This window comes from Malus sylvestris, chromosome 16, assembly GCF_916048215.2.
Source record: "Malus sylvestris chromosome 16, drMalSylv7.2, whole genome shotgun sequence".
Lineage (NCBI taxonomy): Eukaryota > Viridiplantae > Streptophyta > Magnoliopsida > Rosales > Rosaceae > Malus > Malus sylvestris.
Genome location: NC_062275.1, coordinates 18,816,443 through 18,960,621, shown reverse-complemented (window position 1 = coordinate 18,960,621; position 144,179 = coordinate 18,816,443). Strand labels below are relative to the sequence as shown.

Below are 144,179 nucleotides of genomic sequence, written 5' to 3'. Positions count from 1 at the left end.
CACACGGATTTTGATACACGTCTTTTGATGATAGGTATAGTTGACAACATTTGGACATAAAATATAGGGATTTTGGCTAATAGTAAATTTAATATAAGTTTTTTTTTTTATGAGCTATTATTGAATTTAGTCTAGTTTGTTGGGTTGGGTTCATTCATTGATTATCGACATACGATTTTTCTTATTATCTTTCTATTAAATTGGGATACATATTATCCTTTATTTATAGGTTTAACTTTTACTCAATTTTAAGATAAAATACATGAATCGAATATTGTCTCTCCTTTTTTTTTTTGGCTCCTAATTCGTATCTCATTTTTTTCTTCTACGTCCATCATAATTAACTGTGTTAACTGATCTATGTTGTAGGCATTATATATCAGCATATATATTTGCATGGATTTATTAATGTATGGAAGATGAACTTGCTTTGAAGTTCATGGATGATAGGTGGATTAATTTCATTTATTTTCGTACCTTTATTATAGGTAAAATTTATTTTATCAACCTATGGTATATGATGACATATAAGTTTTTTTTTAACCATTTTCTATAAAAGTGGTTAAAATTTTATATTTATATATTTAAATTGAAAATTTGAGAAAAGATGCATAAATCAAGAAATTGAATTAAAGTTGAAAAATAGGAAAACTTGACCAAATCCATAGCTCAAATTTTTTAAACTAGATGAAAGTACTCATTTTAGCTACAATAGAAGGAAACAGACCCGGGCTGTGCAGATACAGGAAGTCTTAGGCCATCTCCAACTGAGGGATAGCCGGAGTGCTTGTTTTAACCCTCTGGCCCTCCAAGATATTAATATTTTAATGAACAGTACATGACCATATTTGCCTCAATCTTTAACCGAGGGCCATAGGGCCAAACATAATTTATTATTTAAATTTAAAAACTACAACAACTTAAATTTAAAAACTACAACTTAAATTAAAAATGTCAAATTAAATTTAAAAACTACAAATTAAATTTAAAAACTACAACAACTTAAATTTAATATCCATAATCAACATCATCTTCATCATCCGCCATTGTAGGAGTATAGTCAGAGGTAAACAACTGCGGCGAGTCATAATTTTTTTTCCTATCAAAATAGGCCTTACTCCTGGAGTGTAATTCGAAGTATTCCTTTCCATATTCTTATCATCCATCTCTTCTTGTATTTGTTTGGCCCGTTCTTCATGCCTACACTTCATTTCTTTTGCCTCAAGGGCATTTTGCTCCGCCATTACTCGCAATGAAGTCGCCACTTCATGTTGAGCGGCGTAATCATCATTTGCCTTACCCTTTTCCTTCAACCTTCGTGCCTTGTTTCGTCTCATAGCCCTAGGTATGGAACCTTCACCCGAAGACGGATTTTCTACCCTTGTTTGTTGAATGGTAGGAGATCCATCTTCATCCATATCTGTAGCTGAGGATGTAGTTCCGAACACCGGCGTAGGAGCTCTATGTTGAGGTGGATCTTCAAATAACACCCACCCTTTACAAATTTCCCAACAACTATGAAATTGAAAGGGTTTTGAGCTGCTCTCCATAAACAATTCCTCCGCTTGGCGTACCTAGAAAATATAATTAAAAAAATTAAAGGAAATTAATTTATGAAATTAAATGTAATATAATTAAATATTTAAAATAAATTGTGAAAACACTTACTTCATCGTAGTAATTAGCGCCGATATTCAGTGGAGTGGTGCCTTCATAGAACTCTAAGTATTTTTTGGACACACGAGTCTAAATACCGTCATATGTTTGACAATTCCCTCACTATCTTCCGACACCCATCTATAAGCCTTGCAAAGAGCTTCATTTTCTTTTTGGGTCCAAGCCCTACCTTTCATTGCAGATGAGGCCATTTGAAAATTATTGAAAAAAATTGAAGGATATATTTTTGAAAGAGGAAAGAAAATATGAGAATTGAAATGGTGTAGGAATGGTGAACATTTTGTGAGGAATGGTGAATGAATGGTTTAGGTATTTATAGGAAAAAAATTAGAATTTTTAAGAATAAAAAAAAAAAATTTTGAATCCAACAGTAACTGGCGTCGGCTAGCCTTAAGCATTCCTGTCGGATATAACCGACATGAATAAATTCATATTAAGTATATTCTTGTCGGTTATAACCGACAAGATTGCTAGAATTTCTGGCCAACCCAGGCTGGTTGGCTGGCTACATGTGGCCAGCTCTTTTAGATTCCGTGGGGCCCATGAGCCCTCTGGCCTAGCCCTCGGTTGGAGATGGTTTTCGGACTATTTTTTGCCCTCTAGACCCTTCGGTTGGAGATGGCCTTAAGGCTCGTTGCTGAAATAGGAAAATTTAGATATTGAAAAGACTGAAATACCCCTTATATATCTCACTTGAAACACTCCAGATCTCTCTCCTCTCTCTTCCTTCAAGTTCAAGTTCTTGGTAGAGGCACGGAGACAGTTTGTTACAGGCTATTTTCATCTTCCTTCATCGTTGCAACTGAGTCTCTCATATACATCGTTGGGTTTCAAGCTTATTGCTTTGGTTGGATTTTTTTGTGTGCTTTTTCAGGAATTGGGTTGTTGAGTTTGGGTGGTTTACTTGGTTGAACAGATGGATGGGGGCAAGTTTGTGTAAAAAAATAATTTTATTTATCTTGATTTGTGCTAGATTCACTATTTAAATCTCACATTCTCCTCTTTTAATTATACAATACTAACCTGGGATTGGATTGTTAGGTTAGGGATGTTCAATATTGGTAATCATGGATGGCAGTAAAAGTTAGGAAGTGCTTAAGAAATCTATGGAGACGAAGACGAGAAGACAAAGGATGGAAGAAGAATTTCAGGGAAATATTTAAGGGTGGAACCCAATTTACTTCGATTGGGTAAGGTTTTGGGGCAAAAACAGAAATGAAAACCAAAACATTTGGTTTTGGTTCAGTTTGGTTTTAAATGGTTTTGGTTTTGGTTTGTGCCTCACTTGTAACAAGTCACTACTTTGAGACACTACTTTGGTTTTGGTTTCATGCCATTCAACAACAAAGTTTTGTGTTTCAAGCTGCTACTTTGAAATTTTGAATCGTTCAACCATTTCCTGCCCCCTAGAAATATCACGACATATATATCGACGACATAATAATCCCCTATTGACTTGTAGTTATTATAAACAATATTACGTGAACTTAATTATAGACGGTGTATTCAAAATATTTCAACAATTATGCCTATATTAAGATAATATAGATATCATATTGACATCGTATCAATAAATATACACTATCAATATCATATGGATATCGTATCAACAATATTTATGTTATCTCAATACTATATTTATACATGAGTACTTCAGACATTTTCATCCTCCTACCCCCCATCGTTCATGTCTTTCGTATCTTTCTTTCTTCAGCAACCAAACTCTAAATTCTTTCTGTTATGGCTAATTTCCTTATAATATATGGGTCATGTGTTTTACCGGCTTGATCAATTTAGTCCTCGTATTTTCAATTTGGTCAATTTGGTCCTTGTGTCTCCCTCTGTTAGCCAATATGGTCAATTTTGTTAATTTACAATTAAAAGTTTCATTTTAAAATATTAGAAGCTTCAATTTTGTTAATTTCATGTTAATTTACTAACACCCCACCCCAATACATTTAACTTTATGAAATGACATTGTCGCTAGCACTGCGATGTAGTGCTATTTCTCTTTATTTGTCAATGAAAGATTTGAAGTTCAATTCAATTAGATGGTGAATTCAATATCTAATTATCAAATATGATTGGCATATTGTGGGCTTATAAAAGTTCATGTAATAAGAGTACTTTGTGGGGGCCCGGGGGCCCATCCGTGCCAGGTCAGAGAACGGTTTTTTTGTACAAAAATTGACAGAAAATAAAAAAGTAAAAAAATTGAGATTCAGGTGACAAAGTGACACAAATTGAGTTTTAGGGTATAAGGAAAGAAGTTTAAAATTGAGTTTCATGAGGCATTGCAAAACAATTAAGACATTTTTTTAATTAATTAACTACAACTACAAACCCTTTGCTTCTGCAATCCCGAATTAACTAACTACAAGTACAAAACCTATTTCATACACTCACAATGCAGAATGCCCCAATCTCACCACAATGGAAGTGCTCAACATTGGAGCTTAGCAAGCCATGTAGCCACTTGCTTTGAGGATGGAACAGAACGAAAGTACAGAGAAGAAGAAAATAACGAACTGACAACTTTATCAAACCATTCTTATTATATATTTAGCTTCATATATAACATAGATATAGAAAGCAGAAAAATTATTTATAATTCAACACAATTGATGCATGGAGATTGATACAACTCCTTATTACATACATATGTTCACATAACATCGCATGGATGAATTAACCACTTTGAGGGATCTCAGTAACAATGCCAAGTTTATCGACCCAAACCCGAACCCTATCACATCAATAATCCATAGTAACAAATGATCCTTCTTTCAGGATCACAACATGGACTAAACGGTTCTCACTCTCGATTATAGCCTTCGCATCTTTCCCCTTGGCACCGACGAGCTCCAGCCATGAATCCTTTCCTTCACATTCAGATGACATCCTAGCAGATTACCTTTGAATTTATCCAGACTTTTTTACTCTCTTTGTGAAATGTTTGCTTTGTGATGAATCTTGGTTGGGAAAAGAGGTGTATTTTTAGTGCTACCATGCATTTAATGGATTGTAATTGGTTGTTACATAATTGGCTTTTTCTGGTGTGTTACGCAGGCTGAAAGTTAATTGATTTGTTTTCAAACGCTACGTGTGAACAAAGCTTACCGCCAAGATTGTGTCTATCTCTGTGCATGATTTGGATGAGCTTATATTCTTGTAGAGCAAAACGAGGAATAATGTAATTTTGGTCGATATATAGAATATTGTAATTTAAAAACATTCAAAGTCATTTTTGTTGCAGTCCAAAAAAAAAAAAAAAAAAAAAAAAAAAAATTGAAAGTCACTTGTGTTGAATACACAAATTAGCACCATAGTACCTACGAGTGTTGTTGACAAAATTTAAAATATATATAGAACAATTATATTGGGAAGACAGTAGGGATTACTGATTTAAATCAAATTTCTTATGGTCTGTTTGACACTTTACTTGAACTCAACTTTCTATGTTCAAAAACACTTTTTAAGTTTGAGGCCTTAAAAACTTGTTTGATAGGATTTTTTTTCAAAGACTAAACTCAAGATTGACTTGAGAAATAATATATTTTCTAAAAACACCAAAAGTGAGCTTTTAGAGTTTTAAAATTTAAATACAATTTTGAATCTCATTCCAAACAAGATTTTTAGTGTTAAAGAAAATTGTCATCAAGAGATGTTCTTAAGAAATGTTTTCAGAAATGATGAATATTTTTAAATAGGATGCTAAATAGACTCTTCTTAATTTGTCGGGCGATTTATATTTTACACCTTTAGATTTGAGGTGGTTTTCAAAATGAACCACAAGGTTGTAATTTTATCACATTAAACCCTGAAGTTTTGAAATTGTATCAAATTACATCTATTTGAATATTTAATCCTTGATTAAATTGATGAGTTTTTTAACCACCAAGAGGTGGTCCAATGGTTGGAGACGAATTTGAGGCCCGTATTCCACACGACACATCCTAAATTTGATTCCTGACGCTGGTGAATCACACAATAATGGCCAGAGGATGGTGAAATGCCCATGTGAGTCTTTTCAATCCCTGAAAGGGTGGACTACCGTGGCAAAGCCACCAACTGGTTCTCTTTTTTCTAAAAAAAATAAAAATTGATGAGTGTTTTTTTGTCAATGTACTGCAAATGTAGCTTACATGTTAGCTATGTATAATCTCACACTCATCATATCATCAATGTAATGAATGATCAAACAATAAATTTGACCAAAAGTATAAATGTAATTTTAATACTTCATAGTGTAAAATGAGAAAATTAAAATTCCATAGAGCATTTTGAAAATCACCCCAAATATCAAGGATTAAAAGTAGTCATATAGCCCTAATTTATTCAATTATGTGACATCCTCCTCTAGTTTGTGAAAAGTTGCATTTACCTTACTTGTATAAGGCCATCTCCAACCGAAGGAGGGCTAAGGCCATCTCTAACTGATAGCTGGCCAGAGGGCTCGTTTTAGCCCTCTGGCCCTCTAAGATCCTCCAAGATATTAATATTTTAATGAACAGTACAGAGCCATATTTGCCTCCGTCTCTAACCGAGGGCCAGAGGGCCAAATGGCTCGTTTTAGCCCTGTCATAAAAAACCATCTCCAACTGAGGGCCTAAGGGCCATAGGGCCAAATGGCTCGTTTTAGCCCTGTCACAAAAAACCATCTCCAACTGAGGGCCTAAGGGCCATAGGGCCAAACATAATTTATTATTTAAAAACTACAACTTAAATTCAAATCCAACGGCTAAGTGACGTCAGCTAGCCGTTGGATTTGAATATTTTTTTTGCTATAAATAGGGTGGATATTGGGATATAATTCACACAACTTTGAATTCAATCTCTTTGAATTCAAGTTTGCAATGAATTCCAACTTTGGATCCTCTTCAGATTCCAACTAGGGGTCCTCATCCAATTCCAAAAGAGAATCAAAATGGGCGCAAATGAGACGAGAAGATGAGTAGTCTGATGAAGAAGTTCAAGTAAGGGGCAACAAACAAAACAGAGCAGTAGCCATGGTTGCGGCCATGGTGTGTCAGCCAACTGAGGAACAACCTCAATGGGGTGGCTCTATTGCTGGTCGCTCTTACAAACCATGAAACAGAGCGATGACGCATGCCAATCTGATGAACAACTACTTCGACCCCAACTTGGTTAATATTATTTAATGTTGTTTCATATTGTTTAATGTTGTTTCATGTTACTTAATTTAATTTAATGTTGTATAATGGATTAGGAAGTTATAGGAAAAAAATAGAATTTAAAAAAAAATACAAAACAAATTTTGTGAAATAGAAGTTATAGGAAAAAAAATAGAATTTAAAAAAAATATGAAACAAATTATGTGAAATAGAAGTTATAGGAAAAAAATGGAATTTAAAAGAAATATGAAACAAATTTTGTAAAATAGAAGTTATACGAAAAAAAATATGAACCAAAATTTGTAAAATATAAGTTATAGAAAAAAAGTTATAGGAAGTTATAGAAAAAAAAGGTTTAAATTCATAAAAAAAAAAATTTGAATACAACGGCTAGTGACTGGCTAGCCATTGGAATTCAAATTAGTGTCGGTTTTAACCGACACTGTTCAAATTGCTATTATATTAACATTGCTATTAGTGTCGGTTATAACCGACACTAATAATATAGTATATATTATTTATGTCGGCTATAACTGACAGAAATAACAAAACATTAAAAAAAATGGCCAGACCTAGGCTGGTTGGCTGGCTGCATGTAGCCAGCCCTCTCCGATTCCGTGGGGCCCTCCCAGATTTCAGAGCCCTCTGGCCTAGCCCTCGGTTGGAGATGATTTTCGACCTATTTTCGGCCCTCTGGCCCTTTGGATCCTTCGATTGGAGATGGCATAAAAAGCCATGTTTAGGCCCATAGCCCTGAAAGAAATTATATTTTAATGAACAGTGTTAGACCATATTTGATATCATCTCCAACTGATGGGGCCAAAGGGTCATAGGCCAAACATAGCCTTTTGACAAAAAACTCATTTCCAACTGAGGGGGCCAAAGGGCCATAAGCCAAACATAAGGTCATCTCCAACAGAAGGCTGGCTAGAGGGCTCCTTTTAACCCTCTGGCCCTCCAATAAATTAATATTTTAATGAACAATGCAGTGCTATATTTCTTACCATATCCAACCGAGGGCCAAAGTGCTATAGTATGGAATGTGAAGAATTGAAATAAAATGAGGTAAGATAGTATGGAATGGTGAAAAACATGTGAGAAATGGTGTAGGAAAAAAAATTAGAAATTAAAAAAATAAAGTCCAAAAAAAAAAAAATATATATGGGTTGGGCATAAAAAAAAAGGGGGTGGGCTGGGACAAAAAAAAATCCCAAACCCTAAACCCTAAAGTGGGATGGGCAAATGGAATAGAACAAAAAAAAAAAAAAAAGTGGGCTAGCTAGCAGGCTGGCTGAAGATGGCCAGCTGGTTGGCCCTTTTTTGTCTCCTGGGGCCCACGAGCCCTTTGACCTAGTCCTCGGTTGGAAACGGTTTTCGGGCTATTTTCGATCTCTGGCCCTCTAGCACTTTGGACCCTTCGGTTAGAGATGGCCTAACCCCCTCAATAATTTATTATGTTAATTGAATTAATATGGTTGATTAAATTAAACTATCATATTAAAATAAGGTTTTCAGACATATTTTGAATGTCACTTTCCACAATAACAAAGAAAGCTTGGTATTCTTGCACTTGCCACAAAGTCAATCTTGACATTCTGACATTTGAGGGCTGGGCTGGAGGGCTAGCTGGTTGGAAATGGCTAGCCCGCTGGCCTTGTTTGGGGGTTTTGGCCCGGTGAGGCCCACAAGCCCTTTGGCCTAGCCCTAGGTTGATGACGGTTTTCGTGTCATTCCGAGTTATTTTAAGCCCGTTGGCCGAGTTGGTTGGAGATGACCTAATCGGATAAATGATCATTGTGGTGATAAGGTAAGTAATCGAAAGATAGCCCTTGTGGTAAAAAAAAAACTAGGATTTAAACCCTCGTGGTGTAATCCGTTAGCAAATTTAGTTCAAAAATTATTTTTGCATTAAATACAAAGGATAAAAAGGTACTTTAATGTGCAGCTTCTTCTTCGTCTCTATACTCTCTGTGAAATTTTGGGGAATTAGAGTCGTTGAGAAGGTGGCTAGTATTGTTAGAAACTTTGATCTCATTATCTGATTAGTTAGAGTCAAGATGGAGAAAATGATACGACAACAACAATTGGGTTTTTAACAAATAGATACATATAGAGATGTGGTGGGTGGAAAATTGAGAGTTCCAGGGGAGGGCGGGAGTGGTTTGAAAAGAACTACAGAGGGACATTTAGTATCAAATCAAATAAGTGTTTTTTCTTCTTCACTGGCAGTTGTGGTGAACTTAAGGCTTTTGATACTACTTTAATTTCCCAAATTTCACTACAGTGCCCCGCCTCCTCCTCCTCCTCCTTCTAGTCTGAGTAACGACTATCTCACGGAGCTCTGGATGGGTGGTGCTCAAATTCAGTTTTGGATGGGTAGTGCTCAAATTCAGTTTTGGATGGGTAGTGCTCAAATTCATCTTAGCCACCTTCTCAACAACTCCAATTCTCCAAAATTTCACACAATTACAGAGAGAGGAGAGAGACAAGGAAGATGAAGGTACACACATCTGAATGAAATATTTGTGAAAAGTAGTTCTTTTGAGCAACATCTATGTATGCAATTAACAATTAAAAGGCGGAATCATGCTTGTATGCACTCAAAACCAAAACTTTACCCATGACATTCAAGGCCTAGTGAATGTGGTGAAGCAAGACTCAACTCAAATCTTAAAGAAAAGAGTTGAAACATTTATACCTTTGAAGCACCTTTTTGCTTAGCAAAGGATATTCACCCATGTAAGGGCCTTCTTTCCTTAGTCTCCTTGCTACTTGACTCTATGGATGTGGATGGAGGAACTTTGCTTCTTGGCTCCATGACTTCTTGGATGGATGAAGGAATGGATTCTCCAAGTTCCCAAAATAGGGAGCCTTTAAGTCTCCACACCAAGGAGAGCATTGATGAAGAGATAAGTGACCTAGAGGAAAGAAGATTGATAGCTATATTCCTCTAGGGTGGCCGGCCTTCATTAGAGAGAAAAAGGAGAGCGTGTGTTCTCTCCAATTTCCTCAAAGAAAACCCTTAAGAATGAAATGGCTATAAAGTTGCCTTTATACCACCTCACAACGGAGTGGCAAACTTGCAATTAACACAAATTTACCTACCCTTCACCCTATGGCCGGCCTTGATGGGTTTATTGGGCTTTGAGTCCCTTTGTGTTTTCAAGTTGTCATACAACTTGAGTTAATGGACTTGACATTCAAATCCCATTGGGCCTTGCGGCCCAAAACTAACTCGAGGTCTATTACGAACTTATTCGTTTGATTAATTAACATATTAATTAATCCTAACTATAAATAATTAAACCATTTAATTATCCTTACTTATCTCCATTGTTTCTTCAATCTCTACCTTACTCGGTGTACGATCCATTAGGTTCCCTTTAGCGTGGCAGTGGGCGATTAGAACTTTTCAAATCGATTGTGAATTGAAACATACTTTCAATTCTCCTTTTAGTGATTATACACCTTTAGGGCTTCCATAAACTATGAGTGACACCTAGTAGTATATCATGGCTACCCAAGCTAATCAGAAGAGGTGGAAAACCTATTCAGTTTAGGATTACAATGCAATACAGTCTTTCTCTAATACAATACTCTTGACCACATTGTTTGGTTTGATAGTTTATTTATGTCTACTATCCAATGTGATTCTCTTACTTATATGATTACCTTGAATGTGATTTGGAACGACTTCCTAAATCTCATTCATACTCTGGCCAGAGATTCTTAATCATATCATAGAGTATTCTCCCTCGAACGGTTTGAAGGCTAGAGTTCCCTTATTGCGCATTCACTTGCCTCTGTGGCTAAGTGGCTTAACCCCAACTATGTCATGGACACCCTTTGACGGAATGACTTTGACATAGTCAAAGATCAAGGACCTAACCACAAGACAACTATGATGCCTCAGGTCAAAGGACTACTTTGCATTATCCCAACCATGAGTATGAGAACTCTTTGTTGATCGTGTTCAGTGGACTCATTCTCTATTGAGCACCTACATGCTTGTCTTGGTGTCGGTCACACCAATGACCTAAGACCAGTCACTCTCTCTAAGAGAAGACATAACACGTACTGATCTTAACGGACTGTCAATGCCGAATTGGCAATCATATGATCAAGAACGTTTAGGGTATGTATACGAAGGAGAATGATCTCATGAATTTAACTTCTTTAGATCACATTCTCCCAATTACATATTCCTTGGACTTATCGTTTAAGCATATTTATATGAGACGGCTTTAAACAATAATCTTTAACCTTTATATATATATTAAACTAGATTAGTTTAACAAGTGAAACGTCTGTAAAATATCATCATATGATAGGCTTCATTTCCAACAACATCAAAGTATGTTTTTATCCTTGTATTTAATGGACCTTTAACGGAAAATAGTTTTTGGACTAAATTTTCTAACATAGCCCTAGCCTACGGTAGCCAGGGCGACTGCATGGGGCCTCAAAAAATAGGGGGCACAAAAAAATTTAATTTCTATTATTATAATGCTATGTCTAGTAAGCGTATAAAAATATAAAACTGGATATTTGTCATAAGTTGTCATTTGCAGTAGTGTTTCGCTGCTTTCTTGCAATGGAAAGGAGAACCCAAAACTGCCTAATTTTTTATGCATTTATTTCAACTTTGGCTTAAACAAGTAACTATATTTCTATATGTGCCTTTGACGAAAATGGTTTTTACAAATTCGTTTTCAATTAATTACCACCCTTTGGCAAATAATAATATCAATAGTAGCCACCCAAGTTCAAATCAAAATGAGGGCCTTTTTCTTTTGTGAATTTTAACGAAAAGTTACCGGTACTATTCACTAAAAAATCAATCATGATACTATTTACTTTACCCTTTATTTTGTTCTTATCGTTAAAACTCAAAGTTTTCAAGCCATTTTCATTAATTTTCTTTTTTCTTTAGCAATGATGTTCTGTTTCAATATAATGTTAGGGTTTAGGGTTACTTTTCTTTCTTATCCAAGAAAAATGAGTTATATTTTTAATAACATATATGTGGTATTTGATTTTTCAATAATTTTTTTGGTTCATTCATTGTTTATTACATTATATATAAAAATTAGAGAGAGAAAAATATGACAATTCTTATGAGGCTCCAAGGGACAGTAAATTGATTCATACTTTAATTGAGTTTTGCTTGTAAAATATTTGTGTACCCTTATCTAATTACAAACTAAGGTGTAATGTTATGGCTTAGATGTGAAATCTATTTTTTTCTTCACTTATAAATGAGAGGTCTTAGGTTTGAGTTTTTTAAATGACAAGTTAGATACCAAATTATGGCCAACCCATCTTGTTGCTTAGCATAATCCCTCACATCCTGCTATCGTTTTATCAAAGAAAAGTTACATCGGCATGAACAAATATGAACACTAAAACAATTGAGTTTTTTTTTTTTTTTTTTTCTGACATGGAGTTATACTAGGGCACTTTTTTTGGTATTGCCCCGGGCCTAAAAAATCTCAGAACCGGCCCCACGAGGGTTTAAATCCTAATATTTACCACGTATACCATCTTCCGATTACCTTACTACCACGAGGACTGTTTATCCGATTAAGCCGAGCTAGATTATTGTCTTAATAAATATAATGTTGAAGGTTTCAGACTGAAGAAGAAATGACTTCCAAAAATAATCATCATTTACTCATGTTCACAAAATTATGCGCTTTTTCGTCTTGCCACTTATTATTAACGAATTTTTACCGATATTTGTCATCATAAAATTATTTTATTAATACTCATGTACCGTTCAATATCAAATAATCAATCAAATTCAAGATCATCTAGCCATTCGTAATTCATTAAATAAGTGGACAGTTCCCTATGTAAACTTACCACGCCGTCTCAAAAGCGTGCTCGTTATAAAACTAAGTTTTGTATGCAAAATTTCGCCTAACAGATTTCAGCCCACCTTAAGCCCAAACCCCATCTCTTCCAGCCCTTCAGAAAGCACAATACACTGCCAACACCACATCAACATGCAAAATTAAGCATAATACACCTCCCAGCCCTAGATTAACATGCAACGCCGGTAGTCCTTTTTTTTTGTCTCCTTAACATACATTTCTCTTGCGACAATAATTTATTAACTTGTACGCAATTAATTTCCTCTTTAAGGAAAAATTAATAAGAAAGTTTAGAGATCACTGCTGCAAAGGCTTAAAATTTTAATCCACTGAAACTTCAAAATTTAATCATAAAACTCTTAATACTACTAGGCAATTGGGTAGCACAACATTTCGTCCTCTCAAAGACAAATGAAAAAATCATTTAAATTAAACAAACACTGCTCGGTTTCGTCTTTCATCTTTACCGGCAAATAACAGTATTAATACACAAATTATAAATTAAAAACAAAGCTTATATAAAAATAAAAAATTTCTACCCCTGTATCAAACTTTTATTAAAGTGAATTATTTTCCAAACTAAAGCCTCACCCAAACCCCTAAGGGTGTGTTTGTTGCACCAGACTATCTCAGACTGGACTAACTTTAGAGACTAAATTAGACTAACTTAGTGAAGCGTTCGATGCAACGTCAGACTAAGAGCAAAATAATGACAAAAAAGAAGAAGATACGTAACAAAATATTCTTATCCAATGAAGGTTGTTGATGCACAAAACCGGAGGTTTTGGAACAACGTAAATCCGACCGTGAATCTGCATGAAAGGTAAATAACACAAGATGTATCGTGGTTCACCCCAAGGTTTGTGTTACATCCACACTGATTATGTATTTATTTGAGGGAGAGAAAGCTCTGAGAGTGAGAGCTTTGAGAGGGGGTGAGAGGGCCTAGGAATTGGCATCCTCTAATTGTGAGGGTGAGGGGTCCTTTTATAGAATAATGACTCCTCACTTATTACATATTTGCCCCTTCCTTTATCACATAATTACATTTAAGTCCCTCGAGTATTTGTACGAGATCTAAATACAAGGCCCTAAATATGGTATAAACAGTAGTCCCCCAAGTCTTCAATCAAGAGAGTCTTTTGGCTGGAGACTTGAAATTCAGTCCATGTGTGGGCCGAAGTAACTAGATGTTGTTTTGAACTGATGTTCGATATGAGGCGGTGCTCAATCTGAAATGATGCTCAACTAGAAGTAGCACATGCTGCTCGGCTCGTGGCTTATGTTGCCTTGGTTGGCTCGGCTTGTGGCATTGAAGGTGAGGGAGTCCTTTTTATAGAATAAGGGATCGCTCCTCAATACATAAATATGGGCTAGAGTTGATGCTCACGGCGAGGCGGTTGCTCAATAGGCGGCGATGCTTTCTAACGAAGGTGAGGGAGTCCCTTTTATAGAATAAGGGCTCGCTCCTCAATACATAAATACGGGCCAGGGTTGATGCTCTCTAATGGTGGTGAAGGAGTCTCTTTTATAGAATAAGGGCTCGCTCCTCAATACATAAATAATGGGCTAAGTCTCCCAAGTATTTTTCATGAGGCCCAGTTGAGGCCCAATATATGGTACATAATCTAGTCCCCCAAGTCTTCGGTCAATAGAGTTTGTTGGCTGGAGACTTCAAATTGAATCCATGTATGGGCCGAAGTGGCGGTTGTTCGGAGGTGGTAGTTATATACCCTGCACTGAAGCTTTGAAGCTAGAGCTCTGTAAATGAAGCTTTCGAAGCTGGAGCTTTTGTAAATGAAGCTTTTTGCAGATAGAGCTCTGTAAATGAAGCTTTTGATGCTGATTGACATGAGTGATGCTTATGAATGTTAACATGAGTGATGCTCATGAATGTCGACATGAATGATGGTCATGAATGTTTATGTATGATTGCCATGAGTGAAGCTCATGAATGTTTATGTATGAATGACATGAGTAATGCTCATGTATAATTTGGAGTACTGGACGTACTTTTGATCACCTGATTGGTGGCATGAAGAAGAGTATGGGTTGTACATTTCATCACCTAGTTGGTGGCATGAATGGCTAGTTGCCAAATGATATTAGAGTACGAGTTGTACATTTCATCACCTGGTTGGTGGCATGAATGGCTAGTTGCCAAATGATATTGGAGTACTGGGCGTACTTTTGATCACCTGGTTGGTGGTGATAGCGGCGGGTTGCCAAATAATTTTGGAGTACTGGGCGTACTTTTGATCACCTAGTTGGTGGTAATAGCGGCGGGGTGCCGAATAATTTTTTTTTTTAGTACTGTACGTACTTTTGGTCGCCTGGTTGGTGTTATTTTGGGCTTATGGGCCTTCGCCCTCTACACAACACTTCAGCCCATTTATTTTGGGCTTTGCCGTTTTGTTTTTTTTTTTTAATTTAATTTTATTAGTATTACCCTCTGATGGGGTTTATACAGATGTCTCCGAAAGATAAGAAAAATAAATCACATCATACATCTGCCAAGAAAAGTAAATCACATCATTCTGGTGGGGTGTTTATTCCTTGCTTTTGTTTTCTCTTTTGCCTTCTCTTTTCCCTTTTTGGCAGATGGCAGACAACGCTTCCGTATTGGTTGAGGAAGTGCGCAGGCAATTATCAGTTATCACAGCTGGGTTTCTTGGGTCATCCTCGAGAATATTTCTTTCAACCTTGTCGACAAGATTTGCACTGATATAAGCAGCTTTGGTATATATGCTTCCTCCTTTTTCCTTTGTTTGAACACAAGCTGGTGTACTCCAGCTGTAAAAGGGAATGATTCCACCTGCATGAAAGCCGCAAGCACATGGTCATTACTTTTGCTTTTTTTTCTTTTCCACTGACCTCTCTCTGTATGACTCTCTCCCCTCATCTCTCTCTTCACCGACTTCATTGTGCCTTCATCACCACAACACCAGCAAGACCATCAAATATCGTGGCTCTTGTCTCTCCTTCCCCGAGTTCCAAAAAAGCAGTTGAAACATGATGGAACTCATCCATGAGAACTTTGTAATTATCTGTACCACATGTAAAATACCAATTGGGATCATATATGTGCCGATGAAATGCTAACAAGATAGTGACTTTGACATCCGTTGCAATGCTTGTATCATCCTTGACAGTGTCTAGAGCTCGAAGAACCAGGTAAAATAGACAGACAGCGTTGCGGGGCTCAGTATCCAGCTGTTGAATAGCGAGAACGAAACTACGAGAGACCTTCTGGAGCATGGTGTAGCAGATTAGTAAGGTAGAGGCGATGAGCACCATGAACCAAATCAGGAAAGCTTCTCTGCCAGTAACTGTTAGTAAGAATCTTCCTACACCTGCAGAACCAACTCCAAAGCCTACCGCTGCTAGTGATACTGTACAGAAAGCTGAAACGGAGGTCGAACCAAAAGTAGAAGCGGCAAATCTTGCTTTTCAGGAAGCGTTCCTCCTAATCTTTGGCTATTTCCAAGAAGCATCCGCCCTAAGTTTTAAAGAAAACCAAGGATGTTTCCAGTGGAAAACCACTATGTTTGTGGCCACACGATCTGATCATTGGATGGCTGAGATTGAAGTTTCTTGTAGTGTTGTTGGCGAAGGTCGGCGAGTCATTGAGCTGATCGATCATGTCCTCAAACAGGTCCTCGCAGACCGGCAGAGCTTTCTCTAGGCGGGCGTTGTTGACCTGGTCCATGACCCGAGAGTGCAGACCCGGTCCATGGCCTGACCTATTCATCCTTTTCGTCATGTTCGAACGCCCCCTGATCTGCCAGCGAGTGCTCAGTGTCGATCCGAACGAGATCGATGCCCCGCAATCCGGCTAGGTCGACCAGCGACTCTGGGATGAAGCTTTGCTGCTTCTCGGACGAAGCTTTGCTGCTTTTTAAGCTTCTCGGACGAAGCTTTGCTGCTTCTTAAAAGCGGAGCCCCGTGATCTGGTGCTTCAGAAACACACAGAGGTGAAGAAGGTTGGGGTTGATCTGCACCGTTCGATTTGTATCCTTACACCACAAAACACTCTTTATCAGATCTCTCTCTGAGGATATAGAAAATAGAGAGAGAAAACGCGAGGAGATAACATGGTGGCTTGTTTGTGGGGGGTTTTCTGGAAAAGATTTGGGTTCTTGGTTTCTGCATATTCACGGTGGAGTGTGGTGAGATCTCACGGTGGTGAGAAGAAAAAATGAAAGAGAATCGACATAACTTTTTGTGTCGATTCCCACAGACGGCGCCAAATGTTGATGCACAAAACTAGAGGTCTTGGAACAATGTAAATCCGAACGTGAATCTACATGAAAGGTAAATAACACAAGATGTATCGTGGTTCACCCCAAGGTTTGGGCTACGTCCACACTGATTATGTATTTATTTGAGGGAGAGAAAGCTCTGAGAGTGAGAGCTTTGAGAGGGGGTGAGAGGGCCTAGGAATCGGCCTCCTCTAATTGTGAAGGTGAGGGGTCATTTTATAGAATAAGGACTTCTCACTTATTACATATTTGCCCTTTCCTTTATAACATAATTACATTTAAGTATCTCGAGTATTTGTACGAGATCTAAATACGAGACCCTAAATATGGTATAAACAAAGATGAACCCCAACATCGAAAGTTTCTGCACAATTACCAAATTCCAGAAAAATCAAAACTAAATGAAATCCTTCAATTTGCTATCCCATAAAAAGCATAACTACTGAAATCATTCAATTTGATCAACCACTCCAAATTGCTAGAAAGCTGTAATATCCCAGAAAAATCAAATCCTTCAATTTGGTATTTCAAAGAAAAATTCCTTCTCAACCTTCCATCAAATATTTTGAAACCCTCCGTAGTTGTAATCCTTCGAGAGAAAACGCAAAGTGCCCAACCCAGAACCCTTTATCCTGTTCACAATTCAAAAACACAATTAGGAATTCCACTCGGAAGGAAAATCGAATCCCAGAAAAATCGATTAAAAAACCTAGAAAAATCAAATCCCAAAAAAATCCATTCGAAAACCCAGAAAAAGGGAAAATACCTGCAAATCAAGTCTTGCAGACTTGGACTTTTAGATTCATTTGAATCGTTTCTTGCAGACTTTGAGATCTTCTGGACAGACGAGAGGGAGGTGGGGAGGAAGGCAGTGGGAAGGCAAGTTCTCGCTAAGCCCAGCTAAATCCCATTAAACTTAATCCCGGCTTGCACCAAACATAGAATAATAATCCTACCTAAGTAGTCCAGTCCAGTGAAACTTAAGGTGGCCAAACAAACACCCCCTAAAAGAATTCCCATCAAATCATAAGGAATAGATCTTTTCACAAAGAAACACAAAGACCAATTAATATAATACCAATGAAAATATATGGAGACAGATCCAGTACATCTCTTTATACAAAGAACACGGTAGAGACCAGAGAGAGATTGAGAGAAACTAAAAGTCTTTTCTGTGAGTTTTGATCTCGACCGTGATTTCTTTGTATAAAAAAAGGAATGAACCCTAAAACACGATGCCGCAGTCACAAGCTCAACTCCTCAGTAGGCTTTTTTATCTATCTATAGCAAGGAAAAGGGGTGATGTAATCTTAGTATGATAGAACCCCACTTCAACCTTTACTCAAATGCAAGATATACTAACAAGAACACTAATACCATCAAATATTCATTCCCCCTTTTTGCATCTGCACATACCTCAGCTTATATAGCTGGTTATAGGCTAAAGAAATCCAACTCAACAATTGACACCTGGCTAACTAAATGATGCCACTTAGCATCCTAACATTACCCCTCCCTTAGAAATCAACCTTGTCCTCAAGGTTTAGCTTTGAAAATTCCAGTAGCATTCTTTTGATTATGATTTGGCAATAGATCCAACTACTATAGGTTGATTTAGAGGCAATGAGCGACATAAGCCAATAGTATATAGCAGCAGCAATATGCTTTCACAAGTAGTACGAAGACTGATATGTTTTTCCTTTGTAACGAGCAACAACATATGTACTGAACTAATGAAACCATAAGTATGTGCTTCCACCAAGAGTTCACTGCTGAAAACATTAACTCTACATTATACCCTCTCCAAAATTGAGCAATGATATTGACCATACAATCAGAATTTCTAGCATGCATAAGGATACCCAATGCAACTATACACACCACTACTTCGTACATCTCAATACCCACTGGAACAGCCTGACTCGTACCTCTACTCTCAAAGTATCCAGCAAGCAAAGAAATCCAAGAAATATTTGGTTTAGTAATTTCGCACAAATCTGGGTTTAAGAAAAACCTCAAGGCATTATGCTCATCGCCACACCTAGAGTATAGATGCATAATGACACTACTCACAGGAACTGAGCACCTACATAGAAAGTCCACCTCTACACAAGCCCTATGAATTTGTTTCCTTTCTTTCTCAGCAAACAAGGCACCAATCACTGCAGTAAACACAAAATTAACAACCATGCTCCTAGTATTATTTGGAAACTTGTGTGTTAACAACATCGGCCATATCGGTTGACAAGAATCTGCCCTCTCAATTGGCAACCCCAATGGTTTGCACAACACAGTATTTCCCACAATCCCATTTGTTTTACCAATTGAGATGAGTATCAAACGCAAAGCCTGATCTGCTACAACTATGAAAGTACAATATGCAACCAACAGCACAACCCCAAATATTCCATCTTGGCTACATTCAGTAAAATCTCCAGATGCATTCATACAAGAAAAATGAATGTTCAAGTAACCATATACCTGAATTTTGAGACTCCACCCTTATCTTAAATACCCTTATCGACCATCATATTGAAAAGCAATAAGCATTCTTTCATTCGATTCTGCAAACTCATGCTTTGTATGAGCACGGAATATGCATCCAAATCAAGACTCCAACCCTTCATTAGCATTTTTTAGAGGACTACCCACAGATCTTTTACCCTGTCTAATTTTGACAATCCAAGCATAATAGTTGAGTAAGTTGTACTAGTAGAAGAAGTACCAGAATAATAGGCCAATTGTTGTATCCTTATTGCTTCATCAACCTTTCCCGTCTCACACAAACTGTAGATCAACATATTGAATGAGGAAGGCTCGATTGAACATCTATTACTAGACATGTAACAGAACACTTCAGTAGCCTCAAGAGTCATTTCCCCTAGGCAAAGGCCTTTAACAAGCTCACAGTAAGATGTATGATCCAAAACCCAGCTTTTGGCATGAATATGGTCAAATATATCCATAGCATTTCTGTAGTTGCTCATTTTGCAATGGCAAACTACTAGAGCTGAGTATGTGTCACCGTCAGGAAGAGAACAAGAAATCACATTTCTACCAAGAAGTTCCAGCACTTCCCTAATCCTTGCACTCTCGGAAAGCCATCTAATAATAATATTCCAAGAAATACAATCAGCCACATTTCTTTTAGACATTTTCACAAGTAAATCTTCCGCCATAAGAAACTTTCCAGTACTGCAGTAACCTTGAAGCATTACATTGCAGGCAGAAGTTTCCATGATTTTCTTATCTTCCAAGAACTTCATCGCGTCATCTACTTTCCCTAATTTACAAAACACATATAATACAAGTGCAAAGACATTATTTGGCGGCGTCTCTTCTAAAACCTTTATCACATCATCCAATCTAAGGTTCTTGCATAAAAACTACAACAGAACCTCATAAGCCAATGAATTCACCGTAAAATTAGAAGTTTTCATCATTTCGAACAATCTAATTATCTTGCAGTAGTAGCCCATGGAACGATCGATATCAACACAGAACCCTGAGTCCTCACAGCTTGCCCATAAATTCATTGACTCAAAACTGGAGAGAAACTTAGTACCGCATTTATCATGAATGAATTCATGGAAGCCAAGCTTCAAAGAAGCCATGTCGGCCTTTTGTTGCATTCCCACAAACACATGGTGGGCATATATTCCAACCCATTCTTTTTGGTATTCATTCTCAAGAATTGTTGGTTGTGCCTTCATAAACTGATATAAACCCACAAAAACTACAACCATTATCTTGGATTCATCACTTTCTTTATCACCAAAATTTGAAGCAACCAATTGTCCCGAAGATCCGTAGTACCATTTTGCAAGAATTCAACATTAAAAACAAGAATTTTAGAATCGTGAACATCTACGACCTGAAATTTGGAAGTAAAATGCCCAATAATAAGTGTACCTCCCAAGTTTGAAATCGGCATATGATAGCCTAACTGAAGAACACTATTATTTGTTGAGTTCGGCAATTCGTCGAACATGTTGTGGCCCAAGTGAACGCCTACTACTTCTGCTGGAATTAACATCTGTTTTGCATCAAGAATGAAACCCACGTCGAAACGGATTGGAAAATCTATACAATTCCATCAGATATAGAAAAATCAGGAGAGTTGAATCTTTCTTTGACAGAACCAACCTTTTCGTATCCAAAATTTGTGCAATTCGACTTTTGCACATTAGATACAAAGAATGCAGAACCCTAAATGAAAATAGAATCAAGAAATAGCCTTGTTGCTGGTAGCAATGATTGGAAGCCAAGAATTGGTACAGAGGCTTCGCGTTGCTGGTCGTTGTGGTATTTCTTGCGAACCTTCTTGAATTTCGCCAATTTTGGTATCAAACAAGGATCACTTTTAGGCTTGTATCTTGGACGATACTGAGAGAATAACTCATCTACTTTCTCCCGGGCCCGAATCTTTTCCTCATGGAAAGATTGAAGCTTGAGAACGACTTGATTCGATTTCACAAAAAGAGATAGGAGATGCCATTTTGATGTACGGCGAATGCGAACCCATATTGCATTTGTCCACAAAATCACAAAATAGTTTCTCGAATCGAGAATCAAAATAATCTTGATGAGTTTCCATGGCGTCAAATCGTTAGATTAGCCCACCGTGAGTGTCGTTAATTGCAGCAAGATGATTATGAGATTCCATGACTTCTTTCGTCGATGCACTATTCAATCGGCAAAAGAGAAGGGATTGAGGGATCAAGACTGGCTCGATACCAATGATAGAATCCTACTTCAACCTTTACATCAATGCAAGATATACTAACAAGAACACTAATACCATCAAATATTCATTCCCTCTTTTTGCAACTGCACATATCTCAACTTATATAGCTGGTTACAGGCTAAAGAAATCCAACTCAACAATTGACATTTGGCTAACTAAATGATGCCACTTGGCATCCTAACACAGTATTTATAGTAGACCCGGCATTCGTGTCGTGTTTCTCGTGTTCGTATCGTTTTTGTGTCATACCCGATTTCTTAACGGATCGTGTCATGTAATACCTGTTAAAGTAAATGGATAATATGACCCAACCCGAAATCAACCCGTTAATATTATCAGGTAATATGACCTAACCCGAAATCAATCTGTTAATATTATCAGGTAATATGACCCGTCCCATTACCTGTTAAGAAAAATATATTTTAAATCAATAAAAATGAAAATAAAAAACATAATTTGACCCAAAAAAATGTAAAACATAATACTAAATTAGTATATATATATATATACTAAATTTCGGAGTGGACCCCTTTATGAAAGTTGTAAAGCTTTTCATTACGCGTGATTACATTTTTCACACATCTACAATAATTATTATTAATTTTGCACTCAAATAAAAAACATTGTTCATGAGATTTGAAGGGTTTTAAAAATTTAAACGACCATGTAACCATCGTCTAAGCGTTGAGGATGCAATTATAAACGTTTATTATGCTTTCACATCTTTCAGACTTATACATTAATGATTATAATTTTTCTTTATTTTGAACTCCCTTAAAAATACTATTGATGCGAGTTTGTATGGTTTTAAAAATTCAAACGATCATATACCCAATCTCAAAGCGTAGAGGATGCAACTACTAGTGTTTGCATATTCTTTCATATTTTTCGCACATGTAAATTAATTATTATAATTTTTTTTATGTGTTTGGTATTTTTAAATTACTTGATATTTTTATTTTAATGTGTTTTATGATTTTTAATCTCAATCTTTGCCTATAATATACTATAAAAATAAATAAATATATAAACTTAAATTTTAAAATTTATATAGAATAATAATTAATAAACAATATATACATATTCATTATATCTATTGTATTTTATAGTAAGTTTTTTTTAGTAGTTTAAAAAATTAAAATCATCACAATAATTGTTTTCTTATCGTGTTGAAACAGGTTACCTGCGTATCACTCTCATGTATACCTATTAAGGACCCGTTATTAATGGGTTATTATCGTGTGACCCGATAATAACCCTATTAGTTATCGTGTTGACCCAAAACCCATTATTTTCATGTCGTGTTAACGAGTCATGTAAGAAATTGTCAGGTCTAATTTATAGCCCAAAACATGCTCCACGTGTTTCTCTATGCTTGCGTACGCGTACTTTCCATGTTAACAGAACCCTAGTCAAACTCAAAGTCAAAGAAAGGCCCAAAAGCCTTTCGGTGTCACAAATATAATTTCATAATGAAGAAGGATTCTCTCATCTTCTTCTCACATCCCCTTTCATCCCATCCTCTCACACTTTATTTTTTGTCTTATTGTCTTTACAAAAAATCAACATAAGTCGTTGCATGACTTAACCGTAACCGTTCAAGTAGAAGGCAAGGGAAAGGGAGAGGGGTTAGGAGGAGAGAGAATCCTATTCCTTTGATAATGACCTATGAAAATAAAAAATGAGACTACTTACTTACAAGTGAGAATATTATTATTGTTGCAATCCTATTATATTAGAAATGTAATCGTGTAAATCCTATCATATCTAGGACCTTATGAGATTCTACCATATCTCTTAGACTATATATTATACTATTAGAGTTGTAATCCTATTGGGGTAAGGAATTTACCTTTTCTACTACTATAAATAAAGGCACAATCGGGTGATACACACATCTCACAATTACACATCTCTCTTTTTCTCTCTACTGTGCCACACCTCATCTCTATGGCCTCCATAATTGTTCAATAAATTATGCTTACAATACGATATCAGTATGCTATCGATGCTGCGCTAAAGAGAGTTTATTCTTCAATCAGGAGAGTATTATGTTTCAATCATTCTTTTTATGATTAATTGATTATTTTATTGAATTGATCTACATGCTATTGATTCAATTTAATTTTTCTATGATGAACATGATACAACGCATTGGAGATGTAATTCCGCCTTTCCGAAAAGGATCTTCTACAAATTCAAAGGCTTTTGTTGTTTTCTGCAAATCAAGTAAGCTTAAAATAAAGGAAGATATTTACCTTCCGATATATATATATATATATATATATATATTGTATATGTTTCATGTGTTATGCAAATTTTGCTATGTGGAATTTGTGAGTCAAAACATCGAAATAAATTAGAAGCAATTTAGGGTTTATCAAACCTTAGAAAAGTGAAAAAAAATTATGGGATTTTTTGCAGCCTAAGCCACAGTTCCCGCTGCGCCGCCACTGGCATCACCGCATAGCACCGTTGTTGCCCTGTAGCCCAACCGCGTCAAGCACATCACTAGGACAACGTCGTTTGACGTTTGGACCACATAACATCAGCCATTTGGGCTTTGTTGTGCACACATGACTTAGCCCAACCCAAGAAGGCCTGCAACTCTTTTTGCAGATGCCTCCCGTGTCCTTGGCCTAAAACCAGCAGCCCTATGCTGCTAGATTTTGTCTAGTGCCCTACGCCTACCTGCAGCAAGCCCTCATTACTCGACCCAATTGCCAGAATCTCCATATGTTACTAGGCTTACTTTGACTCTGCCTAAACCTGAAAGTTAGCTTCGGCTGGGCCTCCAACGCACCAACCTGTAAGCCAACCTTTGGCTGGGCTTGCCCTTGCATCCTGTTTTGGCCCCAAGCCAGCAGCCTTTGCTGCTCGGCTATCCTTATAACCGGCCCAATGGCTTGCAGCCATAATTAGGCTATTTTCGCAGCCCTCCCTGACACACACCAACCTTGTATGTCCGTTAAGATTCCAAATTGAGGCTTGCTGGCCAACACCTGGAAGGTGACGAAGTCATAAAGTGTAGTGATGTGGAAAATGTGAATAAATTTAAACCTAAAAGTGCCTAAATATAAGAGTATGCTAGTGAGCAGGAATGAACCCATTTCACACGTGACGTTAGAGCTTAAGTAAAGTACAGTAGAGTGGATAAGGATTATAACCTCAGAGGTAGCCACCTATACTGATATTCGCCAAGAATCCTCGTCGACTCTACTGTGCTTTACTTATGCTCTGACGTCAAGTGTGAAATGGGTTCATTCCGGCTCACCAACGCACTCTTATATTTAGGCACTTTTAAGTTTAAATTTATTCATATTTTCCACATCACTACACTTTATGGATTCATCACCTTCCAAGTGTCGGCCATCACAACTCGATTCGGAGTCCTAGTGGATATATCGAGTCGGGGTGTGTCAGTTTGTTATCTGTGCTCTGAATATTTGTAGTTTTTGGGTTGTAACCACTGTTCCACACTCACTTTATTAGTTTATTTAAGTTCTAATTTCGGTTTTAATTTATTCAAAATTGTGCTTACATCGCTTGCACTTTTGGTTACGTCACGCCTTGATTCCGGTCAGGGTGTGGAACTCCCGAGGCCCAATAGCTTGCAACTTTGCTGCAGGGCTTAGTCTCACATTGCAGGCAACCCACTTTTAGCTGGATCGCGATATTTTTTCGACCCAATACCAATTTTTGGCATTCCCGCATTATAAATCAAACCCAATTATTTTATTTTGGGTAATTTGGTTTATGCTAATTATTTTTAATTTAATTATTACTTGGCCCATCACCAATTGAAGCTAGTATGACCCATTTGTCATTATTTTGCTTCCACGATCAATCTGGTTTGGTCCCGATCTATTGAATTAATTAAAAGTGACTAGCAGTCCATTAATCTGATAATTAATCTAAAATTATTGACCTGATGATCAATTTTGGACATTAACGATTCAATAATTTGTTTTTCTATTTTGAACTGTTGATATCCTTTCGTAGTCCCGAAACTCTCACGCTGGAGTTACCAAAGCAACTCAAATCCACTACACTTAAATCAACATATTGTATTATGTGTTCTTGCAGGAACCTCTCTTTTATGAACTAAAGTAAACTAAATTGAACTTATAGTTTCGAATTCAGTGCCTTTGAAACCCAAAATTTTGATTATAAAAAACACCCATGAAAATCCAACGTTTTTCATGCAAACCATGTCTTAGAACCCAAATGTTCTAACTTTGATGCTTACGGATGTTTTATTTCCCATAGCATTATTCACAATCTTGTTCTCTTCATTTAGTGGATTGTTGAACAGTCACAAGTTTGATTTTCCTGATTTGGACGTTTCTAATAGAAACCACTTTATGTGGGTAGAGGACGTGAATCTCCAATTGACTATCAATAAGCTGAGAAACAATTGAAGCTAACAATGGCATGGAAGAGCTGAATAAGCCTCCACCATGATCTTCATTCAAAGACTTATGCCCGAAGCATTACAAACAAAAATACCTCCTGAACGAGGATTCCATGGCTCTTTGGCTTGGTTCTACGAACAGTTTAATCATGAAAGATATTGTCTAAAGCACACCATGATTACGTCAATGAATGAGTACAATTATGAAGTTTATAAATCTAATCGAATTTTGACTAGAGTATACTTTTCTTGTCCTTCCATGTTTCTAATTCGCTTCTGATGTAGTAGTGTAGAGAGCAGATGTTTACCAAATTCTCAGATCTAATTACTACCATAAATATGAGAAAAAGGTATAGACCCAGCTTTGGTTGGACTCTACCGTACGGTATAGACCCATCTTGGCTGAAGTCTATTGTACGGTATACACCCAGCTCGGCTGGAGTCTACCAAATGGCTCGACCCAGTTCTGTCAAGGCCTACCGAATGGTGATTCCCAATTTCGGCTGAGGCCCATGGAACGGTATTGCTCTACCTTGGCAGAGGCTTACCGAACAGACCCCTCCAGCTTTGGTTGGAGCCTACCGAACCTAAGTTTGGATCTGTCACTCTCACAATCCAATTTCGAGTTTGTTTTTATAACATATGGTAAAATTAGTGTGTGCCAAGGTGTGGCATCATGCCTAAAACATAATCCTTGGCACCTAAGACCTAAAACTTCAAGAATAAAGGATATTGTTCCCAAACCTCAACCCTGCAAATTTTACTTCCATTTTGATGGAAGATATCATTGATTATGCACCTGTTCGTGCCCTTACCAATGTCGTTGAGGAGTACCATTCTCGTAGTCTATATGTGAGACTGATTTTTCTCCATCGAACACCATTAGAAAAACAGAATTTTGACTTGAATGGCCATGTTGGCCAAATCCACCTTAGTAACTTTGGTTTACTTTGTGAACATTCTTCTATGTTCTTGGATTCACGTTTGGTGTTTGTTTTTTGTTGTGGATAATCTTATCGATATGTCCTTGAATATGGGTTAATTGAATCAAGTTTCTTGTATACATGTGCCCAAATTAAATTAACCACATGATTAGGTACGAATGTGGGAAAGTTAGTTGTCTAAATGAATGCGAGACTGCACACACTAACTTTATACCTAAATCACATCTCTAGCAACGACTTTAAATCTATCCAACCTAATTAAGAGCATTGGCACACTCCTCGTTGTATGAATGGAACTAAATTACCATTTAAGAGACCTTATATTCTTCTTGTTCCGAAAGAACGTCGTTGAGCCTTAAGGATATTCGAGATGACCATAATCATGAATGAAACCACTGATGGAAAATCGAGAAGAATATCTTTGCACCACTTCCAAAAATGAGACTGAAGCTTTGTTTTGGGACCAATGGGCTGCCTCCCAACTGGGGACACGCCACATATGGCCGATCTAAAGCCTAGTGATTTGAGCAGTTTACTTGCTTTGGCACAACCATTTAGGACACTTAGGTCAAACAATAATGCCATTACGCATCTCTTTTTCTGAAGTAAAGATCTTGTGCTTACAAGCATACTTTTCCAAGCTTGCTCGTTAAGGAAATTTGATTTTCTAAATCATCCCTAGCAAAGATACCAAATGGCCCTATTTTCATAGTGGATTCAAGGGAATATGTAGACTAATCCAACGAAAATGTGGACCATATAAATACTTATGGTTTTGGTTGATAAATCAACAAACTAATCACATGTTTGGCCATACACATTGCTGCTAAACCTCCTAGTCGTCTTTAAGGGTTCATCACCCTAATTATCCCATAAAGTCTGGAAGACTGGATAATGCCAAAGTGTTTATATCGAAGATGCTTTGATAAGTATTGCATTTCTTTTGGGTTTATAATTGGACATCGAATTCTCATGTTCATCCTAAAATAGCCTTGCAGAGTGATCATAAAAGGCAATTTAAATGATCGTTTGGACCTTGTTGAACACACCAAGCTTTCGGTTTTTGTCTAAGACTATGCAATCTTTTACCCAGCAACGTGGTCCGCCTTGAGGCCCGTTGCTACTTAACCTTTTTAACATTACAGTTGGTTACTGGGTACAAACTTGACACTTCGTATTTACGCATTTGGGTGTGCATTCCATATGCCAAGTTACACTGCCGTAATATACTAAGATGGGATCTCAGAGAAAGATGTGAATCTTTGTCAATTACAATTCTCTTTCACACCAGGTTTATTAGAGCCTTTGCAAGCAATCTCTTTACCATTCATTTATGGATTATCACTTCGATGAGACAATCTTCCCATTGCTAGAGGGAGGTAAGAACATCAACGTTCCTATAGAATGGCACAAATTTGCATGGACGTTGCCCACTATCTCATCTCGATCCTCGTACTGCACAAGTGTAATAAGCAAGTGCGATGAATTTTAGCTTTTAGAATTTTGCTCCAGACGCATCATTTGATTTAGTTAAAGTGACAAGATCATAAACCAGCTGCAAACATACTTGCAAGGATAGAAATACTTAACGGACATCGAGTCAACATTCCTGAAAGGTGTGCCACCCCTATTGGATGGTTTGGCCGCTTTTGTTGAATGGTTTGGTACACCTGCAGATAGCCAATCAATATGTTCTTGGCCTGAAGCATGACAGATCACTCAGTTCATAGGATTCACTTCTCTAGAAGAGGAAGATCACGGCATAAAATGAATCCATATTCGATCGCTGTCTCAAATCATTTCCATCTCATGAGACTAATCTGGATTACTCTCGATACTTGAAGTTTGGTCCAGTATACTAGTTTGGATGAGATTATCATCGATGCTGTTTTCACTTATATGGTAGCTACTGACATAAATGAAAGCAACGATATCGAACCGTGTTCCGTTGATTAGTGACAACGTAAAACTGATTGGAAAACCGAACTTACAATCCAGGTTAAATTCCTTACCAAAGTGTGTTTGGACTTGTAGTTCCTACACTGCCCAAGGTAATCATGTTGTGTTACAAGTGGGAAAGAAAGCATAATAAGGTGAATGAAATAGTGCAATATAATGCACACCTTACAGTGTAAGGTTTCTCTCAAACTCCCTGGGATTGACTAAAACATTATGACATGTGGTTAGTGTTTCTCTATGGGGATATAGATACGGATATTTACATGTAAGTTCTAAAAGAATTACATGGACTGGTTCAAATAGTTCTAAACCATTGAACACCCTCTCAACTCGTTTGAGGTGTTCACTTATGGATTGAAGCAATTTGATGGATGTGGTATACCCATCTAAGTGATTATTTGATCAGTTAAAGATATGAATTATGCCCTTACGTGTTAAACTATGAAGTCTTATTCCAAATGCTAGAGTTACAGGTTATGTCATTGACATGAATGTCACTAACACTTTGGAAGAGCTTGAGAAATCTGCTTCATACATGAAGACGGAATTTGAGATAATGGATCTTGGGAAAACTCGTTTATGCTTTAACTTGAAGTTCAAGCGTTGTTCTGACGATATTTTGGTCTATCAATCGAACTACGCCTCGAAGGTGTTACCTTTTAAGTGTACCTATGATCTTCCATACGCTATATGCAAATGAGACCCTTGAAGAGGTTATGGAATCTGAAGTTCCATATCTGAGTTCAACTTTGCGCTTTGGTGTACTTAGCTTATTACGTTACATAGGATATCTCCTCCATTGTTGATGTATTGGTAAAGATGTAGCACCGCACCTACACGTAACCTTTGAATTGGTAGTAAAGACGTTTGTTCTCTACCTTGAAGGGTACTATGGACTTAGGCTAATCCCAAAGCATCCTGAGCGGATCCGACCCCCTTGATCATCGAAATGATGTTTGCCTTATTTGTTATGCTGACGCTGGTTACTTATCAAACCTACACAGGGCACATCTCCAAATGTTTATGCCTTTACAGTTAGGATATCACAATATCTTGTAGGTCCACAATACGACTTAGTTGCAAAATGGAGGAAGTCCCAAACATTTGGCGATCTCAGATGTGTCGCTCTTTTGCCTTACTACTTTCTCTAAACCGTTTGTCTTCCTGTCTTGTTCTCCATTTCTTGTTCCCACCTAAACTTGCTCTGACTTTGCGGGCGTGCCTCTCCTTGCTTAGATGCTGCTTGTGCCTCCGTAGATGGTGGATCCTAAACAACTAGCACTGGATTTTTGACCTGTCGGTAGTAGGGTTCGAGATGGAGATTTAGTTATATATGATGCTTATCCAGGTATCCAGTGCCCTATAAAGACCTCTATATAGAAGCTTTCTCTCTTTTGTTACACATCATGTCCCTTTCGGCACACTAAGTGACTACTAAGGATCGAAGAGCTTAGTGTGAAATGCTAAGGAAGAAAAAAAATTTGTATCACTTCTTCTCTACTGTGATTGAAATTTCGTTGTTGTGTCAGAAAAGAAGAATGATAGCTATATTGATTCAGTATACTTTAAAGACACCCTCGGTACCACTGTTGAAGATCCCACTTAAATTTAATCTCAGTGAATTTCCATTTTTTTCATCCATTAAATAATATTAAAAATACTTAAGAAGTCTGTTTTAAATTGTCGAGTTGCAAATATTTAGTTAACGAAATCTAATTGTGAGTTATTAAATGATAAAATGAATAAAATAAGCATGCTACTCAGATGCACACACCATCATAAAGGAGCTCCAAAGGGGTTAGTGTAAGACTAAGAACTATGAGATCGCCCCTTTCATTCTAGGTGAAGGAAGGATCGTACCATTAGAGCTTTTTTTTCTTCATGTTTTTCCCAAAGGTCTAGAGAAAGCTGCAATCAATAGGATTTTCCTAATCCTCCTTTCCCGAAGGGAAGAATGTGAAATTGTTTTTCCTTTTCGCAGTGACCAGGAGATTGGATCTAGCCATAAAAAGAATACTTAGCTAATAAATAACCCACTTCTTGGTCTTTGACCCCTCACAATCACTATGAACGCCCCCAATTAGTGCACCTCTCTCTAAGAGAGACGATTCAGTATCTGAATCAACTGAAGGAAAGTGAAGGGGCGGCTATTTTCCCAGCCCACGGGAGACCTCTTTTTTCTAGTCTACATCAAGTGCATTGAATTCCCCACAATCAGAATCAAAGAGGATATGTCAAGGATATGTTTGGGATGAAACCTAAGCCTAGAAAGTTTTAACATAAACAAGAGGGATTCGCAAATCCTCCAGACGTAGAGCGTGTAGGGCCTTGAACCTAAACACATTACCTGCAATGGAAGTAAACATGTTAGTAACAGAACATTCTTCAAAGAGGTCTAAGGGGTAAGCTACATAAGCAATAAATTGATTTTCTTCTCCAACACGCTCGATGTGGTAGCATTGACCTTTGTAACAATCAAGACTAGTAAGACTGTCAATCCATACAGTTGTCTATTTACCAGTACAAGATTCAGCAGTTTTGAAGGACATTTAAATGTTTATTTTCAAACTTATAGTGGCAAAAAAAAAAAAAGTAGTTCATTCTATTCAATGTCTTTATGGGGTAAAGGTAAAGAAGGACCCGAAATTATTAAAAACATTTGCGTCTATTATATTTATTAACGACGAAAAACAACGAAAAAACATTATTTTTTAAGCACATATCAAATTAATAGTAATGAAAAAGTAAGAAGCACAGTGCATCCTTTTATTAGTATTACCAGTGTTCTAAAAAACGGCCTAAGCGGCGCCTAGGCGCTGGGCGGATGGTGGCCGAGGTGTTTTTGTTCAAAACGGTGGGAAAAAGCGGTTGGGCTCTAGGCAGTCCTAGGCAGCGCCTAGGCGGGCTAGGTGGCTGGTGGAGCTAGGCGGTTTTGTTTGTTTTTTTTTTTAAGTTCCCGTGCCCTGCAACTACCCTAATTTCAGAACCAAGTCTCTTCATCCCTTCTTTGTCAACTGCAATGCACTCACCTGTTGCGACTTCAAAAGGTTTTCTGGGTCATCGACTCATCGTCGTCGATCGTCTCTCCCAATTTCCACGGTCTCCACTCTCCACCTGCTCTCACATCTCGATTCTCCATAGTTTGGCTGCGACTTCGAGTTGAGGAACTCGTCGATTATGAAGAGAGAGAGAGAGAGAGATTATTGGCAAATTTCTACAACTCGTCTCTGTGAAGATAAGGGAAGAGAGAGTGCGAAAAGAGACTGAGAGAGAGAGAGACAATTAAACATTTCAATCTGTGGTCTGTTTTGTAAAGATGAGGGAAGAGAGAGTGCGAAGAGAGAGAGAGATAGATACTGAAACATTTCAGTATGTGATGGCGATGAATGGGATCTCAAATCAAAGGAAAAGCTGATGGTTTTAATTATCAAAACCATGGACACCAGATGGTTTTAATTATGAAAACCACCTAAGGTGGTTGACGGGTGATGTGAAAGAGTGAGGTGTTGATGGTTTTAATAATGATGACCACCCACTATGTGGGTTTTTTATATTTTAAAAAGTTTGGGATATATATATATATAGATATATATATATATATATATATATATAAATGTTATATAAATTACAAATTATTTAGATAATATTTTGTTTTTTTCCTAGTCAAGCATATTATATATGTACATAAAACATTCACATATGTATGTTTTTCTATAAGAAATAACATATCAGTCAATAATTATTTACATTTGATATAGTAAATTTAATTAATTCATAATAAATATAAGAAATCTACCTAAATCCGCGTAGGCCGCCTAGGCGCCCGCCTAGATCCCGCCTAGCCACTTAGGCGCTAGGTGCCAGTCCGCCGCCCGATTAGTACCTAGCGTTTTTTAGAACCTTGAGTATTACACGTTTTGGCACTAAAAGTACTTTTTCATATCCCCATGAGTCAGACAATACTATGTTATTTTCAATGCTTGTATTAGTTTTATTTATGTTGTTCGTTGGAGTCATAGGAATTCCTTTCTTCAATCAAGAAGGAATAGATTTGGATATATTATCCAAATTGTTAAGTTAATCCATAAATCTTTTACATCAAAATAAAAAATAAAAATAAAATCGGTGAATTGGTATGAATTTATCACAACTGCAATTTTTTCAATTAGTATCACTTCTTTCGGAATCCTTATATCGTCTTTTTTATATAAGCATGTTTATTCATCTTTACAAAATTTGAATTTATTTAATTCATTTGTTAACAACGTTCCTAATAAAATTCAAATTTTGGGGGATAAAATAATAAATGTAATATATGATTGGTCATATAATCATGGTTACATAGATTATTTTTATGTACTATTCTTAAATAAAGGTATAAGAAGATTAATTGAACTAACTCATTTTTTTTATAGATGAGTAATTGATGGAATTACGAATGGAGTCAGTATTGCGAGTTTTTTTCGTAGGAGAGGATATCAAATATGTAGGGGGCGGTCAAATTTCTTCTAATCTTTTAGTATATGTATCTTATGTATTCATTTTTTTTTATTAATTTTTTCTTTTTTGTTATATTTCTAACTTTGAATTTTCTTGTTCTTGATTCCCATCCATATAATAAGTTTCATAAACGAGTCTTTTTTTACATCGTGTTTCTCAAAACTAGAATTGATCCTTTGTTTTTTCCTTTCCATTCGCTCGGATCTCTTTCGTTTCATCGATTTTGTCCATATCCTCATTTTCTTCCAAAAAAGGGGAAGGGGAAGGATCTTCTTTGGTGGATCCCTCTTGTTCCTATTTAGTCCCCTTTGTATAGGAAGTTGTTTCTATTTCTACATTTGTTTCTTCCTCACTTTCCGCCCTTTCTTCCGTTTCTGATGTTTCTTTCAGTTTCTTAGTAACAATGGGGAAAGGTATTCTACCTACATGGTAGACACAAGTAATAAATAAGAGAATACTAAAGATTCAAGTCATAGAATTTCTCAATTCGGACACAAGGTACTTGTTAAATCTAATAAGTACATTTGATCTAATAGAATTATTTTGTTCTATCCAGCCTAATACCAACCCCAACCCATTTCATGAATAAAATGTGACCAATTAACCAACCAACAAAGCTACTTGTTACAAATAACATCTTGTTGTTGCATCAAAACATATAAATGTTGACTAATCTGACTAACAATGAACTTGGTAAAATGAAATGATTGAATAATTGAAAAATGAGATATAACCATTGAATGTTAAGATTATGCATTGAATTTCTGGTTGTAGATCCATAATATAAAAACAAAGTGTTTGTGATTGTTCCAGAAGAAATGAAACAAAAGATACGGTAAATCTAGGACAATTATTGTATAAGGTCTACCTAATGTTAGATGTAGAGCCACATAATAGATCGATATGAACATCATGAGCAGTCCCGTAATAAAACCGGTTGTTGCTTATACTGTCATCTCGGTTCCTTCTTCTCCTTCTTCCATAACCTGAGCTCGGAGAAGGAAGAGATAAGAGGGCCCTACAGAGAATGTGGTGAAAAATCCATAATAGAGTCCAACCACAACGACTGAATTGATTATCTTCATACATAAGGATACTAGATTACCTAGTATAAAAGATTTTAAAATCATCATAAACCAACCATTTTTTCTTTTCTATTGCAATTTCTGGATTATTATATGATGGCTTTTTAACTTTCCATATATAGAAAGAGATAGACTAGAAACAACATCTCTTATATCAATGACACCAAATGGATATTAAATGAATGGAATTGGGATATGATGGAATATTATGAAATAAAGCCTTGTTGAGGTTCCCTATGAAATGAGGCATGGAGCGGAGCCACTACGAAGAAGTTACGTGGGTTACAAAGGAAACTTCGAGCTCATATTGGTCATGGGTTGAGAACAAGAATTGAACTATATGAGATCTAATCCCCTGTTGTTCCTTAGTAGCTCAGTGGTAGAGCGGTCAGCTATTAACTAATTGGTCGTAGGTTCGAATCCTACCTGGGGAGATTTGATTCATTTTGAATTCATTAATTCAAAATGATAGGGTTTGCTTTGACCGTTAAGAGTAGATAATCCGTTCCCAATGTCTTTGTTTCTATTGGATTCTATCTCATCGTATCACATTCTGTTTTGCAATATTTGAGAATCACCGTCAATAACTAGGCATAGGTCCGGGATAATCCTTTGTTCCACAGTCTGGGGCTATTTACAAATATCCAATTAAGAATTCTCAGATGTACTAGCAAGTGCATCAAAGATGCAGTCATCGATTCACCCGAGATGCCATAATTACCACGAGCAAACATATTCATGACGAGGAACGCATTTTTGCTATGTTACTAATACTTGTACCTGCTCTGCTATTCTACCCCAGCCTGGCTGAGGAAGAATTACGAGGTATAAAACAAAAAAAATATGCTGATTAGGGCCAAGCATAGTATACTTAATTAACTTGCCATTAACGATAATAATAAATAAATAAAAGGAAAATGTAAGGCAATTCCAACAAAACACCTAAGCCTAAATTTCGTAGCTTTGGGTCGGTTATCCTGATCATGATTTTCCTACCCCCAAAGGGAAAAGTTCTTCCCTTTTTGGTTGGTTGTGGGTTAAGAGGGATTCGAACCCCCAACACCGTGGTTCATAGCCATGTTCTCTAATCCTCTGAGCTATATGCCCCACCCCGTCTCCATTGGATCTATTCCCATGAGTACCCCCAAAAAAAAAAAAAACCTTTCCTCTCCCTAGCCATTTGCGGTTAGGAAGATGTGAAAGCGCCTCTCTCTATATAAGAATGGTGTGTTTCGAGGTGTAAAGTGGAGAGAATGGATTTCATAATTGGATTGGGGTTTTGAATAAGACGACCTTTTCATTTTCAATTTTTTTTTCATATTGAAAAAGTAATAAGAATGAAAGGTATTAAGTTTTTTATCATTCTAGCGTTGAGCTATTTTTCCACAAGACCTCCCCTACAGTAGAGTTTAACCACCAATTTTGGGATGGATTGGTGTGGTTCCTCTACGCCTAGGACACCAAAATATCAAACCATGAATGAAGAAAGGCATGAGAGAAAAGCATATTAGCTAGTGATTGTGAGGCCCAAATTCTTGACTAGAATGGACACTAAAGGCCTCTACCCTTCCATCCTTTGGATAGATAGAGGGGAGGGTAGAGCTTTTGGTTTGTTGTTCCACCCCCACAGGGGTAAAAAACATATAGTTGTCTTAGTTTTGATACATGAGGCTTTGAGGAAGTCGGAATAAAAGAGCATTCATCTTGGGGTGGGCCTACTACTTAGATGCTTTTAGCTTTCATCTTAGGGTGGGCCTACTACTTAGATGCTTTTACCTAGTGTTTATCATGGGCACGATAACTTGTACACTAGAGGTGAGTCCTTCCCAGTCCTCTCGTACTAGGGAAAGGTCCTTGCAATGCTCTAACGCCCATACCAGATATGGACCGAATTGTCTCACGACATTTTGAAACTAGCTCACGTACTGCTTTAATGCGCAAATAGCACAACCCTTGGAATATACTACAACCCTGGGTGGGGAAGAACCGAAATCGAGGTGTAAAACCTTCTCATCGATGTGAACTCTTGGGGAAGATCAGCCTGTTATCCCTAAAGTAACTTTTATCCTTTGAACGACGACCCTTCCACTTGGCACCATCAAATCACTAAGGCCAACTTTTATCCCTGCTTAACGGGTAGGTCTTGCAGTCAAGCTCTTTTCTACTTTTGCACTCGATAACCAACCTCGGTCTAGCTCGAGGAAACCTTTGCACGCCTCCGTTACCTTTTAGGAGGCTTATGCCCAATAAAAATTGTCTACCTGAGACTGTCCCTTGGCCCGTAGGTCCAAACACAAGGTTAGAATTCTAACTCTTCCACATTGGTATCTAACTAATGGCTCGAGCCCTTTCAAAATGGGGTCTTCTTCATCTTTCACCTAAGCTGCTCAGGAAAGGCCAAAGTCAATCCCAAGGAACAGTGAAGCTTCATAGGGTCTTTTTGTCCAGGTGCAGGTAGTTCGCATATTCACAAACAACTCTCTTGCTTCGAGCCTCTTTCCAAGACAATACCCAGATCATTACTCATTTCGTGCGAGTAGAAACTTACCCAACAAGGAATTTCGCTACCTTAGGACCATTATAGTTATGGCTGCCATTCATCGGGGTTTCAATCGTTGACTCCTCTATCATCAGGTCATCAACTTCCTTGACCTTTCGGCACTAAGCAGGTGTCAGCCCACATACATGGTCTTACGACTTCGCGAAGACTTGTGTTTTTGGTAAACAATCGCCCGGGCTAGGTCACTGCGACCTTTTTTGTGAAGGAGGAACCTCTTCTCCCAAAGTTGAGGGGTTATTTTGCTGAGTTCCTTAGAGAAAGTTGTCTTGCGCTTCTACGTATTCTCTACCTACCTACTTGTGTCGGTTTCAGGTGCATGTACCCTTTTGTTGAAGGTCAATCGAGCTTTTCCTATGAGTATGGCATAGGTTACTTCAGCGTCGTGGCGCCTGGTACTCAAACACTTGAGGCATTTTCTCTACCCCTTCTTACCCTAAAAAATCAGGGGCACTCCGTGTCCTTAAACCAATAACCATCTTTCAGCTAACCTAGCCTCCTCCATCCCTCAGGACCAACAAGGGGTAGTACAGGAATATTCACCTGTTGTCTATCAACTATGCCTTTCGGCCTGATCTTAGGCTCTGACTCATCCTCCATGGATGAACCTTGTGAAGGAACCCTTAGGTTTTCGAGGCATTGGATTCTCATTAATGTTTGTGTTACTCAAGCTGACATTCTCGCTTCCACTTTTTCCACCACCGCTCACGTGGGTGCTTCATTCTAGGTGGAACGTTCCCCTACCAATGCATTTTTACATCTCACAGCTTCAGCATATTGCTTAGCCATGTTCATCTTTAGCGCTCTTGCGCTCAATCAGTGAGCTATTACGCACTATTTCAAGGGTGGCTACTTCTAGGTAAACCTTATGGTTGTCTCTACCTCCTTTATCACTGAGCGGTCATTTAGGAGCCTTAGTTGGTGATCTGGGCTGTTTTCCTCTCGACAATGAAACTTATCCTCTATCGTCTCACTGGTTGACCTTGACCCTTGTTATTTTGAGCTCATGTCTTGTATTCAGAGTTTGCCTCGATTTGGTATTGCTCTCGCGGCCTGTATTGAAATAGTGTTTTACCCCTAGATGTCCAATCAGCTGTTACGCCTCAAAGCATTTCGGGGAGAACTAACTAGCTTTGGGTTCGAGTGGCATTTCATCCCTAACCACAACTTATCCGCTGATTCTTTAACATCAGTCGGTTCAGACCTTCATTTAGTTTCACCCAAGCTTTATCCTGGTCATGGATCGATCACCCAAGTTCTGGTCCACAAGCAGTGACAATTACCATATGAAGACTCATTTTTGCTACGACTTTGGTGGGTTCCCTTAACCAAGCCACTACCTATGAGTCGCCTGCTCATTCTTCAACAGGCATGTGGCCAGAGCCCTAGGCTCCTCCCATTACTTGACAGCTTACGGTTTCATGTTCTATTTCACTCCCAGATGAAGGTTCTTTTCACCCTTCCCTCACAGTACTACTTCACTATCGGTCACCTAGGAGTATTTAGCTTTACAAGGTGGTCCCTGCTGGTGATTCCACATGTCTTATGCTACTCAGGTTAGAGCGCAAGCTAGTGATGTTTTTGGCTATTAGACTGTCGCCATCTAAGGTGCAGTACTCCATTGCTTCGCCTAGCAGCACAACGCTTGTATTTCACTCCCACAACCTCGTTTTCATGGTTTAAGATGCTTCCATTTTGCTCGCCGCTACTATGGGAATCACTTTTACTTTCCTTTCATCTAGCTACTAAGATGTTTCAGTTTGCCAAGTGTCTTTTGCCTGCCTATGGATTAAGTAGTAGTTCGAAAGGTTAACCTGTTCAAGAATCTCCGGATCTACACTTATTTTCAACTTCGTAAAGCATTTCGTCGCTTAATACGTATTTCCTCATCTCTGGGTGCCTAGGTATCCACCATAAACCTTTCCTTGTTTAAACCTCACCCTTAACTTTATTTATGGCTATGTCATCTAAGGTGCTGCTAAAGAGAATGATCTTATCAACGTCCATGAATGATAAATCATAGCTTAGATCGAACTACCGAATAAGATAAATTAGGCACTATCATATAGCTTTGTGTCGACTAAATTCGAGAGTTGGAGACAAGCGAACTTGAACCGTTGACATCCGTCATTGGGAAAACTACCATAAAGACCAATGATAAACAATAAACCCCCTTCCCCCCGAACACAGTTTACAACTTTCACAGTATTGTGCTCTCCAAATAGAAACTCTTCTCAAAATCTCAAAAGGAAAGGTGTTGAGTTGGAATCCCATTCTAACTAAGGATTCTTGTGGTTCCAGAGGATCTAGTTACAGGAGAACCAGGAACACAGAGCTTTCCCCTTTTTCTACCCGACTCTTTGGTCTTAAGAATGCTGGTTTTAAGAATGAGTTATTACTCTTTCTCTGACCCTTACTGCCCAACCTGAAAGCAGATAACTAATGTAGTCCATTTATTGAATAGGGTTCTATGGTCAGTCCGTAACCCCTGCATGCCGAATGCATCTTTAAGGTGATCTCGTAGTTCTTACAAGGTGGAGACGATGGGGTCGATCCTCAAATTTTTCTTCCTTTTGCTACATTTCGCTCAAAGGGTTGAAAGGAGATGGTGCATCAAGCTATTCAGAAAGGCAAACTTGATTCTCTTCCCCCAAAGATCCCAGATAAGGGAACCCTAGGAGAGCCGTCGACTCCAACTATTGTCCATGTACGATCCATACTAGATCTGACCAACTGCCCATCCTACCTCCTCTACGTTTTTGATAACCCATCTTTGTCTCAGTAAAGTCTTTCAGTTCCCATTACTTAGAAAAAGTGAGCTACCAGTTCAGGTACAAGATACTATCATTACCGCCTGGACAATTAGACATTCAACCCATAATCGCAACGACCCAATTGCAAGAGCAAAGCTCTACCAAGCATGCATGAATGAGTCAAATGCTTCTTCTATTCTTTTCTTTGGCGCGGCTAGGCCATCCTGGACTTGAACCAGAGACCTTACTCGTGAAGTAAATAATCGCACCTATGGTCCAACCAATTGGGAGAAAATCAATAAATTCCTTTTCGAGAGTGATTTATCGTTCCCAAATGCAACATACAACTCTCTATTGTATAGCGTCATCCAAGTGTGCTTCTTCCTCATTTCTTCCTTACCATGGCAAGTATTTGTGAAATACCTTTGATGAGAAGAAAAAAGAAGGTGTTAAGAGACCCTTCTGACCCAACCCTAGACACTCTAAGATCCTTTTTCAAACTTGCTCCTATTTCGAGTCAAGAGATAGATAAATAGACACATCCCATTGCACTAATCGAGGGCATTCATAGTGATTGAGGGGGTTGAAGACTAAGAAGTGGGTTATTTATTAGCGAAGCATTCTTCTTATGGCTAGATCAATCTCCTGGTCTTTGTGGAAAGGATAAAGAATTTCACGTTCTTCCTTTCGGGAATGGGGGATTAGAAAACTCCTATTGATTGCAGCTTTCTCCAGACCTCTAGGAAAAGCATGAAAAAAAAACGGCTCAAATGGTACGATCCCTCTGTCACCCCATAATGAAAAGGGCGATCTCGTAGTTCTTGGTCTGTGAAGATACATTGTTAGGCGCTCCGTTTTATTTTCCCATTAAGGCCAAACTTAAACATGTGCTTGAGAGATAGATGTCTATGTATTGATAAGGGATTAATGGATTCTCGAGAAGAGAAGAGCCGTGATGGTCACTCCCAGCCCGTTTGGATCCCACGAATGAATAGAAAGTTGGATCTACATTGGATCTCACCCCATATATTCTCCTGAGTAAAAGTTTGGTTTCAAACCTCGGTTCAAACAAGAGAAGTACACCATGTTAATGTGCTTTGGATGATCCACATCTTAAGGTCAGGCGTTGATGAGTACATTGAACTATCCATGTGGCTGAGAGCCTTCATAGCCCAGGCACAACGATGCAATTATCAGGGTGCACTCTATCACTAAGCTAATAGCCCGCTGTACAGGCCTCCCATTGGCGGTCTGCTATGCCAAAATCAAGAGAAACCTCATCCTTATCTTTTCTTTTTTACACCCCCACATCGCCACATAGGAAGGACATGGGGACGTAAAAATAGGGGATCATATCAACTTGTTTTATCTAGGATAATAAGCTTAGAAGCTTAGTCTTATTTCACCATCGAGAAACAAAAAAAGACTTCCATCTCCAAGTTTAACTCATACATAGCTCGCTTCTTTTTTGGTGTGAAGCTGTGTCAAATCAAAATACCCAACAAGCATTAGCTCTCCCTGAAAATGAGGTGATCCAGCTGCACATTCCAGTACTGCTACCTTGTTACGACTTCACTCCAGTCACTAACCTTGACTTTAGCATGCCCCTCTTGCGATTAAGGTAATGACTTTTAGGCATGGCCAACTCCCATAGTGTGACGGGCAGTGTGTACAAGGCCCAGGAACGAATTCATTATCATATGGCTGACCGGTTATTACTAGTGATTCCAACTTCATGTAGGCAAGTTGCAGCCTACAATCTGAATTGAGGACGAGTTTTTGGAGTTAGCACACCCTTGCGGGATCACTAATAGCTCACCCTAGCAGGATCGCGACCCTTTGCCCTAACCATTGTAGCACGTGTGTTACCTAGGGCATAAGGGGCATGATGACTTGACGTCATCCTCACATTCTTCCGGCTTATCACTAGTAGTCTGCTCAGAGTTCCAAACTCAACTATAGCAACTAAACACAAGGCTTGCGCTCGTTGCAGGACTTAACCCAACACCTTATATCATGAGCTGACGATAGCCATGCACCATTTGTGTCCGCGTTCCCGAGGATTTTTAATACTTGCTTGATTCTAAGTATTTGGGGGTTCTGCTCTCTAAATGGCTGTAAATCCCCTTGCGTATAGAATTAAATTAAAGGAAAGATCCTATTCTATTAGTTCTATTAGTGAAAAGGAACACATAAATCGTGGTAGTCCTTCCATTACTAATGTAGTGTCTACTGACCGAGTCTTTAATTAGATTGGATAGCGGGAAGGAAATATAATTAAATTTATAGTTTCGAAATGCCAAAAGATGCTTTGTATACATATTCATGTATGTCTTTTAGTACTTCGGCATTCAATGTAATTAATATTGATTGAACGTCTAATTAGTTTTTACTTAAAATATATTTCTAATAGATCTAATAAAGTACAAAAAAAATTCTTTTTTTTTTCTTAACCCCCAGTCAAGAACATAATAGGACATCTACCCATTGTTTCATAGAGACAATAGGGAGACAGTAAGGATTAGATCAAAATCTAATGTGAAAAGTGGTGTGGTAAAGAAGGAAAGAAATAAGGTATGTGATAGATAGTGATCAATCTTCCTTCTTTATTTTTAGGGTAAATCGCCAAAATGGTCCTTCAGATTTGCATAACTCATCACTTTGGTCCCTGAGATTCCAAATCGATAAAAGTGGTCCTTGAGATTGTCCGACATCCATCATTTTGGTCCTTCCGTTAAAAACTCCGTTAAGTGTCTCGGAGCTCTTGGCCAGAAGTTTGGGCAATTTTCAAAGCTTCGTAACTCAATCGTTTCTTAACCAAATTCGACCCATAATAAATCAAAATGAAGATAGGAAAGTGTAAAATAATATTATACCTATTTAAAATCCCAATGGTTGCCGGAGATGGCCGGAAAATAGCCTCAAAGTTGACTGGTCTGAGTGAAAACTTGAAAACTCGCCAGAAAATGGGTAAACTTTAAACGTTCATAACTTCTTCAATACTCAACGAAATGAAGTGATTCAAAAATGAAGATCATATTTCTCGATGAGACGAAGAGAATGGTACCTTTTTTTATGGCTAACTCATCGTGGTTTGCCTCGAAAGTGGCTAATGCAAGACCAAGACAACCACTTTCGAGCGGTTTTCCGGCCAAACACGGTAATTTAGCCATCAAAAAAGGTACCATTCTCTTTGTCTTATCGAGAAGTATAATTTTCATTTTTGAATCACTTGATTTTGTTGAGTATTGAATAAGCTATGAGCGTTTAAAGTTTATCCAGTTTCCGGCAAGTTTTCAAGTTTTCACTCAGACCGGTCAACTTTGAGGCTATTTTCCGACAATCTCCGGCAACCATTGAGCTTCAACATAGGTATAATCTTATTCTACACTTTCCTATCTTCATTTTGATATATTATGGGTCGAATTTAGTTAAGAAACGATTGAGTTATGAAGCTTTGAAAATTGCCCAAACTTCCAGCCAAGAGCTCTAGGACACTTAACAGAATTTTTAACGGAAGGACCAAAATGATGGATGGTGGACAATCTCAGGGACCAATTTTATCGATTTGGAATCTCAAGGACCAAAGTGATAAGTTATGCAAATCTCAAGGATCATTTTGGCAATTTACCCTTATTTTTATACTTTTTACTTAACTTAATGAAGAGCAACAAAATAAGGAATATGTTTTTTTTCTACATGTTAGTATCATTTCTTTGATACTTCCAATAAGGTTTCCGCATATTTGGCTTGGGCTTGATCTTTTCTAATTATACTATAAATCATATAAGAACTTGTTATAATTGAATTTATTAGATTGTTCATCAACAATGTTGGGTAGAATAACATTTTGACTCTGCGCCAGTGATTCCCTTATTATTTATTAGTGAACAATAATTGAATAATTCCTTCATAGAGATAGAGGTCATAATTCACATAGATATAGTAAATCTCGCTTGGGCTGCTTTAATGGTAGTCTTTACGTTTACCCTTTCACTAGTAGTATGGGGAAGGAGAGGACTCTAGAAGTACTACTAATTGAGTTTAGGAACTAAATAGTATCACTTGTTTTTATAGATCGTTCGGCAAAGTTTTTTTTATTTAAAATTTCACTATTTGAATTTAAAATTTTATTTTTAAATTGAAATAGAAATGAAAACTATCTTCATTTCGAAATTCTCTTGGATTTTAGTTGAACTGTTCCAAGAGTCACCTCACTTCACTACACCACAAGTGAGACATGGTTGAGATCTCTTGTTGAGCATATTCGAAGTACCTGAGCTATTTTCATCGATCGTTAAGTCTCAATGACGATCCATGAAAATTATGCCACATGTATCAACCCAACCAATACATGATACATCAACAAAGTCAACGCCAAGACATATTGCGTCTACATCAGCAAAGCATCAGGAGATTAAAGTCATGCAAGCCAATCCCAGACAACGTTGCCCACCTCTACATGACATCACTGCAGAAGTCAACATTCCATAAGGTTGTTCGAGGAATTGGTACTCCTAACTATTCATATGCAATGCTTGTAATTCTCATTTGGAAGTTTTTTCAAACTCAGGGGGAGTATCCAAAAGTGTACTCACTTGATCTTAATGTACTCTTTTTCCCTACGATTATGAGCATTTTTTCCACTGGGTTTTTGCTACCTAACTAGGTTTTGACAAGGTACCCATCCTAAGCTGGTCATACCCTTGTAAGCTCTTCTACTGGGTTTTTCACCCACCTTGGGTTTACCATAGCAAGGTTTTGTGAATTTTACCTTTTATGCATTCTTTCGTTGGTTTGAGACTCACATTCGCTCATTGTGGTGATGACTTCATCAACTGTACTTACTTCGTCACTGAAGACCTGATGCGTCATTTAGTTGAGTATTTACACACTTAAGGGGGAGTGTTACAGTCCTATTAGATTAGGAATATGATCGTGTAAATCCTATCATATTTGGGACATCCTTGTGAGATTCTACCATGGACTAGATATTATCCTATTAGAGTTGTAATCCTATTGGAGTAAGGAATTTACCTTCCCTACTACTATAAATGAAGGCACAATGAGATGATCTAACACTGTTTGGGCCCAAAATAATATTATTGGGCCGAGAGTAGGTTTATGTTCGGTCCAAAGCTCTTCGAAAAATATTATGGGTCGTCCAGTGGTCATAAGCCGCCCAGTAAGGTTGGTCAAGTCCTATTGCAAGAATGATTGATCTGGATAAGAGCGAATAGGTCGAGTCCTAGTATGATAAGGAGTCTTAATGGAATGAGGATGCTCAGATTTGAGAAGTGAAGGTGGCCGGATAAAGAGTTTGGTTCAAAGTCCTAATGGAGGTAGGATTGGCCGAGACTTGGTTGGATTAGGATACAAAATCCTAATCATAGTATAGTTCTGGTTTGGCCATGATGGAATTGGTTGCTATAAATAAGAAGAGGGTGCATCATTCAAAGCCCCCTTACTTAACACACAAATTGCCTTGCACAAACTCTCACTCTACACAAAACCTCTCAACAACCTTGAGATTTTATTTTCTCTTTCGCCAACACATCTTCAGTTTGGATAAACAGCACTGTGAAGGCAACCGGCGAACACCTTTAGTTTGGATAAACAGTACTTCGTCGAGGCTGACTGGTTACCTATCCAAGTCTCGACCAAGAAGGATTTTCGAGTTCTTATTAGCAAAGGTCATCTTATTAGCCTTCTCGGCGAAGTGAGGTGTTACAAATTATTGGGCTCAGCACATTGAAAGCCGAGTTGTTTATGATTGGATATTCACAAGTAAGTTTTAGAGTTCGTCATTCTGACTGCCGAACGACATTTACTATCAATACATACATCTCTTTTGAGTACCTGTGTCCGTATAGTTTGGAGCCAGTTCGGCGTGCTTATACTCTTACGAATATAATCACCGTGACCGAACCCAGCGCTGATGATCCGTGAACTTCGCAAGACTAGCAGCCTTGTCTTCAGGCTCTAAAACCTGAAGGCCAAGACGTGTTCCTTCCTCGGTCGCAATGGCAAGATCAAGAAGTCAGCAACACGCTCAACGCAACATCAACAAATTTTACTCCCCAGCCGAGCTCAGTTGTCGAGTTGGCATGCCCCACACATAACCGAATGACGTAGTTAGCTTATTAATTACTCGGCCTGCACGCCACGTAGGCTTGGTAGTTTTTAGGGTCAACAAACACACCTCACAATTACACATCTCTCTCTTTCTCTATATTGTGCCGCACCCCCCTCTCTATATGGCTTCCATAATTGTTCAATAAATTATGCTTACAACAATTATTAATTTTTATAAAAATATAACTCTTTTGAAAATACAGTCTACCAAATGTTCAATAACTTTATTTTATAGCTAGTTGTTTGTAAAGCACAGTAAAAACAGTTTTCCTTTTGTTTTTTTTTTTTCTTTTTTTTTAAGAACAGCAATTCCAAATTGCCCTAAAGTGTAGTGGTAAGAGAAACTCTAGTAGATCCAATACTGGGCAATTTAGGTTATGTGTTCAATTCCCTCCGCTATCAATTGTATAGAAAATATTTCTTCAAAGAAAAACAAAAAACAAAAATCAACCAACCTTTTCTTTGATAGGGTCAGTGACGTTGCATTCTAGGGAACCGGATCCCCTCCGAATCCAAAGAAATTGAGTCCAAGGATTAAATGATCCAGGTCATTGAAATTTGATCAAACAGCTACAATTATTATAATTTTTAAAGGGATCCTCTGTTTGTAACCTTTAGATTAAATTTTAATGGTCCGGATCATTTGATCCTTAAGCTTAGATTTTTTGGGCCCAGAGGGGATCCGATTCCGCATTCTAGTGATGCTTTGCCAGATACATGGCAGATTTTGTTTATAATTTGACCGTTTATAGCAAATTATAGCTCGAAAACCAAAACATTCCAAGACAAGTTTGTCCGAATGCTAAAATTTGGAGCCAATAGAATTTCTTCAAATATCAAGATCAGCATGTATATTACAATTTAGGGTGCAGAAACCTGCTTAATGCTAAGGTGAGACTGTAATTATATATTCGAAGCGTAAACAATGTTCCAATGTTGAAACTTCCCGCTTCCCAGTGAGGATTCTAAACCACAGGCAACGCAAATCTGGTGAGGTTCAAGATAAACGCAACTTAAACAACCCGGTTACAAGATACACCAACGCCTTAAAAGTCACTCTGTTGAGCAAATGATCGGAAAATATGGCTTTACGATTGGTGAAGCTGTTTTGTCCAGTCAAAAGCTGCCCAATCTTGATCGAAGCTCTTAACCGCTTGCTTTTGTGCCTCCACCGTCTCATGTCTTCGGCGACGATACATGTCTTCCTCAGGCAATTGTAGCATGCCTCTAATGACATTCAGCCCAAGACTGCTGTTGAACTGCTGTTCGTCATCAATAACGTGGACAAACCCTTTATTCAATCCGAACTCCACATGGAAGTACGGAAAGTCCTTTGGAATCGACCCACGCAAGCCCTTCACGCTTGTATCGATTAGTCTCTTCGCATTGTGCTGGCTCCACTCGTCTTCAGCTTCATCAATTGCCTGTGAGAAATTTTATGCATTTTTAGTTTAAATGAGCTGAAAAATTAAAATCAGATACTAAATTCAACATCATAGATTAAATGTATATAAACATTCCGTTCAGAATATTTTAAACACGAAACAACTGAGAACCTAATAAAATCTATATGTATACACGTGTTTGAATAAAACTACACGCTGGGAATGCACTTGTATGTGTATTTATCTAGATCTACTACCACAGATATGCCTACATGAAATAACGTCACAGGTTCCCAGAAAAGGGCATAAATCATGAGGATTTTTCCATAAACGAGTGAAAATTTCAAAACAAGCAGCAGAAAATCAACGCATTTAAAATGAAAATAAGAGCAATCATTACCTTTTTGAAATATAAAGGAGCCTCTTTGGCAATTTCATGGGGCATAGGAATACACTCAACTATACAGTGGCGGCGCTGTTGAGCCAACCCCATCACAGTTTCAAGAAAAACTACTTCCTTCTCTTGCTTTGCAAACATCATAATAAGGCATTTCTTGAAATTTCGAATTTCTTGCCACATGTCGTCGTCAACAGTTCTTGTGGAAGCCACATGCTGTTAAGAGTTATATGGATCAGAATCAACTACATATTAACAAAACTATTTGAAGTAATCATAAAAGAGCAAACTAAATTTACATTCCCTAGTATTAAAATCAACTTAGATGTTGCACATTAACCTGAAAGGGTTCCAATAATCACTTTTTTCATTTGGGTTGAGGACAGTAGATATTTCAACACCCTCACATTTGGAAAATGATAATTCCTTGTTAAAGAATGAACTTTCCCTTCTAAAGCTTTAAAGTAAAGAAGGAATGACTCGTGCTCATTATCAAATGACTACTGAAACAAACAACATAAGAGAAGCAACTAAATTAAGCTCACCTGCATTGGTAAAATACAACAGTGACCAGGCACAACAGGCTGCTGCTGTGGCAACATTAAATATGTGAAGTTTGCTATGGCCACAACAAGATGCGCCGGCCTCCTCGGATTTTCAAAACAAAAGAGACATCTCTCCTGCTGCGTTGCAAATCGAGTTGCAAAACTGTTGTTCTGGGTGACTTTTTTATCACAACCCTGCTTTTTCTTGGACTTCTTTCTTGGAGCATCATCATAGTCATATTCATCATCTGCCTGACCAGATATACTGTATTTTTTGTTCTGGGTAATCCTTTGAGCTAGATGCATATCAGCATCATCCTCCTTTTTCTTCTGACGAAGATTCATTTCCTGCATAACATGTCTAAATAAAAGGCAATCTGATTAGACCAAATTCTGACTGACAATTATGTGTGGGGAAAAACAAATCAGCATGTACAGCAAATCAATCAACAAATGAACACTCCTCGTCAGGAATTGCAAAACAAAACCTATAAGAATTGGCCCATGTATGTTACAAATGCTACTTTGCACTACAGTCTGTAATACAATTTCATCATCCTTACAAACTTTTATCTTGTACTCATTTAAAAAAAGGGAACTTTAACGGAAAGCTCCCGGTACTGTTCACTTTAACAAAAAACCACATTTTTACACTAAAAAATCAATCCTAGTATTGACCAAAAAAAAAAAGTCAATCCTGGTACTATTCACTTTTACCCTTTATGTTGTCCTTATCGTTAAAACTCAAAGTTTTCAAGCCCTTTTCATTAGTTTTCCTTTAAAAAAATGGTAAAAGCACACAGGATAAGACAAGAACTAAATACTCAATTTCAACAACTGCAAAAAAAAAAAAAAAAAAAAAAACCCAGAAGGGTTGGCCCATGTTTGCCATTAGAAATACCACTTTGCTCCACAGTTCCTTTTTATAACTTAAAGAATTAGTCCACAATTGTATCTTATTTACAACCAAAAACATTGACAATACACAAATAATAGTAAAAAAATAAGATAATAAGAATATACAACATTACCTGCTTGTGCTCTGTTCATTTCCTGGTCTCACAGAATTATCTCCACTAGCCTGCTTTGCCTTTCTGTTTTCTACTTCTTGCTATTAACAAAAAGAAAAATCAATTAATCACTGAAACAAAAGATCGTTATATTATTGTTATATTAACAAAAAGAAAAATCAATTAATAACAAGTTGTCAGCATCCTAAGGAATTATAAAACAAGTGGGTAACATTGTTATAAATTAATAATCATAAGAAACATTTTAATAACCCAATACAGAGAAACATAGGCATCTCTTTAGGAACAAATAAATGCATGCAAAAATGGCAGGACACAAGCCAAGCAAAGACGTAAAGATTTTGTGTGGTTGAAAAAAGAAACCAGCAAACAAAGGACAGCAAATTCCCTAACCAAGATAAGAACCAAAATTGCCCCAACTCTAGAAGAGTAATTTCCACTGCATCAGAAGTTAGAAATCAACTTCTATCCTAAGTTGCCCAATAAACTGGATGGTTAATTTCAAAAGTTGTTGACAAGACTACGGACAATCCAATCTACTAGCGTATAGGACATAAAGCTGCATATCCTTGAGAGAGAGAGAGAGAGAGAGAGAGGATACTGCATGCTTCTTACCAGAAGTTCCTCAGCTTCTTCTAGCTTTCCTTTCATACGAAGTTGAAAAGCCTTAGCTGCCAACTGGTTCGCACTTAGATCATGAAATGCAGCACTCGCTTCACTTGGTTTCCTAGTGGCTGCTATATTTTCATGAGCATGACTACTAAAATCATCAGTCCTTTTACGAAGAACTTCAGACATGAAGCTTCCATCGTTTGAAAACTTATTTAAGCTAGCCACTGCATCCGCTAAAAGACTAGAATCCTGAGTAGAAACGTCTTGCCTTATCCAGGAAAATTTATCTTGAACTTTAGGCTCCCTCATTTTAGGGAGTCCACAAGATATATCCTTCAGGTAGTGCCGACCAGTGTCCTAGAAATCAAATTCACGTAGCATGTAAGACACAAATATTAATTTTTAACTCAAGTTAAAAACAAAGCCAATAACAGTTGAATTTCATAGTTAAGCATTTTCAAAAAGATGAGAGCTCTCCCATATACCTTTTTATTATCCTTGTCACTTTGATTGCTGGAATCTGGTTGGCGTTCCTCACTCAGCCCTTTCTGTCTCCTTCTTATGGCCTGTAGATGAGCACGAGATTGGGCAGCTTTATTAGATGCCACAGAGACGGTCAGTTGACCAAGAGAACCCCAACGCTCTCCGATAACCTGTATAAAAAACCAAGGATTAGAGCGCAAAGAAATATACCAAAAACCAAAAACAAAACAAGGTAGTTTGTGAATTAGTGATGCTTACTAAGACCTAGAAAGATGGGATTGGGAAATGGGGTTCAGGTAAATTAGTGGAAGCAAGTTCAATACCAATTTATTCCCCCGTTCTTGGCCTCTCACCAACATATTCCTATTGCAGGAAAATATTCTCAGAATTTAATTCATCAACTCCTCATTCCGATCTGATTAACAAGGGGATTTAAACCTAAAGGATATAGGAAAGTAAACTTATTCTAGGAATCTAATCCAAACCAGAACAGGAAAATTACTATCAATTAAGAGAACCCTCTTTGTCAACCAAAGAGGGTAAAATTACTATTATACCCCCTTTAAGCTTGGTAAGTTTATGGGTTATTGAGTAATATCACTAGCATGTACTCTCACACTCTTTCTGCAAGTAACTCTCACACACCAAATGCATCCCAGGTGCCCTTCCGCCTAGTCCGTATAAAAGAAGGAAATCAACAGACTAAAACCCTAGATATTAAAATACTAAAACCCTAGAGATTACATGACTAAAACACCCTACAGAATTAGGGCACGCCCCACTCTGGTTCCGTGTCAGCATACCTCCTGGAGCCTTCGTCCTTCTCGAGTCGCCTGCTCTTTTGCACGCTTCAGAGCTTTTAGTTTCCAACTTGCACCTCCATCCCCAACAACTGAGGAAGACAAAAGTTGATTTCCAGCAGCTTTAGGTTCATCTGTATCTTCTGGATAACCAGATCCGTCATCCTTTAAATATGGATTTAATTCCCTGGGATTGACCTTTATCTATAACACAGGGAAGATAAAGAGTAGTCAGTAAACAAAATATTCTGTAAAAAGAAGTGAAAAACAATTTGTTATTTTCAGGAGGAGGTTAAACTCTTTGCGCTTAACTACAGTAAGTTCCCTCGTGTCCATTTTAGTCTTTGAACCCTAAAATGTGGCAATTAACCTCCCAAACAAAAAATCGTCTGTTTAGTTTGGGGACAATAGTAATTGCTCATCTACACCCATAAGCCAATGGGTTAAACCTATAATTTTCATGTGCCATCTCTGACCACACCAAACATAACAAACGTGAACTTATTTGCCACCTAATATAAACTTTATGGACTAGTTTGTAACTCCAACTTAGTAGAACTAGAAAGGTAAAAAGGTAAATTCTCGCTTTACAAGATGGAAATATACCTCTTCAGTTGGATTTTCCTTTGGCTGCTCCTCAACATTCACTGTAGGGGTTTTATCTGTTTTTCCTTCAGGTCTAAGCATCCACTCTAAGCCAAATTCCTTCCTTGCAATCTCCCCATCTTTCAAACGATTGGGTCCTCTATCTCCATCTATATCGACGAAAGGAATGTGAAAATGTTAAGATCATATGATTAGATAAAAATATCTTTTATAAGAATAGCATAGAATACCTACCAGTAAATTCTTCATCCCCCATGCCTCCTAGACTCCTTCGCTTACTCTTTTTCTTTCTGTCTTTTTTACTTCCGTTTTTGCACCTTTCTTTTCTATCAGAACAACTATCACTGTCTTTACCATCAGAAGCAGAAGAATAATGATCTTCTGATACATATTCTTTCCTTCCCCTCCTTGATCTCCTTTTTGACCTATAACTGGCCTCATCCTCTGAATCATCCTCATTACTTCTTTTTCTCTTACCTTTTTTCCTACTCTGACTCCTCCTTCTATCTTGGTCAGAACTTCCCTCACTTTCAACGCCTGACGAATATGATGATGATGATGAATACTTGTCTGACGAATACCATTTTTTTTTAGACCCCCTCTTTATTCTATCAAGCTCTTCCCCATCCGAACTACTAGATTGAGAGCGCTTCTTTTCCTTCCTGCACTTATTCTCCTTATTACCCGACCTCTTCTTCTGTTTTTGTTTTTTTTTCCCAGGAGCACTCAGATTCTCATCCTGTTAACAATAACAGAAAACATTAAACTACTCTCGAAAACAACAAATTAAACAACATAAGGAACAAAGGATGCGATTTACCTTATCAATCTGGTCTCGGGGTATGATCTTCACTCCAGCAAGCATTATTTGTACTAACTGCAATTAGCGTCCTGCAGACAACCACAAACAGAATAGCAAGATCTGTTACCAACCAAAGACGAAAATAAATAACGTCACCCTATAAATAATTTTTGGGGGGAAAACTTGAAAATTTTGATTTAGCCTTTCATCCTTCATTTCTTTTTGTAATTAACACTTAATTTACTCTGAATTTGGATAATGAGCTTCTTTTCCCTCCAAATTAATCTCCAGTTTAAGTTAAATAGTGTACATGGAATCAAATCTGAAATATTTTTCTGCAATGAGTCTAGAATATTTGCAGGTTCATACGTAATAATTCTTGATGGTTCACTAGGCAAAAGAAAAATGATTATTGGTTCACCTGGTGGGGTTTTAATCAGAAAATAATACGCTCTGATTACTCAGTAAGCAAAGCTCTAATGATATTCAACCCTTCTTAAGAAAAACCAATCTTGCAAAACATAAGTCCTAAAACATCACAGCACACCACTAAACTTCATGATGTAGGAACCTTGGTGCAATATAACGGTGCTAATCATGGTTCGGGTTAAACTGGAAAGATTTCATCAAGGAATTGCAAAGAAGTTAAAAGCTCGTGGTACTGGACCCTTCAAAATTTCGCAGCGTGTTGTTTCCAAAGCATGTGTTAGAATACCCTCCACAAATGGGGTTCAGTTCAACTTTTAACATTTAAGATCTGATTCCATATAGAGGTTCTATACCTTCTCCTACTCGGGAGGACTTTGTTGAAACTGGTACTACTCCAGCTAATGACTCAGATTCCTTTTCCGTCTCCGAATTTCCTGATGTGATCCCACTTCCGCCCCCTTCCAAGTCTCTCCAAAAGGATCTTGTAGCAGATATTTTGGATGACAATGTTGTTTTAACAAGGCACGGTTCATACCAAAAGTTTCTTGTGAGGTGGAAATATAGACCAGATTCTTACATCACTTGGATTTCAAAGGAGGACTTGGAGCGGATTGATCCTGACATTTTGGAGCAATACTAGAGCTTTATCTCACCGGAGTCGAGCTCTTCTCAGCCAGGGGGAATTGATGAGGACATCATTGACAACCCCTTTAGCGTTTAGCTTTCTGTTTCCCATTTGGCTGTTTTCAAGTAGGATTAAGTCTAGTTTCTTGTTTTATTTGATTTAGGAATGTTTTCCAAATCCCATTAGGAACAGGCTGTCTATTCCAATTATTAGTTCAGCTGGGAATACTTTTACTAGAATTGGGAATTCTTTACTGATTGTTTTCGTATTGGTTCCCCTATAAAGATCCATTGTAATTCTTTAAGGAACTATTAGTTTATGATTCAGAATCTAGTGTTATCTTCCTGCGAAAAAATAAAATGAAATAAAAAAGAGTAAACTTCCGATTTTCCCCCTAAACTTTCACCTAACTTTCAATTTATACCTAAACCTTTAAATTGAAAAATCAAGGACTTAAACTAATTTTTTTTTTTTGGCCGATTTCCCTACTGTTAGTTTTCCACAGATTTCTTCCAAAAAATTAACGTTAACTCTTATCACCATGTGACTCTCTTTTGACAACAAAAATGTCATTTCGCTAGACTTTTGGACACAAAAGCTATAGAATCACAGATTTGCACAGGTCAACATTTTAGAAATTTAGGATTTTCAATTAAACGAAGCGACCAAACTACCGTCCCCTCACATGTTGTGCACATGTTTTCATTTAACAGAAATTTGGATGGAATGAATGAAGAACTAACATCAGGTAAATTGTCCAAAAGAATTAGCTTAAGTCGTTGATTTTCCAATTTGAAAGGTTAGAGGTAAATCGAAAGTTAGATGAAAGGTGAGGGAAAATTGACAGTTTACTCATAAAAAATAAAAAGATTTAAATTTTCAAACCCTAGAACGTAAACCTTGCTCTGGTACCAATTTGATGTAGGATAGAGCCGGGCAGCGTAATTTAGAATGGTTTAGGGGAAGCGAAAACACAGAAAATATGAACTAAAAAATAATATAAGATAACTGGAATCGCACATATTCTTGGCCTTTCACCAATATAATTCCATCAGAAAATCAGAAAAGTAAAATTACCAGCAGCAGCTTGATCCGTGGTTTGTACGACGGTGCTCCTCCGCCTTAACGGCGCGGAGGTTGCTTTCGTAATTCGCAGCAGAAATCACCGACAAAAGAGTTCGAGGTACTTGTGAAGAACTTTAAAGAGAAAAGCAGGAAAAAATAAAAAGGGAGCAATCTATCAGTCCAAGTAAACGTGGATTTGGGTTTGGATTTTAACTAGGGATGACAGGTGCGCAGCGCGCTCCAGAGAGAGCCAAAATTTAACGGGAAAAATGGAAAAGACGAGTCTCCTCTATTTACACCTAGGGTGGGCACTTATACCGAAACTGAAACACGAATCAAATCGAATCGCACCGAAAGGTTTGGTTTTGCGGTTTTAAAACAGTTTCGGTTTTGAAACCAAACTGCAACATAGAAAACGGTTTGGTTTCGGTTTTGGCTTTTGAAAACCGCACCGCAAACATTAATAAACATTTAATTTAATGTCCATATTATATTTCATGTTTTAATTGGTTGTTTGTTAGAATCCATACACTTAGTATAGGACTCAACCACACTAGAATATCATCATTCATCACTTTCTTTCGTTCATTAACTTGAAGGACCTTTGTTATTTTATACCATCACACACACGTATATGTACAAGGGTGGACTAATCTTGTTATCAAGAGTCGAACAATGATCTAATAAAGTCCCCTCATTTGAAGCATGATATCACATATTCTAGTATCAAAGTTTCGCTCATATTTAATGAATTTAAATTTATTCAACTTGTTTTATGATAAACATTGTAAGGGATACCCTTTTATTGCACAAACATGTTTGAACATCACAACAACATGCAACATGTTAATTGTTTACATGACAAATGTCTTTTTCCTATTACTATTGGGAAATGGTTATTAATATGTTAAATTGCAAATTGTACATTTTTTCTTAAAAACCAAACCGAAACCGTTTGAAACTTCACCGAACCAAACCAAACGATTTGGTTTCATTTCGGTTTTGGCTTCAAAACCACACCGAACCGAACCGCAAAAAATTTCGGTTTCGGTTTCACTCAAAACCGCACCGAACCAAACCGTGCCCACCCCTATTTACACCCCCACCAAATTAAAATCCTTTTATTTTTGTCAATGAAAGTCCCAAATTCCCCCACATTTAGCTTTTGCTAGTCCTCAAGCAAAACAAAACAAACAAAACAAAACAAAACAAAACACAACCTAGACCTTCCAATAATTGCCTCAGGGATTTTTAATGAAACATGACGTGTTAAAAATCATCGTTCCCACAGATTTTGTCATCCTTACACTTGAGCACAGTCACCACTTACTAGTTCACAATTAACCAATTAAAACGATATTTTGAATGTAGTAACATGCCTTAGAGAATTTGCTCAATTCCTTACAAGATACTCTCTATTTTCACACACATTTTCTGACTACACACTCTACACTAGTATATGTGAGAAGATTGATGTAAACACGAAAGATTATGACTCACATATGTTATAACAAAGAAAGTAATTTTCTGGAGTTATTAAGCATGTTTAGATATGATATCATGAATGGAATGCTACTACTTAGATGCGAGAACCAGTGACATTATATGCTCATACCAATTTCGAACTCCACAAATTGAAACACACAACACTAAAGATTGAAGTCAAGAGTTGTAACAGGGCTTGGGGGTAATGGCTAACAAAGAAAGGATAAGAATAACAAACGTTCTTAAAGCGATAGCAAGCAAAGCAATGAAATAGACACTTGGAAATCACTTTAGAATGCAGAATCAACTTTTAATTACAAAGGGAAGATTTATGCAACACTTAGGGCCGAATTCAATGTTTTGAACCATTTTTTTAACAAACAACACTTTAGAGCTCTTTTTCATACTTTTTTATTTCAATTCTTTTTTCTTTTTTTTTCTTTTCTACCCATGCCTTATTAAGGACTTTGGCGCACACACACACAAAAGAATCACTTCCCTCACACTTGTTTTCTGCAATACATTGATAAAAAAGGAGTTTATTTTAAGTCATGCTTTACTATGCTTCAAGAACAAGGGTATGGATGATCCTAACACTAGGCTAGGTAAGGATAGTGTGGGTTAACAAAGAACATAGGCTTAACAAGGCTCAACAGGGTTAAACTTAAACACATAATGAAATAGGGGCACAGCAATTTAGCTTTGGTGGTCACGACACAACTTCATCTTGAATATGTGTTATGCAAATCAATAGCATGCTTTGAATGAAATAGGCATGAGTTCTAGTATTTGGAACTAAATGATGAAACACCTTCTAAGTAGCAACCAAGCAAAGAATAATGAGATCATGCAACGACTTTAGAAAACAATGATGCACAGATTATTAACTCTCCGAATAAATGTTTAGGCTCAAGTCTCACAAGGTTGTAGTGTTCATTTGAGTTCCTTCCTTCAAGCATGTTACAAAAACTGCTTTTTTTCTTTATGATTGCATGTGAATTCATAAATTATAACCACAACCAAGCATACACGAAAGAGTAAATCAAATTTCAATCCATGTTTATAACTCTCATTAGCAGTCATGTAATTAAAAATCAAATCCTCATCATTGTGTTGGAAGGTACCCTAAGACACAAATAAACACACAAAAACAACTCTTTTTTGGGTTTTTCAAAACAATTTTTCAATTTTTTATGAGATTTTCGGATTTTTATGTCAAAAGATACTAAAACACTCCAAAACAGCTTTAAAACACTTAAAACAGCAAGGAACAACATTAGAAGTAATGGGTGATAAACTCTTACGAATTTCATGCAAAACAACTTGGTTACCCCCCACACTTAAATCAAACATTGTCCTCAATGTTTCAAGCACAAACTCACACAAAAACAAGCAAACAAACAACCAACGGATAAACATGACAAGTATGGTAAAGTAAAAACCAGATAGAGTAGAGTTTAAGAACGCAAATCTGGTTTTGAAGATAGATGATCTTGGCAACTTTCCACAACTTTGATCTCGAATTGGTTTGGAATTCTGAGCGAGGAATATCGGAGTTCCTTGGTTTCAAATCAGACTCCTTCTGCTGGGTTGATTTGATTGTGCAATCTGCATTCTTCTCTGCTTGTTTCTTCTGCACGGTAGGCAGGCACGAGGTAGAGGTGATGGTCTGTTTCTTTTTTCAATCTTTCCAAATGCCCACCATTTTCTTTCTTTCTCCTTGTCCCTAGCTGAGGATGAATTAGCACATGTCTCCACATGCTTCGAAGTATCATTTTCACTTCCCTTATCTGTTCCCTAGGTAAATGTGGTAGACGAAGAGGAAACATAAGATGTTGAAGATGAGTACTCGAGAGCAAGGCTAGGTAAGCAATCAGGAAGGAGTTCCAGGCCGTCGGTTCCAGATCGGAAGATTGATACCAAGTGTTACTTGATTGCTCTCTTTCTCCTTGTCCCGCAGATGAAAACAACGACAAGGAAAAGGACAGGGAGAAAACATGATATGAGATACTCTTGCTTTCAACCTTCATGATATGAAATACTTTTGCTTTGGATGAGTTGTTTGCAGAGGTACCCCTAGGAATAAGGAACACTGAGTGACTCGAGAGGCTTCGTTGGAAAGACATTCTCGAAGATGAAGAAAGGTTATGTATGTCTGCCTTGCAATGAAGGGTGAAGGTTGACATTTATAGGAATTAATAACTGGTACTATTATTTCACTCTTGTCGGCAACCGTTGGATGATTTAACAGTAAACTTCACGTGCCTTCTACTTCACAAGAAATCTTCGACAGATTGCCCATAATTTCCGCAAGGCTAAGTATGCATGTGACAGGCGCTGACACGTCTGGAAAAGCAGATGCCTCTTCGATATCTGAAATCGGCGCTTCAACAAACTGCTCGTGATTTTCGCAAAGCTGAGTGTGCATGTGACAAACGCTGACACGTCTGAAAAAGAAAGTGCCTCTTCGATATCTGGAATCGGCACTTCGACAAACTGCCAGTGATTTCTGCAAAGCTGAGTGTGCATGTGATAGATGTTGACACATCTGGAAAAGAAGATGCCTCTCTGATTTCTGAGCTTGCCTCTTCGAGTTCTGAGCTCGCCTCTTCGAGTTCTGAGCTCGTCAAGTACAGAGGTTGCATGTGACAAATGCGGACAAATCTGGAAAAGAAGATTGGCCCGTGGTTTCTGAGCAAGCCCAGCTTTTGAGAAAGCTAGCGCCTCTTCGATTTTTGAATTGGCCTCTTCGATTTCTGAGCTTGCCTCTTCGATCTCTAAAATCCCGTCGAGTGCTGGTTTTTATAGAGGCGCGCAGTACGTTTCAAAGCACACCTGAATTTCTACCTTTAGAAACTCCCTTCTTGCACTTCTAAGATCTTGACTTGTCCGACCTCTTCTTTCTTCAACACCTTTGAAAATGTATGGCCCCTCCAACCGTCGTTTTGACTTGAACCTTGGTGAAGAGGCAGCCATGCCTTCTCGAGACAACATATGGCACCCATCCTTCATATCCCCTACTGGTCCTCTTACCGTTGGAGATTCGGTGATGAAGAATGATATGACCGCTGCGGTGGTGGCCCGGAACCTTGTCACTCCCAAAGATAACAGACTATTTTCCAAACGGTCTGATGAGTTGGTTGTTAAGGATTTTCTAGCTCTCAGTGTGCAGGTTCTGTGTCTAATATGGCCCAGCGCTTATTTGCTCGAACCCGTCAAGTTGAATCGTTGGCAACTGAAGTGATGAGTCTCAAACATGAGATAAGATGGCTCAAGCATGAGAATAAACAGTTGCATAAGCTCGCATATAACTATGCTACAAACATGAAAAGGAAGATTGACTAGATGCAGGAATCTGATGGTCAAATTTTACTTGATCATCAGATGTTTGTGGGTTTGTTCTAGCAGCATTTGCCTTCGTCTTCTAGGGCTGTACCGCGTAATGAAGCTCCAAATGATCAACCTCCGATGCCTCCTCCTTCTGAGGCTCCGCCGACTACTGAGACTTCTCCTAAGCAGCCTTTGTGAAGGCTTCCTCTTGTATTTTCTGCTTAATGTTCCTTTTTTCTTTTCATGAAAATGAATGTTAAAATACTTTGCATATCTGTCAATGTTTCAAAAATAAACCCACACCCAAAAATAATTAAACAACAAAAATAAAAATGACAATCATGGCAAAATAAAAATGCAGAAAATGGAAGGTTTTTAGAAACGCAAAACTGATTGTGGAGCGATTCAAAAATCTTCCTCATTTGAATACATGGGTTGCCTCCCAAGAAGCGCTTGCTTTAACGTCTTCCAGTCGGACGATACCTCATTCTAAACTTGGATAGGGCCCATAACATGGAATTGATCCTTGAATGGAAGGTGATACTTGACGTGATCCGGCAATGGTTTAAATTCTAGTGTAGGAGCCAGAATCATCAAAATTAGCAAATTAGTATATAATAAAATCGAAGTTGGAGAAGATGACTTACTTGCTTGCTACAACACAAACTCAATTACGAACACCACATCTTTGAAGGTTGCAGGGATATGGGACTTGGCCAGATTTGGTGTTTTGAGAGTTATGACTTTTCCCGTGTCATAAAATCCAACTTTTTTGGGAATTTTCGTCTCAAGTGTATCTTCTTTGATGAATTCTAGACATTCCCCATCCACTTCTTGCTCTTGATTCTTTGGAAAGGTTTCGAAGATGCCTTTCTCACCCTCCTCTTCCTTGGATTGCATGATCCTATAAGGAATAAGGACATTTGGTGAAACGGGGTTAGGACAAATTGAATTTAGGCTTACCTTGGTTGTAGTGGACGGCATAAAGAGCATATAGGGCTGCGGCAAGGGTGGTTCTTCCTTTGTCGTGGCATTGTTATTCTCCTTTTCTTCAAGCAGCAGTTGTTCATCCATGTTTTGGCTTGGTTTGGATGTCTTGGGTTCACCTTAAACCTCCATAGCACTTCCCAAAGTGATAGCATCATGGATTTCAAAATCTTCCTTCAAATTTTCAATAGTTGAGTTGGAGAGTTCACTTTGCTCTTGAATTTGTGCCATGAACTCCATAATCTGCCCAATTTGCTTCTCTAATTCACCCGTCTTCTTGGCTCGATTTTGCATCTCTTTGTTTCGATTTTCTACTTCCTGGTTCAAAGAGGTGAGTAACTTATTAAACATATCATTATCCAAAGATGTACCTGAATTGAATTGGGCAGATTGTTGTGGTGGCTGTGATGGTTCATATGGCCAGTGATTGAACTCATCCGATGGCGGCAAATATTCTTCTTGTTGTGAGCCCTGCGTCAAAGAGGTTAGTACATCAAAAATTTCATCATAACTCATAGGCATACTTGAATTTGATTGGAATTGTTGTGAAAGAGGTTGTGGTGGCTGCATAGGTCTTGAATAGAACTCCTCTTCTTGCTACCAATATCCATCTTGTTGGAATTGTTGAGGTTCTCCCCACATGTAATCTGAATAATCTCTCCAATCCAAATTGTAAGCGTTGGAAAACATGTTGTCCCATGATTGGCTATGGCCTTGATAACCCGAAACATCTTCATTCGCAACGAATTGAGAACATTGATAAGTTAGATATCCTTGCCCATAGGACACACCATATGTAGGGACACTTTGCATTATGGTCCTTTCGGCATATTGTGACAATTGAGAAGTAAGTTTCGCCAATTGAGCTTGAATGATAGCAAAATCCATGTCTTACTTCTCTAGTACCTGAAATCAAGGAAACAAAACTAAATCAAATATCAAAAGTAAAACAAACAAAAAAAAACACAAATAGAAACAAAGTCAGTAACTAAAAACAAAAGACACGAAAATATACAAAAAAAAAATAACAAGGGATTAGCAAAGTTGCTAATCCCCGACAACGGCGCCAAAAATTTGATACGAAAATTACTTAACACACAAATTAAACCCTCTTGTATCAATTGTAGTAAAGAATGTAAGTAGGGATCGTTCTGGACTGGGGATTAGGAGGGCTTGTTAATAACCTTTAAACTGACTTAAAAACATAAAATTAAGTTTAAAACACCAAACTAGACTCAAAAGATGCAATACAAACTAAAAAGACTCAAAACAGCTTAAAACAATGAATTAGACTCTAAACTGACTCTAGGGATGGTTTTGGACGAAATTAGGTTCTAACTTGACTGAAAACACTTAAAAACACAAATCAAAACAGATTTTGACTAATAAAACACTTTAAAGTAAAGGGGGATTTCATTTTGACGAATTTGAAAACAAAACAAGCAGATTGTAAACTAAAATAGATTTTGGACGAATTTAGGTAAACTATGGATGATAGGCTAGCTAAAGGGTTCTTCTCCACACATGACACACTTGCACATAAACTAATTTTCAGTTGTTCTTTCAATAAATCATGAAACTCAACACCCCAGGTTAATTAAGTCCGCTTAAATTAACCTTCAAGTTCTCCTTAAGTTATTGAATTGGATGGGAAAACGCATACAACAATTCAAGCATTCTTCAAAAGTCCTTTTCGTGAACAGCACAATAAAGATACAATCAAAGATCATTAAGCATTATGAAAACTATAAGTATTGACGAGGCATTCGTTACTATGATGAGCATGAAACTCCTACCAAGAATTCATTTAACGCGATCGTTTATAAACGACCTCCACTACTTGTGAATATAAGTTTGTAACTATTAGGTGAAACTCCCTTATACTCTAGCATCATATTCATGCATGCAAACTAAGTGTGCACTCTTAATAAACATACACGAATAAGTTATAAATCAAGCAGTTAAACAAATTGAATTCACAACTTATGAAATCACAACTGAAGGTAATCAATTCATATTGCAAGTATGTTCATGGCTTTGAATTCCCCTTAGTTAAGGGGGGTTTAGTTCCTCATACTCACAAAGCAAAGACAAACAAATTTAGACATTGAAAATAAAAGAATGAAAACACCTAAAAACACTCTAACAATCCAACTTGAAGGGCAAGCACGTCCAAGGGTCCTCTTTCTTCTCTTTGTTGCGGCACAAGGTGTGGTTTGATGGATGCATATGGATATATGGAAGGGAATAGTTGAATGTGTTTAGGTTGGATGGAGGTCACGGCAAGGAAAGGGAAATGAAGGTGCATGGAATTGTGTTTTTGTTGTGGGAATGTGTAGAATGGTTAAGAAGAAAAGACTCTGCCTTGTGGCATAATGTGTCTTCCTCCCTTCTCCCTAAACTGTCCCCCTCAATATGTCTTTGGATGGATATATTTATAGGCGAGGGAGAGGATGTAGTGGGTGGTGGTAATGAGTGGATGTAGTGCTAGGTGAATGTGTTGGGTGGTTGAAATGAGTGGATGTGTTGGGTGAAATGAGTGGATGTAGTGGTAGGTGAATGGATGTGTTGGGTGAAATGAGTGGATGTAGTGGTAGGTGAATGTGTTGGGCGGTTATAATGAGTGGATGTGTTGGGTGAAATGAGTGTGCTAAAATGGTTATTTATAGGGAGAGGAAGATGCACAAACTTCAAATTTCGTCCATTCCTTTTGCTCCAAGCATATGTTATCCATTCCATGCCCAAAAATGCTCCAAAATGCTCCAAAATGCACTTCTTTGCCACATTAACCCTTTGGACCTACAAACACATGAAAATAGCTTAAAATACTAAAATAACTACAAACTAACAACATAAATGCCAAGAAACAAGCTAACTAAGTCGCATAAATATGCTCCTATCACCATTTTACACCCCCCCTAAATTGGGGGATATGTACTGGAAACTTTAACGAAAAGTTTCTGGTACTGTTTACTTTAACAAAAAACCACATTTTTACACTAAAAAGTCAATCATGGTACTATTTACTTTACCGTTTATTTTGTCCTTATTGTTAAAACTCAAAGTTTTCAAGCTCTTTTTATTAGTTTTTTTTATGTATAGCACTATAAATTTGAAGATTTGATTTTCTCACATTGTTTTTTTTTATTTAAATGAAAATGTGTTACAATGTTGTATGCCATTAGAGTTGAAGGGAAAATTTTATAGGACGACAATAAAGGCATCAATATTTTAAGACACAGAATATTGGGCAACCAAGCATCAACACGACATGATGAGTGTAGCGAGGATGAGAATACCTCATTGGATGTGTGGCACATGAGAAAGGACATGATTAACATAAGGATATCCAAGGTAAAGTAGGAGTAGCCGAAATTATAGATAAGATCAGAGAAAACGGCTAATGGGGTTTGGACATGTGAAACAAAGGCCTACAGACGCTCTGGTTAAAATATGTGATTACGAGACAGAAGCTCAAGGACAAAAGGGTAGCGAAAAACCTAGGAAGACTTGGAAAGAGACTCTAAGATAAGATTTGGAGTACTTAGATCTAACAAAAGACTATGTACAAAACCGAGCACAGTGGTGTTCTAAGATTTAAACAGCCGACCTCACTTAATGAGATAAGGCTTTGATGTTGATGTTGGTTTGTTGTAAAAATTGCGTTACAACAGATTTGAAGCTAGTACTTTTGCAGGGTGCACAATGTGATGCAGCTCTTGAATCACTTCCTAATTTCCTTACAGAGGAATTGTTCGATATGTAGGCAAATCCCATGAAGCACAAGAAAGAATTGTAGTATTATTCAATTCAACACACTAAATTTTCTAGATTTTGGTGAGTGCAGTTGAATAGGTTTGAAACTTTGAAGCATAACAATGATAACTGGCTTAAAAACCCGAACCAGACTGGATGAACCAATTTGTGGTTCAGCCATGTTTCCGAAACTTAGAACAGTTATGAACCAAAACGATCTTGATAGAAGTTTTAAAAGTGTGTTTTTCTCTGAAGATTTCAATACTAGTAAAAAGGAAATCTACAATGCATACAAACAAGATATGAAGAAACAAACTTAAAGGATGATCATGGAAACCTGTATTGGCATAAGGATATGCTGAAATTCAAAACCGACAAGTGATAAACTACTTATGCACTCCCCTCTTTCGACCTCTACCTCGAGACCTAGTTGTCAGAACATCCTTAGAGGTAGCTAGAAGATCTTTGAAAGGTTCTTCCTCGTTGTTCTCATCACCACTGACATAAGGTTTAGTTTGGTCTGGACTCACTTCCTCTTCTTCTAGCAGTTTTCTAGCAACCTTTTGTTTTGAAAGGTTATCTCGAATCTCTCTTAGTTTAGCTTTCTTTGAATTCAATACGCCAAGGAACTAGAAGACGTTAAAGAAATGTCAATCAATACGTTCAGGAAAAAAACTGCAAAAGGATATTTTTCAATTAAATGATCAAGTCAATCAAATTCCAAATACTCAAAGCATCAAAAAGTGATCGGAAGATCAAACTATGATTCTGAAACACATTTGGAATGGTCATGCTAATTAGTTCAAAACTAAGGAACATTTGAGAAACTACAACATCGAATACAAGACTCTCAACCACTGCAGGGAAATTTTCATATGAAAATCCAACTCTCATAAAGGTATATCATCTGTTGAACACTGTATTATATGGAAGGTGAAGTTTGAAGCTCCATTTACAAAATAAAGAAACGTTTTGAGCACGCAAAGAGAATATCAGTCAATAAATCATGGAGTTATGGTATGGTATGGTGCACCTTTGCATAAATAGCGGATTCAAATTCTATCTTCTCATTGGTAATCTTCTCATTCTGTGCTACACATTTCTTAGCTTCCACTTTCAACCTCTTAAATGAATGCGTTTTTCTCACAACTTCCTCCTATACAAACATATACTAGCATGAATGAGACCAGGAAACACATTATACTTACGCTCATATGCATTTGTTGTAAGAATATCATTTAGATCAATATGATGTTAGGGTTACAGATATATATACAAACACGTATATGCATGCACAATGTGGATGATTTATACTCGTATCCTTCTGTCAACAACCAATACCACAATGATGTCAAGAACACTTACTTGCATATGAAGACATGATGGAGTTGAAGAGAATGAAGTCTTCTACTCTCAGTATACAATATGTTCTTTGCCAAGGAATATGGTTTGGCGTATATCAGAACTGGGAATGAGAGCAGGGACATTCCCCTTTATATGTGATTTGATTATTCGATCGTGTCCTATTATTGGAAGGAATATCAATATAATCACAATGATATCAATATATTACCATGATATCAATCTTTGTTTACCGTAATAGGGCTTTACCATAAGTTAGTTGCATTAGGTTTTAAGACTTCAAGATTCTTACTCTATTAGGGCTATTACAAGATTACTTGTCAACCAAGTAATCTCAAGAAAATCTCGTTGACATTCACAATATGACCTCGCTGATTACTCAACGAGATCTTACATTCTCCCAAATGCCAACAATAATCCCCAATAATGAAAGAACACATGGTGATCACAAAGTCTTACAATAGTATGCAACTTTCTTTCGAACAACCTGTCACTCTCAGATTGATTGTAGGACCATGGAAAACCAAGTATATATCTAGCTACACTTGCACTCTATAATCACATGCACAATCAATTTGATAGCACTTTGTTGTTAATATAATCATGGTAATCAAAACAATTGAATTACTCATCAACATACTCAATAGAAAACTGAGTTATACTCCAGTTTTACTCGCATAATTATTCTATCAAACAAACTTCAATAGTCAATGCAATATTACAAGAACAACGATTAAATGAGCATAAGGGAAACTGATTTATTCAAAAGTTTAAGTAGAGAACAAAACCAATTGATGAATGTATACTCCCACTAATTAACTGAATCAAATGTTTCTCGAACTCCCATATTGAACACATGCCTCTTAAACAATCCCACTAGTAAAGCCTCTGTCAAAGGGTCAACTATCATGAGAGTTGTGCCAATGTGCTCAATTTCCACCATTCCACTTTTCACTTCATCCCTCACTTGTAGATATTTTATACCCATTAGTCTGCACGCCAAGGATCTCTTGTTATTCTTTGAGAAGAAAACTGTAGCCTTGTTATCACAGTACACCTTCAAAGGTCTTTCAATATTATATATCACTCTCAAACATTTCATCATATTCTTGATTCAAATGGCCTATTTAGTTGCAGTGTAACAACCAATGAATTTTGCCTCTACTGTAGAAGAAGTAGTGGCCTTTTGTTTTGCATTCTTCCATGAAATTGCACCACAAGCCAATATAAACACATAACCACTTGTCGATTTTCTATCATCCACGCACCCTGCCATGTCTAAATTTGTGTAAGCAACTATTTCCATGTCTTGAACACGATTGTACACAAGCATGTAATCTCTAGTCCTTCTCAAGTACCTTAGGGTGCACTTGTTGCACCGGACTATCTCGGACTGGACTAGCTTCAGGGACTAAGCTAGACTGGCTTAGACTAAACTAAGTTGGACTGACCTAGTGAAGCGTTTGGTGCAGCGTCGGACTAAGAAGCAAAATAATTAAAAAGAAAAAAGAAAAGAAAAAACAATCGGTGATATATAAAAACAAATATCCATGTTATTTGCTTCAACTTCAATTTCAACCAAAATTTCCAGTTCCCAAATCCAACATCAAAGTTGTAAAAACCAATCAAATTTTCAACCAAAATTAACCAATATATACACTAAAATTACATAATTCAATCAAGTAAGCAAGTAACCATATTTTCAATTTTCTATATCAAAGTAGATCCAACTGATAGTCAAATATGATATCTGCAACAAAAACTTCATCTGGGTTTCTAACATAATCCGAAAAATCAACCATGGTATTGGGTTAATCCCAGAAACCAATTAAACTTGTAGATCTATGAGCTTGGAGTCAACACATGGCATGAAGAAGCTCCCATGGTCACCAACGCATTTGGTGTTAACAGAGGAAAATAATCCCACTCAATCCAAGCTCACTTTGCTTGGAATCACATTCATCATCTAATTGGTTCATCAGATTCATCATCCAGGACACACCATCGGCCCCCAACAGCGCTATTCAGAACAAAAATCACACCAAATTATAGACATTGAAATTCATAGAAATTGATATCAAAAATCATACCACAGCCAAATCATTCCTCTAACCTAAAAAATCATTGCGAAATTGAAATTCACAATCATAGCACAACCAAATCAAACTCAAGTGCAGAAATTGAAACTATATTCTAAAAAGAGAAACGCTCTCACCAGGAGTTGCTTCAAAACCACATCCATGGCGATTGCGAGGAAGAAGAAGATGATGGAAAAAACGCAGTCGATGATGTAATCAGCAGAGATGATGCTGTGCCCAAAGCCTGTGCCGTTGACAATAAGGTCGAAGGTGAATCGAGCAGGACGAAGCGAAGTGTTTAGCTAGTCCTATGAATTTTGGGAGGACTCATTAAGACCGGCTAGCGACAGTTTTAGTGAACGCGAGTCTTAGCTAATCCCATTAAAACTAGTCTCTTATGAAAACAAACAAAGGACTACACTAATATTTAATCTAGTCCAATCCAATGAAAGTTAAGGAGGTCAAACAAACACCCCCTTAATACTTTCTTGGCTACCACCCAATGAGTTTCACCAGGATTTGATTGAAACCTACCTAGCACACTCATTGTAAATGCCAATTCTGGCCTTGTACAAATCTGAGCATACATTAAACTGCCCACAAGCGATGCATAAGGTTTATCTTTCATGTTTTCCTTCTCAAGTTCATTTTTGGGACATTGCTCTTTGCTCAATTTATCCCCTTTGCTAATTGGCAACTCTCCACTAGAACACTTTGCCATATTAAACCTCTTCATTATTCTATCAATGTAGTTCTTTTGAGACAATCCCAAAATTTTCTTTGATCGATCTCTTGTTATTTCAATGCCTAAGACAAAATGAGCTTCTCCTAGGTCTTTCATATCAAATGCATCAGCAAGCATTCTTTTAGTCTCATGCAATAAAGACATGTCTAAGGTGGCTAACAAGATATCATCAACATATAAGACAAGGAAAATGAATTTTTAGCCACTGACCTTGACATATATGTGGTCATCTATCTTGTTTTCCTGGAAACCAAGGCTCGTGACAACTTGATCAAATTTCTTATACCACTGCCGAGAAGCCTGTTTCAATCCATAGAGTGACATATTTAATTTGCACACCATAGATTCCTTCCCCCTTTCAACAAATCTTGGAGGTTGATGCATGAAGATCTCTTGTTCTAAATCACCGTTGAGGAATGCAGTTTTCACATCCATTTGATGGAGCTCTAAATCATAATGTGATGTGAGTGCCATGACTATTCTCAATGAGTCTTTGGACGAAACAGGAGAGAAAGTTTCATTATAATTGATGCCTTCACGCTGAGTGAAACCCTTTGCCACTAAGTGAGCCTTGTGCCTCTCGATGTTGCCTTGGGAATCTATTGTCTTGAACACCCGTTTGCAGCCTATTGGTTTGCAATTGTCACTACAAGGAACAAGTGTCCATACACCATTCTTCTTCATTGAGTCAAATTCTTCCAGCATTGCATGGTGCCATAAGTCATGGTGCACACTCTTAACAGCTTGATTAAAAGTGACAGGATCATCTTTATCACCAATGTTGTAATTTGATTCTTGCAAGTAGCAAAGAAAATCTGTTGAGATAGTTAGTTTTCTGGTTCTTTGTCCTTTTCGTGTAGTTATTGGTTCAGTTGATACCATTATAGGATCCTCCACTATAGCATCATCATTGTTAATGACTTCAATTATTTCTGGAACATGGTTGTCAATATATGGTGCAACCACTACCTCTCCAAGAACTTCAGGGATATTCATGCCTTTAAGGTCAACTTCTATACTTTGGGAAGGAACCTATGATACTTGAATTCGAGACACAGGACCGTTCTAGGGTCAAGTTTTCTTTCAACTGGATTATAGAACCTTGCCTCAGCCCTACAACCTCACACATGAAAGTGGTTGTAACTTAGTTTTCGTCCAATCCATACTTCAAATGGTGTCACTGGGACATACTTACTTAGAACTCAATTGAGTATGTAGTTATTTGTCTTTAAGGCTTCTCCCCACAGAAAAATTGGTAGCTTTGAGTTAGCAAACATGGTCCTAATAATGTCCTTGAAAGTCTGATTTTTCCACTCCACAACACCATTTTGTTGTGGTGTTCCCGGTGTTGTGTACTGAGTAGTGATGCCATGTTGTTCAAGATAAGTTGCAAAAGGTTTTTTCTGTTGCCTAGCTTCTGTGTACCTGCCAAAATACTCACCACCTTTATCATATCTCATAATTTTAATTTGTTTTTCAAGTTATTTTTTCAACCTCTAAATGAAAGATTTTAAAACACTCTAACACTGTAGACTTCTCAGAAATTAAAAAGACATGGGAATACCTTGAAAAATCATCAATAAAAGTACAAAGTAGGAGTTTCCACATATGGTTTTGTTTGGGAAGGGTCCACATACATCGATGTGTATAATTTCTAGGAGTTTGTTACTTCTGTTAGAACCAAGCTTTCTCACATTTGTTAATTTTCCTTTAAAACATTCCAAGCAATCTTTAAAGTCACTGAAGTCAAGTTGTGGCAACATGTTTTGTTTTGTCAAAGTGATGATTCTTTCCTTGGAGATATGCCTTAACCTTTTATGCCAAAGCATAGAGGAGTTTTCTGAAGTTAGGATTCTTTTATAACCAACATAATTGACGCTGAAGTCGGATTCTTTTGTATAAGTACAATCCAATTGCCACATATCAACTTTCAAATGAGCAACACCGAGTATCCAATCCATTTTATTTGAATGAAAAAGTCTTACATTTTTATTATCTCCAACAAAGGAGAAACCATACTCAACTAACTTGGATGCAGAAACTAAGCTCCTCCTCATGGAAGGTACAGAAAGGATTGGACTCACACTTAAAACAAAACCAGAAGACAAAACTAAGTTGACAGTTCCCATGGATTCGACAGCTACTTTGTTTCCATTCCTAACATAGACATTGTAGGTTTCATTACTTATCTCCCTTGTTTTTTAGAAGCCTTGCAGAGAATTAGTTATATGAATGGAACAACCAGTGTCAAACCACCAACTATGAGGAGAAATAAAAACTAAATTTGGCTATACACAAATGATGCGAAAATTATCTTAACACACAAATTTAACCCTCTTTTATCAATTGTAGTAAATAATGTAAGTAGGGATCGTTCTGGACCGGGGATTAGGAGGGCTTGCTAATAACCTCTAAACTGACTCAAAAACATAAAACTAAACTTAAAAATACTTAACAAGACTCACAAGACTCAAAGCAAACTTAAAATACTCAAAACAGCTTAAAACAACTAAATAAACTTAAACTAAACACTAGGAATAACTTTGGACGAAAATTGACTTTTATTTGAATCAAAACATTTAAAAACACAAATTAAAACAAATTCTAACTAATTAGACATACTAAAGTAAAGGGGGATTGAGTTTTGGATGAAGTTGAAACAAACAAACAAGTATGAAAAACTAGACAAATTGTAAAACAAATTTGAGAAATAAGATGATGGATGGGATAGCTAGAGGATTTTTCTCCACACATGACATGTATGCAAATAACTTGATTTCCAGTTACTACTTCATTGAATTATGAATGACAATGCTCCAAATTAACCGTGACATCACTAGTTAACTCTCAGATTTTCCTTGTTTTATTGGATTGGATGACATCATTCGACAACCCAAAACATTCTTCTAAAGTTCCCTACATGACATCATAATAAAAATACAATCAAAGATCATTACGTTTAATGAAAATCATAAGCATTGACAAAGCACTTGCAACTATGACATCATGTCACTTATGCTAGGAATTGAACTTAACGCGATCGTTTATAAGCGACCTTCACTACATGTGAATATAAGTTTGTCACGATTATGTGAAACTTCCTTATATTCTAGCAACGAATTTATGCATGCCAATTAAGTGTCGACCCTTAATTAACAAATACAAATAAGTTATCAATCAAATAGTTAAGCCAATTGCATTCACGATTCAAGAATTCATAACTGGAATTTATCAAATTATATTGCACACATAATCATGGCTTTGAAATCACCCCTAGCCAAGAGGGGTTTAGCCATTCATATTTACAACAAAACGAAAGGAAATGAATTTAAACATTAGAAACAAAAGAAAGAAAACACCTAAACGCTCCAACGATCCAAGTTGGACAGCAAGCACGTCCAAGCACTTTCCTTCCCTTCCTTTGCTACGGCACAAGGTGTTGGTGAGTGTTTGAAGGTTTGTTTGTATGGAGGAATGGCTGAATGTGTTTAGGTTGGATGGAGATCACAGCAAGGAAAGAGAAATGAAGGTGCATGGAATTGTGTTTTTGTTGTGGGAATGTGTAGAATGGTTAAGAAGAAAAGACTCTGCCTTACGGCAGAATGTGCCTTCCTCCCTTCTCCCTAAACTGTCCCCCCTGAATGTGTCTTTGGATGGATATATTTATAGGCTAGGGAGAGGATGTAGTGGGTGGTGGTAATGAGTGGATGTAGTGGTAGGTGAATGTGTTGGGTGGTTGAAATGAGTGGATGTGTTAAGTGAAATTAGTGGATGTAGTGGTAGGTGAATGGATGTGTTGGGTGAAATGAGTGGATGTAGTGGTAGGTGAATGTGTTGGGTGGTTGTAATGAGTGGATGTGTTGGGTGAAATGAGTGGATGTAGTGGTAGGTGAATGGATGTGTTAGGTGGTTGTAATGAGTGGATGTGTTGGGTGAAATGAGTGTATGTGTTGGGTGAAATGAGTGTATGTGTTGGGTGAAATGAGTGTGCTAAAATGGTTATTTATAGGGAGAGGATGATGCACAAACTTCAAATTTTGTTCATTCCTTTTACTCCAAGCATATGTTATCCATTCCATGCCCAAAAATGCTCCAAAATGCTCCAAAATGCACTTCTTTGCCACATTAACCCTTTGGACCTACAAACACAAGAAAATAGCTTAAAATACTAAAATAACTATGAACTAACAACATAAATGCCAAGAAACAAGCTAACTAAGTCGCATAAATATGCTCTTATCAACAAACAGAGACATTTATAGTTTTACCTTTCTTAGCAAGCCAACTCTTAAAACCAGCACAATCCCTTCTCAGATGACCAAGTGTTTTACAATAATACCACTTCTTTGTGATTTTAGTATTAGTTGGTTTTAGTTTGTGAAATCCTTTAGAGGTGTTAGCATTTTTATTAGAAGAAGAGTGAAACTTCTTCTTTCCCTTACCAGCAATCACAATGCTTAAACCATGATTGGTTGCCCTTTTGCTGTTTGTAGCTTGAACAACATTGACCTCCACTGATTTCTTAGCCTAAGTTTTTCTTCTTCTTGTGCAAAAATCAAAATCAATTCATCAATTCCCCACTTTTCTTTATGTGTGTTGTATGAGACTTTCAACTATCCATATTCAACAGGTAAAGAGTTAAGTGCCATGTGAACTAAAAACTGGTCTATCATTGGAACCTCAAGGTCTGTCAGCTTGTTAGCAACATCTACCATCTTCAATATGTATTCTCAAACACTTCTAGTGCCATCAAACCGTATGGTGGTGAGTTTGGTGAGAAAGTTACCGGTCTTAGCCTTATCTGATTCCTTGAATTTCTTTCCTATCGTAGCAAAAAACTTCTTAGCCTTCTCAGACTTTGGAATTCCTCCTCTTACATTTTCAGTCATAGCCTTCTTCATTGCAAGCAAAGCCATGCGACCAGCCTTATGCCACTTCTCATACTTAGCTTTCTGTTCAGTGTTGCTTGTCTTAATCAAGGCTGTTGGTTCATCCTCAATAGCTTTCTGTTTAGTGGTGTTTGTCTCAATTAAGGCTGCTGGTTCATCCTCACGTAAAGCAAGATCAAGATCCATAAAGCCCAGAACAATTTCAATGTCTTGTTTCCACCTCTTGTCATTTGAACCAATTAGAGTCTCAATATTGGTGAAGTTGAGAGAGGTCAATGCTGCAAATGAAGACATTTAACAACCATTCATTAGTGATGTTCATTTTATAATCGTTATAACCTTTGACCAAAAACACAAAACCATGTAACATAATTGGTTTTGATCCACATAAAATCATACAAAACTAGTATCATCTTTGGACAAACACCGTTCATATTAGGGTTGTTTAGCCAAGGTATGAAACACAAGGGCACATTCATAATACTTTAACACTTTCGAGTAGATAAAGCACATCTTGTCAGTTTCAGATCTCCCTATACATTGGTTTATGGTTTAAGCAAACAAGTAAACACTTTTGAGCAGAATACTTATGCATAAGGTACACATGAACCACATGTTCAAATTTATATGAACCCAAAATAGAGATTTAGCAAGTCTAAACACTTTTGAGCAGATTAGACTTAACAATCTCTCCAATAATTCAAACAATCTTATCAATTCAATACTGATAAGATATGAATGCAAAAGGAAAAAGTGTCTTCTTCATCATACTACAATTTGAAACAACTTTCCCTGCTATCTTTGAAAACCCTTATGCCTGCAGATTAGTTACACGCATATATACATATTGCATATGTATGGTATTGCAGATGCATGCAATAATAGATCAATATATAGTTGTAAAATATTGAAGAAAGCAGATTAGATAGCAGAAGCAATATGTTGCCCAGTATTGTTATTTTAACTATGATGACATATGTTTGACTATGTTAAGAATGAACCCTAATCACAATGAGTGGCTTTGATACCACATGTAAGAATATCGTTTAGATCAATATGATGTTATGGTTACAGATATATATACAAGCACGTATATGCATACACAATGTAGATGAGTTATACTCGTATGCTTCTGCACATATGTTAACAACCAATACCACAATGATGTCGAGAACACTTACCTGCAGATGAAGACATGATGGAATGGAAGAGAAGGAAGTCTTCTACTCTCAGTATACAATATGTTCTTTGCCAAGGAATAGGGTTTGGTGTATATCAGAATTGGGAATATGAGAGTAGGGACATTCCCCTTTATATGTGATTTGATTATTCGATCGTGTCCTATTATTGGAAGGAAAATCAATATAATCACAACCATATCAATATATTACCATAATATCAATCTATATTTACTGTAATAGCGCTTTGCCATAAGTTAGTTGCATTAGGGTTTAAGACTTCAAGATTCTTACTCTATTAGGGCTACTACAAGATTACTTGTCAACCAAGTAATCTTAAGAAAATCTCGTTAACATTCACAATATGATCTCGCTGATTACTCAACGAGATCTTACATTTGTAAGTACAAATAGAAGAAAATTCAATTAGCGGCTTCTTAAGAGTTAGCAAAACAAGGAATCAGTATGTTAGATTTCCTTTATCGACATAAGACATGACCAATCAGCATCAGCAATTTAGAAGTCTAAAAGACTCCGTGTAATGCAACACCGTCTTATCCCATAAACCTAATGTTATCACAATCATGCATCAGTAACATCAAACAGACACAAAATCATGATCTTATATAAAACAAGGTTCATAACTAAAGTCTAAAGCATAAAAGGTGCGATCGCCCATCTGGGTTTCTTTAGAAACACAAACTACTTCAAGAATCTAAATCACAACTAAACTTCTAACAAATTTCAACAATTCCAAAATTAGGTAGATATTAACCTGGTTTTATGTTCTTATATATCCGGCAGCAATCACAAAATATATAGCCATAGTGAACATCGCACATCCCCTTTTCTCCTCTGCACACCCTGTTTGTTTCGGTCCCTTAACTCTCGTAATTTATTCAATTCAAATGAGAGAAATAAACAGGAGTGCATGGGAAAAAAAGACACGTGCGTAAATCACTTCCTAAGCATATAACACACTACAACAACAACAAAACCTTATCTCACTATGGGAGTCGGCTATGTATCAAATATAAGATAAAATAAGAAAAAAGCAAGAAATTTACACTTAGCCCAACATTTGCATCCATGAGAAAATCCAACACTGCTGCCGTCGTTTGCTTACTGTTTGGCGACGGCTGACACTTCCACCGCCATTAGAGCTTCGTCCCTTCCTTCTCAAATGTCCACAAAAGCTGTACAAACAATCAAACACAATCTAATCTCAACTTTAATTACAAATAACATAATTTCCCCAAGAAATTAAATGAACGAAAAGCTCTAATATTTAATCACTCTTTTGCAGCCATCCCCAACATGCTGTAGGCAGAGTCCGGGTGTTGAAACCTTAAGTATGCTCGGCCAGCACCACGAACTCGGAGATCGGTTAGTCCCATTGAGCGGCGCCATCACTGACCTAGTTGTCAGAGGCAGAACAGATCCATGCATTGAGGTCATCGATGATGGAGAGGTTGAAGCGGGAGGCGAACCACGTGCCCTTGACGAAGATAGGTTGCTGGGATTGTTGGAGCTTAAGCTGTGTTTGGGGGTCGGGGCCTCCATTGTTGTGGGCGCATGGGGTTAGGTGCAACATCCTACATCGACCAACGGAGAGGGGATGATGTGCCTTATATGTACATGCCCACCTCCATATAGCACGAGGTTTTTTAGGAACTCATTAGCTTCGGATTCCATCGGAACTACGAAGTAAAGTGAGTTCAGGCGAGAGCATTCCTAAGATGGGTGACCCACTAGGAAGTTCTCGTTTGAGTTCCTAGAAATAAAACCGTGAGGGCGCGGTCATGGCCCAAAGCGGACAATATCGTGCTACGACGGAGTTGAGACTAGGTTGTGACAGAATAGTATCAAAGCCACCCTGCCGTTCGGTGCGAGTGTGCTGACGAGGACGTCGGGCCCCTAAGAGGGGTGGATTATAACATCCCACATCGACCAATGGAGAGGGGTGATGTGCCTTATATGTACATGCCCACCTTCATTTAGCACGAAGCCTTTTGGGAATCACTGGCTTTGGATTTTATCGGAAATCTGAAGTTAAGCGAGTTCGGTCGAGAGCATTCCCAAGATGGGTTACCCACTAGGAAGTTCTTTTCTGAGTTCCCAGAAACAAAACCGTGAGGGCGTGGTCGGGGCTCAAAGAAGACAATATCATGTTACGGCAGAGCTGAGACTGGGTTGTGACATTGGATCTTCGATTCTTCCCGCCTTCTTTTAATCACTATGTATTTACTATTTAACTGATCAAAGTCAGCAGCTTTTTCTTTTAAATAAAGGCTTTTAACTAAAATGGTATCTAAGATTTGCATAATTCCTCATTTTAGTCCATGAGATTGTCCATTATCAATCATTTTGGTCATTCCGTGAGTAGTTATGTTAAATAAAGATTAAAATGACTTGATAAATATTGAGGTATTTTTGTCATTTTATCCTTATTTAATGGATTTTTTTCACGGAATGACTAAAATGATTGATAGTGGACAAACTCAGGGATCAATTATATCAATTTCAAATCTCAAGGATCAAAATGAGGAGTTATGCAAATCTCATGGACCATTTTGGATAAAAAGCCTTAAATAAATAATCAAACCTTTTCTTTAATGATAGATTTGTTAGATTAGGGAGCCGACGAGGTTTGATCCCATGTCGTGGTGAAAGAACAACACTCTTCTCCACCACCATGATAGAGAGCCACTTGAAGAAATGGAAAATTGAAGAAGGATTCACTAAAATTACATAGGAGCCCAAAAGCTAAGGCCCAATTGTAGAGGCCCAAAAGTGACCACACAAAAAAATCTAAAAACCTTAAACACAGCTTCGCCAGCTGTGTACGTGGCCGAATCGGTGAAGACGACTAGTGGACAAAAAATCTTAGAAAAACCACCGCTTGGGGCACAGCTCGAACCCATCATAGTCACAACGGTGGGGAAAAAGTGCCAAATCTGTAGATCTAATGAAACCACACCAATACCGATCGCCACATTTCTAGTCCTCAACTGATACCAAGCACACAATGGGCAACTAAATGCCCAAAACCAAGCAGTAACAAAAAAAGGTCAGGTGGTGTAAGCACCATTCTGAAGAGATACTAAACTTTTGTAAAGGTGACAACATATAATTGTCTTTGTCTGGAGAGAAGCATGAAAGAAGCAGCAAGTAAGTGTTAAGGTGAGATCCACCAAATATGGAATTTGATTCAAAGTTTTGGAAGATCTTGAGTGCAGGGCCCTAAATCAGATTACCATGAGACATGGGCAAACAGCCCGGAGATAGTACTTCATCCACAACATCGTAAATGGTGGGTTGCTCCACCGTTCCTTGACGGGAAACGTGGCCACCGCAAGTGTAGGGAAAGACAAAAGGCCCATAGATAGTGCTCCATCCACTCATTCCGGAGAATGTGTGTAGATTCCCAAATTCCATAAGGGAAAGGGGGTCATCGCAGGTGTTGGCATGGAAGAAAATGAAAGAGAGAATGAGGAGGAAAACAAGTTTGAAAAGTTGGCTGCCACCGACCCCAAGCAGAAGCTAAAGGATGAAGTTTAGGGTTTCTTCTGAATTTTAAAGGGCCAATTTTTTACTGATGTGTTAGTTAGCTTTATTTGTAAAGTGAGATGCATGTTTGATCCAAGTTGTTCCTCGACTGCTTCTTTTGTTCTCCATTTGGACCAATTGAATCAAGGTTGCCCAAATGATCCTCTTTGTTTATGGTGTTTACTAAGAGTTTAAAACATATCTCAAACTTCCTAGACTCATATTTTCACTCTAAAGGCGAAAATTTTGAAGTAAAGTCTTTTTCTTTCTTTAAAATGTTATTAAAAAAACTTAATTATGTACTAATGCGATCAATGATAAATTTAGAAAGTGTTTTTTTTAACAAACGATATCATATACACTACTAAGGGAGTGGAGGAATGGGCTAAGCCTCACAATGAACTAATAATAATGTGGTTCAAATTCGTTTATGGCGAGAATCGAACCTAAAAGCTCTCACTTACAAGTGAAGAGGAATATCACTTGTCCGAAGTACTAAATGGCTTAAAAACCTTTTTTTTTTTTTTTTGACAAACGATATTCTCTACACTAAGAGGGAGAGGATAAGCTTAGCCTCACGATGAGCTAGCAATAATGTAGTTCAAATTTGCCTTTGGCGAGAATTGAACCTAAGACCTCTCACTTACAAATTAAGAAGACTATCACTACACCGTAGTACCAAACGGCTAAAAACTACTATTAGCTATTAAAAATATCATTTTGTAATCATCCCCTATAAAAATGTGAAGTAAAAATTGCACTTTGATTTGAGTACATGTACCTAAATTTTTTTAAAACATCCTAATATTTTATCTGCCCAATAAAACTAACTTTTTTCCCTAAATCATAAAGCAAATAATTGATCAAAAGATGCAAGTAATAAAGCAAATGATGTCACTCCATAAATACCACACTTGTCACTGTCACCCACTCGCTAAACTATAAACCAAAACAAAACCAAACCAAACCGGTGTGAGATTAGCAGCCATGATCCATGGATAATTTAGTTTCTTAGAGCAACTCCACCGTGTGGAGTAGCCCCAGCGACAGGCCCTAAAACAAAAGGTAGTAACCCAAGCAACCACGTCCAGCCCATCCGAGCGATTGAGCCCGAGGGAGAGGCCTGGCAAGGGTAAATGGCCCGAGAGCCTGATGGCAAGGCTGATGTTAGGCGACGTCAACCACCTTTTGTATCTGATTTGCGTCAGGCACGTACGGTTCAAGCACGCGTTGGCATGCGTCGTCCGACAAGAATGTAGAAATGAGGCCCGCGGTGCATTTATGAAAATGTTACCATTGGGGAGGCCACGTGGCACCTCCACGTCCGTTGGATCTCAACGGTAATTTGTTATATACCGTTGGATTTCCAATGATAATAATAATTTTAAAACCTTATTTAATTGCAATCATTAGATCAGAGATCAACGGTCAACGTTATTCGCCTTTATAAATTTAAAAAAGAAGTAAAAATAGTTTAAAATTTTGAAAATCTTATCGTTGTGCCACGTGGCACAATCTAGAGTGTTGAAATTCAATTTTTTTTAATCCAACGGCAGAGATTAATTATGTGAATAAAAATTAAAAAAAATTATTTTACTTTTCTATAAATACCTTCTCATTATCTTCTACCTTACATCACAATTTCATATTTTCTCAACTACTTTCAACCACATTCCTATCTTTCTCTCAAGGTTTCAATCCAATTTTTTTTCCAACAAAATGACTAATGATGTAGGTACAAATTGGATGTTTATTGAAGATGGTGCGTTGTGTACTAGCTAGGTTGAAGTTACTCATGATTCGACTACGGGTAATGAGATGCAGTTGCAAGAATGTGGAGTCTTATTCATACTAGTTATCTTGAGAAAATTTGTGGGAAAAGAACCAAGGAATCGATGTCCAGTCATTGGAAAATACTTAACCAATCGTTAGTATGTGGAGAGACGCCTTAGCACAAACTAGTAGTAATCTTCGAAGTAGGGAAAATTTAGCGGATCAGGTAACAATATATTATTTATTTTTTTGTACTATACCTAAATTTACATTAGCTACTTTGATTATAATTATTTTTTTATCCCGCATTATGTAGACACTTCAAGAACAATCTTGGTATAATGCCAAATTCAAAAACCAAAAGCAATCATTCACCCGGTGGGAATGTTGGAATATTGTCAAACATTGTCCAAAATTCAGAGTTGTGTCTGTTGGTCTTGAAGTTTTCATGAACAGCACCCCTCTACACTCTATGCCCAATCATTCCTCCCATGTTCATGAAGATGATGTAGAATAAGTGCCCGAAACGCCCCCCCTAAACAAGCGTTGAGGTCAACCCGTTATCTAATTAGGCCTCAAGGTAAGAAGGCTTCAAAGAGAAAAGGGAGTGCTTCTAAGAATGATTATGCAAAGTATATGGAAGAACTTGCTCGCCAAGGTGAAAGCAGACGTGGTGCGAATGAGGCGTGCAAGAGAAGTGAGAGCAAAGGGAGATGGTCCTAGCACGACATGAGAAGATCATCCTAGCACCACAAATTGGTTAGGTGATGATGATCCATTCACGAGCCCATAATTTTCCCATCACTTTGTTTGTAATCAGAGCCCATAATTTTCCAATCACTTTGGGTTGTAATTTATTATTTATTGAATAGAGTACTTTATGTTGTTTCCAATTTATTGAATTTAGTACTTTATTTAAAGTAAGAGTAAATTTATTTAATTTGTTAATTTATTTATACTAAGAGAATCTTTATTCAAATGACATAAACACACCAAATAAAATTACATAAACATACCAAATAAAAAAAAAAACTCACTAAATGAACTAAAAAAAGCACACCAAATAAAATTAAATAAACACACAAAATAAAAACAAACACACTAAATGAACTTAAGTATCTTGAGCTTGTTTCAATTCCCACTGGTACTCTATCAAGTTAATTTGTCGGGCATTGTGCATATATGGCCTTTGAAGTGCAGTATATCGTTGAATAAGCCTTTCATTGTAACGTCCATCCCTTTCTAATGGCTTGTGTTGCACGGGTTCTTCAGTGGCGTCATGAGCACAATATATTTGTGTTCTGTAATTGTTCATTGTGTCTGCCTCATATTCATCAATGGCATCATAATCGTACTCCTCTTCCACAATCATGTTGTGAAGAATGATGCACGTCATCATGATGGATCTTAGCGACTCTAAATCAAACATTTTGGCAACACTCCTGACAATCGCCCAGCGAGCTTGGAGAATACCAAAACAACGCACCACATCCTTTATGCACCCCTCTTAACAGCTTGTAAAGTGTATTTCCTTTGCACTTCGCGGTGGCACTGTTTTGACAAACGATGACCATCTTGGGTAAATGCTGTTTGCTAGGTAGTATGGCCCGTCGTACTTATGTCTGTTGACCCAGTACGTGACTTTTGGTGCATTTCCTTGTAGGATATCATTGAACACTGGGGATTGGGTAAGGACATTGAGGTCATTTTGAGCTCCTAGAACCCCGAAAAAGCCATGCCAAATCCATGTATCAAAAGATGTCACCGCCTCCAAAATGATAGTTTTTGCTCATTTTTTGTCCCCATAAGTGCCTTGCCATGCACTTGGACAATTTTTCCAGGTTCAGTGGATACAGTCAATGCTTCCAATCATCCTAGGAAAACCTCGCATCTCGCATTTCTTCAGAAGCCTTTGCAAGTCCATCTTAGTAGGTCTCCTGAGGTACTCTGCGGTGTAGATAGATTCGATTGCTCCGCAAAACCTCATTAGGGACTCAAGAATGGTTGATTTCCCCATCCTCACTATCTCATCCACTTGTTCTGTAGATGCTCCATATGCAAGCATCCGTAAGGCAGCAATAATTTTTTGCGCATGAAGGAGACCTATAACACCAAAAGCATTATTCTTTTGCACAAAGTAAGAATCATGGTTGCAAACAGCAATCATGATTTTGTTGAACAAATGTCTTTCCATTCTCAAACGACGTCTAAAGTACGTATCAGGGAATGCACTGTTACATACAAAATGGCACCAATAATTTTTTGCGCACCTATAACACCAAAAGCATTATTCTTTTGCGCAAAGTAAGAATCATGGTTGCAAACAGCAATCATGATTTTGTTGAACAAATGTCTTTCCATTCTCAAACGACGTCTAAAGTACGTATCAGGGAATGCACTGTTACGGACAAAATAATCGTTCAAGAGATCCGTACCTCGTCGTTGCCTATTTCTATCAAGGTTTGTGGAACGGCTAGGCCTGCAAATTTGAGCCAGAACTTGGATGACTCGACGGGAATGTGAGGCTCTGGCCATTCTTGCTTCATCATCTCTCCTTCTACGCTCCTCATCCTCTTCCATCTCATTTTAGGCCACCTAGAGATTGAACATTCCTTCTGATTGGTTAAACAATTATTGCTCTTACTGATCGATTTCCCACATCATCATTGAAGAAGAAGACATTGTAAGAAGGAAGCAGAAACTATGAATAATAATAGAGATCTTGAAAAAATTGGTGTGAGATTTCTGAGCATGGATGGTGGATTATGGAGGATTCACAAAAGATTAGGTTATAGATAATGTCACATGGCATGCAGTCATTCGTTAAAAATCTTATCGAAATCTATCATCAAATATTGTAAACAGATTGTGACACGTGGCGCGACGTGATTGGTTAAAAATATTATCGAAAATCTATCCTCAACGATTCTAAAAAGGTAACTATATGTGTCACGACGGCATTGGATAAAAATCTTATCAAAATCCATCACCAATAATTGTCTTTTCGAATAATGACATATGACGCAACGAGAACAATTAAAAATCTTATCCGAAATTACAAATAAAATACTAATCCCCCTAGGGCTATTCACTATTTAATCCACCACTGAACAATAACTACCCTTAATGAACAGTAGCTACCTTTTGCATCTCCACCCCTACACTGAATAGCCCTGGCAATAGGCAATAAAATATTAGTATTTTATTTATTTATAAAATAATACAAAATAATTTTCCAACCACAATTTTGCCTAAAACTAGTATATTCCTATTCCTTCTTCTATGATCTTCATTTTGAGATAAAAATTTCATGTGTTTTGGTAGAGATTTGAGATTGAACGGGGCATAAATTTTTCAGTCTTCTTCCTGGAAGAATTCGGTGGTTGCAGCAGTACAACCTACGACCCATACCAAGTCGACCCAATCACACGTACGGTGTGGCAATAAAGCAAAGGGCAGACGGTGAGTCGCTGCAGAAATCACCGACTAGTGGGTGGTCGTTTTCTGGGCTCGGTTTCTCAGTGAACACAGAGAAAAAAGAGATGTAACGTCACATGGCCTTCAGGCTCTCAGGCCGGCTACTCGTGCCAGGCCTCTCTCTCAGGCCCGCTCGGGCTCAATCACCAGCACACGCTGGACCTCATTGCTCGGGCTATCTGGCCTTGTTTGAAGTCAGTCCATCCGGCTATTGCCTACGGTGGAACTGCTCTTAGCAACGGTGGAGTTGCTCTTATGGAATTCTAGGTGCAAAATCCCATCTGAAATTATAACACCACATTCCATCATTTTCTCAAAAACCCCAGAAAAAATCACGTCTCTGAAATTCACTCACTCTGCAGTCCTTGTGCTCCTCCTCCTCCTCTGCTCCTTCACTGCAAACTCAGCTCATGAGTATGAAGACCCAACAATCAAAACGATGGAGGATTTCTCTGGCTACCCAATTAACGAATCACACTCTACCTTTCACATCACTCTTTCCTCACCCTCAGTTGACACTCAAAGTCTGCAGGTACTTTAACTAATCAAAACTTGATTAGTATTATAACTGCTAATTGGGTTTTGTTTAATTGTTTCGTATGACTTGGGTTTGTTGATTTGCTCATAGTTGAGCTAATTTTGTGAGTTTTTCGGTTGTTAGATTGATGAACTTTCTGTTGAAATTCCTGTTATGCAGTGATGTATTTAGAAATGTGTATAAGAAGAAGAGGTTTTAGAGAGAAAATGAAAAGACAGAGAGTGTTCTCAAAATATCTCAGTGAGAGCCAAAGAATGCTCTCCTGCATATATTCCTTCTTTCCTCAACATTTACATGACTACTAGGGAGAGAGAAGCTACGTGAGCCTATGAGCTCATCATACCATTCATTACAAGACCCTATGAGATCTTGACACGTGTTTACATCCAAGCCTAGCACAATATCATCTAATCTCAGCCCTTGATCACAAACTGATTTATTTACACATGCTAAAGTAAGGAAAATACAGTTTAGACCTTAATCAACTAACACTCCCTTCTAAGGTCTTAACTGAGATTACCCCAAGCTTATCCCTCAAAGCACATAATCTGTCTTTAGCAAGTGCTTTGGTGAAAATGTCAGCTAGTTGCTCCTCACTTTTGCAGTATTGCAGGTCAATTGTTCCTTCTTGAATTGCATCTCTGATGAAATGAAACTTCCTCTTGATATGTTTAGACCTCAGATGGAATACCGGATTCTTTGACATTGCAATTGCTGATGTGTTATCACACATCAAAGGAGTTGGTTCGATCAATTCTTCACCAAAATCATGCAGCACAAATCTCAGCCATGTAGCTTGAGTGGTGGCTTCTGAGGCACTCATATACTCGGCTTCAGCAGTTGAGAGTGCAACACTCTGTTGCTTTACAGAAGCCTAAGAAAATGCACCACTGCCAAAGCTGAAAGCATACCCTGATGTGGACTTCATGTCATCTTCATCTCCACTCCAATCACTGTCACAAAATCCTATGAGTAGAGCTGCATTTCCCTTTTCATACTTAATTCCATAGTCAACAGTTCCTTGCACATATCTGAGGATCCTCCTTGCAGTGCCAAGATGTTTGATGGAAGGACAGTGCATGTACCTGGCAAGTACACATGCTGAGTACAAGATATCAGGCCTTGTTGCAGTTAAGTATAGAAGGCTGCCAACAATTTTCCTATACAATTCTTCATCTGCAGCTTCACTCCCATCACCTTTCCTTAGCTTATCCGTGGGAGGTAAAGGTATTGAGACAGACTTGCAGCTCTTTAAACCAAATCTGTCCAGTAAACTCAGTGCATACTTTTTCTGGTGAATAAAGATACTCCCTTCTTGTTGGATTACTCCAATTCCAAGAAAATGATGCAACAAGCCTAAGTCGGACATCTCATACTTGTTCATCATATCACATTTGAAATCTTCAATCATTTCTAAACAGCTTCCAGTATAAACTATGTCATCCACATATATAGAGACAATCAGAGTTCCCTGTCCATCCACATGTTTCACATATAAGGTGGCCTCACTTGGACTTTTTTTAAATCCACTCTGCAGCAAATGAGTATCAATATTGCTGTACCAAGCTCTGGGAGCTTGCTTTAGACCGTACAGGGCCTTTCTTAACTTATATACTTTGTGTTCTTCTCCCTTGACAATATATCCATCTGGCTGATCTGTATACACTTCCTCTTCAAGGATCCCATTCAGGAAAGCAGACTTTACATCTAACTGGTACAGTTTCCACCCTTTCTGTGCTGCCAAAGCAATGAGTGTTCTTATAGTGTCCAATCTAGCCACAGGTGCAAATGTCTCATTAAAATCAATTCCGGGCTTTTGAGTGTACCCTTTGGCAACTAATCTTGCCTTGTGTTTTTGTACAGTGCCATCCAAATTCAATTTGGTTTTGAAGATCCATTTTACCCCAACAATTGGTTTGTCACTTGGTCTATCAACCAATCTCCAAGTGTCATTCTTCTCAATCATAGTAATCTCCTCATCCATTGCTTTCTTCCAAGCTTCATCTTGAGAAGCTTCAATGTAATTCTCAGGTTCAATGACACTGAGTCTACACTGAGCAAACACTTCATTCAGATCTCTCCACTTCTTTGGTGTGTTGTCATAGGTTTCTGTGAGTGGAATTTCACTATCCATATTCACAGTGTTAGGAGCATCATTGTATACACTGGAAACATACTCACTTCTTGTATTTGGGCAAGATAAACCAGAGGAACTAATATTAGTTTCTTCACACACACCATTTTCTATCTCAGTTATGCTTATACCCTCATTAGCTTCTGAGAAAGGTACTGAGAAATGCACAGTTTCCATATTCTCCCAATTAAGAGCAGCATCTTCATCAAAAATAACACTCCTTGAGACAATGATCTTGTTGTGTTTCAGATCATACACCCTGTAACCCTTTTCTCTTGTCCCATATCCAACAAATACACCTTTCTGTCCAGTTTCATCCAGTTTCTGTCTTAACTGGGTTGGCACATGAGTGTAGCAAACAGAACCAAAAATTCTCAAGTGTTTTACCCCTGGTTTTCTACCACAGAATTCTTCAAAAAGAGTCTTGTTCTCTAGTGCTTTGGTAGGACACCTGTTAAGCAAGTAGACAGCAGTGTGAACTGCTTCACCCCAGAACTTGAGTGGTAATTTTTTTTCATAGAGCATGGTTCTTGCCATCTCAACTATGGTACGATTCTTCCTCTCAGCAATACCATTTTGCTGGGGAGAATAAGCAACAGTGAGTTGCTTTTCAATACCAACATCTTCACAAAATTTTTCAAATTCTAGAGATGTGTACTCTCCTCCTCTGTCACTTCTGATTTTTTTCAGTTTGTAACCAGTTTGTAATTCAGTCATGGCCTTGAACATTTTAAAAATTTTGAATACCTCAGATTTGCACTTCAGAAAATAGACCCAACACATTCTGGACTTGTAATCTATGAAGGTGAGAAAATACCTGCTACCTCCAAGTGTCTCACTCATGGGTCCACACACATCTGTGTGTACAAGTTCTAAGGGCAACTTTGCTCTCCATTTCTGTTCTTTGCTAAAAGCCTCTCTGTGAGCCTTTCCAGTAGCACACCCTTCACACACCTGATTGTACTCCTTTAGATATGGCAGACCATACACCATACTCTTTTCTTGTAGCATTCTCAGGCTGTCATAGTTTAGGTGCCCAAATCTTCTGTGCCATTTCCATGTGTTACCTTCAGTGGTAGCAATATTTGCTACAATATGATCCACATGATTAAACATTAGTGGAAAGCATCTATTTCCCTTCATTTTCACAGTGGCTATATGATCTTGCAGTTCACGATCTCCAAATATGCAGGCCATGAAATTACCAAACAACAACCAATAGCCATGTTCAACCATTTGTCCTACACTGAGAAGATTTTCATCCAAACCAGGTACAATCATTACTTCTGGTATGAATCGAGTGCCTCTTTTGGTCTCCACAATCAGTGTGCCTTTGCCAACTGAGTCAACCAATTCCCCTGTGCCCATTTTCACCTTACACCTTATACTTCTGTCAATATTGATCAGCAATGATTCAGTACTGGTCATGTGGTTACTGCAACCACTGTCCAGATACCAAACTCCTCTATTTTCTTGCACAGAGGCCTTATGACAGGCATAAAACATCATTGCATTATCTTGAACATGATTCAAATAATTTGCAGTATGATTTTTCTTTGGCTGGTGACAATCTCTTACTACATGTCCAAATCTGTTGCAGTTATGACACTTAGGTTTTCCTTTGAACCAACACTCTTCATGATGAGCCTTATCACAGATCTTGCACTTTTGTTTAACACCCTCAGTGATCTCACCCTGTCTCTCAGGTTGTCGAGTGTTGTTTTCCCACTTCCTAGACATAGACTTCCAATTCTTCTTTCCCTTACTGTGATTTCCCTGTGTGAGTGGCCTATTCTGTGCTTTAGGTACAAGACCCATAGTGGAGAAAGCATGCTCTGTGCTTGTAATTTCGTCAACATGTCTACTCAATCTAAGCTCATAACTCTTAAGAGATCCTACCACTTCTTGCACAGTCACAGTATTCAAATCAGAAGTTCTTTCAATCACAACACAGATTGGATCATATTTACTGGACAAACTAATCAAAACCTTTTGAACTTCTCTTTGATGAGTGAGGTTCTCACCATAAGATTTCATTTGATTAATTAATTCAAATAGTCTAGTAAGATAGACAGATAGAGATTCATTCTCCTTCATTCTCATATACTCAAATTCACGACGTAAACTTTGAAGTTTAACGGATCTTGCCTGTTCATCGCCGCGAAACTCCTCCTAGAGTAGATCCCAGGCACCCTTTGAGGTCTCTTGATTCACGATTCGAGGGAAGATCTCCTTCGAGACAGCACTCTGAATAATGCCCAGTGCCTTAGCATCTTTCATGAGCTGATCTTCCATGTGTGCGTCCAACTCGTCATCATCTCCTTCATCATCATCCGATGAGGATGAATCTTCCTCGTCTTTCTCCTTCTTTGTTTTCTTCTTTTCTCCTTTCTTCTTCGATTCTGGAATAACAATCCCTTTGTCAACCAATTTCCATATCCCATACGATTTGAAAATGGTGACCATTCTCACTTTCCAGAACTCGAACTCCGTTCCATAAAAAACGGGAGCTCGTAAATCACCGCTTCCAGATCCAGCCATTTAGCTTGAATCAGAATGAAATGGAGAGATTTCACGTTGGATTCTCTCACACACTTTCACAGAATTCAACGCCCAGTCCGAAATCGAACCTAGGCTCTGGATACCATGTTGAAATTCCTGTTATGCAGTGATGTATTTAGAAATGTGTATAAGAAGAAGAGGTTTTAGAGAGAAAATGAAAAGACAGAGAGTGTTCTCAAAATATCTCAGTGAGAGCCAAAGAATGCTCTCCTGCATATATTCCTTCTTTCCTCAACATTTACATGACTACTAGGGAGAGAGAAGCTACGTGAGCCTATGAGCTCATCATACCATTCATTACAAGACCCTATGAGATCTTGACACATGTTTACATCCAAGCCTAGCACAATATCATCTAATCTCAGCCCTTGATCACAAACTGATTTATTTACACATGCTAAAGTAAGGAAAATACAGTTTAGACCTTAATCAACTAACACTTTCGACTATTTCCAATACACCTGCCCCATCAGTTACCAGGGCCTTGTATACTGACAAGGATGTATTGGCGCGTAGGTATGAATGTCACTTTGTCAGTCTCAATCCAACTAAGCTTTAATTTCAGCAAGTCTGTTCGGATTTCCTGGGGTAGCTAATACTTTGCTTGATTGTAGAATTTCGCTATTCTGTACCGCGCTTGTATATCCTTCTTAGATGCTGCAGGATCCGCAGGCTACAATAAACACGAAGATGACTTATTGAGTGTGTTCTTGAAAAAAGGATGCTACTCTGGTTTTGTGGAATTGCACATTGAGCAAGGCCCCATTTTGGAGGAAGAAGGTACGCCTTTTTTGACGTATATATTCCCGACATTAGGCATAATATTTTATGTATTGACAATGTATGTTTTCTAATCCAGGTGTATCAATTGGCATTGTAACTGCGATTGCAGCCTCAGCAAGTATAAAAGTGGAGTTTGAAGGCAATGGAGGCCATGCCGGTGCTGTCCTAATGCCAAATAGGTGAGTTGTTTGCAGGCTGTAAAGAAGAGGACCACTGGAACAGCTTTCCTTTTGAAGAGTTGTAAGATTATATGCAACTCTTCCCTACCCGCAAAGTCTGCATGATATTTCCCAATAACTTTCGAAAACTGTTCATTACCGGCATTGCATTAAGAACACAAGTTGTGCACAGTTCCAAATGACGTGTATTTGTTTTCATAAATCAATTATACCAGAAATGATGCTGGACTGGCAGCTGCAGAATTGGCGCTGGCTGTTGAGAGACATGTATTAGAATCTGGATCTGTTGAGGAGTGTCATTGGTACGTTGGTAAGTTGTGTTTCCTTCTCACCTACGTGCAGGACTATGGTTTAGTGAAGGAATATTTTTTAAAACAAGTTCATTTAAGCAACATCAATAAGCATGCAATTAACAATTAAAGGCGGAATCATGCTTGCATGCACTTAAAAACAAAACTTTAACCAAGAAATTCAAAGCCTAGTAGATTGGTGAACCAAAACTCAACTCAAAAGAAAGTGAGTTGAAATTGTACCTTTGTAGATTCCTCTTTGCATAAGCAAAGGCTAATCACCCAAAGAGAGGGCCTTCATTCCTTGCATAATAAATCTATGGATTTGGATGGATGAATAGGTTTCTCCAAGTTCCCAAAATAGGGAACCTCTAAGTCTCTTCACCAAGGAGAGATTGGAGAAGAAATGAGTGACCTTGGAGTAGTGGGATTGCAAGATGCACCCCCAAGGTGGCCGGCCTCTTTAGAGAGAAATGGAGAGACATGTTCTCTCCAATTTTCTCCAAAACAAACCCTAAATGAATTTTGGCTATAAAGTCATATTTATAGCTTTATTCATTTGAGTGGCAAACTTGTAAATAAGTCCAAGTTCACTACCCTAAACATCATGGCCGGCCTTGGGGTATTTTTGGGTTGTTTGGGCCTTTGTGAATCATTATTCATTAAGTTGTCATACAACTTAAGTTAATGGGCTTGACGTTCGAAGCCCATTGGGCCTTAAGGTCCAAAACTATCCCGAGGTCTTTAACGAACTTATTCGTTTGATTAATTAACATATTAATTAATCCTTACCATAAATAAATGATTAAACCATTTAATCATTCTTACTCATCTCCATTGTTTCTTCAATCTCCACCTTACACGGTGTGCGATCCATTAGGTTCCTTTTAGCGAGGCAGTGGGCGATTAAAACCATTTTACATCGATTGTGAATTGAAACTTACTTTCAATTCTCCCTTTAGTGATTACACACGTTTAGGGCTTCCACAAACCATGAGTGACACCTTGCAGCATATCATGGTTACCCAAGCTAATCAGAAGAGGTAGAGAAAACCTATTCAGTTTGGGATTACAAATGCAATACGGTCTTTCTCTAATACAATACTCTTGACCACATTGTTTGGTTTGATAGTTTATTTATTCATGTCTACTATCCAATGTGATTCGTGTGCTTATATGATTTCCTTGAATGTGATTTGGAACGCATTCCTAAATCTCATTCATACTCTGGCCAGAGATTCTAAATCATATCATAGAGTATTCTCCCTCAAACAGTTTGAAGGTTAGAGATCCCTTGTTGCGCATTCACTTGCCTCCATGACTAAGTGGCTTAACCCCAACGATGTCGTGGACACTCCAATGGAATGACGTTTGACATAATCAAAGATCAAGGACTTAACCACAAGACAACTGTGATGCCTCAGGTCAAAGGACTACTTTGCATTATCCCAACCATGAGTTCTTATGTGACATGAGTATGAGAACTCTTCGTTGATCGCGTTCAGTGAACTCATTCTCTACTGAGCACCTACGTACTTGTCTTGATGTCACACACACCAATGACTCGAGACTAGTCACTCTTCCTGAGAGAAGACATAGCACGTACCGATCTTGACGGACTGTCAATGCCCAATTGGCAATCCTATGATCAGGAACATTTAGGATGTGTCTACGAAAGAATGGTCTCATGAATCTAACTTCATTAGATTACATTCTCCCAATCACATATTCCTTGGACTTTATCGTTTAAGCATATAACATTTATATGAGACGGCTCAAACAATAATCTTTGCCCTTTATATTAAACTAGATTAGTTTAACATGTGAAATGTCCGTAAAGTATCATCATATGATTGGTTTTAGGGCACATTTCCAACAATCTCCCACTTGCACTAGAGCCAATCAGCTTAGTCATCAGTGATGATACCTCTTTTGTAGTCATTTCATAAATGGCTGAATAGTAGGCCTAGGCAATGGATATTTATATGTTATCCATAGAAGCAACCTTGAGAATAACGACGTCACCATTATACATGATTCTTAATCATGTGGTTCAGTCTCTCATATGAGTTCGGACCTTGATGAGACCTTGATTCCCTGGCTTGAGCTATCGCCCCATTAGTGTCATAGTGTCAGTACACTAGATACACTTTCTGGTTGGAACCGAATAGAGAGTTCATAAATGAACTTTCCCATCCAAACAACATTGTTGCAAACTTCTATATGGCAATATACCTTGCATTCATAATGGAACACACTAAAGTCATTACTTTAATGTTTCCATCCAAATATCTCTTTAGTCATAATAAAGAGATATCTGTTTATCTCTTCATTCATAATGAAGAAACATCCAATGATGGATTAGATTCATAATCTAATACATTTACGCTTCCATTACGTTACTCTAATTCTTCCTCATTCTTTGAGGAATCTATCCTTTAGTATTTCTTAAATACTTAAGGACTCACTTGACAGTTGCCATGGTTCTGATCCTGGGCTTGCACTGATATCGTCTTGTACCTTTCTAGGTACAACCCATATCAATGTTTTTCATACAATATGAAATACATAAATCACCTTTATGCGTATGCATAAAGGATTCTTATTTACGCATTATTTCTTTGGGAGTCAAAGGGTACGTTCCCTTTGAGAAGAGCTACCTCCTAGTCTCACTAGAGTTGTTCTTCTGATTAAAGTTTATCATCATATGAGAAACTTCCTAGCATCTTTTGTCTATTATTAGGAATTGATATAATCAAATTATATCCTAAAATCTATCAATATAGATTTCCATCCCATGTATATAGACAAAAGATTCATTTACATCTTTATGAGAAAGCAAACGATTTGACCTTTCTCTCATAAGACGCTTATAGCTCCCACTAGCTTGCTAAGATCCATGATGGATGGATCTCTACAACTTACATGTCTTGTGATTCATAGTTTTAGACATATATTATCAAGACTATCTTAATAATGGTTTCGGAAACCTATATTATGTCCAAACATTGAATCACCATTTAATTGTAGCTAGCAATCTTCGAATTAATTGAAACTAAGACTACGTCAAAAATGGTTCCTTCAAAGTCAACCATTCTCTTTGATTGTAGTCACCTTAAGCTACCAATTAGCTTATGAAGGTTTCATTATTTCGGGTCAAATGGTACTTTACCATTCCCATGAGTATATATCGTATATGCACTCAATGTAGTCATAAGGATTTTCATTCTTATTTCTTTCGAATTAAGAGGTGCAACTCTATGACATAGTCATAAAGTTCAAACCATTCAACTGAGACGGTTTATAAATCCTTCTCGACTACCTTGGAGCTTGTGGTATAGGAACTAGGTTGTTATATTTGTTGATTACTTTCTTGTCTCTCAAAGAACCCATTCTTTGAGTTCTATCTCTCGTTCATTTGCTCTTAGGCAAATCACATTGTAGGATTACAATGAACTACCCTACAAAACAACATTTGTTAGTTGGTTTATATAAGCGATATCCAAAAGTTAATTTAAGGATATCCTACAAGATTGTTATCAAACAAATATTGCTTATAAGCACACAACCCCAAATCTTAACATGCTTAAGATTTGTCTTTCTTTCCAACTACATCCTATGGAGTTATGAAAATTTTGGAAGATCTTCTAATCGACAATCATATTGTTTTAGAAGTATATATCCTATATATGGGTAATTGATAACATCCAACGAACTAAATCTTATTCAAGTTCGTTCTTCTCCTAATGGAGAAATCCATTATCTTATGATGCTTCTTTCCTTGATATCTTTCAAGAAAACTATTCTAAAGTGTTACCATTCCTTGGATCAAATCTAAGGATATAAATACTTTAGACGCCTTACTCATCAACTTACATTTCTTGAATTCTTTGAAACCTTTTGCAAAGTATTCGGACTTGTGTTTATTTAAAATAAACTATAGTCCAACCGAGGGTGATCTTCGGTGAATGTCATACAACATGAGTAGTATTATGTTGTGGACAAGTGCCACTAACATCTAAGTGAATTAACCTCAACAACTTTGTGATTCTTTATTCTTTCCAAAAGAATGAAGATTCAAACATTTTGCCTCTATACAATTTTAACAAGAAGGCATTGGATCCGGATCTAACGATCCTAAGTATCCATCTATGACTAACTCGTAATTTATGTTGTAGAGATATCACAACTTTAGTTGGGATTAGTCACTACCTTGCAACCTTTTGGGTTTTAAGCATCGTTGTATTCTAAACAGTTAACACTACCATATCATCTCTACTATAGAGACAATCAATTAGATTACTATAATCCAATCATTGATTAATAAAGAACAATGTTTTGTCAAACAAAACATTTATCCATCTCTACTATAGTGACGGAATTAAATTCCTTAAAATTGGAATGTAAAGACAATCTTTGGTTTTTCCAATTTCTTTGGTAGTTCATATGAGGAAGTAAGTACCATCTGCTTTCGCAGAAATCTATATTTTATTCACTTTCCGAATGTGAAGTACTTTCTCTTCTCTCATTAATCTTCTACTTCTTATTAGCCACACTTTTACAACGATTGTAAAACATAGTTACTAATACGGAATCAAGCATTCAAGTAGAAGAACCAACTGTTTTGAACTATTCAAGAACAATTTACAACGCCTTCGAAAGGTGTGTTCTTGACACTTGCAAGACATTTCTTGCAAATAGCCCTTCCAATGTCCATCCTTTCATAAAGAAAGTTTGTTCCCTTGGAGTTAATTTTATCTTCTTCATTTGACTTCTCCTTTGACTACAATAGTCATGGTCCCTAAACTCCCACTATCTCTCTTGAAACTTATTTCAATTGTGTTATACACATCAAACATTTTGGAGAGCATGTGGTTATTGTTCACTATATAGTTTACAATAAACTTAGTCAACGATTAGGATAGGGACACAAAGGTGAAGTCCTTGCCTAGTTTCCGTCTCATTAAGTGGTTTATCACTTCAACACTTAATGATTCAAAATCATCATAAGTCCATGTTAATGGACTATTTTTGTCAACCAACCATTATGTTCTAAACATAATTACAAACCTTCAAGAGTTGTACAAGGCAACTCTCATTTCTTCATACAACAATTTGTAAGTGAAGAATCATGGCACATAAAGTGTCCATGCCTTTGTGCTTTCTTCTCAAGTTCTTTGTTCATTTAACAAAGAAACAAGCACTAGTGTTTGCATTGACTAAGGGTTGTTCAAAGCAACTATTATTTCTTCATACAACAATTTGTAAGTGAAGAACTAATAACACTAAAAGTGTCCTTGTCATTATGCTAATCTTCGTAAGTTCCTTTGTTCATTTAACAAAGGATTAAGCATTGGTTGTTTGTGTTGTCCTCTTCATGATAGACTTTTCTAACATGTTCTTCCAATGATACATTATCATTAGGAAGATTGTGAGGATGAGACTACTTAGATACATATGCAATCTTTATAAGACATTCTTTGGGATTGTGGTACTAAGTCCGGAAACTAAAACATTCGGTTTTATTTGTCAAGTGTTGGATAGCGTTTGCAAATATATTGGTAAATAAATACATAACGAATATAAATTGATTGATTTTAAGCCATTTGATCCGGGTCTTTAAATCAAATAGCACCACCCACTATTTTTGGCAAATTCCATATCCCTCAAAGGAATTCGAGAGTTTTAGATGAAACTCCTAGTAGGTTATGGGAGGCTCACTATTACCAAGCCCACCTCAGAAGAACTCCATATTGGCTAGCAACAATAATAATGAGATAGTACGCTTACTCATTTGCAACTAATGCAAGTACCCATCTTATTTGGCCTCTAGAAAATGATGCCTCAGAATTATATCATGTTGGCGTCATTGTACTTAGTTAAGTCATTCCCACCATGCCTAGTTCGTGTAGGGGTTCAAGCATAGCCTCAGAATTATATCATGTTGGCTAAACTCGTTGCCTACCTCACTTCATCATGTATGTATATAGAACTCCTCCTGAGTGTAAGCACGCACTTTGTACTCCCCCATTATAGGGTGAAGCCGGTGTACGAGTCACAAACGATCGGAGCCTACCACGGTGGAAGGCCACGAAAGAGTGTTCAAAGCACTCTCACGCTTATCAACTTAATAATGGTTTGGTTGAGGGTTTTAGGTCTCATCACATATAAATATACATTTTAATCTCTATTAAAACAATTTTGGTCCTATTACAACTATTGGTCCATATGATTGTTTTTAGTTGTATATAATACTCCCACTATGCTTATAAAACGGTTTTTAAAGCAAGAGTATATGATACTACTAACATAACCTTTGCATTCATTTGATGGACTATATAGTTGCCTTAGGGCCTTAGGATGATTATGAACCTTTATTTAGATTCAACACGAGCCTTGTGTTGAATCTCGGTCTAGGGATGGTGATTGATTTTAGTTACGCGTTTAATCACATTAAGGCGTGTTGTCTTAGGGGCGTTGGACCCAACTACTTCATTTTCATGCATATCGAATAAAGCAAGAAAGAAGTACTTCAAAGTAAAGGTGAGCTTATGCTCATTACAACATTTGCATAAAACAAATTACTTTAAAGTAAAGAAGAGCTTATGCCCTTTTACAACATTTGATCAAATCAAATTACAACCAAAATCTAATCTACACATTCCCATGGTTCAAACAAATTTGAAACGGCCTTTCACATAGCTCAATTATATTAGGCTTAGGTTCATAATCACCCTTTAATTAATTAACACTTTAACTAATTAAATTGAATGCAACATTTTCATTTGGTTTTTGTATCCATAAAATTGATTTAATTGGAGCTAAACAAAATGAAAATCCAATTCTCATTTAAAGAGACAAAACAATTTTGTTCTCAATCTAATTTGGGCCATCATGCAATAACCACAACTTATTTGGGTCATAAAGCAATTAACCTCAACAATTGGGTTATATTGCAAAACTTTTGGGGTCACTTTGTAAAGACACAAAAGTCCACTACTTCATGTAATTACAATAGAACCCAAAATTTAATCAATGCAAAAACTTCATTAAAGGAGCAAAACAATTTGTCCTTTAGCGTTTTTGGACCTAAACGTAAAAACGTAAACTTTTGGGCCAAAGTGCAAATACACAAAAGTATCAAAACTTTATGTAATTGCATAAAAGCCCCAAAAGTACTCCCACTTGAGGGAGGGCCGGTTTTGGAAGAAGAAATGGAGTGATGTGTGTGTTGATTTGTAGTTTGACATAAAGCATGCAAGTGCACAAGTGGTGTGTGTGAAAGGGTTTTAATCCTTTCACACCCACCATTATTTCTATTGCCATTTAAACAAATATCTAAAACATTTAAACATTTGAAAAAGCATAAAACATAAACTTTATGTAATAAATCAAAACTTTGAATCAAAACACAAACCTTTTTGTTCTTGGCAAAAATGTCAAGAACAATGAAGAACATTCATGAAAAACCCAAAATTTTTCCATGAACTTTTTCCACCCAAAAACATTCCAAAACCATTCAAACTTTAGGGAAATAACATCTAACCAAACTAGGGTACATAGGGGTTCCAAAAGTCACTTGAAAACACTTTTAACAAGTCAAACAAGAACCCAAAAATCCACCCTTTGGATTTGGCCGAAAATCCCCAAAGTCATGGCACCAAATTTTAGCTCCAATATTCATGCTCATATGAACTACATCTACAACATTTGAGATGGCAAATTTTCTAACAAAATTTACATTCAAAGAAACAAGAATAAAGCTTGTAACAATTACAACTTTTAAATCACAAACTATGAACCACAAAACCCAAAAGGATTCACCAACTACTAGACCTAGGCTCTGATACCACTTGAAGGAATATTTTTGAAAACAAGTTCATTTAAGCAACATCAATAAGCATGCAATTAACAATTAAAGGCGGAATCATGCTTGCATGCACTTAAAAACAAAACTTTAACCAAGAAATTCAAAGCCTAGTAGATTGGTGAACCAAAACTCAACTCAAAAGAAAGTGAGTTGAAATTGTACCTTTGTAGATTCCTCTTTGCATAAGCAAAGGCTAATCACCCAAAGAGAGGGCCTTCATTCCTTGCATAATAAATCTATGGATTTGGATGGATGAATAGGTTTCTCCAAGTTCCCAAAATAGGGAACCTCTAAGTCTCTTCACCAAGGAGAGATTGGAGAAGAAATGAGTGACCTTGGAGTAGTGGGATTGCAAGATGCACCCCCAAGGTGGCCGGCCTCTTTAGAGAGAAATGGAGAGACATGTTCTCTCCAATTTTCTCCAAAACAAACCCTAAATGAATTTTGGCTATAAAGTCATATTTATAGCTTTATTCATTTGAGTGGCAAACTTGTAAATAAGTCCAAGTTCACTACCCTAAACATCATGGCCGGCCTTGGGGTATTTTTGGGTTGTTTGGGCCTTTGTGAATCATTATTCATTAAGTTGTCATACAACTTAAGTTAATGGGCTTGACGTTCGAAGCCCATTGGGCCTTAAGGTCCAAAACTATCCCGAGGTCTTTAACGAACTTATTCGTTTGATTAATTAACATATTAATTAATCCTTACCATAAGTAAATGATTAAACCATTTAATCATTCTTACTCATCTCCATTGTTTCTTCAATCTCCACCTTACACGGTGTGCGATCCATTAGGTTCCTTTTAGCGAGGCAGTGGGCGATTAAAACCATTTTACATCGATTGTGAATTGAAACTTACTTTCAATTCTCCCTTTAGTGATTACACACGTTTAGGGCTTCCACAAACCATGAGTGACACCTTGCAGCATATCATGGTTACCCAAGCTAATCAGAAGAGGTAGAGAAAACCTATTCAGTTTGGGATTACAAATGCAATACGGTCTTTCTCTAATACAATACTCTTGACCACATTGTTTGGTTTGATAGTTTATTTATTCATGTCTACTATCCAATGTGATTCGTGTGCTTATATGATTTCCTTGAATGTGATTTGGAACGCATTCCTAAATCTCATTCATACTCTGGCCAGAGATTCTAAATCATATCATAGAGTATTCTCCCTCAAACAGTTTGAAGGTTAGAGATCCCTTGTTGCGCATTCACTTGCCTCCATGACTAAGTGGCTTAACCCCAACGATGTCGTGGACACTCCAATGGAATGACGTTTGACATAATCAAAGATCAAGGACTTAACCACAAGACAACTGTGATGCCTCAGGTCAAAGGACTACTTTGCATTATCCCAACCATGAGTTCTTATGTGACATGAGTATGAGAACTCTTCGTTGATCGCGTTCAGTGAACTCATTCTCTACTGAGCACCTACGTACTTGTCTTGATGTCACACACACCAATGACTCGAGACTAGTCACTCTTCCTGAGAGAAGACATAGCACGTACCGATCTTGACGGACTGTCAATGCCCAATTGGCAATCCTATGATCAGGAACATTTAGGATGTGTCTACGAAAGAATGGTCTCATGAATCTAACTTCATTAGATTACATTCTCCCAATCACATATTCCTTGGACTTTATCGTTTAAGCATATAACATTTATATGAGACGGCTCAAACAATAATCTTTGCCCTTTATATTAAACTAGATTAGTTTAACATGTGAAATGTCCGTAAAGTATCATCATATGATTGGTTTTAGGGCACATTTCCAACATTTAGTTCTTTGACTTCCATCAAAAGTTTCTTCAACGTGTTCTAACTCTCTCGCGTTGGCTATTGTTCTTAATTTACGTCGGTGGTATATATTAATAAATTCATTTTGTACAAAGGTATTCTGGAGCTACATCCTGGAGCCATCAACAGCATCCCAAGCAAATCACATCTGGAAATAGGTATGCCTTCTGTCATTAACTTTTCAAGCGCAAAATACAATTTTACTGGAAGTTTTAAAAGATCATCGTATATCCTTTCTCGGCCATAATTTGAGCACATGGATATTAGTCTTTGGGATTTTTAATATGTGTCGTAGAAAAATTTGTTTTGATGTATATAATACCTTTTCCTTTTGCAGACACGAGATATTGATGAAGAGCGACGGAACATTGTGATTGAGAAAATCCATCAATCTGCAATCGGTATAGCAAGTAAATGTGCGGTCAGTCTATCAGAATTCAAAACCATAAATCCGGATCCGCGAGCACTTTCTGATAAATCAATACTTAAGGCGATGGAAGCTTCATCGAAAGAGCTAAGCTTAACCCACAAGTTCATGATTAGCCGAGCTTACCACGATTCACTGTCCATGGCCAGGTACGAGAGAGAACCTTAGGCTGCTAATACAAAGGTGGAATCTCCTTTCTCTATTTCTAGGAATAACCATTTAAAGTAACTGTTCTATTGCTGAAATTAATAATCTTAATCAGACTGATAATTATAGACATTGGATGACATTCACTCGCATAACCGAACAAAAGATTGAATCAGTAGCTAGACACGTAGGGAATGTGAGATCGAATCAGTAGCTAGACACGTAGAGTATGCTGGATCGAATCAGTAGAGAATGCTATAAGGTATATGCATCCATTTGGATTTGGTTTTGCAGGTTACAGCCACAAGCCTGAAGAATATGCATCCATTCAGGATATATCTAACGGGGTCAAGGTATTAGCGTTGACCCTTGCGAAGCTGTCATTGCATTGTTGTTTCTGTGTGTGCGCGCTCATTTGAGAGAGAGAGAGAGAGAGAGAGAGAGAGAGAGAGAGAGATGCCCAAAAACCTGCATTAGGAAGCAAAGTGCTAAATCTGTCTCTCATATACACATCCTTATTACGCCTATGAATTACCCAGCTATCACTCATCATCCAAGTTTCAACTCAAAACTCTCCTGAACCATATATGCCATCACGCTGCAGCCACAGGAACTGCGGTCTCCTCGAGTTCTTCAGCCTTTCCCAGCAAAATCGCCAACTATGAGACGGAAAGAGGGACAAGTTTAGGATTCGGAACACAGAGTATTTACAAAATCCAGCAGTGAATAACAAAACAACTTTGATCAGTAAAATCAAAAGAAAATAACGAACCTGAGCCTTAAACACAATCCGTCCATCTTCGCTATCCAGCTTCGAGACAACAGTAGAGGTGCTTATGCCTGTTCCAGTATTATCCCCAAAGCATTAACCATTATGTTTATCAACATAGTACTGGAAATCAAACACTTGTCAAATATTGACTTACTCTTCTCGACAGCAACTCCATTGCTCTTGAGACTCTCAGCAATTGTGATCAGAGTAGGAATAGCTGTGCCAAATAACTTTCAAATTAGAACAAAATGCTGAAACTTGATGCAAATTAAAACCATGGCTGCTCTAATTAACACTAATAAATCTGCAGCCAATATTGTCGATGACGGAAAAATAACATAAACAAATAAATATGCAAACGGAAACGAGGAAGATCGAAGAAGTTTTTGGTACCCATTCCCAATGCAGAGAGCTCAACTGCATTGTACTGCTTGATGTACCTCTGCAACCGAATAACAGATTCAAGAAAGCTCCTTTAGAAAGATCCAAACACCACCAAATATATGCATCAAAACTTAATAGAAGCAAGAATTTGATGGAATCCGATTAATCTCAGACCCAATCACTCGAGCTCCATTAGAAAAACCCAATTCAAATTAATTCAAGTACTGAGATAGCAAATTGCAAATAAGAAATGGAATCTAGGTTAATCAGATCAAGATTTAACAAATCAGCGCAAGAAAGTATCAAAACCTAAATCACTGACCAATTAATTTCTGTTCGAGAACCCTGATATGTACTCACTCAGAAAATTAGCAAATTTACAGTTCAGATTAGTTGAAGTACTGAAATAGTTAACGAGTCAGTTCAGGGCATATCAAAGTTAATTTAGATCAAGATTTAACAAAACAGTGCAAGAAAGCATCAAAACCCTAACAAACGTGGATTAAAATTCTTTCCCACAGTTTCTAGGCAACCAAACACGCAATAACCAAGAAAGATAGAGAAAATGCAAGGACATTTCAGTGAATAATGAACAGAATCTATGTTAATCAGATCAAGAATCAACAAAAAAGTGCAAGAAAGAACCAAAACCTTAACAGACGACGATCAATTTTCTTTCCCGGGGTTTTTACTTTCTAGGCAACCAAACACGAATTACAGCCCAGAAAGCGAGATAAAATGTAAACGCATTTCTGTAGTCCTTTCGTGTGTGTGTATATACCTTGGCAAGATTGCAGTAGAAGAAGAATGGACGCTTGGTGTGCGAAATGTGAATCCGATTCTTGTTCTTCAGCTTCTTCGTCTTCTGAGTCTCAGCGGTAGCAACATCCCCACCTTCGCATGTAGCAATGGCCTCGCCAACACCGCATGTAGCAATGGCCTCCCCAACACCGCAGGCACCACCGCCAGTAGCAACGACAGCAGGCTTGTTGTCGTTCACTGTCACCGAAGCCTTCATCCCATCCGCAACAACAACAATCGCACTCGACTCCATTGAAATCTCTCGCTCTCTCTTCTGTGTAAAAGGGCGGGAAAATCTGTTTGGAAAGCTCTCTGAAAAATGTGAGTCGTGTGTGATACGCTACGGGTTTATAAGGGCGGGGATGTGTATGCCAACTTCCAATGAGGAAGGACGCGTGGAAGTGTTTAATTGGTTGGGACGTTCTCGCGGTTAGAATCTAACAATACGGTTAGGCAAGTTGTGTAGCAGAGTAGAGAGGCAGCTGCTTATTTCGCTGTGACGGATTTGCCCTCGAACATTTCTTTTTTGAACCAAAAAAGAAAACACATTTCTTTGGAATTGCCCATTTTCACTGGCCGGGAAGTTGCTGAAATTGCCCGAGCCCTATTTTTGGGCTGCCCATATGAATTTTTTAGAACAACTCCAGCGTTGCAAAGGTTTCTTAGAGCAACTCACTATTGAATCAACCCAATAAATAGTAAATGTCTTTAATAAAAAGTAACTACCTTTTGCATATTTACCTCTAAAATTGAATAGCCATGACAATATATAATAAAATATTAGTATTTTTTCCTCACCCAATCCATCAGACATCCCCTTCATCCTTTTCCATTTTTCCCCTCATTTGACCGGTTCTTCCTCTCTCTCCCTCTCCCTCTCTCTCTCTTTCTCTCTCTTTTTCTTTCTATCTCTCTCTTTTCTCTCCCTCTTTTCCAGCTCACTCTCGTGAGCTCTCTTCCTCCTTCCTCTTCAAACCTTCAACAAATCAAGCTCAAAAATAATATTTTTGGAATCCCTGGAACTCACGGAACCCAACCATGGCCTTGCGTGCGGCATCGGTGGAACTAAAGAAAACAATTAATTGCTGGCCTGACGGTTTAAAACCCTTTAACACCATCCTCTCAGCTCCCAGCCTCAGCCATTCATAACCTCTGCAAAAAAAAAAAAAAAAAAAAAAAAAAAAAGAGCAAAAGCAAAAGCAATAGAGAAAGATATAAGAAAATATAGAGAATTTCACGAAAATGGTTGGTTTTTGTTTTTGTGAAAAGGAAGTAGAGGAGGTTGAAGAGAAGATGATGCAGACGGAGCATTCTCAGTTGGCGGCTCAGTCGCAGCAGCAGCAACAACTAGTGGTGCAGAACTCCGTCGGAAACCTCAGTTTCAACAGCAACATGTCGAAGGAAGACGAGGAGATGTCAAGGTCGATGCATGCACCGATGCTGCACATCAGCCACACGTCACACAGCCCTCAGGCTCTCGGGCTGTCGATTCTCGCCTGGCCTCTTGCTCGGGCCTCCCCCGAGCCCCATTGCCTGTATGGGCTGGAACTGCTAGCTAGGGCGATTGGGTTGGAGCAACAGCCAGTCCACCGGGCTATTGAATATGGTGGAGCTGCTCTTAAGGGAGGAGGATTCTCTCCGCTTCCCTTCCCTCCTATTTGAACGGTTACGGTTTAGTCACGTCAACATCTTATATTGAATTTTTTTATAAAGACAATAAGACAAAAACCAATATGTGAAAGGATGAGAGGGAAAAGGATGCGAATAGGAGGGGAGAGAATCCTCATTTTTTAAGTTCAATTTTATTTTAGAACAATGCTTGGCCTCTGCACAATCAGTAGTATAGCTACTACTAAAAGCTTATGTGGCTCCTCCTTAGGTTGACACATGTCAAGAATTTATTTAGTTTGAAAAGTCAATTAAACAAGTGTCAAACCAAGGATGAGCACATTGGTTTTTTAGCAGCAGCTGTTGCTATTTGTGCATAAGCCAAGCTTTGGTTTTTTAATAATTTTTAATTTAGGGTTATTTTGGTAACAAAGAAAATATTTATCTTGTAAATTAGCTAGGACTGCCGCATGGGACAACAAAGGAGGTGGATTCCCTTCATGTGGATCCTTCTGTAGTCTCATCCGTCGTGAGTATGTTCCCTTTACTATGGCCTTGCCCAAAAGAAATATAAGGCCACGCCCAATCCCTACTATTGAGCTTCCACACATAGAAATGCGGATTTGGTCTATCTTTAAGAAGCAGTTGTCATACAGTTTTTGTACGGCTCTGCATGGTGTTTTGCGGAAGCCCCCATCCTTAATATACCTTGACCGGTAACCTTCAAGTTGAATTGCGGGGATGTTGTCATCATGACATATGGAAGTTTGATTTGTTTTTTCCAATATTCCATACGCATTTTTCATCACAAAGGTCAATGGATTTTAATCTATGCTATATATATGTATATAGAATAGTGATATCTAAACACTCATTTTTACTTATCACATGCTCTTCTTCATGTTTGGCTGTTGGATCAAATGAATTGAAGAAAAACAATAGCCAAACATTATATTGCCATTGAGGATACAAAACCTCATATTGCCCTTTTACCATTGTATGAGTTAATGTCAACCACAAAGAGGTGGATCATTTACATGTTGGTTTCCACCTGATACCATCTCGTTATGAATGTGATACCTTTTGCGACAACGGGAAGACTAACCTAGAACTCTCCATGCAACCGCCATGCTTCTTCGGCTATTATTTTCAAACAAATCCATAGCATATGTATATGGTTATAGCAAATATATATGTTCTCTTGAACTTTATCCCCTATTAATCCAAATGTAGAAGTGGTGTTGCAGCCACCACCCAGCTCTTGATTCTTTCCGGGAAATATTGAGAGGGCAAATATTAAACCATAAACAAATCCCTACCCACACAAACAAATCCTACCACCAAATCATAAACTCACATTTTTTTCCCTCTAAATGTAACCGATACTTGTTCCTTCACGAGTACCCAATAAATTGACCATTTTCTTTTTTTTCGAACAAACAATATTACCTACACTAAAAGAGTGAGGAAAGTGAGCTAGAGCTAGCAATAATGTAGTTCAAATTTGTCTTTGGAGATAATTGAACCTGAGATCTCTTACTTACTAATGAGGAAGAATACCACTATACCGTAGTACCAAGTGATAATAGACCGACCAACTTAGAGCCAAAGAAGAATACAATATTTTTTTTGAGTAAAAAGAATACAAAATTTTAAATTTTAAATTTGAGATTGTTTGTTTGTGCCCCAAGAAGAATGATTTCGAAACGTTGCTCCTACTCATTAGCACTCTTAAAAGAGAAAAGGTAAGAGCATCCTTGTCCCAAATCCTCCCAACCTAGCCTCATTTTTTTTTTCTTTCAACTTTTGACGATTCGTCTTGTTTCAACCAAAGAGATCTAATTTGCTAAATTATAGGTTTTCTATTTTTACAACTGTGATAATAATCTTGTAAACTACTCTGATTTGTAAAGACGAGAATGCGAACATGAGTACAAATAGTAGGCCTGATAATTTCTTACACGATCTATTAATACGATACAAAAAAGACATGAAAGTAATAAGTTTCGAGTCAACATGATAACTAATCAGATCGTTATCGGGTCACCCGTTAAGAACCTATTAATAACAAGTCATTATCAGGTCATCCGTTAACAATATGTTAGTAATGGGTCCTTAACGGGTTTCCATGTGGGTAGTTCGTCGGTAACCCGTTTCGACCTGTTAAGAAAAAATTATTTTGATGATTTTCAATTTAAAATACTAAAAAAACTTGCTATATACAATAGCCATAGTACATATATATTGTATATTAAATATGTATTATTATTATTATATATAAGTTTTTTTTAACTTATTCTATATAAGTTAAAAAATTTAAGTTTTATTTATTTATTTATTTTTATTATGAGAGTTTTTTTTATTATCATTACTGAGATAACTTTTACTTGACATGTTGTCCAAATTCAATCAACTAGTTTAGTATTAGTGTAAAAAAAAAAAAAAAAAAACAGACTTTCAATTTTGGAGTCAACAACCCAACAAAGTTTTTTACTCTTTCTCGTAAAATCATACTCATAAATGTTTTATCTTCTTAAAAGTGGGATTAAAATATTATAAAACACATTAAAAATTAAAAATGTCAAAGTAATTTTAAAATACCCAACACATTAAAAAATTATAATAATTAATTTACAAGTGCGAAAAATGTGAAAAAAAAAATGCAAACGCTCTAGATCGCATTATCTACGCTTTGAGATGGATACATCGTCGTTTGAATTTTTAAAACCCTACAAACCCTTGTGAATAATATTTTTAGGGGAGTCCAATATAAATAAAAATTAATTTTTGTACAAGTGTGAAATGTGGAAGAATATATAATCGCTCATGATTGCATCCTCTACGTTTAGATAATGGTTACATCGTTGTTTAGATTTTTAAAACCCTCCAAACCTCCATGAATAGTGTTTATTATTAGAGTGCAAAATTAATGAAATTCATAATAATTATTGTAGAAATGCGAAAAATGTAAAAAAAGAATATTAAATCACTTGTAGTGACAAGCTTTACAACTTTCGTCAAGGGCCAACTCCAAAATTTATCACTATAATCCATAAACCTTATAATTACCTATCAATTATCGTTTATGCTTTATTCTTCTCATTGATTTTTTTTTTCTTTCAGATTTTCTTTTTTGAAAACAATCTTTTTAGTTGATATAGAAAAATGAACCGTTTGGATCGTTGATATATAGTTTTTAGAGACTTTACAAACTTCAAGCAATATTTTCACTAACGGTAAAACTATGAACGTAAAATCAACGATCTGAGCCGTTCATCTTCCTACATTCTCTAAAAGTTCATGTTTTCAAAAAACAAAATTTGGTGAGAAGAATAGAATATAAATGTAAACGACAATCACCAGTTAAATTTCGATCTATAGTTTATGTGTTATACAAGCGAATTTCGAAGTTGAGCCCTTTACAAAAGTTGTAAAGCTTGTCATTACGAGCGTTTTTATATTTATTTTTTCCACACTTCTACATTAATTATTATTTATGTGATACTTGAAAGACAAATGTTGTTTTTTATGTTTTGAAGTAATATTTATGTAACAATGTGATATGCATATACTAATTCGGTGTTAATTTTTTCATTTGATTATTTATTGGTTTAAATTATATTTTTTAATGGATGACAGGTCGGGTCATATTACCTGTTAATATTAACAGGTCGAGTTTGGGGGTCATACTCATGTTCTTTTTAACGGGCGTTACACGACATAACCCATTAAGATCTTGGGTATAACACGAAATCAACACAAACACGAAAACCATGACACAAATGTCAGGTCAAATGAGGTATGACAATTTGGTTTAACCCAACATTCCTTAAAAAGAAAAAAAAATAATTGGGAATCTTAATAATGATAGCAATAAATCTGCTAAGTGTTACCCTAATCATGTTTCTAACCATTTTAACCTTATGGGCAAATTGGAAATGAAAAATAGAAATAGAAACATCAATTTGCACCACACATAAAAGGAAAGTTATCATAAGTGGCATAAATGGTCAAAGGCTCTAAATCGAAAAATAATAAATATTTGGGTGTTACTTAGAATTGGCTTAGGGAAGTGGGTATCAATAAACTTTTCTATTATATTTAAGGGTAAATTACATCGTAACCCCTCAAGTTTGAGGTCTATTACAACCCCATACAATATCTTTAAAACATTTTACTTTTATATCTCACGTACTATTTTATTTCAAAATAATACCTCCGTTACATTTTCCATCAATTGATCCGTTAAGCGCTGACGTGGCTGCTAAATGTGTGCCATGTGGCAAAAAAAAAATTTTTAATTTTTTTAAAAAACTGAATTTTCTTTAAAAATAAAAAAAGAACAAAAGCTGAAACAAATGCCCGCAACCCCCCAAACCCAGGAAGAAAAAAACCACCCCACCTCCCTGCCGTTTATTCCCCTCACCCTCCCCTCCCTCCGCGACTGACCCCTACCCTCCCCTTCCTTCCGTGACTGACCTCGCCAATTATTCCCCCTACTCAACCTCCATTCCCAATTATCCCCCCCCCCCCCACACTCAGAAACCCACATCTCTCCTTCCGCACCCACCCTCTTCCCTCATCTACACACCCCACTCCTTAAATCCAACACCCATTCCTTCCATCTTTACCTCAAGAACCCAGTGTAAACGGGATGTGAGATTTTTTTTTTTTTTTCCTGGGTTGCATGTAGGGGGTCGGGGGAAGAAGATGAAGATGGGGGAGAAGAGAAGGGAGGATGAGGGGGGAAAGACGAACTGAAGGGGTTTTTTTTTCTTTTTTTTTTTTGGGTTGCAAGGGGAAGAAGATGAAGATGGGGGAGAAGACAAAAGGAAGGGTGGGGAAGACGAACTGAAGGACTTTTTTTTTTTTTGGGTTGCAGGGGGAAGAAGATGAAGATAAGGGAGAAGAGATGAGAGGAGGAGGAGGGGGGATAAGATTTCTGGGTTTGGGGGTTGCGGGGAGAAGAGAGGAGGAAGAGGGGGATAAGGTTTCAGCTTTTGTTTTTTGTTTTTTTGTTTTTAGAAGATTCAGATTTAAAATATATATATATATTTTTTTTTTTTTTTGCCACGTGGCACACATTTGGCAGCCACGTCAGCGCTTAACGGATCAATGAATGAAAAATGTAACGAAGGTATTATTTTGAAATAAAACAGTACGTGAGGTATAAAAGTGAAATGTTTTAAAGATGTTGTATGGGGTTGTAATAGACCTTAAACCTGAGGGGTTACTATGTAATTTACCCTATATTTAATTACAAGTCCAACTTTCAGGTTGCAATTTGTCACTTGGAAAAGTTGAAAGTTGAGTCGATTTGCAGGCTTGCAACTTGTTTCTATTCAAATAGGTATATGTGTGTGTTTACAGTATGCTCCTCATTTCCAAGGCCGGTTTTTACATTTTTGAGGTTTGGGGCGATACTAAAAAATGTGACCTAATTTCATATAAGAAAAATTATTTGTTTTCATACATAAGACTTTGATAAAATTACCTAGAAAAGCACTTTAAACTCAATAATTTAGAAACATGAACAAATTAATTTATTTTGTTTTGAGAGAAGGGAACCTAAAAACCTCGGACTTCCAAGCAAATAGATGGAACTCCTTTGAATTGACAACTTGTTTGACATGGTCACACAAAGCAACCTGGGATATATCAAGAGCAACGTTGTATCGAGTGATGAAGACTCCGTAAAAAACAATTGTTGGAAGGAGAGAACGTAAGAGGAAAGAATGCTTTTATTTTGGTTTTTTATTTTTCAAATGAATGTAAAGACAAACTTGACACTTTACATTGTTTCAAAGTCTTATTGATTTTGTGCATAAAGGTTTGTAAAGGTAGTTTATGCAGTAAATTTGGATTTAAAGAGATTGTTCGGGCAGGAATTTCCCTGGAGAAGGCCTCTGGCTCAAGCACACAGCTTTTCGAGGAGCTGGCACTTTGGTTGGTTGTCGGGCTCCTACTTGTTGAGAGGTTGCAAGAGGAGGACAGAGTTAGTTCTGAAAGGTACCTTTGTAGGGCCTTAGGTGTAGGCCTTGAGGCTTGCAATCAAAACTAAGTGGTTAGGTGTGCCACTGCCATCTCAGTATGGCAGATGTAGAATAAGTGTGTTTAAGTCGATTACGTGCACCCCAATTTATTCTAACTTCTTGTTATCAAAGGATTGCCGTAGATGGGTCAAGTCTACATTAAGTTCTTTTTTGTGCCTTGAGATCAAGGACTTTTATCATCTTGTATGCTTTAAAGGTTAGAAGTTTAGATCTGACTAAGTCGTCGGTCTAATTCCCGTTCAATCTTTTATAGCAATAAAACTACTAAATGAACCAGATCTGAGTACCAATGGAACCTTTGATTATCAAATGACTAGAAATGATTTGAATATATACTAAAGAGTACATCATAATACCAGATCTACTAATTGAAAGCTAAAACAAAGAGAGTCGGGCAAGATTTCACCTTGTTGGGCAAGGGTGAATGTCTTGCAATTTCTTCTCTTTGTGATTACAGAGGTTGGTATGTTAAAATGGATAAGTGATAAACAAGTTTACATGAGGGAATCGAAACTACAACATCTAGAGAAGGTAGCAGAGTTTGTATGCTTGTTTGTTTGATTGGTTGAGTGTCCTTGTCTTTGGGCCCTGCCTTCCCTTTTATAGGCATTTTATATTGGCTGTTGCAGGCTTTGCCCGAAAGCACTTAGTGAGTCATCATCTTTTTTACATGTTCTGCCATTCAGAAAGTGCTTTTGGGCTGAGAGTAGGTTGATTTCCATCGGTTGTCACTTCCCTTGTAAGCACTTAGCCTTTGCATTAATGAGGAGCCAACATATTGTCTTGAGATGGATGGATGGGCCTGGTGCTGGACCTCGGGCAAGTCTCCTTCCTTTAGTTCTTCTGGGCTTTCTTTCTTTTAGGTCCAAAGTTTAAATATTGACCCAAATAGAGATATTGATAGTTTAATTAAAAATATAGGAAACTAAATTATAATCCCTAAATAAGATCAATTTTTCATTAAAGTTGGGTGTAAGATTAAATATTGATTTTGGTCCTTTGAATTTATATAACACCTAAATCTAGCTAATAATTATTAACTTTTGTTTTGTTTTATTTTTAGTATTATAAATAGAAGATTTTTACTTAATTTGTAATCAATGGTAGAAAAATTGCTTAAGTGGTAACATTACATATATGTTTATATGCACGTGTGTGTGTGTATATATATATATGTATGTATGTATACATAATTTGTGTGCCTGTGCATATGTACATAAATATATATATTTATGTATCGATATATATGCATCTATATATACATGACACACCTCGACCTGGGATGTCCACTAGGACTCCGAATCGAGCTGTGCTGGCCGACACCTGGAATGTGACAAAATCATAAAGTGTAGTGATGTGGAAAATGTGAATAAATTTAAACCTATAAGTGCCAAAATACAAGAGTGCGTTGTGAGCGGGAATGAACCCATTTCACACGTGATGTCAGAGAATAAGTAAAGTACAATAGAGTGGATTGAGAATCATACCATCGAAGGTAATCTCCAATACCAAGATTTGCCACAAATCCTCGTCGATAAGAAAGCTCAGCTATTAAAACCTGGAGGGGAGAAAAACAAGGGTAAGTGGGCCTAAAAATAATGTTTTGTAAAAACCTTTCTGAAAACATTGTAACCCCTCGTCGTAAAATAAGTATAGTTTCCCAAAAATCATACTACGTATAAGTATGAAATCAAATGCATGCCAACAATAAATCCAGAAATATGCCACAGCAAAATCTCTCAACGGCAATATGAATATGATCATATGTTGTAATCCATGCTAATATGTCAGTCGGAGTCCCCTAATATAACATGTATGATTGCACCTATTGCTCATTAGTCATATGATAACACATGAGTCAGAGTCACCTAATGTGAACTGTATGACAGGCTAGGTGTAATAGTAAATGCTCTAGTGCTACAATCATATGAAGCTTGCGCTAAGCACAATCACCTACAAGTCGGAACTGCTTATTGCAGTTTATATGACAGGCTAACACCTACTTGGATCCAAGGCGAGCGTGCGCGGTGGTGGGAGGTAAACATACACGTGAAGGCTAGCCTGGCCTCGGCTGAGCACTCATCTGGGGTTTACCAATGATGAGCAGACTAAATGAGTATTAATTGAATCATGTTTTTGTACACATGTGACCAATTCAATTAAACACGTGATTAGGTAGGAATGTGGGAAAGTTAGTTGTCTAGATAAATGCGTACTACGCACACTAACTTGACACCTAAATCACATGTCTAACAACAACTTCAGGTCTATCCAACTTGATTAAGAGTATTGGGACGCTCCTCGTACTGAATCACCATTTAAGGGACCTTAAATTCTCTTTATCGTTGAGTTTTTAAGGATATTCAAGATGACAGTGATCATAAATGAAACCACTGAAGAAAATAGAGTGAAATATCTTTGCACCACCTCCAAAAATAAGCATGCAGCTTTGATTTAGGGCTAATGGGTTGTCTCCCAATTGGGAACACACCACATGTGGCCGGCCTAGAGCTTGGTGATTGAGTAGTTTACTTGCTTTGGTAGGACCTTTTGGGACATTTAGGTCGAACAATGATGCTATAACGCATCTTCTTACCCAAAGTAAGGATTTTGTGCCTACAAGCACACTTTGCCAAGCCTGCTTATTAGGGAAATTGATTTTCTATATCATTCCTCGCAAAGATACGAAACGACCCTCTTTTCATAATGGATTCAAGAGAATATATATGGATTAATCCAACCAAAATGAGGACCATATAAATACTAATGGTTTTGGTTGATGAATCGACAAATTGGTCATATGTTTGTCCACACACATTGTTGCTAAACATCCTGGCCGATTACGGGTTCACCACTCTACTTATCCCTTAAGGTCCGAGAGATTGGATAATGCTGAAGAGTTTATATCGACGGTTTTCGATAAAGTATTTCATGTATTTTGGGTTTATAATTGAACATCGAATTCTCATGTTCACCCCAAATAGACTCGCCTAACGATCATAAAGCGTAATTTAAATGATCGCTTGAATTTTTGGTAAACATACCAAGTTTTCAATTTCTGCCTAGGGCTATGCAATCTTGTACACAGTTATGTTGGTTCGCCTTGAGGCCCATTGCAACCCAACCTATATGACGTTACAGTTAGTTACTGGGTACGAACTTGATGATTTTTGTATTTACTCATTTGGGTGTGCATTCTATGTGCCAAGTTGCGCTGCTACAACATACTAATATGGGTCCTCAAAGAAGCATGTAAATCTTTGTCGATTATGATTCTCCTTCACACTAGCTCTCTTCGAGCCATTGCACGCGATCTCTTTATCCCTCATTTGCGGGTTGTCACTTTAATGAGATAGTCTTCCTGCCATTAAGGGGAGATATGAACGTTAATATTCCTGGAGAACGGCACGAATTTGTGTGGACGTTGTCCACTATGTCTCATCTCGATCCCCGTATCGCACACGTATGATAAGCAAGTGCGATGAATTCTACATTTTAGAATGTTGCTCCAGACACATTCCTCTGATCTAGCTAAAGTGACGAGATCATATACCAGTTGTAAACATGCCTGCAAGGATAGATGTACATGACGGACGTCAAGTCAACATCCCTCGAGGGTGTGCCACCCCTGTTAGACGGTCCGGTACACTGGCGGATAGCTAATCAATCTGTCTTGGCCTGGAGCACGACAGATCACTCGGTTTGTAGGATTCATTTCCCTGGAAGAGGAAGACATGGCACAATAATGAATCTACACTTGATTGTTGTCTTAAATCATTTCCATCTCATGAGATTAATCCGGATTTCTCCTGAGACTTAAAGTTCTTGGTCCAGTATACTAGTTTGGATTAGCTAAATGGAATTGAAATGAGATTACCATCGATGATGTTTTCACTTATATGGTAGCTAACGACATAAATGAAAAGCAACGATATTGAACAGTGTTCCGTTGATTAAGTGACAACGTAAAACTCAATGGACAACTAAAATTACAATCCAGGTCAAATTCTTTACCAAATGTGTATTGGACCTGTCATTCTTACATTGCCCAAGGTAACCCTGTTATGTTACAAGTGAGAAAGGAAGCGTTATGAGATGAATGAAATAGTGCAATATAATGTACGTCTTACGGCACAAGGTTTCTCTCAAATGTCCTATGACTGATAGTAGCATTATGAAATGTGGTTAGTTTTCTCCATGGGGATATAGATACGGACATTTACATGTAAGTTCCCAAAGAATTACAAGGACTAGTTTAAATAGTTCCAAACCACAGAACACCCTTTTAACTTGTTTGAGGCATTCACTTACAATCTAACGGATGTGGTATACCCATCTAAGTGATTATTTGATCAGTCAAGGATATGAATTATGCCATTGCGTGTTAAACTATGAAGTCTTATTCCAAATTGCTAGGGTTACAGTTTATGTGTTGACATACATCTCACTAAGACTCTGGAAGAGCTTGAGAAAACTACCTCGCACCTGAATATGGAATTTGAGATGAATGATCTTAGGAAAACTCGTTTATGCCTTGACCTGAAGTTCAAGCGTTGTTCTGACAGTTCCTTGGTCTACTAGTCGAACTACACCCCGAATGTGTTACGTTTGAGTATACCTATGATCGTCCATACTTTATATGCAAATGAGACCCTTGAAAAGGTTATGGAATCCTAAATTCCATATCTATGTTCAACTTTGCGCTTCATTGTACTTAGCCTATTATATTTAGACAGGACATCTCTTTCACTGTTGATCTCTTGGTAAAGATGCAACACCGCGCCTATATGCAACCAAAGAATTGGTATTAAAGACATACCCTGAAGGTACTATAAGGGCAAATCGCAACGCATCTCGAGCGGATCCAACCCCCTAATCCTCGGAATGATGCTTGCCTTGTTTGTTATGCTGACGTAGGTTACTTATCAAACCTGCACAAGGTAAAATCATCAAATGGTTATGTCTTTACCATTAAGGATATTGCAATATCTTGGAGGTCCAAGATATGACCTTAGTTTCGAAATCTTTGAATCGTTCAAAGACTCACCTTACTTCACTACGCCACAAGTGTGACATGGTTAGGAGTTCTTGTTGAGCATATTTGAAGTACTTGCTATTTTCATCCATCGTTGAGTCCCAACAACGATCCATGAAGACTATACCGCATGTATCAACCCGACCAAGCCATGATACATCAATGAAGTCAACGTAAAAACATATTGCGTTCACATCTACATCAACAAAGCATCAGGAGATTGAAGTCATGCAAGCCGATCCCAAACAACCTTGCCGACCTCTACACGATGTCACTGCCAAAGTCAACCTTCCAGAAGCTTGTCCGAGGAATTGGTATGCCTAACTATTCATATGCAATGCTTGTAGTTCTCATTTGGAAGTTATGTCAAAATCAGGGGGAGTATCCAGAAGTATATTCACTTGATCTTAATGTACTTATTTTCCTTACGATTAGGAGCATTTTTCCCACTGGATTTTTGCTACCTAACTAGGTTTTAACGAGGCACCCATCATGGTGAAGGATTATTTTGTGAAAACATGTTCATTTGAATAACATCTATAGCATGCATTTAACAATTAAAAAGCGGAATCATGCTTGCATGCATTAAAAAACAAAACATTACCCATGAAATTCAAAGCCTAGTAGATTGGTGAACCAAGACTCAACTCAAATCAAAGTGAGTTGAGAAATATATACCTTTGTAGATTCCTCTTTGCATAAGCAAAGGCTAATCACCCAAAGAGAGGGCCTTCATTCCTTGCATCTAAAATCTATGGATTTGGATGGAAGAATATGGTTCTCCAAGTTCCCAAAATTGAGAACCTCTAAGTCTCTACACCAAGGTTAGATTTAAGTAGAAATGAGTGACCTTGGAGGAGTAGGATTGCTAGATACACCCTCCAAGGGGGCCGGCCTCCTAGAGAGAAAAGGAGAGACATGTTCTCTCCAATTTTCTCCAAAAGAACCCCTTAATGAATTTTAGGCTATAAAGTTTTTTATATAGTCACTTCTTTAAATAACTTAAGAACCAAAAACCCTAATTCAACACACATGGCCGGCCATATAAGGGATATGGGCTTTTGGGCCTTTGTGAATCTTTATTCATTAAATTGTCATACAACTTAAGTCAATGGGCTTGACGTTCGAAGCCCATTGGGCCTAAAGGTCCAAAACTATCCCGAGGTCTTTAACAAACTTATTCGTTTGATTAATTAACATATTAATTAATCCTTGCCATAAATAATTAAACCATTTAATTATTCTTACTCATCTCCATTGTTTCTTCAATCTCCACCTTACACGGTGTACGATCCATTAGGTTCCTTTTAGCGAGGCAGTGGGCGATTAAAACTCTTTCAAATCGATTGTGAATTGAAACTTACTTTCAATTCTCCCTTTAGTGTTTATACACGTTTAGGGCTTCCACAAACCAAGAGTGACACCTAGCAGCATATCATGGTTACCCAAGCTAATCAGAAGAGGTAGAGAACCTATTCAGTTTAGGATTACAAATGCAATACGGTCTTTCTCTAATACAATACTCTTGACCACATTGTTTGGTTTGATAGTTTATTCATGTCTACTATCCAATGTAATTCGTGTGCTCATATGATTACCTTGAATGTGATTTGGAACGACTTTCCTAAATCTCATTCATACTCTGGCCAGAGATTCTAAATCATATCATAGAGTATTCTCCCCCAAACTGTTTGAAGGTTAGAGATCCCTTGTTGCGCATTCACTTGCCTCCATAGCTAAGTGGCTTAACCCCAACTATGCCGTGGACACCCTCCTGATGGAGTGACTTTGACATAATCAAAGATCAAGGACTTAACCACAAGACAACTATGATGCCTCAGGTCAAAGGACTACTTTGCATTATCCCAACCATGAGTTCTCATGTGACATGAATATGAGAACTCTTCGTTGATCGTGTTTAGTGAACTCATTCTCTATTGAGCACCTACGTACTTGTCTTGATGTCACACACACCAATGACTCGAGACTAGTCACTCTTCCTGAGAGAAGATACAGCACGTACTGATCTTAACGGACTGTCAATGCCCAATTGGCAATCCTATGATCAGGAATGTTTAGGATGTGTCTACGAAAGAATGGTCTCATGAATCTAACTTCTTTAGATCGCATTCTCCCAATCACATATTCCTTGGACTTATCGTTTAAGCATATAACATTTATATGAGACGGCTCAAACAATAATCTTTGCCCTTTATATTTAAACTATATTAGTTTAACATGTGAAATGTCCGTAAAGTATCATCATATGATTGGTTTTAGGGCACATTTCCAACAATCTCCCACTTGCACTAGAGCCAATCAGCTTGGTCATCTGTGATGATACCTCTTATGTAGTCATTTCATAAATGGCTGAATAGTAGGCCTAGACAATGGATATCTATATGTTATCCATAGAAGCAACTTTGAGAATAACGACGTCACCATTATACATGATTCTCAATCATGTGGTTCAGTCTCTCATTTGAGTTCGGACCTTGATGAGACCTTGATTCCCTAGCTTTAACGAAGAAGTATTCTTTTCATTTCCAAAATTAATATATCATATATATTTAAATTTTAGGAACATGATTAACTCCCATATACATTCTATCTTCATATAATGTTTTAAAGTCATAACTTTAATGAAGAAGTATTCTTTTCATTTCCAAAATTAATATATCATATATATTTAAATTTTAGGAACATGATTAACTCCCACTAACCTTTTGTAAACCTAGTAAACAAAAGATTCATTTACATCTTTATGAGAAATCAAACGATTTGATCCTTTTCTCATAAGATGCTCATAGCTCCCACTAGCTTGCTTAGATTCATGATGGATGGATCTCTACAACTTATATGTCTTGTGATTCATAGTTTTAGACATATATTATCAAGACTATCTTAATAATGGTTTCGGAAACCTATATTATGTCCAAACATTGAATCACCATTTAGTTGTAGCTAGCTATCCTCGAATTAATTGAAACCAAGACTACGTAAAAAATGGTTTCTTCAAAGTCAACCATCCTTTTGATTGTAGTTACCTTAAGCTACCAATTAGCTTATGAAGGTTTCATTATTTCGGGTCAAATGGTACTTTACCATTTCCTTGAGTATATATCATATATATACACTCAATGTAGTCATAAGGATTTTCATTCTTATTTCTTTCGAATTAAGAGGTGCAACTCTATGACATAATCATAAAGTTCAAACCATTCAACTGAGACGGTTTATAAATCCTTCTCGACTACCTTGGAGCTTTTGGTATAGGAACTAGGTTGTTATATTTGTTGATTACTTTCTTGTCTCTCAAAGAACCCATTCTTTGAGTTCTATCTCTCGTTCATTTGCTCTTAGGCAAATCACATTGTAGGATTACAATGAACTACCCAACAAAACAACATTTGTAAATTGGTTTATAGAAGTGATATCCAAAAGTTAATTTAAGGATATCCCACAAGATTGTTATCAAACAAATATTGCTTATTAGCTCACAACCCCAAATCTTAACATGCTTGAGATTTGTCTTTCTTTCCAACTACATCTTATGGAGTCATGAAAAATTTGGAAGATCTTCTAATTGACAATCATATTGTTTTTAGAAGTATATATCCTATATATGGGTAATAGATAACATCCAACGAACTAAATCTTATTTAAGTTCGTTCTTCTCCTTAATGGAGAAATTTATTATCTTATGATGCTTCTTTCCTTGACATATTTCAAGGAGACTCATCTAAAGTGTTTCTTTTCCTTGGATCAAATCTAAGGAGGTAAATACTTTAGACGTCTTACTCATCAACTTACATTACTTGAATTCTTTGAAACATTTTGCAAAGTATTCGGACTTGTGTTTATTCAAAATAAACTATAGTACAACCGAGAGTGATCTTCGGTGAATGTCATCCAACATTAGTAGTTTTATGTTGTGGACAAGTGCCACTAACATCTAAGTGAATTAACCTCAACAACTTTGTGATTATTTCTTCTTTCCAAAAGAATAAAGATTCGAACATTTCGCCTCTATACAATTTTAACAAGAAGGTATTGGATCCAGATCTAACGATCCAAAGCATCCATCTATGACCAACTCGTAATTTATGATTTAGAGGTATCACAATTTAGTTGAGATTAGTCACTACCTTGCAACCTTTTGGGTTTTAAGCATCATTATATTCTAAACAGTTAACACTACCATATCATCTCTACTATAGAGACAATCAATTAGATTACTATAATCCAATCATTGATTAATAAAGGACAATGTTTTGTCAAACAAAACATTCATCCATCTCTACTATAGTGACGAAATTAAATTCCTTAAAATTGGAATGTAAAGACAATCTTTGGTTTTTCCAATTTCTTTGGTAGTTCATATGAGGAAGTAAGTACTATCTGCTTTCGCAGAGATCTATATTTTATTCACGTTCCGAATGTGAAGCACCTTTTCTTCTCTCATATATCTTCTACTTCTTATTAGTCACACTTTTACAACGATTGTAAAGTATAGTTGCTAATACGGAATCAAGCATTCAAGTAGAATAACCAACTGTTTTGAACTATTCAAAAACAATTTACAACACCTTCGAAAGGTGTGTTCTTGACACTTGCAAGACATTTCTTGCATATACCCCTTCCAATGTCCATCCTTTCATAAAGAAAGTTTGTTCCCTTGGAGTTAATGGCGATTATATACCTTTTAATCGGATACATCCATCGATAGTTTACCAGTCTGGCTAGAAATGCCTCATTCGGCAAGTGAATCATCACATGGATCATGCTTGTGAAGAAAGCTGGAGGAAATATTTGTTCAAACTTGCATAACACTTCAATAATATTGTCGCATAATTGTTTAACATCAGACTTCACCACGTCTTCAGGCAAGAGGTGCCGAATTCCCACTGGGAGAAGGCGTTGAAGTATGACATTACAATCATGACTCTTGAGGTAGAAAAATTTGCCTCCATCCACGCTTGCGCAGTGACCGATGTTTGAAGCATAGCCATCTGGAAACTTTACAAAAGATAGAAACTGCAAAAACTCTTTCCTCTTACCCGGTTTCAGCGAAAACGATGCGAGCTTCTTTCTGGCTATGTCTTTGTCCCTCATCTTCCATAAACCTGGCCTAATGCCCATTTTTTCCAGATCGATCCGAGCTTTTATTGTGTTCTTTGGTTTTCCCTCGATGTTTAGTATAGTTCCGACCAGTGTATCAAACACATTTTTCTCAACATGCATTACATCGATGTTGCGTCTCAATTATAATTTGGACCAGTAGGGGAGCTTGAACAACCTCATCTTGTGTGTCCAGTTTAGATGTGTGTCTGGTCTTGTCCTATTTACAGATTTTCCCAACGGAGCAAAATCTAACCAATTCACATGAGCTAAAATTTCATCGCCGGACCATTCTCTAGGTCTTGGCCGAAACTTTATGCCGTTGAACAAGGCTGTCTCGTTTTGACACCACTTGTGGTCCCACGACAACCATCTACGATGCCCTAGGTAACAACTTTTCCCACATTCCAACTAGATGCTATGTTCTCTTTGCAAATTGGGCATGCGTAATAACCTTTAGTGTTCCACCCAGACATCATAGCGTATGTAAGAAAATCATTTATAGTCCACATCACGGTTGCTCTCAAAGTGAATATCTTCATAGTAGATTTATCGTACGTAGGAACACCGTTTTTCCATAATTCTTTTAGTTCATCGACCAACGATTGTAAATACACATCAATAGACGTGCTCGGATCTTCGGTTATCAACAACGTCATCATCATATATTCTCTTTTCATGCATTTCCAAGGCGGCAAATTATACGAAATTGTGAAGATTGGCCAAGTGTTGTGGTTTTGGTTTAGAACCCCGAACAGATTAAACCATCCATCACAAGTCCCAATCTAACTTTTCGGTGCTCACTTGCAAAATTGGGGTACAACCGATCAAACTCTTTCTAGGCCTCTCCATCTACAGGATGCCTTATAACATCGTCATCCACTCGTTTGTCCTTATGCCACCTCATATCGCTTGTAGTGTGCATCGGCATGTACAATCACTGCAACCTGGGCTTTAATGTGAGATAACGCATAACTTTTTGTGGAATCTTCATTCTTCTGTTCTGAGAGGTCATTTTAAACCGCGACTCATTATATACAGGGCATTTATCCAATGCTTTATTCTCTTTGTAGAACAAAATATAATTATTTTTACATGCGTGAATTTTTTCATGTCCTAATCCAAGACTACTCAGCATCTTCTTTGCATTTTTATGATCTTTAGGAAGGCAATTGTCCTTTGGAAGCATCCTCTTGAAAACCCCAAAAAAGTAATCAAAACATTGGTTCGACATACTAAATTAATTTTGCCATGCATCTACTCAACAATGGTTGTGAACACTGAAAATCCTTCGTAATGGGGGTATAATTCTTGCTTGGCACTTTTTAATAGTTTTTCATAATTTTCTAATGCTTCACTATCCATGGTAGGAGGGACGTCATCTTCTACTTCTCATTCGTATTCGAACTAGCGGTTGGAAAAGTATCATTGATAATGTCCATAAATTGCTCATTTGGGTCCACAACAGATTTAACTGTATCCACTGCTCGGGTAATGTGGGAGGATGAGGCATATTGTATATGTTCTCCATGATGATTCTACATAGTATAGGTTTCCATCATCCCATTTTTGACTAAATGGTATTGAACAATTTCAAAATATTCAATCATTAAGTTGTTACACTTATTACAAGGACACAGAATTTGAGTTGAACCACGGTTGTTTGCAATTACAAAATCGATGAACTGATTTATTCCATACAAATAATCATCAGCACATCTGTTAGGATTATGTATCCACTGTTTGTCTATTTCACGTGTGAACAAATTTTTTTTTTACAAGGGTTACAACACCTTCAATTATGACATGCCACCTTATGCCTTTGGTATGGGTCCTATCTCATTTGTGAATGCACAACTACGTGCTGTAATTTACGGTTCCAACACATTAGAGTTTGATCGTGGGAAAATTTTGGCAGCATCTCCCTGCAATTCTTCAAGTGCACGACGTAGATACAAAAAACTATGATGCACCCGAAGAACGCAAAGAGATGCTACCACATTTCCCACATTTCCCACATTCAAACTCTAATGTGTGAACCGTAAAATACAACATGTAACTGTGCATTCTCAAATTGTCCAAAATTTTGGGACAATTCAAGAATTAATTGGACCACAGTCATGCTTTCACATCCATTTGTGAAATCCAACTAATTCTCAAACGAGAAACTAAGCTCATATAAACATTGCAAACCATTTTTTGTACATCCATACATAAATTCTTGCATACAAATACATAAACTCACAACACCTATAAACTACATACAACACAATTTAAATGAATGGAAATTAAATAGGTTAGTTAAGAAAAATTATACCTCCAAGACTAACGACAACCCCAACGGCCGGAGGAAATATTTCCAGGGGAAGGCAGCTGCTACAATACAATTGTTTTCAGCTTCTACCTTCTTGTATTCTGGTTAATTTCAGTAAAGTGAAAGACTTTGTGTGACGAAAGCATCATCACGCAAACCCTTGGGCTTCAAATTTTTGGCTCCATCCAACTACAGTTTGTCGCGTTTTTATAACACATTGCGCGACGAAAGTTCATCGCGCATTACTTTTTTCTTTTCAATGTTCTTTTTTTTGAAAAAAAAAAATTTAATTTTTTCATTCACTCTTCAAAATTATCAAACCACATAAATACTTAGTAAATCAAGAACTTATTACATTATACCAATTGTGCATAATTAATTAATTTACATATTTATTAAAATGCATTGATTTTATGAATATTAAACATTGAGTACATATTTAATTAAACTCTTCATACTAAAAAAACTTAAAATTCATATCTAATTGTTAAATAAGCAATAAAACAAAAAAAAAAAACCCTATTCTACTCATCCGCTAGTAGTTGTGGTTCTTGCTGTAGTTCTACTACGCGTTGATTATCAAACTTCCACTCCCAGAAACGCGACTTGAACATGTTGTCGATAGACTTCATCGGATTTGGGTCATTTTTGTCAATGTCCTAATTAGGCTAAATTAAAAGCTCACTATTATATTATATTATATTATATTTAACAAACATTATTATTTAACTAATAAAATTAACACATACAGCTAACTCATCAATCATGTGCATCTTTAGCTCCTCGGGAATGGCTCTCCAAGACTCCCAATCTGCAGCACATTTGATATGCACCAATGCTCCAATGTTAGACCAAAAGTTGGCGCGTTGTTTTGACTTCACAACCCCTATTACTTCATCAACAGTGATTCGGTAACGGCTGGGACCATAAGTGTGTCGGACCCGTACCGCAGAAAATTTCTTCTTGTCTATCCACAAAATATATTTTCATAATACTTAAGCTAAATAAAAAATTTTAAAAAAATGCAAAATTTACAACGCAAACCTTTTCTGGAACCTTCGCCATCCGTTGTCTTTGACGAACACGCACCACTGTCAGCCATCGTACCAACAATCAAAGAATGAATTGATTATAATCTGTAGACTTAGTAAGCATTTCCAAAACGAATTGTGAAGAATAAGGAGAGCAGAAGCGCATATTTATAGCAAGGTTAGAGACTTTGTCGTGCAAACTTTTGCACTAAATACGGTTTTGATTTCTCTGATTCTCTTGCACCAAATACGCTAACCTAAAACTGAACGCCATATGCACGACGAACGTTTTCTCGCGCAAGGTTTTGCATAACGACAGCCATTGTCGCGCAAACCTTTTAACAACAATCGTGATTTGTTTGTAATTATGAAGTTTACGACATCTATGTTTACATAAACTTCATAATTACAAACAAATTTTCAATTACATGCACTAAATATATGGTTAGGGCCTTTGTGCGACGATGGCTTTGTCGCGCAAAGACCCGCACTGAATATAGTGTAGATTCCTCTTGATTCACACGCACTGAATACTCTGACTCAAAACTAACTGAAAACTGACTATAACTTGTGCGACGAAGCCTTTGTCGAGCAAGTGTTCCTTTGATTCCCATGCGTTGGATGCTCTGCCCAAAAACTGAATGAGCTTTGCACGACGAATGCTTTGTCGTGCAAAGCTTCCATGGGAAAATCTTCGTCACACATTTATTTTTGCGCCAAAAAAAATCACCTGCGGTTTTCTAACTGGATTTGTGCGAAGAACATCTTTTTTTCGTCATGTAAACATTTTTGCGCGACGAAGATATGTTCTTCGTTGCGCAAGGCTTCCTTCCACGATGAATTTTTCTTTGTCACATAAAATTCTGTCGCGCAAGTAGTTTTTCCTACTAGTGCTAAAACCTTCTTCGACAAAAATATATAAAGTTAGGCTGCATATGACACAATACGTTTTATTAAAGTGGCAAATTGAACTTAATTAGGGTAGGAGTCATCTACAATACACAAGACCTCATTATCAATCCCTTATATTTGTTGAAGATTTAAGCCGTGATATGGGGTGGTGATTAGGGTTCCAATCATGAGTGTCCCCACATGAATTGCCTTAAATGATACCCTTTGTTTCTCTCCTCCTACCTACTTCATTCACAAGTTCCACTTCCAACAACACCACCACCAACAACGAAAGTCATATAAATATATACATATATCTATATACATGTGGATTATAGAGAAGCATCACGAACAGCTCACAGAAACACAACATGCACCCACCCACGGGCTCACACTGTCTGCTAACTACACCCATTATCTGCTCCATAATCTTCGTTTTCTTCCATTTAATTCCCCTTTAACCTACCCACTAATCCCAATTATAATCTCACTTTCGGTTCAGCACAAAATTGTTTACGAATTTTACCTTCCCACCCACTGCATGTATTCTCTCTTGTTAGTTGTTTATCAGTGCATGCATGCATGGCATCTTCCTTTTAACACATAAATATGAAGCCGTTTGTGATTCTCTAATATCATAACAATTAACTGAGGTTGAACAGTCATAATCCTCTACCTATATTTTTATGATGAAATATAATGGATATATATTATATTTAAGAAAAAAAATTCACATCGAATTTAGTTTTACTATAGGGTAAATTACATAATACCCCCTCAGGTTTGAGGTTTATTACAACATCATACAATATCTTTAAAACATTTCACTTTCATACATCACCTACTATTTTATTTCAATATAGTACATCCGTTATATTTTTCATCTATTGATCCATTAAGAACTGACGTGGATGCCACATTTGTGCCATGTGGTTGCCAAATTCATGCCACATGGCAAAAAATAATTTTTTTATACATTTAAAAATAATTAATTAAAGAAAAATTATTATAAAAATTAAAAAAAAAAATTAATCCCCAGAACCCATCTTCCCCCCCCCCCCCCCCGACTCACCTCCCTTTCCTGCACCCCACCCTCCCTCCCTCTCTCCCTCCCTCATTTCTCCAATGCCCAAAAGAACTCACACCCATCAAAATGGCGCCCTCCTCCTCATATCCCACAGAGCCGTCGGCTGCCTCACCTCCATTGGCTCTCACCCCTCCATGTGTTCCCTCTATCAGCAAAACCTCATCTTCCCCCTCCGTCCATCTCCCCTCCCTTCACCACCAAAACCACATATGCACCCTAATTCCTTCACCCTCCATCTGTCCCTCTTGCCTTCACCACCAAAACCACATCCACACCCTCGAAACCCTCGAAATCACACCCCGATTCTCAGCAATTCAATCTTCTCTCTACGATTCAAGCTCGTAATAACCCTAATTTCAACTTCCCCAACTCAAAGCTTTGCTCTCTCTCTATGATTCAAGCTCGTAAAAAACCCTAATCTTCTGTCTCTGCAATTCAAGCATGTAAAAACCCAAATTGCAGTAAACCCTTATCTGTTCTCGTACGAAGCAACTAGGGAAGCTCATTCATCAAGCTCGAGTGCTCTGTATTGCTCAAAGCACTGAGAGGTCTGGGAGTAGATTGGAGCCTCATTGCAATGGGGGTTCGTGGGTCGGGTCAAACTCGAGCACTGACGGGTTTAAAGGGTGGTCCGGTTCAGATAATGGAAAAGAGTAATTGGACTTGCAGAGCATGAGCTGGAATAGCTGGGATAGCTGGGAAGTGGCAGAAGTTGGTGTGAGTTATGCGTTTATGAGGATCTCGAACCGGGTGACGGAGTACGCAGCGAAAGAGCTACTGTCGCTATGCTCGGAGTTGGAGAAGAGCCAAAACGAGGCCGTGCCGGCGGGGTTCTAATGCAGGTGAGGGAGACGAGGGTGAAAAGAGAGAAGGGGTTTGAGATCAGGGAGGTGGTTGGGAGGCTTGGCTCGGGAGGGAGAAGAGGGGTGGGGAGGGGTTACGGGGAAAATGGGGTGGGTTATGTGTTTTTTTTTTGTTGTTGAGAAGATTCAGGTTTTAAAAAGTTAATTTTTTTTGCCACATGGCACAAATGTGGCAACCGCGTCAGCTCTTAACGGATCAATGGATGGAAAATGTAACAAATGTACTATATTGAAATAAAATAGTAGGTGAGGTATGAAAGTGAAATGTTTTAAAGACGTTGTATGAGAATGTAATAGACCTTAAACATGAGGGGGTATTATGTAATTTACCCTTTACTTTATTTGTTTGAATAAAAGTTATTTAATTGTTTCAAACTGATGTGACCATGCTTGGATAAATATTAATTTGGACGATACCATTACCAGATTTGGATCCTCTCCGAAGCAATTGGTCGGGATCTTTCTGACCAGTGTTCGTGGACCGTTGGATTTTTATCCAACGGCTACAATTGTTATAACTTTTAGAGGGCCCCCTGTTTGTAGCCGTTGGATAAAAATTAAATGGTCCACGAACACTGATAAGGAAGATCTCGACCAGTTGCCTCGGAGAGGATCCAAATCTACCATTCCCATATTATGTGCAATTAAGATTTTTTATAATTCCTACAAGACAAGATATATATACACATCAATTATATCTATCTATTTACTATTATTTGTGTGTGGGTCCATATGGGTGTTGGATACATAAACCTAAACTTAAAGTTAATTAGGAGATTTTTAATTGAATCTATAACATCATTTACAAGTCCAAAGAAGAAGACACCTTATGATTAAAGATGAATCAATACCCAAAAGAACCAAGATGTAATATAACTTTGGTGTCTATTAAGAGTGTTTTGGAAGTATGAAATTTTTGGTAAAACAATTTAACATACAACACTTACTTGTTAATCTTGTAGGTACAGTTAAGTTTACAGTGTGGATAACCAAAAGGAACCATGACTAACTCAGATTTGTTCTAACTTATAGAGTAGTCCATGTGTTAAGAACAGTCTCAACCTTACTTGAATAAATGAGGGTAAATTACATAAAATTACCTTAATTATTGAGTCATTAACAGTTTCATACCTCTTCTTTAAAAAGTTTCAATGTCATACCTTATCTTCGAATTTGTTGCAATGTCATACCTTCCGTCCTTTGTCTGTCAATTATTCTGTTAAATGCTGATGTAGCTTGAGGCTGTACCCACTTTTTATTAAAAAATTAATTAAATATTAAAAAAAATTAAAATACAATTATTTAAATATTTTTATTAAAAAAAGGTGGGACCCACTGACCTTCTTCCCTCCCACCCGTCTGCCCCCCCAGGGACCCTTCCTCCTCCTCCTGCTGCTTCATTAACCTCCCCACACCTCTCCCCTTTTCTCTCTTGGTCTCTCCCCCTCCACCTTCTTCATATCTCCTTCCCATTCATCAACTGTAATTTCATGCGCACCCTAAAACAATTGGCGTCGACCTGCAAGGAAGGCTGGTCCATCAATTTTTTGTCTTCCTCTTTCTCATCGTCCGTTTTTATTATCACACCCAAATTTTCACTAATTCTCAAAGCAGTCCGTCGATTTTTTTATTATTTTGTTGAATGATATGAGGAGAGTGGGAGGCGGTTTTGGGAATAATGGGGGGTGGGATAGTTGGGAGGACGACGGTTTCAGATTGTCGAACGATATGAAGAGGGTGGGAGGGAGGGAGTCAAGGATGGCGTGGGATCTGGGTTTGGGTGGGATCTGGGTGGTTTTGGGTTTGGGGAAGACGAGGGGGCAGTAGCGGTGGGGTGGTGAAGGACATGAGCGGGGAAGAAGGGGGTGGGGTATGGGTTTGGTTTTGGGGAAGACGAAGAGAGAAAGGGAGAGAGGTGTGGGGAGGTTAGTGAAGCAGGAGGAGGATGAGGAGTGCCATGGGAGGGAGGAGGAGATGGAGGAAGAGAGGGCGCGCAGCGGTGGGGTTCTGGAGTGAATGGAGGAAGGGTGCGGAAGGGGGGGGGGGAGATGGGGGAGGGAAGAAGGTGGGTGGGTCCCACCTTTTTTTAATAAAAATATTTAAATAATTTTATTTTATTTTTTTAATATTTAATTAATTTTTTAATAAAAAGTGGGTCCTGGTTCAAGCCACTTCAACATTTAACATAATAATTGACAGACAACTGACGGAATGTATGACATTGCAACAAATTCGAAGATAAGGTATGATATTGAAACTTTTTAAAGACGAGATATGAAATTGTTAATGACCCAATAGTTAAGGCAGTTTTATGTAATTTACCCAATAAACAACATGTGGAAAACACTCAGAGTATCTCAATTAAGTTGAATACGAAAGAAAATAAGACTTAACCATTATATCAATCTCGAAAGAAGTAGGATATTAAAAGAGTGGAACACAGACATAGCTTTTAATTTAGTTTAAGAGAATGAACATGGGGTAAGCTAGAGAGGGATTAATGTTATATGAATATAATAAGAGGGTGTTAGGGCTTTATCAAAAGGGTTAAGCAAGATTAATCATATGGATGGAACGTCTGTGCTTTCCTTGCTTTTTGGTTAAGATATGAACATCTTCTTGTTCACTTGAAAATCCTTCTGTCGTGGCCTCTAACTCTCACGTCTAACACCACCTAAATTTTAAATTTGCCAAATTATCCAAATAAATTACAAAGTAAAAAGAAGGTTGTAGTTAATCAATAATCCGTTACTTATTATTATTTTATTAAGAAAGTGGGAGGATTTGAAACTATCATAATAGTATATGGGTGAGGGAAGTTTCAAACGCAGAGTCGATGAATAGAAATCTAACATTTTATCCATTAGGATATTGAACCATATGCAAGTTAAATTTATGATATGCTAATATTTAGGAATACCAACCAAAAAAGAATGATTTAATGTTTTTTTTTCCTAAAAAGAATGCCTATTAAGACTCATTTAATTTGATATCACCGTAACATGAAGGTAAGATTGGTAGTAGTGATGATGATGTAAAGTGAAATCAAATTAAATGGTTCTTAATGGCTACCCATTAACAACCTGATAAGTTGATTTGTCACATCTACGTACTAGTTTGGTACTGAGGTGCTTTTATAAAAGGTGGGTATAAAAAAAAAAACTGAACTAAAAAAGGTGTTTGGTAAACACTTAAAAACAGCTTAGTTTCACAGTTTTTTTTTTTTTTTTTGTGAAAAAAACTGAAAACGTGAAGCAGCAAAAATGAGTTTATTCTCACATCACAGCAAAAGCAGCTTTTTTTTTTCAAAGCACAGCAATACCAGTTTTTTTTCAAAATGAGCTTATTCTCACATCATATCTCTCAACTTAAGTATGGAACTACTTATTGGCCAGAAAATAGTTATGATACTAAATTTAGTGTCTAGTAATGGCAATTGCTTTTTATTATTTTTTTTATACAAGCGATATATATTTTACTTTAAATTTATCTAAATTACAAAAAAAAATTAAAATTTGAATTTTACTCTAACAAATTTGATTAAATTTAACAACTTGTTTGAGAAGTGTTTTTAAATGATTGAAAGTACTTTTAAAAACGCTTGTAGATAAAATATTTTTGAAACCAATCTTTAGTAAAACTGAAAGTTAATCCTCTAAAAGCACTTCTATTTTCTCTAAAAGCACTTTTAGTTATTTAAAAACACTTTTCAAACCAATCCTAATTAACTCTATATGTTTTTTTGTTGTTATTAGTACAAAAAAGGTCTAAAGTTCGAAAAGGAAAACAAATAGTGTTGTTGTGTGTATGAAAGGAAGTACTCTAGCATTTTTCCCCAAGAAAGTATGTAATCTACCATTGAATTGAAGCTATGAGTTTTTACATATACCTGTGGCCCTTTATCCAAAAGGATTCTTATTTTTAGGTAAAAATAGATACTAGTTGTAAGGCTTCCTCCACGTCAAAATTTTAACGATTCGAACCATCTATTTTGTAAGTCTCGATTCATAGATCATTTTTGCAAAACTTCATTTTAATCCGAAACCATTTGTCTATATAATTATGTCGGTGAAATTTCATTGTTTCTTATAGAACAAAATGTTCATCAATTTCTTTGAACTCAAGATGTCTCAAATATTTTCGATTTGGCTAATATTTTGCATGGATGATCTATGAGGTCTAATGATGCACAAAATCAGTGAGGACTTTGGTACAACAGAAAATGTTAAGTTTGTGACCTTTGCTAGATTGCTCCGGTCACTAGTGTGGATAAGTATGTAAATGGATAGAGACAGGGAAGCAAACACAAGATGTACGTGGTTCACCCAGATTGGCTACGTCCACGGAGTAGAGGAGTTCTCATTAATTGTGAAGGGTTTACACAAGTACATAGGTTCAAGCTTTCCTTTAGTGAGTACAAGTGAATGATTTAGTACAAATGACATTAGGAAATATTGTGAGAGAATGATCTCTATTTATAGAAGAGAGTTTCTAGTTTCATTCTGACATTGACACGTGTCGTGTTGTGATTAGCTTCTGATGTTGACACGTGTCGCGCTATGATTAGCTTCTGATATCGACACGTGTCGCGCTGTGATTGGCCTCCTGGTTGGAGGGAAACTCTTCTAGGTCCTTGACCGTATAACGTTGATCGGTGCTCAGTAGTTTCTGGATTGGTCAAGTATGGTACAAACAGTGCTCCCCTAAGTTCCCGGGTGAGGAAACCTTATCGGTTGGGGACTTGCAAGATCCAAGTCATTGAGTAATCACGAAACTTCTAAGTACCGAAGTGTGATATCATTTTCACTTGCCTTATCAGTCTCATATGTAGATGTGGCATCTTCTTTGGAAGTACTTTTCCTCCATCCAGGGGTGGTATCTTTAACCGATGAAGATGCACAAGGTAATGTATCAATTTCACTTTAAGCTTACTTATAGTTTTGGGCTTAGTCAAGTGCGATACAAATCCTATAGTAGGAGTCCCCCAAGTCGCCGAGCTAGGAGATTTACCGAAAGAGGTAACAGACAAGGTAAGCAATCATACTTCCAAGCAAGCAACCTAGATTGGAAGTTCGACTTCGGCTTCCAGTTGATTGTTATTCTTTTCCTTGTGTCTTAAACAGCAACAAGGATAAAGAGAAGCAAATGGAGAAGAGATGATATGAGATACTTTTGCTTTTGAAGAAGTAACTTTCCATAGGCTTATTCTTGAACTGGGCTGGAGAGTTTTCTGGTTTCCTCCAGAGTATAAAGCCGACTTAAGAATTTGAGGGTCAAAACAAGTCCATCAAATCTAGAGTACGTTCGACCCTGATGATATGGGATACTTTTGCTGTTGACAAAATAGTGGATTTATCGCCATGTGTTCTGTTATGCTTGTCTCCACATGCTTCCTTATATCCTTGTCACTTGCCCTATCTATTCCTCAGACAGATGTGGTATCTTCTCTAGAAGCATAAGATGTTGAAGATGAGTACTCAAGAGCAATGCCAGGTAAATAATCAGGCAAGGGGTTCCAGGCAGTTAGTTCCTGACTGGAAGCTTGATTCCAAGTACTGACTAATTGCTCTCTTTCTCCTTGTCTTGCAGGTAAGAACAAGGCCAAAGGAAAAGACAGGGAAAAAGCATGATATGGGATACTCTTGCTTTTAACCCTGATGATATGAGATACTTTTGCTCTGCTGTGGCTTGTTTGCAGAGGTATTATCGGGAGGAAAAAAAGCTGAGTATTTCGAGAGACTCTGCTAAGAGTGCCCCCTCAGATGTGAAGAAAAGTTGAGCATTTTTTTTATTTGTAAGTCTGCCTGGCTGTGGAGGATGGATGTCGACATATATAGGAGTCTCCCTAACAACAAGTAGTAATGCTATTCTTTTACCCTTCTTGGTCATAGCAATGTAGTGAGAGCTGCAAGCTTCACGTGTTTTAACTTTGTCAGAGCACTTTGAAAAAGTGGTCTGTGGTATGTGGAAAGCTGATGTTACGTGTGAAGATTGCAGACAAGCTTTATCCAAGGAAATCTGGCTCTCGAAGTTCAGAGAGCGGTGGCTCTTCGATTTTTGAACAAGCAATCCTGTCGGGGATCTGGCTCTCGAGATTCAGAAAACGGTGCCTCTTCGATTTTTGAGAAAGCAATCCTGTTAGAAGTATGAATCTTGAGATTCGGAGAGTAATGTCTCTTCGATTTTTGAGAAAGTAATCATGTTGGGAGTCTGGCTCTCGAGATTCGGAGGGCGGTGCCTCTTCAATTTTTGAGCACGTAATCCTGTTGGGAGTCTGGCTCTCGAGATTCAGAGAGTTGTGCCTCTTAGATTTTTAAGCAAGCAATCTTGTTGGGAGTGTTTTCTCGAATGTTAGTAAAGGTTGGGCATTTTTGCCATCTGCCTTGCCACGGAGCACGGAGCACGGAGGTTGACACATATTTGGACTTTCTAGTTATCAAGCAGTTCTGCTGTTCCTTTACCCTTGTGGGTAATAGTAGGGTAGCTGGACCTTCAAAATTTATGTGTCTAAACTTTGTCAGAGATCTTTGGCAAAGTTATATGTGGTACCCGATGATCTGATGTTGTGTGTGGAAAGTGGTGCCTCTTCGGAATCCGGAGAGTGGTGCCTTTTTTATTTTTGAACCAACGGCCCTGTTGCCCTTTCTTTTATAAGGGCATCAATTGTGTGCAAGAAGTACATTCATGGAGTTATTGCTTGTAGGAATTTTCCCCTTACTTCAGAGATTTATTGCACCTCATTTCTCCTTTATCATTTCTGAGAATGTCTGGCCCATCCGATCGTCGTTTTGACTTGAACTTTGGTGAAGAGGTAGCCATGCCTTCTCAAGACAACATATGGCGCACATCCTTCTTATCCCCTACTGGTCCTCCTACCGTTGGGGATTCTACGATGAAGAATGATATGACCGCTGCGGTGGTGGCCAGGAACCTTCTCACTCCCAAAGATAACAGACTACTTTCCAAACGGTCTAATGAGTTGGCTGTTAAGGATTCTCTGGCTCTCAGTGTTCAGTGTGCAGGTTTTATGTTTAATATGGCCCAACGCCTATTTGCTCGAACCCGCCAAGTTGAATCATTGGCGGCTGAAGTGATAAGTCTCAAACAAGATATCAGAGGGCTCAAGCATGAGAATAAACAGTTGCACAGGCTCGAACATGACTATGCTACAAACATGAAGAGGTTGATAGACCAACTGCAGGAATCTGATTGTCAGATTTTACTTGATCATCAGAGGTTTATGGATTTGTTCCAAAGGCATTTATTGCCTTCATCTTCTAGGGCTGTACCGCGTAATAAAGCTCCAAAGGATCAACCTTCGGTGCCTCCTCCTTTTGGGGTTCTGTCTAGTACTGAGGCTTCGAATAATCACCTTCTGGTGCCTCCTCTTTCTGGGGCTCTGCCGACTGTTGAGACTTCTCTTGAGCAACATTTGTGAAGGCGCCCTCTTGTTTGTTTATTTTGATTCATGTATATGTACATATTTGTAACTTATCGAAGATATCAATAAACAAGTTTTGCTTCATTTCAACATATTGTGTTAAATACACCAAGGCCTTCTTCACTAAGTTCTTTGAATTTTTCCTTTTGTTGAATCTTGTATGTTGAAGCTTTATGAGTGAAGTATGTAGGTTGAGGTAGTGCTCCCTTAATTTCCCGAGTGAGGAACACTTCTCGGTTGGAGACTTGAAAAAATCCAAGTCACTGAGTGGTCGTGAGACTTCCGAGTATCAATGTGCATTAACATATGGTAGGAGTCCCCTAAGTCTCCAGTCGAGGGAGTTGACAAATGAGGTGTCTTGCTAGTTCCCAAGTTTCCAAAGTAACAAAACTTCACCATTTTTCTTTCTAAGTGGTAGCCCAAAACTCCTCCTTTAAATATATTTGTTATGAAAGTTGTTAGGCCTAAAGAAGAAGATGCCTAGGCAATTTTTATTTATTTTTTTATTTTTTTATTTTCAAATTTTCGAATTTTCGAATTTCTGAATTTTTAATTTCCGATTTTTTTGTTGGTGAAGCTTTTATGGGTGAAGCTTTTGTAGGTGAAGCTTTTGTGGTGGGTGAAGCTTTTGTGGGTGCAGCTTTTGTAATGGGTGAAGCTTTTGTTAGTGAAGCTTTTATGGGTGAAGCTTTTGTAAGTGAAGCTATTGTGGGTGAAGCTTTTGTGGTAGGTGAAGCTTTTATGGGTGAAGCTTTTGTAGGTGAAGCTATTGTGGGTGAAGCTATTGTGGGTGAAGCTTTTGTAGGTGAGGCTTTGGAGTTGAAGCTTTTGTTGGATACCATGAATTGATTTTGCTTCACACTATCTTGATCAAGAGTGTGCGAAGCTTTTGAGAATTGTGGTTGAACTCCTTTGATAAAGCTTTTGTTGGCACCATAAATTGGTTTTGCTTCACACTGTCTTGATCAAGAGTGTGTGAAGCTTTTGAGAATTGTGGTTGCCCTCCATTGATGAAGCTCTTGTTGGCGCCATAAATTGGTTTTGCTTCACACTGTCTTGATCAAGAGTGTGTGAAGCTTTTAATAATTGTGGTCGAACTCCTTTGATGAAGCTTTTGTTGGCACCATAAATTGGTTTTGCTTCACACTATCTTGATCAAGAGTGTGTGAAGCTTTTGAGAATTGTGGTTGCCCTCCATTGATAAAGCTCTTGTTGGCACCATAAATTGTTTTTGCTTCACACTGTCTTGATCAAGAGTGTGTGCAGCTTTTGAGAATTGTGGTTGCCCTCCACTGATGAAGCTCTTGTTGGCCCCATAAATTGGTTTTGCTTCACATTGTCTTGATCAAGAGTGTGTGAAGCTTTTGAGAATTATGGTTTCCCTCCATTGATGAAGCTCTTGTTGGCAATATAAATTGGTTTTGCTTCACATTGTCTTGATCAAGAATGTGTGAAGCTTTTGAGAATTGAGGTTGAACTCCTTTGATGAAGCTCTTGTTGGCACCATAAATTGGCTTTGCTTCACACTGTCTTGATCAAGAGTGTGAAGCTTTCTACGAGTTGTAGTGTTTGCATTGTTACAGAGGGGAAATGTCTGAAGCAGATGCAAGAGGGCTGAATAGCTTGATCTTCATATGCCATGCACTGAAGTTGTTGTTGGCTTGCAATAAGACTTTGTTGGTGACTATAACTCTTGTTGGGCATAAGTGCTCCCCTAGTTGAGTTATCAAGCTTGAGGGTTTTTGATTATTTGTGAATGCTAGGAGTTCATATGTACAAGTTGTACCACTCGTCTTTTGGTAGGTGGAATGAATGGTGAGTTGCTTTCATCACTTGGTTAGTGGTACGAAGGTGAGTTCCTTCATCACCTTTCATCACATTTCATCACTTGGTTGGTGGCACAAGGATGAGTTTCTTCTTCTGCACCTGGTTAGTAGCATGAATGGCAAGTTGCCAAATGATATTAGAGTACTGGTTGTACATTTCATCACCTGGTTGGTGGCATGAAGGAGAGTACGGGTTGTACATTTCATCACCTGGTTGGTGGCATGAAGATGAGTTCTTTCTTCACCTGGTTGGTGGCATGAGTGGAAAGTTGCCAAATGATATTAGAGTACTGGTTGTACATTTCATCACCTGGTTGGTGGTATGAAGGAGAGTACGGGTTGTACATTTCATCACCTGGTTTGTGGCATGAAGATGAGTTCTTTCTTCACCTAGATGGTGGCATGAGTGGCAAGTTGCCAAATGATATTAGAGCACGGGTTGTACATTTCATCACCTAGTTGGTAGCACGAAGATGAGTTCCTCCTTCACCTGGTTGGTGGCATGAGTGACAAGTTGCCAAATGATATTAGAGTACGGGTTGTACATTTCATGACCTGGTTGGTGGCATGAAGGAGAGTACGGGTTATACATTTCATCACCTGGTTAGTGGCATGAAGATGAGTTCCTTCTTTACATTTCATCACCTGGTTGGTGAGAATAAGGCAAGGTGTCGAGGCACATTGTAGCAAGTGTTAAAGACACAAAGTATGTTTAACCCTTTCGAAGCACAGTTGGCTTATGTATGGATGTGTTGGAATGTATGAATGTGTTGGAATGTATAATGTTTATGTTGATTGCTATGAGTGATGCTTATGAATGTTTTGCTATGCATGAAGGGATCCATGCTTTTGATAAGTGAACCATGTTGGTTGTAACACTTAGTATCACATACTTTGTGTTAAAGTACGCATGTTAAAGCTTTGAGTTGGAGTATAAGGGTAAGTCAACGTATACCAAGTGTTCCAGTGCTAGGAACGCAAAAGACTCAGAAGAAGTTGTCTGAATTCCCTCTTCTTTAAATATTTGCCGAATGGCTTGTGTGACAAAAGATCTCAAGCGGTTGAGAGTCAAAACATTTGTAATGTGTATACTTTCTTATAATAGCATTTCCTTCAGTACCTGGTCCTTTACTTTGAAAGAGTGAGGCTTGGCCCCATAGTCATAATAGTCGATGGTATGTTCACCCCTGGTTGTCTTGATACGAACTTTTATCCCTCTTGTTGTAATGGGCCTGCTGAGAGTAAAAATCCTTCATCTTACCAAGAGACGGATACGTTTGGTGACTTAGCGAGTAGCTAAATGAGGTAGAAAATGATGCAATGATTGTCTGAATGGCCAATATCTCCTCACTTGGTAGAACTTGACTTCCACTTCCCATTTGTTGATAGGGGTTAACCATATGGGGGTTCCCTTGGTATCTTCTTGCTTTGGCAGAGGCGTGGTTGTAAGCCTATGCCATCACCTCAGAGTAAGTCTTCCAAGTGTTGGCATTGATTATGTACTTGAAGAAACAATCATGTAGACTTGCCGTGAAACTTATGGGCGGTCTTGTCATATGCCTCAACGCAACAAGAATACTCATGGCTGAAGTGACCGACATACTCTCGTAGTGACTCGTCTGGCTTCTGGCGAATAGTGTATAAGTCATCTGCAGAATGCAAGTGATCAGTCTGAAAGATGTGTTAAGAGAGAAACAGTTTCCTCAATTCCTTAAATAAGTCTACTATCTCAGGTGGAAGACGGCAATACCAGTTTAGAGCTCTGCCAGAGAGGGTGGAAGGGAAGAGAAGACATCGCTCTTCGTCGGTGTGCATCAGATATGCCATGGTGGACTCAAATTAGGTTAAGGTGTTCAATTAGGTCCTCCCTTCCAGTATAGAGTTGTAAACAAAGCTTTTGTTTTGTCTTCGCTTGAAGGGGTTGTCGAGGATCCTTCTTGTGAAAGGGCCAGGCCTGGGTTGGTTCTAGTCAGGTATCTCGGCCTGACGTTCGGCCTTCAACTTGTTTACTTCCTCAATGAGCTGTAGGACAAGGGGGTCTTGAGTGGAGTCATGTACCACTGGAATTTTCTTTCGTAAGTTTCCATCGCCTCTTGGAAGTAAGAAAGTTTGAGCAAGGGTGTGTGGTTTTTTCTTAGACTCGCCATACTGACTTCTAGGGCGAGTCTGTCGAAATACCTCAGAGTCCCCCATACCTTCATGTTCCTCTGGGACCAGTCGTTCCTTCCCTAGATTGGCACTTGGCCTGGGTCATGGGAGGGGATCGAGTCTTTCAGAAACCCTTAGGTCATTGATTTTCGAGCATATGTGGAGAGGATTATCTCGACGTTGCTTTAGGAAGTCTCGGCAGTCATGATAAACGGCTTGCGATCCTTCCAACCCTTCTGCAAGGAGGTGTTTTCCTCCATTTCTTCTACTTCGGGTCGAAGCATCTGGGTTGAGAGAAGTCTCATGTTGATCAATGTTTTTATGATGAGCTCGCTCCTCATCAGGGATACCCATGTCGAAGGGAGGTGAACCTTCGTGTTTGGAGGCACCCAGATGATGGTTGATGTCCATAGAGGCAACGAGCTCGCGTGCTTGAGTATGCCTAGTTTCGTGGAGTGTCTCAAAGAGCTTCTCATACTGCTCCTAGAGGACCTCATTCTTCATTGCTATCTTGTTGTTCTGAGCTTCTAGCTCATCCGCTTTAGCTTGAAGAGCAACCCTCTTTTCTTCATTCTTTCGTTGCTTCGCACTAGATGCAAGAGGGGTGTCATTCTATGTGTTGTGGCTTCCTTCGCTCCCCATGTTAGAGAGAGATGCCTGGTCAAAAGAGAGTGTACGAACGGTGGAAAGCAGCTTGGCAAAGCTGAAGAGAGTGGGAATAAGTATCGTTCCCACAGACGGCGCCAAATGTTGATGCACAAAATCAGTGAGGACTTTGGTACAACAGAAAATGTTAAGTTTGTGACCTTCCCTAGATTGCTCCGGTCACTAGTATGGATAAGTATGTAAATGGATAGAGACAGGGAAGCAAACACAAGATGTACGTGGTTCACCCAGATTGGCTACGTCCACGGAGTAGAGGAGTTCTCATTAATTGTGAAGGGTTTACACAAGTACATAGGTTTACGCTTTCCTTTAGTGAGTACAAGTGAATGATTTAGTACAAATGACATTAGGAAATATTGTGAGAGAATGATCTCTATTTATAGAAGAGAGTTTCTAGTTTCATTCTGACATTGACACGTGTCGTGTTGTGATTGGCTTCTGATGTTGACACGTGTTGCGTTATGATTGGCTTCTGATGTCGACACGTGTCGCGCTATGATTGGCCTTCTGGTTGGAGGGAAACTCTTCTGGGTCCTTGACGGTATAACGTTGACCGATGCTCAGTAGTTTCGAGATTGGTCAAGTATGGTACAAATAAGGTCCAACTTGAAAAATAGGTTCGGATTGGTGAAGTTAGATGTGGTATGGGTCCCACAACTACTTCCCATTTAAAAAAATGGGGATCCCTTCCCTTAAAAGCCTCTTATATACATATATGATAGTGCTATTTATACACCTATTTTTATCTCTCGCACACTCTTGTTAATTTTTTGTCATTGATCTTCTTCAATTCATTCGATCCGACGCCTGAAAATTAAAAAAGGTGTGTGTAAAATAAAAATAAGTATGTGGATAGCACAACCTTATATATATTGCTTAATGGAAGAGGAAAAAGTACGAGGAAACACATGAAAAACACTTTAGAACCAAGAAAATTAAACTTATATTTAATTTAACCCTTCAACTTTTTTTCAATTTTGATTTAAATAAGTAATTTACTACACCAGGAACAAAGGGGACAGACTTGAACTTCAAAAGTAATGGATAAAAAAGAAAAGAAAATAACTTTAATCGCCAAAGCAATCCACACCACTGGCCCACTCCTTTTATTAGTCATTCTTCTTCATTTCTAATTCTTATTACACCCGAGTTTCATATTCCTCCATTAATCTCGCTTGTATTCTATTTTTTATTTTAATTCATGCCATATGAAAATAAAATAATTCAAGACAAAGAATTAATAGGCGTTAAGAAACGGCGTCAATGCCGACGAGGCACCGCGCATATAAAAGCAACAGAAAACATATTATGCTTTGAAAACGTAACAGCTCGATAAGGCGAGGTCCATGTATACAGAGGCACAGAGGCTCACAGACACACACAGCGAAATCCTCCTACATCTTCAGACTTCGGACCAAAACTGTGAGTTAATTACCACCCTTGCCACCTTCTCTTCCATCCCTGCTCTCGATCTGCTAGAAACGCTATAGTTTGTTGCGCGTCCATGAAATGCATTATCAATTTGTGCAATCGTTTCATTTGATCTGTTTTTCGTTTTGTTTCTTCGTGCATTTGGTTTTATTTTTGCTAATTATTTATGAAAACCCAGATTTTGAAATCTGCGTTTTACACTTGTTTGGTTCACTTAGATCTCTGCTTGGTTGCTGAGAAAATGCAGCTGGGAAAATACACGATTTTTTTTCGAATTTTGGTGTTTTTATAGTATCTGGGGAATGAGAATGCAAGAACCCATATTCCAATTTCCAATGTGGTTAACTGGTTATTATAATTTAACACAGTTGAGGTGAAATGGGTTCGCTTGATACCCTTTTTTCTGTGTGTGAAAGAAAATGTCTGTTTTTATATTCAAAGTAAGCTATTTACTCAGCCAAAGCTAATCAATGTATTGTGTTTGGTGTTTTCCCCCTAATTAAGCATGATTATCCTAATTTTGTTTAGTAAATTATGAAAACACCCCGACAACCGTAAGTTTTATACAAAAAACACTTCCAATAGCTCAATTTGAGAAGAAAAAAAATCCCCATTTTGTCATCCTCTAATTGATTCTTACTTGTAAAATCCCCCCTTATTACCAAGTCAGTCAATTGAGCTTTTTTTTCTTTCTAAAGTATTGGATTTGAAGTGTTTTTCTTTAAAGTGTAATGTTTCCAAGTGCTTACATGCAAAAAGCCCCTCTCTTTTTATTGCATATGCTCTTTTTGGTGCTTGTTTATTAGATATATTTTGTCTGTATTTAATCCAACAAATTAGTTGCAAAATCGTTTGAATTTTGAATTCAAGCTTAGTATTCAAATTGGTCCACTATTCCTCTGTTTCCATAAAATTTGAAAGTGAAGTAAATGAGTGACTTTGTTTACTGGAGTGATTCTATATTTGGTTAACATTTTTTATTGGATCACTTTCTGCTTTTCTATCATACACATATACTCATGTCTCAAAATTGCCTGTTACCGCAATTTAAGTTTAATACAGAGTGATTCTCCTTTGCTTTGTAAAACCCTCGCCATTTCTTTGATTTTTCTGTCTTTGGCAATGTCTCAGGGCGTATTGGGGACAACATAGAAATTATGGATTGAGCACACCAACGTATTTTTTATGTTTCATTTTGTTCTTCCCCTTCTCTGTCTTCACATCTATGGTTGTTGGCAAAGCAAATGATTCTGTCTCTTGCTACTTTATGTTTAATAATTAACATCTCTTTTCATACTTACTAGACCCATCATACTCCCGAAGGGAATGATGACTTTCTGAATAGTTCATATGCTTTATCATCTTTTCTCACTTGCTCATTGTTTGTCAATTGTCATCTTCCTTTGATAGTACAAGGTAATTTTCATCTATCTGCAGAAAAATTAGTGTACAAATCTTTCCTCACGGAAGAAGGGTGGTTTCATCTGTCTTTAAGATTCCAAATCTTAATGATTTAATGATGCTTACACATGTTGAGTATTTAAAACTCAAATCACGTCACATTTTTGTTATATTTGCCCACACGAGTTGTTCTGGAATTGCTTTATATTTCTTTAAAACATTACATTGTAACTTGTAAAATACTATCACTCTTGCGTCTTCTTTTGTTCCCCTCTCTCTTTCATTTTCTTCTTTTTGGTCAGGAAAATAAAATCTTTTTTATTTTCTAATAGCAGCATATCCAGAAGGATGGTACAAACATGAATTAAAAATATGGTTGGGCACTTTTGTGAGTTAAAAATATTCACACTATTTACGGAGTTTGTAAGCAGCAAATCATGACCAAATTTTATTTTATTTTTGTAAATAATGAGAGGTGCAAACATGTTTGCAGTTTGCAGATAAACCTATAATGATATTGATGCAATTGTGATGCTTTTTCTGTATTGCAAGTGTAATGGGGATAGAAGTTACAGATATCTGCATGGACAAGGAATCAGAATGTGTCACAAATTACTCAGAAGGTCTTTCTCATGATTCAAATCATGAGAGAATCCCCAGTGATCATGTGATTTCAGAGTCATATGAGCATATTAATGGGGATCGTGAACAACAAAATTTGGAAGAAAGTCTTGAAGTAAAGGAGTATGAAGTGAAAGAATGTACTACAGAAAACTCTGTTGATGTTTCTCAAATAAGTCTTATTGAAAAATTTAGTGAGGATCAGAATGTAGTAAGGTCGAACTCTGATAATGACCAGCCTTTGGATAAGGTTCAATTGGATTCCGGGAAAACAAAGGTTAGTAGTAAGTCACTAGCATCTGCAAAACGTGCATCAAAACCTGCTGCGGGAAATGCTAGAACAAAACACACTGTTCCACAGCCATTTACCTTAGCGACTGAAAAGCGTGCTTCATGTGGAAGTCGTCCAGTCAGTGCTGTACTTGATTGCGGTAATGGTGCCAATAAATTACCCAACAGAAGTGATCTGCGTCATCTTAATACCACAAAGCATAACCAGGTAGCTCCTGTCAACTAAGCCTAGATGCATCTAATATAGTTTGTTTTAAATTCCCTATGTATCCATTATTTCTTTTTTATTCTTTTGAAATATGACAATAACATTTGTCATGATTTTCCTTGACTTCCTTTCATGCATTATCTTTGTTGGAGTCATAGAAGTTTGTGATGACATTTATATCTATGCAGCCAATATCACCTTTGGTACTAAGGATGCCAATGCAACCAGATAAGAAGAAGCATTCTGATGAGGAAGATTCCTGTTCTGTTGCTTCCACGTATCCTACTACATTTTGAAGTCCTAGCTTGATTCATGTCTTTTTATCTTCTTCCTACTACTGACTTCTTATCGGGATTTGAATTCTATTCCTTGAACATGCATAGCACAGTAGCATCTGCACGAACTATTAGGTCCAGAGCAATTGTTGCATCAGCTCCAACGTTTAGATGCACTGAGCGTGCGGAGAAAAGAAAGGAGGTAGTGCCTTCACAGTTTTTTATTATGTGTAGTTAATTTAATTAGTCCGATGAGTAGATCACTAAGCATTAACTATGTACCCTTATTATTGTTGCCACATCTAGTTTTATTCAAGGTTAGAGGAGAAGCACCAAGCATTGGAGGTGCAAAAAACTGAAAGTGATGCAAGGACCAAGGTTTTACTCTCTCTCTCTCTCTCTCTCTCTCTCTCACACACACACACACACATGCACGCACACACAGAGGGGCACACACCATTGAACGGATGTTGTTTGTTGTTCCATTGTGTCTTGCCTTCTTTTAATATGTTCATGTTTTTGAGTTCAACTTGGTCATTCTTACCTGATTTTGCTTTACCTTTGGCTGCTTCATAATCTTGGAATTCAAGGAAGAGAAGGAGGCAGCTATCAAGCAACTGAGAAAGAGTTTAACATTTAAGGCAAACCCGATGCCAAGCTTCTATCACGAGGGACCTCCACCTAAAACTGAACTTAAAAAGGTTATACAGAGACTTTATCTGGTTCTACCCTGTATGAAATTCTGATACGGTATTTGAAACCACAGATTCTGGTGGTTAGCATAGAATAGTATTACATTGTAGGGGAAGTGTGACAAATAGATTAATATTTTTATGTGTGTAAATGACAGCTCAAGTTTGTTAATTTTTCCCTTGTCTCTATGCTAGCTGCCACCAACTCGTGCAAAGTCGCCAAAGCTTGGCCGGAGGATGAGCTGCAGTGAAACAGTCAAAGTATCTCGAGGAGACAGAATGAAAGGAAATCGTCACAGTATGGGTAGTTACAAAGAAGACACCACTTATGCTGGTTCCCTGAAAAGTGAGGGTCAGATCAACATCCAAAATGGTAATGCTGTTTGCGAGTTCATTGATGAGACTAAGAAAGTGGACGAGATAAACAAGTTTGTTCCGGCAAACCTAAATGGACAGCACATGGACATGTATGTTCAATCTTGATTTTTCTGGTGAGTGTCCTAATTTATAAGAGGAAACGAGTCTTCACTTTCTGTCTCAATCTTGTGACTTGCTCTGAAGTATGTGCATGTTTGTTTCTGTAACTCGCAGTGACTTGTTGCATTGTTTGTGTGTAATTTATGAACTGTACACATCTTCTGTAATTTATATCCACTCGTGTATATGAAGAGTTATTTATTCACCAAGAAGACTGCTTGTACTCGTCTGAATAATCTAATTAATGTTGGCGATCAACCTGCTTTCGTATGCAACTTGTTTTGAAAACAATAATAGTGCGGCGCCATAGACTTTTTTCTTTAAATATGTAGTCTGTGCTTTTTGTTTTGTTACCACTAGATAGAAAATCAAACAGAAATTCTATTGGCGGGGTCAATATACTTATGTGGTTAGGATTCTACCCGACGGTACTGTGTAAGTTTAACATTAATGATGTCAGAATTCATGTTTTCAGATTTCAGTGACGATTGCATACTTATATGTCCAGTTTACATGATAATGTCGTGGAAGTGATGTTTACTTACTGTAACCATAATAGAGA

The 144,179-nt window shown here is 37.6% G+C and overlaps 4 protein-coding genes, 1 long non-coding RNA gene, 1 other non-coding gene and 2 pseudogenes across 9 annotated transcripts; 3 read left to right on the top strand and 5 right to left on the bottom strand.

Annotated features, from left to right (window-relative positions):
- Positions 1 to 15,098: 15,098 nt before the first annotated feature.
- LOC126608953 (uncharacterized) lies at positions 15,099 to 21,768 on the bottom strand. Its single transcript, XR_007618040.1, has 2 exons — positions 17,717 to 21,768; positions 15,099 to 17,582 (listed from the first exon to the last, which is right to left on the bottom strand). It is a non-coding gene; the product is annotated as an uncharacterized LOC126608953 (long non-coding RNA).
- Positions 21,769 to 33,493: 11,725 nt separating this feature from the next.
- On the bottom strand, positions 33,494 to 34,599 carry LOC126608582 (protein TIC 214-like; annotated as a pseudogene).
- Positions 34,600 to 34,961: 362 nt separating this feature from the next.
- TRNAN-AUU (transfer RNA asparagine (anticodon AUU)) lies at positions 34,962 to 35,033 on the top strand. Its single transcript has one exon. It is a non-coding gene; the product is annotated as a tRNA-Asn (tRNA).
- Positions 35,034 to 46,844: 11,811 nt separating this feature from the next.
- On the bottom strand, positions 46,845 to 55,098 carry LOC126608101 (uncharacterized). Of its 3 annotated transcripts, none has more exons than XM_050275874.1 (11): positions 54,837 to 55,098; positions 52,724 to 52,794; positions 52,138 to 52,642; positions 51,904 to 52,052; positions 51,301 to 51,501; positions 50,500 to 50,667; positions 50,018 to 50,371; positions 49,403 to 49,482; positions 48,372 to 48,732; positions 47,830 to 48,042; positions 46,845 to 47,468 (listed from the first exon to the last, which is right to left on the bottom strand). In XM_050275874.1, exons 2-11 carry the CDS (start codon positions 52,766 to 52,768, stop codon positions 47,133 to 47,135), a joined length of 2,412 nt encoding a protein of 803 aa, XP_050131831.1. In that variant the 5' UTR covers positions 52,769 to 52,794; positions 54,837 to 55,098; the 3' UTR covers positions 46,845 to 47,132. The 3 variants fall into 3 exon arrangements, with proteins under 3 accessions (XP_050131831.1, XP_050131832.1, XP_050131833.1); XM_050275875.1 differs by lacking the exon at positions 54,837 to 55,098 and adding an exon at positions 53,488 to 53,875; XM_050275876.1 differs by lacking the exon at positions 54,837 to 55,098 and adding an exon at positions 53,127 to 53,406.
- Positions 55,099 to 64,768: 9,670 nt separating this feature from the next.
- LOC126606664 (DNA repair protein XRCC4-like) lies at positions 64,769 to 76,197 on the bottom strand (annotated as a pseudogene).
- A 7,675-nt stretch (positions 76,198 to 83,872) lies between these two features.
- On the top strand, positions 83,873 to 100,010 carry LOC126606665 (ureidoglycolate hydrolase-like). The gene is made up of 6 exons (XM_050274041.1): positions 83,873 to 83,965; positions 89,282 to 89,447; positions 89,527 to 89,629; positions 89,845 to 89,939; positions 99,702 to 99,764; positions 99,944 to 100,010. The coding sequence occupies exons 1-6, from the start codon at positions 83,873 to 83,875 to the stop codon at positions 99,955 to 99,957; spliced, it is 534 nt and encodes a 177-aa protein (XP_050129998.1). The 3' UTR covers positions 99,958 to 100,010.
- A 627-nt stretch (positions 100,011 to 100,637) lies between these two features.
- LOC126606666 (uncharacterized protein At2g34160-like) lies at positions 100,638 to 102,450 on the bottom strand. The gene is made up of 5 exons (XM_050274042.1): positions 102,118 to 102,450; positions 101,346 to 101,394; positions 101,107 to 101,169; positions 100,953 to 101,020; positions 100,638 to 100,839 (listed from the first exon to the last, which is right to left on the bottom strand). Exons 1-5 carry the CDS (start codon positions 102,388 to 102,390, stop codon positions 100,774 to 100,776), a joined length of 519 nt encoding a protein of 172 aa, XP_050129999.1. The 5' UTR covers positions 102,391 to 102,450; the 3' UTR covers positions 100,638 to 100,773.
- A 37,034-nt stretch (positions 102,451 to 139,484) lies between these two features.
- On the top strand, positions 139,485 to 143,887 carry LOC126608529 (protein WVD2-like 3). Of its 2 annotated transcripts, none has more exons than XM_050276468.1 (7): positions 139,485 to 139,643; positions 141,606 to 142,173; positions 142,362 to 142,450; positions 142,557 to 142,650; positions 142,755 to 142,826; positions 143,039 to 143,149; positions 143,336 to 143,887. In XM_050276468.1, the coding sequence occupies exons 2-7, from the start codon at positions 141,610 to 141,612 to the stop codon at positions 143,621 to 143,623; spliced, it is 1,218 nt and encodes a 405-aa protein (XP_050132425.1). In that variant the 5' UTR covers positions 139,485 to 139,643; positions 141,606 to 141,609; the 3' UTR covers positions 143,624 to 143,887. The 2 variants fall into 2 exon arrangements, with proteins under 2 accessions (XP_050132425.1, XP_050132426.1); XM_050276469.1 differs by having other exon boundaries at positions 139,525 to 139,643; positions 141,547 to 142,173.
- The last annotated feature ends 292 nt before the right edge of the window (positions 143,888 to 144,179 follow it).

Excerpts from the sequence above, each read along its gene's own strand:
- LOC126608529 (XM_050276468.1), top strand. The coding sequence starts at position 141,610 with ATGGGGATAGAAGTTACAGATATCTGCATGGACAAGGAATCAGAATGT. Across the intron at positions 142,174-142,361 it reads ATACCACAAAGCATAACCAG|CCAATATCACCTTTGGTACT; the intron begins GTAGCTCCTGTC and ends ATATCTATGCAG. Across the intron at positions 142,827-143,038 it reads AAAGTGATGCAAGGACCAAG|GAAGAGAAGGAGGCAGCTAT; the intron begins GTTTTACTCTCT and ends TTGGAATTCAAG.
- LOC126606666 (XM_050274042.1), bottom strand. The coding sequence starts at position 102,390 with ATGGAGTCGAGTGCGATTGTTGTTGTTGCGGATGGGATGAAGGCTTCG. Across the intron at positions 101,021-101,106 it reads TGGAGTTGCTGTCGAGAAGA|GCATAAGCACCTCTACTGTT; the intron begins GTAAGTCAATAT and ends ATACTGGAACAG. Across the intron at positions 100,840-100,952 it reads GGATTGTGTTTAAGGCTCAG|TTGGCGATTTTGCTGGGAAA; the intron begins GTTCGTTATTTT and ends TCCGTCTCATAG.
- LOC126608101 (XM_050275874.1), bottom strand. The coding sequence starts at position 52,768 with ATGCTTGCTGGAGTGAAGATCATACCCCGAGACCAGATTGATAAG. Across the intron at positions 50,668-51,300 it reads AAGGACGAAGGCTCCAGGAG|GTTATCGGAGAGCGTTGGGG; the intron begins GTATGCTGACAC and ends TTTTTTATACAG. Across the intron at positions 47,469-47,829 it reads CTCCTTTATATTTCAAAAAG|GCAATTGATGAAGCTGAAGA; the intron begins GTAATGATTGCT and ends AATTTCTCACAG.
- LOC126606665 (XM_050274041.1), top strand. The coding sequence starts at position 83,873 with ATGGAGGATTTCTCTGGCTACCCAATTAACGAATCACACTCTACCTTT. Across the intron at positions 89,448-89,526 it reads CCCCATTTTGGAGGAAGAAG|GTGTATCAATTGGCATTGTA; the intron begins GTACGCCTTTTT and ends TTTCTAATCCAG. Across the intron at positions 89,630-89,844 it reads GCTGTCCTAATGCCAAATAG|AAATGATGCTGGACTGGCAG; the intron begins GTGAGTTGTTTG and ends CAATTATACCAG.